The 144179-nt window shown below is 40.3% G+C and overlaps 3 protein-coding genes and 1 pseudogene across 4 annotated transcripts; 1 reads left to right on the top strand and 3 right to left on the bottom strand.

Moving 5' to 3' along the window:
* Positions 1-29456: 29456 nt before the first annotated feature.
* KIAA0408 lies at positions 29457-49682 on the bottom strand. Its single transcript, XM_010808387.4, has 6 exons — positions 49460-49682; positions 42608-42862; positions 37704-38063; positions 37536-37615; positions 33882-35214; positions 29457-31838 (listed from the first exon to the last, which is right to left on the bottom strand). The coding sequence occupies exons 2-6, from the start codon at positions 42740-42742 to the stop codon at positions 31665-31667; spliced, it is 2082 nt and encodes a 693-aa protein (XP_010806689.2). The 5' UTR covers positions 42743-42862; positions 49460-49682; the 3' UTR covers positions 29457-31664.
* Positions 49683-61302: 11620 nt separating this feature from the next.
* MTCL3 (MTCL family member 3) lies at positions 61303-109830 on the bottom strand. Of its 2 annotated transcripts, none has more exons than XM_010808388.4 (7): positions 108808-109830; positions 105671-107313; positions 104965-105189; positions 103030-103188; positions 70813-70884; positions 63034-64215; positions 61303-61413 (listed from the first exon to the last, which is right to left on the bottom strand). In XM_010808388.4, exons 2-7 carry the CDS (start codon positions 106772-106774, stop codon positions 61303-61305), a joined length of 2853 nt encoding a protein of 950 aa, XP_010806690.1. In that variant the 5' UTR covers positions 106775-107313; positions 108808-109830. The 2 variants fall into 2 exon arrangements, with proteins under 2 accessions (XP_010806690.1, XP_024852703.1); XM_024996935.2 differs by having other exon boundaries at positions 105671-106869.
* Positions 109831-113405: 3575 nt separating this feature from the next.
* On the bottom strand, positions 113406-114310 carry LOC100139221 (small ribosomal subunit protein uS2-like; annotated as a pseudogene).
* Positions 114311-126327: 12017 nt separating this feature from the next.
* Positions 126328-139505, top strand: C9H6orf58 (chromosome 9 C6orf58 homolog). Its single transcript, XM_002690057.6, has 6 exons — positions 126328-126688; positions 129788-129874; positions 131794-131978; positions 133826-133926; positions 134210-134448; positions 139096-139505. Exons 1-6 carry the CDS (start codon positions 126385-126387, stop codon positions 139209-139211), a joined length of 1032 nt encoding a protein of 343 aa, XP_002690103.2. The 5' UTR covers positions 126328-126384; the 3' UTR covers positions 139212-139505.
* Positions 139506-144179: the final 4674 nt, after the last annotated feature.

The raw sequence follows: 144179 nt of genomic DNA, 5'->3' as shown, positions 1-144179 counted from the left end.
GGAGAAAGATAAGAGGCTTATGGAAGCTTCCTGATGGAAAAGACTGACTGAGGGGGAAACTGGGTCTTGTTCTGATGGGCAGGGCCATGCTTAGTAAATCTTTAATCCAAATTTCTGTTGATGGGTGGAGTTGTGTTCCCTCCCTGTTATTTACCTGTGGCCAAGCTATGGCAGAGGTAATGGAGACAGTGGTGACCTCCTTCAAAAGATCCCACGTATGCACTGCTACACTTAGTGCACATAGCCCTGCAGCAGGCCACCACCGATCCACACCTCCACTGGAGACTCTCGGACACTCACAGGCAAGTCTGGGTCAGTCTCCCATGGTCTGACTCCCCTCTCCTGGGTCCTGGCGTACAAAAGGTTCCCCCTGTGCCCTCCAAGAGTCTACTTCCCAGTCCTGACTAAGCTCTGTCAGCTCTACGGTGGGGTCAATGGCGACTTCCTCCAAGAGGGCTTATGACTTACTCAAGTCTGCTGCACCCAGAGCCCCTGTCCCTGCGGCAGTCCACTGCTGACACATACCTCCACAGGAGACACTCAAACACAGTTCTGTCCCAGTCTCTGTGGGGTCCCTGGGTCCTGGTGCACACAAGGCCTGCCCAAGCCCTTGAACTTCTCTGGTGGGAATGGGGTCCAACTCAAAATGCGAATTTGCCACTCCTACCATCTTGCTGGGGCTTCTCCTTTGCCCTTGGGCATGGGGTATCTCCTCACAGCCACTGCATCGTCTACCATCTTACTGGGGTTTCTCTGACCTTGGATATGAGGTATCTCCTCACAGCCACTGGCTCCAGGGCTGCGCAGCCACTGCTTGACAAAATTCCACTGGAGAAGGGAATAGCAAACCACTTTAGCATTCTTGCCTTGAGAACCCCATGAACAGTAAGAAAAGGCAAAAAGATAGGACACTGAAAGATGAACCCCCAGGGTTGGTAGGTGCCCAATATGCTACTGGAGATCACTGGAGAAGTAATTCCAGAAAGAATGAAGAGACAGTGCCAAAGCAAAAACAGCACCCAGTTGCGGATGTGACTGGTGATGGAAACAAGGTCCGATGCTGTAAAGAACAATATTGCATAGGAACCTGGAATGTTAGGTCCATGAATCAAGGCAAATTGGAAGTGGTCAAACAGGAGATGGCAAGAGTGATCATTGACACTTTAGGAATCAGCAAACTAAAATGGACAGGAATGGGTAAATTTAACTCAGATGACCATTATATCTACTACTGTGGGCAAGAATCTCTTAGAAGAAATGGAATAGCCATCATAGTCAACAAGAGTCCAAAATGCAGTACTTGGATGCAATCTCAAAAATTACAGAATGATCTCTGTTCGTTTCCAAGGCAAACCATTCAATATCATGGTAATCCAAGTCTCTGCCCCAATGAGTAATGCTGAAGAAGCTGAAGTTGAACGGTTCTATGAAGACCTACAAGACCTTCTAGAACTAATACCCAAAACAGATGTCCTTTTCATTATAGGGGACTGGAATGCAAAACTAGGAAGTCAAGAAATACCTGGAGTAACAGGCAAATTTGGCCTTGGAGTACAGAATGAAGCAGGGCAAAGGCTAATAGAGTTTTGCCAAGAAAACGCACTGGTCATAGCAAACACCCTCTTTCAACAACACAAGAGAAGACTCTACACATGAACATCACCAGATGGTCAATACCAAAATCAGACTGATTATATTCTTTGCAGCCAAAGATGGAGAGGCTCTATACAGTCAGCAAAAACAAGACCAGGAGCTGACTGTGGCTCAGATCATGAACTCTTTATTGTCAAATTCAGACTGAAATTGAAGAAAGTAGGGAAAACCACTAGACCATTCAGGTATGACCTAAATCAAATCCCTTATCATTATCCAGTAGAAGTGAGAAATAGATTTAAGGGACTAGATCTGATACACTCTAGTGCCTGATGAACTATGGATGGAGATTCGTGACATTACACAGGAGACAGGGATCAAGACCATCCCCAAGAAAAACAAATGCAAAAAGGCAAAATGGCTGTCTGAGGAGGCCTTACAAATAGCTATGAAAACAAGAGAAGTGAAAAGCAAGGAGAAAAGGAAAGCTATACCCATTTGAATGCAGAGTTCCAAAGAATAGCAAGGAGAGATAAGAAAGCCTTTCTCAGTGATCAATGCAAAAAAATAAAGGAAAACAATAGAATAGGAAAGACTAGAGATCTCTTCAAGAAAATCAGACCAAGGGAATTTTCATGCAAAGATGGGCACAATAAAGGACAGAAATGGTATGGACCTAACAGGAGCAGAAGATATTAAGAATAGGTGGCAAGAATACACAGAAGAACTATACAAAAAAGATATTCATGACCCAGATAATTACGATGGTGTGATCACTTACATAGAGCCAGACATCCTGGAATGTGAAGTCAAGGAAGCATCACTATGAACAAAGATAGTGGAGGTGATGGAATTCCCAGTTGAGCTCTCTCAAATCCTAAAAGATGATGCTGTGAAAGTGCTGCACTTAATATGCCAGCAAATCTGGAAGGTTCAGCAGTGGCCACAGGCCTGGAAAAGGTCAGTGTTCATTCCAGTCCCAAAGAAAGGCCATGCCAAAGAATGCTCAAACTACTGCACAATTGCACTCATCTCACACACTAGAAAAGTAATGCTCAAAATTCTCCAAGCCAGGCTTCAGCAATACGTGAACTGTGAACTTCCAGATATTCAAACTGCTTTTAGAAAAGGCAGAGGAACCAGAGATCAAATTGCCAACATCCACTGGATCATTGAAAAAGCAAGAGAGTTCCAGAAAAACATCTATTTCTGCTTTATTGACTATGCCAAAGCCTTTGACTGTGTGGATCACAACAAACTATGGAAAATTCTGAAAGAGATGGGAATACCAGACCACCTGACCTGCCTCTTGAGAAATCTATATGCAGATCAGGAAGAACAGTCAGAACTGGACATGGAACAACAGACTGATTCCAAATAGGAAAAGGAGTATGTCGAGGCTGTATATTGTCACTCTGCTTATTTAACGTATATGCAGAGTACATCATGAGAAACACTGGGCTGGATGAAGCACAAGCCGGAATCAAGATTGCTGGGAGGAATATCAATAGCCTCAGATATGCAGATGACACCACCCTTATGGCAGAAAGTGAAGAAGAACTAAAGAGCCTCTTGAAGAAAGTGAAAGAGGAGAGTGAAAAAGTTGGCTTAAAACTCAACATTCAGAAAACTAAGATCATGGCATCTGTCTCATCATTTCATGGCAAATAAATGGGGAAATAGTGGAAACAGTGCCAGACTTTATTTTTGGGGGCTCCAAAATCACTGCAGATGGTGACTGCAGCCATGAAATTAAAAGACAGTTTCTCCTTGGAAGAAAAGTTATGACCAACTGAAACAGCATATTAAAAGCAGAGACATTACTTTGCCAACAAAGGTCTGTCTAGTCAAGGCTATAGTTTTTCCAGTAGTCATGTATGGATGTGAGAGTTAGACTATAAAGAAAGCTGAGCACCAAAGAATTGATGCTTTTGAACTGTGGTATTGGAGAAGACCCTTGAGAGTCCCTTGAACTGCAAGGAAATCCAACCAGTCCGTCCTAAAGGAAACCAGTCCTGAATATTCATTGGAAGGACTGATGCTGAAGCTGAAACTTCAATACTTTGGCCACCTGATGTGAAGAACTGACTCATTACAAAAGTCCATAACGCTGGGAACGGTTGAAGGCAGGAGGAGAAGGGGATGGCAGAGGATGAGATGCTGGATGGCATCACTGACTCAATGAACATGATTTTGAGTAAACTCCAGGAGGTGGTGATGGACAGGAAGGCCTGGCATGCTGCAGTCCATGGGGTCGCAAAGAGTCAGACAGGACTGAGTGACTGAACTGAACTGAGTGGAACACCAGCCATGGCTAGGTCCTGATTTATGTGATAGGGATAGATCAGTGAAGACAGTAGATAGTAATTCCTGCCCTCCAGAAGCTAACACTCTGGTAGGGGGACAGCAAGGCTGCAATGGCTCTAAGAATTCACAAAACTGTAAATGACTCAGCCCTGAAATGCTCAAAGAAGACTCTGTGGAAGTAATGGTGAACTGTGTGTTCAATGAAGTGGGATTTACATATCTGGAAAGGAAAGCCAAGAGGAATGCATTCTTGTAATTTGTTAGAGTTTTTTGTGAATTAAATCAGTGTTTTAGTTGGTGTTGGTAACACACAATCTGAAATCAACTTTTAAAAACAAAGCACATGAGGTCAGTCTTGATTTAAATCCTTCAGTGGATTGCCACTGCTCATAGGATAAAGTGAAAGTCGAAGTGTTAGTCACTCAGTCATGTCCAACTCTTTGTGACCCCATGTACTCTAGCCTGCCAGGCTCTTCTGTCCATGGAATTCTCTAGGGAAAAATCCTGGAGTGTGTAGCTGTTTCCTTCTCCAGGGGATCTTCCCAACCCAGGGATTGAATCCGGGTCTCCTGCATTGAAGGCAGGTTCTTCATCCTCTGAGCCACCATGGAAGCCCAAGTCATAGGATAAGATCATAGGAAAAGACCAGGCTCCTCAAAGATCTGGTCCCAGCATACCTATGAAACTTCTTTTTTACCCTTTCTTGTCCTTGCTCAATAAACTCTAGCCACCCTGACCTACTTTCAATCTTTATACTTTTCCAGTTTCATGCGAGGCTTTTTGATCACTTTGCCTAGAAGGCCTTTTCCCTGTTGGTTTGCTTAACAAACTCCTACTCAGCCTCCACCTGTCAATTAACTGACATTTTCTCAGGGAAGGCTTTTTGTAATGTGCTAGTTTATGCAAGGTCCCCCAGTTATATGCTCTCAATATCCTGTATCTTTCCTTCAGAGCATTTCATAGAATATAATTAACTAATGATCTGTGAAATTACTGGTTTAACATGTGTCCTCCCTCTTGATGGGAAACACTTTGGTGGACATTCAATATTTGTTAAATAAATATAGGAGTAACATGAAACTCTTGTAACCATCGAGGCCCTTTTATGCTCCAGTGACTGTTTACTGCAGGTACTCCTCATGTCTGGGAACAGATGACCCTAGATTTCCTCAGGGTTGGAATTGCCAACAATGAAGTTTCTAGTAGAGTATAAGCTCTACCATCTCCCTTGTCTAGAATAGGGTAGAGACTGAAAGAAGTTGTTACCGCACAAGGAGAAAGAGCCAAGCTTTGAGAGGAGGAGAGATGATGGTGTCATGTGTATATGTGAAGAAAGAGGACACAGTTCGTGCAGACAGATCTCTATTTTTCTTTTCTTTAAAGATATTAAATATCTTTAAATATCTTTAAATGAAGTTAAAAATAAGATAAGGTAAACTGTTCAAAACAAGGAGGGCATATGAAACAGATGGTTTGGGGAAAGTGTAGGACTGAAATGACCCTCAGGCAGTAGGAGAGAGAGGCTCGGGAGAAATAAAAAAGTGGCTGGCACTGAGGTCCTGATAAGCTTGACAGTAGCCCCTTGGGGAGACACACCAACCTTTAGAGGCTTAGAATTTCCTCCAGCTTGATCAGTAGGTAAGAGAAGCCAACAGATTGATATAGATGTGGGATTTTCCCAGGAGAATATCATGACTAGGTGCAAGTACCTCCCCTTCCTCCTGTGCGTGTTCAGTCATGTACGACTCTTTGCAATCCTGTGGATGGTAGCCCTCCAGGCTCCTCTGACCATGGGATTCTCCAGGCAGGAATACTGGAATGGGTTGCGTGCCCTCCTCCAGGGGATCTTCCTGATCCAGGGATTGAACCCATGTCTCCTGCGACTCCTGCATTGCAGGTGGATTCTTTACCGCTGAGTGGCCAGGGAAGCTCCTTCCTTGGGGCTCCTAATATGTTACTTAAATCATAGAAGAAAGTCTAAAAGTTAGAAAGCAGAAGAATGAGGGAAGAACGCATCTCACCACATGAACACACATACCAGTAGCACTTATACTGGTAAGTATATTATATTTTATATTTATATTTAAATATATATTATATTTTATATATATTATACTATAATTATTTACATTTTTGAATGCCTGATTTTATTGTGTATGTAATGAAAACCAATGAATCTATAAAAAGGTATATATATTTTTTTAATTAAAAATAACCTTTTATAATGATAAAATTATGTCTCAGGCATGTGGCAAATTTAGATTCAAAATACTTTACTGAAAATGAATGGCAGGTGCCCTTGTTCCCTGCCCTGCTTTTAAAATATGCAGAATGGCCTATCTTTTTTAATCTCAATCTTCTTTTGTAGCCAGTTTAATCATTATCAAGTATCTTTTGCCCAGATATGATCTTGTAAGTAAAAGTTTTTTGCAGTTTTCAAAATTGCTGGAAAAGCAGTTTTGGACTGGAGGAAATTGTTGGACTAGAAGAAAAAATAAAGTAACTATTCTCCATGTTCAAAGTCTATAAAGTGCTCATTCAAACATCACCTCTTTGAGAAATGTTTAATTAGAAAAATTATTTTTAAATTATATCATAAAAAGATATGAGTCAAAAGATTGGAAAGTTTCCTGTTTTCATTTTTCACTGTGCTGTAACCGGAAGAAAAAAGCCAGTGAATATTTGTTGACTGAAGAATGAAAAAAAGTAAACATCAATGTACATCTGCATATCTGCCTTCCAGAAAGAAGACTCACAAACAGGCTGCCTCTGATGGTTACAGGCAGTAAAATGTACATCAAAAAACATAAAAGAATTTCAGGGAGGAAGTTCGCCCTGCCTTTCTCTAAGTTAATATCCATCTGAGCCCTGATATAATTATTAATTACATTTAATTAATATACTTATGTAATTAATAATGTAAGTAATAAGGTTAATTACATTTAACCTCAGTTTAAATGCGATGCTTCAGTCCTTCCTGAGCTGATCCTTTTTCTCTCACTTACCTTTCTACCTGTCTAAAGCCAACTATACAGGGAAGTAAACAGCTCAGGAAGAGGAGACCTGTACCCCAGCTGCTAGAAGACCAGTTGCATTATTTTTTTGTATCCTACTGGGATGAACAACATTCTCTGACAGCAGCTGGTTAGCTACCCAACATCAACAGGCTCTTTTTCCTCTCTGTCTTCGTCTATCTGGTACATCTTTGCCTGCTTGGCTTCCTGGCCTGTTGTTCTGCTCCAAGTCATGTTAAGAAGCGCACACTGAATCTTTTTCTCCATTCTTCCTGGACTGTCCAGTGGGATGTGCCAACCTCACATCTTTTCTCCAACCCTCCATTTCTGGTGGGAAGAAATTCAATTCCCTGCCCCCTGTGAGCAAACTCCAAACCCTATCCTATGCACACACATCTTGAATGTTCTAAATCCCTGGGTTACTGCCACACCTAAAGAGTCCAGATTAAAAGGGAAATATTTACAAATGTCAAGCTAGAGTTACCTGAATCTGCTTTTATTTAAATTAGCTGGGTAATAATTCATACCAATGCCATGCTTAAAGGTACAGAATGCGTCTGTCAGATTGTAAGTCATTTACAAGTACTTTTTAATTTCAAGGTTATTTCTGGGAGCTCTGAAGTCCTTGATTTCACAGATACAATTTGACTGACATAAAACATGAAATACAGTTTTATGGAAGGTAGTTTAGATGCTGGGCTTCCCTGGTGGCTCAGACAACAAAGAATCTGCCCGCAATGTGGAAGATTCAGGTTTGACCCCTGGGTTGGGAAGATCCCCTGGAGAAGGGAATGGCAACCCACTCCAGTATTCTTGCCTGGAGAATTCCATGGACAGAGGAGCCTGTCAGGCTGCAGTCCAGGGCTCACAAAGAGTCAGTCATGACTGAACGACTAACACACACACACACACACACAGTTTGGATGCTGTCCCTTTCCTCCTGTGACTTTAGAAAGAAATTCTTTCCAGGATTTCAAGTTTCTGTGAGGAAGGGGGTTTTTCTGGGAACTGTGAGATCATGCAGCCCTCCAGGTGTGCAGACTCTTCCTGTTCACAGGGCCAGTGTTTTTCAGAGTCCTCCCTCACCTTCCCTCCTCATAATACTCAGGCTCATAGTTACTCTCTAGGTAGGGAGACCTGGGGCACAGCATGGCCAAAGTTGGACTTAGACTAAGTCAGCTTCTGGAGCTGCAGCCCTTACTCCTGATGTGTTCTTCTTATGTCTGTTCAAGGAAAGAGTTGAAAGAACAGAGATCACCAAAATGTTCCATCATCTTCCCTGCCTCAGAAATAAAATGAAAGGTTTATCCCAAATTAGCATGAGACTGCTCAGTGCTTAGCTTTATCTAAAATATATAAAAGTCAATATGTGCTGCTGCTGCTATTTTCTTGTCTGATTGCCATTGCTGCTACTGCTAAGTCGCTTCAGTCATGTCCGACTCTGTGCGACCCCATAGACGGCAGCCAACCAGGCTCCTCTGTCCCTGGGATTCTCCAGGCAAGAACACTAGAGTGGATTGCCATTTCCTTCTCCAATATGTGCTATATATGGTTTCTTAAAGTTCAATGATGTTTTGCTTAATCCAATCTTTATAAAACATTATCATGTCAATATTTAATCAACACAAAAATTCATGAGCTATTTTACCTTCTTTTGAGGGGTAGCAAGTCTTCCAATTCTGTGTGTATTTTGTACTTATGTTCTGTGCTTAGTCACTTAGTCGTGTCCAACTCTTTGTGACCCCATGGACTGCATCCTGCCAGGCTCCTCTGTCCATGGGGATTCTCCAGGCAAGAATACTGGAGTGGGTTGCTATGTCCTCCTTCAGGGGATCTTCCCAACCCAGGGATGGAACCCAGGTCTCCCTCATTGCAGGCAGATTCTTAACCAACTGAGGCACCAGGGAAGCCCATTTTATACTTATAGCAACTTCATTTAGTGGCTTTGTCAAAATGAAGACAATAAAAATAAATTTAATAGAATGCATGATTATTTATGAACTAGGTTTGTCTTTATTTTATTACTTGTTACAACACCAGTCTATAAATAGAACAGTGAATCTGTGTAACAGTAATCTGTGAATCTGTGTAGCAGCTAACTCTGCTGTTTTTCAGACTTTCAAGTTGTGTGAAAACCATAGTTTTACTGGTATTTTGCAATTTTGTTGTTATGAGGTATGTCTCATTTTGTGCTCTTGTCCCAAACCCGGTGAATATTAGAGGCGGGATTGACTGCTTTCCCTTCACTGTATGACCAGGTGCAGTGGAGGAGAGCCTCCTTAAGTAGTACTTACCACTGAGCTTTCTTATTCCTAAATATCTTCCCACCTTCCCTCTATTCCCCTCAATCTGTCTCCTTCAGTGAAATAGATATCAGTCTTTATTGACTAAATAAATGTGATGTTTTTATTTTATAAAGACTCACTTCTGTTATCTAATTGGTACATAACATCCTCTGAGAGGCAAATAAGGAAATAGGCTGAAAAAGTTTAAGTTCCTGGGGTCAAAGTTTAACAGTTTCACCCAGGGCTCTTCATTTTAAGTTTTCACTCCTTCCACTTCGTAGCTGCATTTTGGACTTGGAGAAATGGGCGTCAGGGAAGTGTTTCAGCATGAGCAAAGAAACAGAAAATAGCTCTTTGGGTTAGCTAAAGCTCATTGCGTTCAGAAAAAAATAGAACGTGTGGGAAAGAGCAGGGCTTTGGTGATGAAGCCTCCGATGTCAGCTTTGGGATCTTGTGTATTATTCTGATAGTTTGCATGCTGTATATTTTTTTTTTAGGGAGAAAGTAATTGAAGTAAAGAAACTTTATTTTTATCCATAAAAATACTGTTTATTTCCTCTTGAGTTGAAGCTGGTCTTCATCTTAGTAGAAGCAGGAGCAAGGAGAGAAGTCGCTCAGCTTACACTTGCCAATGATAACTCCCAAAGCCCACGGACTTCCTTCATTCCCCCGGGGTGAGCAGGAAGCCTCTAATCCCAGCCAGCTGGCTGCTCTGAGAGTACAACTGGACAGGAGAACCCAGATTAGAGAGGGTGGATACCTTAGTTCCAAACTGACCATTTTTCTGCCAAATGCCAGAAAAAAGGAGCCACATTTTTGTACAAAGGACAAGGCATTTCTTTTTTCAATTGATAGATACTACTTTATGGACTCTGTTTTTAAGGTAAAGGAGAACTATTTGGATTTTTCTTTTAAATTCTCAACAAGGCATCAGAGCCATGCCTTTAAAACATGTTTAAGATCTTATCATTCCTTTGCTTAAAGCCCTTCCAGGACTTTTGTTCTCCTTGGAGTGGAACTCTAAGCCCTTGAAACATCTCTGCCAGCCTTACACAATCTAGTTCTTCATGACCCTTCCAGTCTCTTCTATTTATCTCTCTCTTATTCCCTGTTCTCCAGCCACACTGGCCTCCTGGTTGGGCCTTTCACTCACCAGATATCCCACTGCCGCAGGACATTTGGTCTTGTTAATCCTTCTACCTGAGCATATTTCCCCCAGATACCTACAGAGTTCAGTCCCTCACCTTCTTGGCTCAGTGGGTAAAGACTCTGTGTGCAATGCAGGAGTTCCAAGTTTGATCAGGAAGATTCCCCTGGAGGAGGAAATGGTAACCCATTCCAGTATTCTTGCTTGAGAAATCCCACGAGCAGAGGAGCTAAGTGTGCTATAGTCCATGGGATTGCACGAGTCAGACACAACTGAGGGAGTGAACAACAAGAACAAACTCACTTCAGTTGTGTCCAACTCTTTGTGACCCTATGGACCGTAACTCATCAGGTTTCTCTGTCCACGGGATTGTCCGAGAAGAATACTGGAGTGGGTTGCCATGCCCTCATCTAGGGGATCTTCCCCACCCAGAGATTGAATTGAGTCTTTTGTTTCTTCTGGGTGGGCAGACAGATTCTTTACCACTAACACCACCTCGGAAGCCCACCTTCTTATCATCCTGGCTCAAACATCCTCTTCTCAATGAGCCCTCACTAATCACTCTATTTAAATTGAATGCCCATTCCAGCATATTCTCTCTTTTTTCTAGTTCATTTTCCAACACCCTACTCCCCACCTGGCATTCAAAATCTTACCTTTGTAAGTTTTTTCTTGGTCTTTCTTCTTTCAATAGGCCGTAAGCACCAAAGGAAGAGATTTGGTCAACTTGTATTCACCCAGCCCTACAACAATGCTTAATATGTGAAGATGATCAATTAATATTTGCTGAATGAAATAAGTGGGATCTTTTATTCTCGGAAGATTGTGAGTTAGCATTGCTTTGGGTCTTTTGTCTAGTTAAAGTAACTGTTAACCTTCTTATGGATTTCTATGAATCTAGAGGAATTTCTTCATCCCCATGAGTATTTTGGATTACAGTGTTAGAAGCTTCCTTTTTGTTTTTTTATTCAGGAGGACTAGCCATGTCATTAGGGTTTTAATTGGACTGCACAAGGATGGCCTGTTTTTTGTAGGTCATAGAATGGGGTTTAGCAAATCATGAAAATCTTGAAAAAAAAAAAATTTCCATCTGCTGGATGGGACACGGGCACCATTTATGGTTAGGAAAATTATTACTCTATCTGCCTATTCTGTCATTTCCACCCTGATTCTGTGTTACATGTGTGCATTTAATTTGTGCTGTTACAGTATTGTTTTATGCTTCAGTTCAGTTCAGTTCAGTCGCTCAGTCGAGTCCGACTCTTTGCGACCCCATGAATCGCAGCACGCCAGGCCTCCCTGTCCATCACCAACTCCCGGAGTTCACTCAGACTCACATCCATTGAGTCAGCGATGCCATCCAGCCATCTCATCCTCTGTCGTCCCCTTCTCCTCCTGCCCCCAATCCCTTCCAGCATCAGAGTCTTTTCCAATGAGTCAACTCTTCGCATGAGGTGGCCAAAGTACTGCAGTTTCAGCTTTAGCATCATTCCTTCCAAAGAAATCCCAGGGCTAATCTCCTTCAGAATGGACTGGTTGGATCTCCTTGCAGTCCAAGGGACTCTCAAGAGTCTTCTCCAACACCACAGTTCAGAAGCATCAATTCTTCGGCACTCAGCTTTCTTCACAGTCCAACTCTCACAGGAAAAACCATAGCCTTGACTAGACAGACCTTTGTTGGCAAAGTAATGTCTCTGCTTTTCAATATATTGACTGCTAATTTTGGAAATGCTTCAAAGCATGTATATTTTTCTCTATAACCATGTTTTAATACTTGAGATCAAAGATCCATGTGACTATGATATCTAAAATGGTGGTGTATGCAAAGGCTCAATAAAGTACAGGTTGACTCATATTTATGGTGCAGTGATGACTGTCTTTTAATTCTGAAAGTCAAATAATGCCATAAATTATAATCGTAATCTGTGGGTATCAATTATACCAAGCTATTCAAGAGCTACATATGAACAAATAAATCTTGCATGTTTTTAAAATATCAAGATATGTAGAATCAAAGAGTAGGAGAAAAAGAGTAAGTGAAAGAATAATTTTCTATTATACTACTTCAAATTTTATCTCTAGTTTACTTATGCATTGAGAACATTTTCAGAATGCTAATTAATCTTATTCAACTTGATGTGTCTTGCTTCCATATAGTGTTATAAAATTAATTGGTATAGTATTCATAAGAACAATTTTAGTGAATTTTTCAGACTCATAGGTTTTCCTTATGCTTCACTGACAAGGAGTTTTAGAAGAGGGGCAAAGTTGTGGTGGAGCCAGTACTAGTGGTGTACAGCTTTATTCCATTGCAAGATGGAAGCTAGTCAGCTCCGAGCTGGAAAAGAAGCACAAAGAAATGTCCCCTAATCCTAGATCAGAATCTCTTGGCTCTCTTCAAGTCTTACCCAAACCCACGTTATGATTGTGCCCTTCACTTCCTCTCTGGCATGCCTCCTCCCAGTTTCCTGGTGTCTCAAGACTTTAGAGAAACAACACTGTGCCTCAGAATATGTTCAAAGTCCCTGAGAATAAAGTCTAATTATTGGAGATAAAATGGCCTAAGTTTGTAATTCAAAAAATGGTCCTCAGAATTTTGGAGCACTGCAACAGAGAAACAGTTGACATGTGTTGCTATCACAGCAGGGACATCTGTGAAGGGATTTTAACATTGTTGATGCCTGTAACATTTTTGCCACGTTTGAGTGCCTGCTCAGTCACTTCAGTCCTGTCCAACTCTTTGCTAACCTATAAGTCGTAGCCCACCAAGCTCCTCTGTCCATGGAATTTTCCAGGCAAGAATACTGGAGTGGGTTGCTGTGCGGTAATCCAGGGGATCTTCCTGATCCAGGGATCAAACCTGCATCTCTTATGAATCCTGCATTGGCAGGCGTGTTCTTTACCATGAGCGCCAAGTTCAGTGGTCTGAACAATGTGTTCTGGCTTAATATGGCAGGCTTGAATTTCTACGTTACGGAAGCCAAAACTGTCATTTTCTTCAAAGATAAAATGTCACAGTCTTGTTTCAAAATTTTCTCTAGTACCCATTGGTTTCCTTAATAAAGTGTAAACATTTTAGCCTTAGCATTTCGGTCTCTCCTGAAATCTCCCCTCAGACAAGCTGGCTCAGTCACTGTTCTTCAGATTCCAGTGGAAAGGCCTCAGGGATTCCTGTTTGGTGTGCTTTTGCCAACAAACTTCTCATTCACTTAACATGACCTCTGTGCCTACATCGTTAAATCCAGCATCTGTCATAAATGCTCTTTTGATAAAGCTATGCTCCAATTTTGATTTTCTAGGCATTTAATTGCCTGGAGTACTCCAGATAGTGAATTTGATGTCAGATCTTATCTCTTACTAGAAGTGAAATCTTGGGCAAATTCTTGTCTCTCTAAATCCCAATTTCTTCATACATTGAATGGTGGTAAAAATATCAAATTCAGAGTTTAGTGAAGGCCAAACTTAGCAGACTCTAATAAATTGTAGAAATATTAGATATATCATAATTTCTGTTCAATACCATGTATGGTTATAGTAGTTACCATTTATATATAAATATCCCATTTCTCCATGTACACCCTGAAATTCTTGAGAGTGTTGTATAGTATATGCTGTATATGCCTGGCTAAGTCTTTTTCCATTCTATATAAACAAAGGCATTTCTCAATTTATGGAATGAATTTAATACAGTGACAAAATGCTTCTGGAGTATCTCATGTTAAGTATCTCATTAGTTGGTTAGTAATATGTAAGGATAGTGCTTAATTCTTTGCTGTTGTTAATTACAGGGGACATGGGGTAATTTAAAATGGAATTGTGACAAAGAGGATCTAAGTTCTGTATATTAATTAAAAAATTATATATCCCTCCTTTTCATCTCTCTGCCAGAAAACCAATGCTGAGTTTGATCAAATGTCACCTGTTATTCATCATTTTAGCTTTAAAAGCTAGGACCCTGCCTTGAGTCTCTGACTTCAGGGTGACTTGTAATTCAACCTATTGGGGTCCGACTGTATATCAAAACACAGTGCTTTAATTAGATCTTTCAAACAGCTGACAAAAGAAGAAACATTGAGGGTGGGGTAAAGAGAGAGAAAAGATGCTTCGTTTTAGGGACCTATTTTTTTTTTTTTCCTTTTTATCTTGATCAAAGGACCTCAGTGGCTGCTTCACAGACTCAAATCAGTGGAGTCTCCAGGGTTTACATTAGTTTCTCTCTAGGGTAAACAGGACAGCCTGCAGCAGAGCAAGGAAAGTATGTAATGTAGCCAAATAGATTATTTTTAAAAACACGTTTTGGTTATTAATTTGAAGTTGAGCAATCTGTTTTTCTATATGAGGATACAATGATTACAAGTGTTCATTAGAGCTTCAAAGCTTGGTCAAAGGCAACATGAGATTCACCCAGTATTCCTTTTTGCTACTGATTGGTTCGTGATGGCTCACTGTCAAGTGATGGCTTCCAATGAGGGCAAAAAGCATGGGCTCGCCTTAGAACTACAAAACTAACAGGAATATTATTTTTCATGATTCCTTATAATTTAAATGCTTTGGAGTATTTAATTGAATTAAGAATAAGGGAATTGTTCAAGTCACTTTTTAAAAATCATAGAAACTGTGCAATTGCTTGAAAAATTAGGGAGAGAAAAATTATTGGATAAGACTTAATTGTGTTACTTAGAAAAGCAACTTTTAGCAGCTCAGAGACATCTAACAAAAGCTTTAAAAGACTCATTTGTATTTACTTAAGAATTCTATTTGTATTCTATTTCTATTTGTATTCTAATTCTATTCTATTTGTATTTACTTAGGAGTCCTGACAATCTTTCAAAATGAACTAATGGTAAATATGAAGGAATAAAAGCTTTAACTGCTGTATGAAATGAACCATAATGCAACAATTAAAAGAGTACCATTAAAAGTGATATTTGTAATATGGGATAATGTTAATAGAAAAAGTTTAGACACAAAATTAGGTTTATATTATTTGATTAAAACTATAAAAAACAAAGTAATGTATAAAATATAACAAAATGCTAATAGGATTATATCTAGGTGTAGGTAGATATCGCCTTAACTTTTCTCATAACATTTAAGGGCAAATGCAATTTTATTTATTTTTTATTTTTTTGCAATTTTAAAATAAGAGGCTATTTCTTCCTGTTGAAAATATAGGAAGAGATCTTCCTCTCACTAAGCTCCTCTGTCCATGGAATTTCTCCAGGCAAGAATATTGCAGTTGGTTGCCATTTCCTTCTCCAGAGGATCTTCCCGACCCAGGGATGGAACCCGCATCTCCTGCAATGGCAGGCAGATTCTTTACCACTGAGTCACCTTGGAAGCCCCATAGCTGTGAGTACGTCCTCTCTTTCTGAAATATATGTAAACCCTTTTGGAAACTAGATAGGCCTTTGTCAGCTTCATGAACCAGGAACATTTCTTATCCGGGAACTATCTCTTTGAAATGCAAACATCAAAGTCTTTTCCCTATGAGGACACGGTGGACAGAATAAACCTGGAAGTCTACGAACCAGGAAGCGTCCTTGTGAGTGTGAGTACAGTGTGCTAAGGCAATCCAGTCCTGTTGACTCTTTGTGACCCTATGGACTGTAGCCCTCCAGGCTCCTCTGTCCATGGGATTCTCCAGGCAAGAATACTGGAGTGGGTTGTCATGCTCTTCTCCAGGGGATCTTCGCGACCCTGGGATCAAACCCGTGTCTCTTAGTCTCATACACCGGCAGGCGGTTTCTTTACCACTAGCGCCACCTAGGAAACAACCTCACAGACATCTAATCTGTTCAGTTTGTCTGCCTTGATTTTGGACTTCAGACTTAGCAGCAGCAGCAGCAGAAGGCAATGGCACCCCACTCCAGTACTCTTGCCTGGAAAACCCCATGGACGGAGAAGCCTGGAGGGCTGCAGTCCATAGGGTCGCTGAGAGTCAGATACGACTGAGCGACTTCACTTTCACTTTTCACTTTCATGCATTGGAGAAGGAAATGGCAACCCACTCCAGTGTTCTTGCCTGGAGAATCCCAGGGATGGGGGAGCCTGGTGGGCTGCCGTCTATGGGGTTGCACAGAGTCGGACACGACTGAAGTGACTTAGCAGCAGCAGCAGCAGCAGCAGCAGCAGCAGGGCTTCCTTGGTGGCTCAGGAGGTAAAGAATCCACCTGCAATGCATGAGACCTGGGCTCGACCCCTGGGTGGGGAAGATCCCCTGGAGCAGGGCATGGCAACCCACTCCAGTATTCCTACCTGGAGAATCCCCATGGACAAAGGAGTCTGGCGGGCTGCAGTCCAGGGGGTCACAAAAAGTTGGATATGACTAAGCGACTAAGCACAGCACAGCACAGCCTTCAGAGCTGTGAGAAGGATATGTTTGTTTGAGCTCCTCTGCCCCATCCCTACTCTGGCCCTGGCCCCACCACACATAAAAGGCAATGAAAACATTAAAGGAGACAGTCTCCCAGTCTCTGTGGGAGGACAGGAGCCTTAACTTGAATGGGCACCTCACTCCAAGGTATGAAACTACTTTCTGTCATAAAAATAAGAAAACGGTGTTTTCCCTCTGGCTAGTTCAGTTACCTAGCATAGATGGTCACTGAATTACCAGGTGAATTTAGAATGAATTCTGTATGACTGATGGTGCTGTCCAGCCCTCCCACTTGAGGATTAGTTATTATTATCTTGAAAATAGGTATGTATTGGGCTTCCCAGATGGAGCTAGCAGTAAAGAATCTGCCTGCCAATGCAGAAGATACATGAGATGTGGGTTCGATCCCTGGGTAGGGAAAATTCCCTGCAGAAGAGCATGGCAACCCACTCCAGTATTCTTGCCTGGACAATCCCATGGGCAGAGGAGCCTGGTGGGCTACCGTCCATAGGGTCACAAAGAGTCGGACATGACTAAAGTGACTTAGCCTGCAATGGACTCTATCAGTTTTGCTATATAAGAGGGTAAAACTCCTTTCTATCTTTATAGTCTCCTAGCAGGTTACCTGTGATGTGCATTATAGTCTGCTTTAGTCCTTATTCAAAAATAAAAGTACTGTCTTTCTCTATTATCTTTTTTGGGTTGGGAAAGCATTGTGTTTTTAATTATATTTCTCTAATGATTTCAAATTTTATATAATGAGTATTATTATGAATACAGTGGGAAATATTTTATTTTATAATTAGCTTCTATTTTTGTAATTGATTTCTTAACCTTTTTTGTTAACCACCAGTTAATAACCACTTTATTTGTTTATCCTGCTCTAAACTATAAACTGTTCTTAGCTCTAGATCGACTTTTCCAAGTCAAAAGAATTCTTTTGACTGTCTGTTCCATTTTCTTCTGAGCTGCATGTTGTAGGGTGTTAAGCCTGGGAAATACCTGTTTAACATATTGTTGCAGCTAGGAGCTCCATTGATCTCTCAAGGAGATCTGCTTAAAATCTCCTCTGCTTTTCAAAGCAACCAATTTATTGTTAGTCTGGTTAGCCTTCCTTTGGGCTCTGCCTTCAAAATATTTCTCTTCTTCTTTCTTTCCTCTATTGAGAATCAGAAAACAACAAAAAATATTTTACTATAAGGATGTCCTAAATATTATATTCTATCTTTCTGTCTACTTATCATCATCTATCTTTGTGTTAACAATTGATTCAGAATAGAATAAACCAATAGTGTTTTATAAACTGATTATTGTTTATCTGAAGTTTAAATTTAACTGGGCATCATGTATTTATAATTTTAAATATAGAAACCCCACATGTATGATCATCATAAATATGCTTATTGGAACCATTTTCCTCCAGATGATAATTTCTTTACCCAGGTCAGGGTAATTTTATAGTCTATTATTTAAAATAAGTTGATAGATTAGACACAGTGAAGCTAACAGAAAACACATAATTTAAATGAGTCGAAAGTGACTTATTTCTCAGATAAAAAGATTTCTCCTATTCTTTAGGGAAAATTAAGTTTCCAATTAAGATACTGGAAGATAAGCATCATTTGAAAGAGTAAATCAAAGAAATCATATTTTGTTTATAGATTTTAAAATTTTTTTCCTCTTTACAAATACATTGCTGTAAAATTTTGAGTAGAAAATACAAACGTATTTTGCTATACATAAATGAAATCCCACTACTTTTTTCCCACTCTACAATATAGCAAAATTTTTTCCTTGCAGTCAAAAGAGTAAGTAAGTGCCTGTTTGCTACTAAGTCCTCTAAACTTCTCTATATTCTTCTTTCTCCTTCCCCTGAGTGCTATAGTTCACGTGTATAATGAGAGACACCTTGAGACGGCTGGTGTCAGTAGCTCATTTCCTCCCCCTTTTGGTAGCTAGCTAGACTCCCGTCTGAGGCTGAGGAAAGAACAAGCAGATGGTGGTGCCTGAATTTGGGGTTCCCCTTTTCCAACAAGCCTGTTTTTAATGTCCCATGACATTGTGAAAAGAAGCTCCCTTTGTTACATTGTCAAAATCAAGTGGCCATTTCCTACTCCTCTTTCTCTCTCAGTACGTAGAATAGTAGTATCTGGTGAGGTCTTCTTCTGACAATCCCTGTTCTCCCTCCTCAGCTTGCCCCCCACATGCCCCCCAGCCCCGCAAAGAGCTACACAGCATATGCAGGGCAATGGGATGGCTTTGCCTTGCTGTTTCCCCGACTGTATGTTTTCCCAAAGCGTTCACTTTACTTCTGGTTGCTAATGTTGTGTGTTTCTTTGCCCTCATTGCATGTGTACTTTCTGAATTGGGGGACCGTAACAGTCAGGTAATTTAGAATCAGATCTATCTTTTCATTGTGTCTTATGAAACCTAAAGGGCATGGACCCCTACCCCAGAGTGGAAAACAGACATCAAAGCCATTCTTCATTCCATTCTGAAAATTTCCCTTTGCGCTTTATAAAATTTCAGAAATTAGAACTGCTAAGGAAAAAAAATATTTGAAAAGGTCAAGATTTTCGATTAGGTTTTGCCAGTACCATATTTTTTTCTTCTCTTGAAATGGATTTGAGATTTAAATAATTTTGGAAGCTTTGTTGAATAATCCATGAACATTCTGTTGCAGGAAGAGGGACTCCTTCCAGGGCCTGAAACTGAGCTCTTGTCTAACACTCGGAAATGAATTGTCTGAGGAGACACATGTGCTGACAAAGCAAGAGATTTTATTGGGAAAGGGCACCCGGGTGGAGAGCAGCAGGATAAAGAACCCGGGAGAACTGCTCTGCCACGTGGCTTGCAGTCTAGGGTTTTATGGTCATGGGATTAGTTTCTGGATTGTCTTTGGCCAATCATTCTAATTCAGTCTTTCCTGGTGGCGCACACATCGCCCAGCCAAGATGGATGCTAGCGAGAGGGATTCTGGGAAGTGGACGGACACGTGGCGTCTCCTTTTGACCTTTCCCGAACTCTTCCGGTTGGTGGTGGCTTATTAGTTCCATATTCCTTACCAGGATCTCCTGTCATAAAACAACTCATGTGAATGGTTACTAAAGGGCCTGGCCAGGGTGGGTGGTTTCAGTCAGTGTGCTTCCCCTAACAATTCTAGAGTGTAAATTTCAGAGTTAGAGAAGAGATACCAGGTGAATTAATATATTTTCAGGTTTTGTAAATTGATGATCAGGGTAAGAGGTGCTTGCTTGGAGCACAAATGTAAAATGTAGTTTAAAGAATGATCCTCAGTGATTTGTTAATCTTCTTCCCTTTAAAAACAGATTGAATACCTTTATGTGAAAGACTTATTCCATGTTCTTCTTCACAAAAATGTTAATATCTGAAGTACAATTTGGGGGGGAAAAAACTCCATAAATTCCTTTATTCTCTTACTAGAAGTTCGAAATTTCCATGTAGTACTCTCTACCAATTTGAGCCTGTAAACTCTTCTGATTTTACTGAGATCCATAAGTAAATGATCCTGCTACACATCAGTGATAATTTCACTTTGCTCTAAAATACTGGAGAAAACAAAAAGTTGGCCAACAGGTGCCATCTTTGATCATTTTTCCTTATGTTTAAGGCATTAATGTTAAGTTAAACGTTTCATTTTAGAGTAAGTTCTGCAGTAACATTTTGGATTTTCCCACTTCCCTTTTATACTCTGCTGTGTATGACGAGGGCTGTGAGACTACACTGTATCTTCTAGGCCCCTTTGGTACTGGAAGGAGATCTGGATGATAAAGAAAGAGAAGCTTCTGGCTTCCAGCTCCCACCCAGTGATAACTGCCATTGTTGTTGTAATGATAGTGATGGTGAGGCGATTTTAAACTCAACAGTCCAAATGGAAGCTGCATTTTTCTATAGGAAATGGTTCTTATTTGGCATCCTAGAACAAGCCCTGACGGAGCTTCCAACAGTGCGGCTTCAACATTAGGGAACATTAGCAGGTCCTAATCTCTAGGTATTAAATCTTCTTTCTTGCTCCTCTAGCCCTCATCATCAGTTTGTTTCTCCAGATATTCTGTCCCTTTGTTATCAATTTCCCGTTCTTACATGTTTCAATTCCTATTGTTTCTATCCTCCTGACTGGTCCCTGACAAAGTACTGCTTTGAAGCCACTAGATTTCCTAGACTACAAGTAGCTTTGGAACCTTTGTCCCTTTCCCAGGTGGCGCTAGTGGTAAAGAATCTGCCTACCGATGCAGGAGATGCAAGAGACAGAGTTTTGATCCTTGGGTCGAGAAGATCCCCTAGAGAAGGAAATGGCACTGCATCCAGTATTCTTGCATGGAAAGTTACATGGCAGAGGAGCCTCTTGGGCTTCGGTCCATGGGGCTGTAAAGAATTGGACAGAAGTGTATGTGTGTGTATGCGCACGCGCGCGCACACACACACACACACACACACACACAGAGATATGTGCAACAAACCAAATGGACCCCAAGGACATTATGTTTAGTGAAAAAAGTTAGATTTTCACCCCCACAATATTAATAGTGTATGATTCCATTTATATAACATCCTTGAAACAATAAACTAGATGGGTAGAGAACAGGTTAGCGGCTGTCTGGGCACAAGGATAGGTTTAGTGGGGAGGCAGCACAAAGGAATTGTTTTGTGATGGTGCATCAAACATGTATTTTGATTGTGGTGGTGATTATACAAATTTGTACATGAAAAAAGGTGCATAAAACTACACACACACACACAAATGAATGCAGGTTTTAAAATGCAGGTCCTAATGTCAGTTTCCTGGTTTTGATTTTACACTAGAGCCTCTATAAGGTGTCATCATCGGGGAAGCTGGGTAAAAAGCTGGGAAGCTGGGACTCTTTGTTCTATTTTCTCAGCTTACTATGAGTCAACTGTTACTTCAAAATAAAAAGTGTATAAAACTGTGTTGGGTACAAGCCAACTCAATAAAAATTAGATAACCTGATTTTCTTTGTTGGTGAATATTTTGTGGCTTTTATGTCAGCCAAGAAAGCATAACCTTTTTAGATACAATTATTGACTGGGAAGTTTAGTACTCTTGTGCTTTGGGGAATAAAGTGCTGTCAACAGTGTGGTCCCACAAAATGAACAGAACATGCTACTAGAGGAAGAACAGTGTGTTAAGATTTCTCCTGGCATTGGCTGCTAGAGCAGGAAAAGCTGAAAAATGGGGTTTCCCCATGTGTCCTCAGAGACCTGGACAGCCAGTCTTTAATTATTCAGTTGCTGCAAGAATCAGTGTTTCTAGCCAAGACACATAGTAATCAAACTGATGAAAAGTAAAGATAAAAATAAAATATTAAAAGCAACAAGGGAAAAATGACAAATAACATACAAGGGAACTCCCATTAGGCTATCAGCTGATTTCTCAACAGAAACTCTACAAACCAGAAGGGAATGGCATAATATCTCTAAAGTGATGAAAGGGAAAAACATACAACCAAGGATATTCTACCCAGCAAGACTCTCAATTCAGATTTGATGGAGAAATCAAGAGCTTTATGGACAAACAAAAGTTACCACCAAAGCAGGTTTACAACAAATAAAGGAACTTCTGTAGGCAGGAAACATGAGAGAAGGAAAAGACCTATAGAAAATAAACCCAAAACAATTAAGAAAACAGTAATAGGATCATTTATATTGATAATTACCTTAAATGTAAATGGATTAAATGCACCAACCAAAAGACATAAATTGGCTGAGTGGATGAAAACACATCCATCGTATGCACTTTCAGTTACCACATCACTCTGATTGACCCCTCAAATTCTATGTAGTTATTTTATATTGCTAAGTTAATCATGGAGAAGGCAATGGCACCCCACTCCAGTACTCTTGCCTGGAAAATCTCATGGACGGAGGAGCCTGGTAGGCTGCAGTCCATGGGGTCGCTAAGGGTTGGGCACAACTGAGCGACTTCACTTTCACTTTTCACTTTCATGCATTGGAGAAGGAAATGGCAACCCATTCCAGTGTTCTTGCCTGGAGAATCCCAGGGACAGAGGAGCCTCGTGGACTGCCGTCCATGGGGTCGCACAGAGTCGGACACGACTGAAGTGACTTAGCAGCAGCAGCAGCAGCAAGTTAATCATGTTCCCAATATGGCTTGCAATTATGATCCTCTTTTATTTTTTGTCTGGCTATTGATTGTGAAAACTGATACACATCTTTCACTATTGAAAAAGAAAGAATCAGTGTTTTTAACCTTTAGATTACATGCCACAGAAAGTCATTGATTGCAAAATGGAATTTAAGAATTTCTAACAATTACCGTGATTATGTATTTTGTTTACAAGTGCTTGATTCCTTCTAAGTTCTACTTCCTGCCAATAGAGAATAAGTATTTTAAAATAAGCTGCATTGCATGTTATGTTATCATTTTTTGAAAAGCCCCTGATGCTGGGGAAGATTGAAGGCAGGAGAAGAAGGGGATGACAGAGGATGAAATGGATGGATGGCATCACTGGCTCAATGGACATGAATTTGAGCAAACTCTGGGAGATGGTGAAAGACAGGGAAGTCAGGCATGCTGCAGTCCTTGGGGTCACAAAGAGTTGGACATGACTAAGCAATTGAACAACAACAACAATTTTAAAATTGTATTTCCTCAGGAAATATATTATGTCATTTAAAAAGGAAGTTTGGGTCCCAAGCTGAATATTGAGTAAAGTAAAACAGATAATTTAAACTTCTTAGTACTTCCAGAAATCAGCAAAAGTTGGAGAGATGAGTTTTACCAATGAAATGATGATGGAAAGGTCATAGACCACTCTCTTTACTACTGAACTGGTACTAGGTAGCTGCCATCTAAAAATAGTAGGATGTACTTAGAGGCATATTTGAAATATGAGCTATAATATGGTGGAACTGCCAAAGGTCTAGTTGTTTATATCTTTCAGTGGATAAAACTCTGAGAATAACTGCATAAACCATCACTGTTCTTGTGGTTAACATTAAAATAAACTGTTCAAAGGAGCAGAAAATGTTGCACCAACAGAGGAAAAAAATATTAGCCAGGAGTGAAAAGCACAATTGAAAAGACAAAATTGCCTGATTATTAAAATCTGCTTAAAGAAAATAACCCCAATCTTGGTGAAACTCCACGCTATAGTTATGATTATATCTGTTTGGAGATTAAAAAGAAACCAACAGGATGAAAAAGATACAATTATTAAATGATGTTTGATGTTTGATAGTTCTAACATACAAGAAGAATGACTGATTGAAAGATGAACCCTAACCTTGCTCTTTATTTTAAATTGGAAAGCATGGACACTGATAACTTGGTAATTTAAAAATCTTTATCCCAATTTATACAGATTGAAATTACAGAAAATGATTTTTAAACTGTATATGAGATTTCTTTTTAATTAATGAAAATGCCCATTGATGAGTGTTTGCAGAGAAATGAATCTATGATGTTGATATTGATGTCAACAAGGGGTCACCCTTTTATATTCTGCATGAATCATCATCCCTGGGGTGGTGCGTCAATAATATCCCCTCTCAAAGAATTTGTTTTTTTGCTTTTCTTTGTGGATTAGTGGGCTGGACATAAATGCTGAATTTTGTTGAAAATTAACAGAAATAATTATTTAGATGCTTATCTTTTAGATAAATTTATAAAGAAATGGGAAATGAGTTTGAAAATCTGCGCTTTGACGTGTATATGTGCTGGTTTAGGCAGAGAAATCTGCTGATCAAATTAGGGCCCTCCCTGGTGGTCCAGTGGTTAAAGAATCCCCCTGGCAATGCAGGGAACATGGGTTTGATCCTAGTCCAGGAAGATTTCACGTGCTGCGTAGGCGTACTGCAACTACGGAGGCCCACGCGCTCTAGAGCCTATGCTCTGCAACAAGAAGAGGAGCCCCACTCTGCAACCAGAGAAAGTCCCCGCACAGCAACCAAGACCAAGCATAGCCAAAATAAATAAGTAACGATTTTAAAAAGATTTTCAATTTAGTAAAACTACTGTTTTAAGAGGAAAATTAAAAACTTGGAAAAATGGCTAAAATATGGGTTAAAATGATGAATCACGGCTTTATCTAACGGCAAACAGTAGTTCTCAAAGTTGGCTTATTTAGCAAAACCATTTTAAGATTGAATTATCTGTGAAAGCTTTCACCGGGTGTGATAAGACAGAAGTTAAAATGTGACAGCTGTGAAGAACTGACATCGACCATGAAATTTTGGAAATTTTAATTCAGTGACATGTGGTAAAAGTTAGTCCTATATTATTATTTTTTTGTCTTCACAAAAGCCCTTCAACTATGTTTCTTCTCAGACAATAAAAAAGAGAGCCTTACAATATTTCACATAGCACACTGACTTTTCAGCTAAAAGATACTTAAGTTTCTACCAGCAGTCAATTCAAACATTCAAGAATACTATCTCGCTGGTAGTATTCTTGTCATTTTATGCCAGTGATTATGCTTATAAAGTTTACAAAACAGTGAAAACAAATGATCTCTATTTGTAGGCATATTTTAAGTGCTGAAAATATGGTGACACCATCAAGAAGAGAAATTACTATACAAAGTAAATTCAGCTGGCTCAATTTTGGGAAATAAATAATTTCAGTCCATGGTAATTAAATAAGGAAGCAGAGAGGAAAACCTATTTTGATTTTCCTGATAACAAATGATTAAAGCATTTTGTTACTGTTAAACGGTTAACAACAATTTTTTTTTTTATTCAACAAATATTTATTGAGCTTACTTTCTGCTGGCACTTTCCTAAGCACTTGGCACAGTAAGTGAACAAAGCAAACACAATCCTGGCTTGTTTAAGGACTGTAAAAATTTTCAAGTTATGACTACCCTAAATGAAATGATTTTAGACACCACCCTTCATGGATCAAAGCCTTGTTGTAGCAAAGGGGCTTGTATAAGTCAATGAAGCTATAAGCCATGCCATGCAGGGTCACCCAAGGCAGATGGTCAGATGAAGAGTTCTGACAAAACATGGTCCACTGGAGGAAGGAATGGCAAACCACTCCAGTATTCTTGCCTTGAGAACCCCATGAACAATATGAAAAGGCAAAAAGAGAGGACACTGAAAGATGAGTCTCCCAGGTCAGAAGGTGTCCAGCATGCTACTGGGGAAGAGTGGAGGGCAATTACTAGTAGCTCCAGAAAGAATGAAGTGGATGGGCCAAAGTGGAATTGATGCTGTTGTGGGTGTGTCTGGTGGTGAAAGTAAAGTCTGATGCTATAAAGAACAACACTGCATAGGAACCTGGAATGTTAGGTCCATGAATCAAGGTAAATTGGACATGGCCAACACGAGACGGCAAGATTGAACATCAACATCTTAGGAATCAGCAAACTAAAATGGATGAGAATGGGTGTATTTAATTGAGATGACCATTTTACCTACTACTGTGGGTAAGAATCCCTTAGAAGAAATGGAGTAGCCCTCATAGTCAACAAAAGAGTCCAAAATGCAGTACTTGAGTGCAATCTCAAATATGACAGAATGATCTCTGTTCATTTCCAAGGCAAACCATTCAACATCACAATAATTCAAGTCTATGCCCCAACCACTGATGCTGAAGAAGCTAACGCTGACCAGTTCTATGAAGACCTACAACACTTAGAACTAACACCAAAAACAGATGTCCTTTTCATCATAGGGGACTGGAATGCAAAAGTAGGAATAATAGGCAAGTTTGGCCTTGGATTACAAAGTGAAGCAGGGCAAAGGCTAACAGATTAGGTTTGTAAAGAGAACATACTGGTCATAGCAAACACCCTACTCCGACAACATGATTCTACACATGGACATCACTAGACGGTAAATACTGAAATCAGATTATGTTCTTTGCAGCCAAGGATGGATAAAGCTCTCTACAGACAGAGACTTTGGGTAGTTATTTTTTTTACTATTAGAGAGAACTTCCTGGAAATGTTAAAAAAAAAAAAACAAAAAACACTGGTCTTGATACTCTCTTATTTCTCTAAACAAGTCGTTAATTTGAGAATCAGAACGGTACTTGAGTGAGTGTGGGAAAAGTGAGCTGATGGAACTGGGTGACCCTTTGGTGCAGACCTGTGGGGCACTGACAGTCTGCGGGAACCTCCTCCCCTAGAGACAGAATGGAGTAGTACAATGGCCAGAAATTTCATGTCCTCAGGCCCTGGCCTTTTGGTTTGTTTTAACTGGATGGCAGAGCATCAGCAGTGGATACTCTTGCTCTCAAGTATCTTTTCCTCTGCTCCATGCAGCCCACCTCCTTTCCATTCAGGACAGAGCTCAGAGAAGCTGATTAAGCTTCACCTTCTTTAGTTATAATATCGCTGTACTTCTTTTTCCCTGAGACCATATTTTATTCCCAGATGCAATATGGGTGTCCCCTATGCTTTTCCACTTCATATATACAGTCATTTTCTAAGTTCTTCTAGACATGGTCTTACTCTTTGATGTTGTGCCTATTTCTTTTTTTTATTGAAGAAAAATGTCACGTTCAGTTTCTGGGGTATCTAATTTTGCTCTTATTATATGAAGATTTTATTTATGGGTTTATCTAGATAAAATTTTAGATGACAATAAAAGGACGGTGGAAAGAACAGAGTATCAGTCTACAGGCACCACCCTTGCCTGTCTTTTAAAGTCAGATGAGATGGCTCTGTGTGATTTCTAAGGTCCTTCCTACTCTAGCTTCTTCTCTCATTTCTAGACTCCATCATAGATTCATAAAAACAGAATCATTTTTCTTTCCAGAAGTTGCCAATCTTACCTGTTGGATTCATGAGATCATTGTAATATGTATCAGATTTTAAGTCTTAAGATTTTTTTTCCCACTGAGACAAAGATTATTTTCTATGATAAGAATTCCCACAATAAAAAATGGCTAGGCACTTGCCTTAAAACTCCTCCTGCAATTTTTTTCTTTGCTTTCTTTTACTTTATGAAGCTCATTTTTGGAGAGGCTTATTTTCTGAGCTGTAATAAAATGAAGGTCATGGGTCTAGATTCTGATAAAGTTACATGCATACTAAGTTGTTTCAGTCATGTCCAACTCTTTGCACCCCTCTGGACTGAAGCCTGCCGGGCTCCTCTGCCCATGGGATTCTCCAGGCAAGAATACTGGAGTGGGTTGCATGCCCTCCTCCAGGGGATTTTCCCAACCCAGGGATAAAACCCATGTCTCCTGCAGCTCCTGCATGTGGATTGCACATGGATTCTTTACTGCTGAGCTGGCAGAGAAGTCCCTCTGATTAAGTACTTGCTACTTAAGAAATGTGCAGAATTTGAAGTGAAATAGCACTCTACTAGAAATCTGTGGGGCTTTCCGGGTGGCTCAGTGGTAAAGAACCCACCTGCCAAGCAGGAGGTGCAGTTTCAGTCCCTGGGTCGGGAAGACCCCTGCAGAAGGACATGACAACCCACTCCAACATTCTTGCCTGGGAAATCCCATGGACAGAGGAGACTGAGGGGCTACAGTCCATGGGGTTGAAAAAGAGTCAGGCACAACTTAGCAACTAAAACAACAATAACAAGAAATCTGTGTGTGTCTAAAAATAATGTAACTGCTTTCATAATGTAGGAGCAAATTTCAGAGGAGTATTTCTTTTTAAAACAAACTTAATCAGACTTAATAAGCAGATAAATAGACATCAAGTGGTGTCACTGCATGAGAAACTAGATGTGTTTGCATATGACTGGGTGCAGGAGTTCAAGCAGGCTTGGTCTTTAGACTACCATCTTGAGATATTTTAGGAGAAGCTAGGTTGAACTGTGTACATATTTGAGTTTAGACTTTAGAAAACTCTCAGCTGGAGTTTCACCAGTAAAAGAGGAAAATATAAATGCTCTTCCTCGTGTATACACATGCCACCACGAGTGTTTCCACACCTATTTTACTTGATAGTTTCCAATGACTGAAAGAGATTTCATTATTGAGTAGCTGTTTGTCAGCAAGCGTGACTAAAAATCATTTTAAAAAGTCTGTGTGGGAAAGCAGATTCTCGTATTTAGGTCCAAATGTTTTCTTAGTATGACGTGGAGACTGGCTAAATCCTCTATGTAGAAGTAATCATGTTTTGTGCATGATAATATCTGGTCTTTGTCATTGTCTATGTAAAAATAAATTAAAGTTATGAATAATGTTTAAAAAAGTGAATTATACAACATCATTTGTATTTGGCTTTGATCATAAAGCAACACAGGGAGCATGGGCAAGGGTTGTGCACATGTACACACACACATACACACATACAGGCACACGGGCACAGAAACTCACACTCTCCTCTGCCTCATTCTTCTTCCTTTCTGAGATCAATCTACAACATCAGTAACTCTACTGAAATAATATAAGATTTTTTTTCCCTTCAAAAGTCTGCCAGGGAAAACTTCTAATCAAGTGCCTCTGAAAGGTTTATAAACCCCTAAAATCCAGTAATGATGGTATAATAAAGGTAAGTTTTGGGGGAAGAAAATGCCCATCCAAAGTAGAAAAACTACTGGCTAAAAGTCACAATACATCAAAAATGTATTTTCCAGGATAATTTCCATTTAACTGATAGGTTTTTCCATAAAAAATTATAAAATATGTAAAAGAGAAGACAGAATATTCAAATAATACTTGTTTTAGTTTTTCCAACGTTACAATCAAGGAGTTGGAGTAGATACTAAGTTTTTTTTTTTTCCCAGCGCTAATATTCTATGATTTTTGTCAACATAGGATGTTAAAATGTATCCCACTGTTTTATTCAGATGGTTAGAACAAGTGGCACAAAATTGTGATGTGTGACAATATCACCCTTTTAATTTACAGATAAGGAAGTCCCAGAGAAGTAACATGAATATATCCAATGATACACATCATTAGGGTATCAATGAATGTCACTGCTTCCAAATCTCCCTAATTAGCAAGTATTTTGTTCTGTGTTATTAAGGACTCAAAATTCCCTCCCCACCCCTGGAAATTCTCTTTTAGTAGTTATGGGGTGAGGCCAAGAAGTAAAAAACAACCCTCAATATTTGACTTGTAATTCAAGTTAGGACCACAGACCCACGTCAGACTACCTGGGATACAGCGAAGGAGAGGAGGAGCTTTGTCGCACAGCCCTTGGGCAGGCTTGTGCCCCACTGTTACACAGCAGGATCTTCCGGTTCATTATCTTAGGCCACAGTCTCCCACCTCCCCAGGGTCTTCTCCCTTTTAGATGAACAGCATATTATATGAGTGACATCACTTGATATCTAGGGTACTTTTCTCTTACAGTCTTCCTATGGAAAAGGATATGCCTGAAACAAAAAGAATTAAAAGACTGGATCTGTAGCCCTTTCTTACCATCTGCTCCAACCTCACGTTCTAGAAGTTTAATTCTGCTCAACTCCCGGAAACTCTTCTTATCGGAAAATATGAATCTGGCCATCACCATGCAACAGTCTTGAGCCTTTAAGGCAGTCTGGGATTCAAAAATTAATTACTGTACGTCAAATCATGGTGTGATGAAGTGAATTTTCCTAAATTGTTAGAATGTATCACAAGGAGAAGGCTCTTTGAATATCGTTGTAATAAGAATTCGTTAAGCTTTTGGTAGTAAAAGAAAAGCTTAAATAGAATTACTATCTAATAATGTAGTTGGCTTTATACAGAGACAGTGGACAGCAAAGTTGCTTCTAAGATCATTCATGTAGAATTCCAAGCACCTCAACGTTCCTATTTCTGTCAGCTCTCAGTATATGGATATTCACTGTTGGCAAAGTGCAACCACCAAAAAAGTTTCTGCCCCTTATGCTACCCACGGATGCCAAAGGTTAGTTTAAGGCTTTTTGAATGTAGCACACTGCAAGAAATACAATTCAGCTCTCAATGAAATATCGTTCCTGATTTTCTTTGTTAATAAAAATTTGAAATAGTCTCTTATCTACTAATTTCAGGGAAAAGGTTAAAAAAGGAAAAAGTGAATAACTTACCTCTCACAATATGCATTGCTCCAAATGCTGAAAAAAAGCTTACTAAAATTTTGCCAAAATTAGAATTCAGCCTAACCAAATTTCTTTTTAAACCATATTTAAGGTATGTTTGTTACTGAAGTTGTCAAAATAAATTAATTGTTTAGTTATGTTGTTTATAAAGCAGTCTTATGCTGGCTCTGAGGATCAAGTATACAGCGAAAGCTATAATAGACTGCTGAATGATATATAAAAGTTTTTGTGGACATTTTATGTTTGTTTTATAAGGCTGATCTGTTTCAACCTATTTAAACTTTTTATTTATTAATATTTAAAAGAATAAATGAGGAGATCAATGGTATTAGTCTATCCTTTTTGGGTTAAGGAACTGAGTTGGCTGTAGAAACCTACTAACCTTAGGTATATGTATAGTTAGTTTTCTATGTAGCTGGGGCCAAGAAAGTGGTTAGTTAATATATGTACCTCAAACGCCTTAAGTGGATACCTATTAAAAGGTACAAAAAATATAAATAATACTGTGTATTTTAAAAATTTTTAAATAAACACAAAGAATATATAGGTATATATGTTATAATTTCAAAGTCAACACTAGCACATAAGTTTTACTTATCTAAATACATACTGACATTTCCTGTATCAACACATGCACCTACAAAACACATAGCCATGCACATAACCTTGCTTTCTGCCACTTGCAAGAAAGTCAGAATATACAATATAGTACACTGTTTCGATGTAAATCATATTGGCAAATTAATGAGGATGGCATTAAAAAATTCTGATCTAGGAAATCAAAATACAAGAAGATAATTACTCCATAGATTAAAAACACTGAAGACTGATGGGAAGTTAAGGTTTAAATTGTCCCAGTAATCTTGAAAGATACAGAAGAGAGAGAATTGGTTGTAAACACTCGGAATACTCTGTTTGGCAATCAGGACTTTCGTAGTCTAGCAATCCAGGCCAGAGACTTAGACCATCGATGCTTCTGATCGCAGAGGAATGGGGAAGTTGTGGGCAGTTCTCCGCAAGGCAGGGGGTGCTGAAGGAGATCTAGATGCCCATCTGGATGGGAGACGGCGATTTGCTGGTCTGGCAGGTCGGGAAAATCCTTTTCCAGGTGAGGATTTCACTGCCATGGATTCCTAAGACACAAAAGAAGACCTTCACCTCACCATTCAGGCACCAACAATGAGCTTAATATACTATGGATCCCAACTGTAGGATTAATGTATTTACCATGTTTACAAGCAAGAAAAATTGAAGAATCTCTTTGTCTAATATTTGTGGTCTGGGATGTTTTCATCAAAACAGCTCACTTTGAATATGAATATGGCATTTTCTAATCTTGTGGATCTCGTCATACTAAGTTTTAATACAACTAATTTCTAATTTCATAGAACTAACCATGTAAGTTAATCTTATGTTAGAACTCAAAGTTTATGTCAGGTAACATTGATATGATGGAACTAAAGATTTTCCTTAGTGGAGTGTTAGGATATTTCAGTTTTTTAAAGATAATAATTTAAAGAAGAATTAATTTGCGTCCGGTTATTTTATGTCAAGTTATTGACACTTTTAGAGATCATAAACAAAAGGGACACAAATCACCAAATGATTTGTCTGATGCTATCTTTTTTTTTTGTTCACTAAGAACCACTCTTATTATCAATCTTTTAAAAGCTTCAAAATTATCTTCAAAAGACTTTAAAATAGAACTTTGTTCTTTTTAAAAATATTTACTTTTGGCTGTGCTGGGTCTTAATTGGGGCATGTGGGGTCTTTTGTTGCCGAGTGGGCTCTCAGTTACCATGTGTGAGGCATCTCTCTAGTTGTGGCGCTTGGGGTTAGTAGCCCCTTGGGCATATGAGATCTTAGTTCCCTGACCAGATATCAGTCCCATGTCCCCTGTATTGGAAGGTGGACTCTTAACCACTGGACCACCAGGGGTGTCCCAAATATAAGAACTGCTCTTAAGGATCTACAGTAGAGGACCCTTCTCAAATCTCCAATCATTGCAAAAATGGGAAATATTTAATAATATTTGTTAATGAGAATTTTGGGCTGATCATTGTGTACATGCTCCCACGTCCATGCCCTTCCACATGAAGCCAGAGGACCTTACAGGTATCTATGGGCTCAACTGAACAACAGACATACAAAAGCAGGATAGTTATTTGCACTTTGGGCAAACAGACAAAGTTTCTGATCAACTGGATGTAAACTGATATTTTTGTAGGACTTGAAAACCACATAAAAATTGCTCACACCAGAAGGAGGCAACTTGCATCCTTTACAAACTATGCTGCATACACACTGTGCTTTGTAAAACTAGGATTTTCAAAGTATTGCCTATTATAATAATATGTCACCTTGGAGCTTTTTATAAATTATGTGTATAAGGTACTGATGGATAGCTCTTCACTGTAAATACAGATCTCTTCAACCTCTTTTCTCCCCTCTAAGATTATACTCTTTTGCAAGCATACTGTAATAAAAAAAAGGTAACAGTTTGTTTAAATACCCATTTTGGGGGGACAATTTCCACACAAAGAATTTATACCTACAATAATGACTTTAAAGTTTTTATGCTATACTATCATTTTTTTTTTCATATACTGCCTTTTAGCTCCACAATAAGATAACTTTATGAGGCACTATTTTAAACGATTTTTTTTAAACCAAACTCATATTCATGTGAATAATCCCATGAGGAAGAACACAAATCAAATTCTGGGAATGACTGAACCAATCATAGCTAATAACAGAAAAATACAAGTTATTTTTAAAATACTTTCCATATACTTTAACAAATATAAACACTTTAATAGGATAAAATTCTATAAATGAACAAACTCACATTCAGAATATTCTTTAAGAAAGAAACACAACAAATACTTGATCATTTTGTTCTGGAGCCCACTTATTACATATATTTTCTGCTATTTCAGAATTTAAACAAAAGCTGTAATGTGCTAACCCCAGACTTAAAAACTAAACTTTTAAAAGTTCGTGCTGAGTTACAATCCTAAGGTTTATATTTATTCACAAATGAAGGGTCAAAGAACTAAGAAGATGTCAAAACATTTGCCTATGTTCTATTTATATGAATGGGCAAATGACCGAACTCTGAGCCATTGCTAAATATGGATGCAGTTCCACCAAAATATGTTAAATTGCTTTCTCACCTCAGTTACCTTTTTCCAATCTACTCCTTGCCTCACTTGCTGTGCTCCATGCATTGCTGTCTTGTGCTCAAGCTCTTGTTCTATTTGGAGCTTTTCTAAATGTTGACCTAATGTGGCTCCACCACTGACATCAGAACTACATTTGGTCCACTTGGCCTGGAAGCATCGAGAATTCTGCAATGCAGACCCCGCAGATGTCTCATAGGTTTTCAGCAGCTTTTCCACCACACCATAATTTGACCTGGGGTCCGCAGACCTTGGCCGGCCAGACAAACTACTTGGTCTCCAGTCATGCTCGTGAAGCATATTCCGGTAACTGCGAGGGCTTATGGGCTCCCGCGTTTGTCTGAACTGGCCTGGTGTGGGTTTTTTGGTGGAATTATCAGGCACATTTTCCCTGGGCACAGGCATGGGGGCACTGGTTTTCAGAACGTCAGAAACACTCTCACTGACTGAGACGTTGTCTGTGCACGCAGTCAAGGTCTCACAGCGCTGAAGATCTTCGGATTGTTCTGAGCAGCTTTGACTTTGTTGTACAGCATGACAATTTCTATCTGTTCTAAATACAATTCTGTTAAATTCATCAGTCTTTTTTGCCAGCTTTTCATTCCCAGTAGTCTTTTCAAAGCCATAACTGAAACTTCTCAGTGGGCTGCTGCTCTGTGACGCTAAAGAGCTACAGTCATTGCTTATATGAAGATCAGGAGGAGGTTTAGTAGAGTGATCTGGAATTACCTTTTCATATTTTGGCTTATTGGGAGTAGAGCAGGCTTTCTGAAACCACAGTGTAGAGGGGCTATTTTTTGCACAAACCCCAGTGTTGCACGACCACATGCTAAGTCCAGTATTTTCATTACATGGAGGCTTGTTATCTACTTTGGCTTCTGGTGCCAAAGAAGGAAACGTGATACCATCATTCAGAGTCTTCCCTTCATTTAGACCCAGCAGCGGCATCTCATCATGCTTCCAGAAAAAATGAGGGTGGCTGTTCTTTTCACCTTGACCCTCTTGGGCCACCCAGCTGCTGTGGTCTAAACATTCCTTCCAACTTTCATGGGCTTGTGCAGAATATGAGCTAGGAAAATTTCGAGATGTGCTTCTTGGAGGAGGAATTGGTGGAGTTTCACTTCTTTTCGGATCAGTTGTATCAATTCCATCTTTTTTCTTGGAATTGTTCTGGAAAACATTGGTACAGCTCAGATTTTTTCTGTTTTTCCATTTTTCGTTTTCTAAACTGGTTGAAGGAATGCACTGGCTGTTGTTGATCATGTGACCTCCATGAAGTGTATTCATTACATTTGGTGTTTCCTGGAGAAAAGAATCTGACTTCATCCTAAAAATTATAAAGCATGCTATATTAGTGATGACTTTGTTTATGATAAGCTCTTAAAAGACACTGGGCCTAAAACAATGGATTCTGATATAGGAAAAGGAGTCACAACTTCCTTAAACAATATTTTTATATAAATTTCCTAGTACAAAACTTCAAGTCACTTTTGCTGTAGGATAAAGACCACCACTCAGTGTTGTATTCAAGACTATATACGTAGTCTGACCCAAACTGTCTTTTTAACTGTCTCTCATTTTCTTCTATTACCTGAAACTTCACCTACATTTAGACTTTGTGTAGTCTCTTGGGTGTCTCCTATTGGTGTTCCCATTTCCATAGGTTTTCTCTTGCCATTTCCTTATGTCAGCTTGGCCTACTGAATTCCTATTCATAATGTCTTCTGAGCTCAATCTCCTCCCCTCGAATTTGAAATAATACTCTAAGAAATTAATGAAATAACATTCTATTTCATTCCAGAAATCTGAATCAAAGCACAGAGAGACATGAGCAATACCAAATGGGAGGTGTTATTTGGACAAGAAAGAAAAGTGAGCTTTTTTTTTTTTTTTCTGATGAGTAAAGGACATATTTTTTTTAAAAAGCTGCAGTAAAAATCATGTGGCTGCTCAAGCTACAGTGAGTAATCTGGCATAGATGGAATATAAAACAGAGTGGGAAAGAATGATGACAAATAAGAGAGAAATGCTAGGTCAAATTGTAATAACTTTGAATTACATATTAAGAATTTTGAGCTTTTTTTATAAAGGCCATGAAGTCACAGTGAGAACTTTATACCAGGGATGGTTTGTAAAAGCAAATTGGAAAGTAAGAATTTTCTGAATTATCGAAATAAAAACCTAAATGTAGCAATAATGTGGGTTCACAAATTAACATTAATTAATCATATTGATAAATAGAAACCACATTTATACCAATTTAACTTCCATTATGAGATAGCTTATAATAAAGCACAGATGAATGCCTACTAGGCAAAAGCTAAATGGGAAAAGTGGAAGGCAAAATTATGTATAAAACATGGTTGGGTAAGTAAAATCTGTTGTTAAGTCAGTACAAAAATTCTCTCTGAGCTTCCAAAGAGATGAAGAAAAATAAGGGTTCACATTGCTATAGCTTCTCAGAGAAGTACGCTGTCCCACAAGGAGATAAATGGTGATTTTAGAGCAATCCATCACTTAACTTGCAGAGAATCCAATTTATTTTTCAATTTGGCTAAAACTTACCCTTAGAATTATATAGGTGTTTCTGAACTGAAACAGCATTTTTACAGCACTGTGTAAATACATATGTGGGTATGTATTTACAGTACGTTGTTCTGAAAATTATGAATGCTTTCATTATATACATAATAAATGTAGAGAAATAAATAATTCAGAATATTTCAGCAGAACATCATTATAAAATTAAAACACCATACTGTTAAATTTGACACAGCTTAAAGATGTATTTGGAGAAGGCAATGGCACCCCACTCTGGAGTGGAAAATCCCAGGGACAGAGGAGCCTGGTGGGCTGTAGTCCATGGGGTCGCTAAGAGTCGGACACGACTGAACAATTTCACTTTGACTGTTCACTTTCATGCATTGGAGAAGGAAATGGCAACCCACTCCAGTGTTCTTGCCTGGAGAATCCCAGGGATGGGGGAGCCTGGTGAGCTGCCGTCTATGGGGTCGCACAGAGTCAGGCATGACTGAAGCGACTTAGCTTAAAGATGTATTTAACTAGGTTAACCCAGCATACTGTTCCACTGGGCAAATACTCCAAACAAAAAGAATGCCATTGCATACACTTGTTAATTTACTATTTATTATGGTGAGTGTTGGGGTTTTCCAGGTGGCTCAGTGGGAAGGAATCCACCTGCCAATGCAGAAGGCAAAGGAGATGTGGGTTTGATCCCTGGGTCGGGAAGATCCCCTGGAGGAGGGCATAGCAACCCACTCCAGTATTTTTGCCTGGAAAATTCCATGGACAGAGGAACCTGGTGGGCTCTACAGTTCCTAGGGTCGCAAAGAGTCAGATATGACTGAGTGACTGAGCACAAGGGCAAGTATAACTAAACTAAACATCAATAAAAAGTAAAGTACACATAATAGTCAAATTATAAAGAAAACAAGATTTACTTTAAGAATTAATGAACAAAGAAATGTACAATTTAAGCTTTTATCTCCTAAAATAACAGATTTTAGTAACATTACTAATTCTTGCTAACAAAGTGTTAAATGTGAAAGGTAATTTGGACTCATTAACTTAAAACAATATCCGTCTTGATTTTTCAACATAAAAATCATCATAGATGTACCAGCCTACCTTCTGTGGTTAGACCGCTTTCGAATTTCCTCTTGAAAGTTGCATAATTCTTCACTAACTTTGGCAAGTTCTTCAAGAGCCTTTATACATATAAGCAATATCATGTTAGCCCTTTGAAATGTAAATATTTCTTTAGAAACAGTCCAAGGCAAATCCCGTCTTACTTACTGTGTTGAGGGCGCCAGAGCAGCTCTTGTTCTCTGCCTCAGAAGTCCTCAGGTCAGGCCAGGCCCCATGTTCTTTTTGGTTGTCTCTGGCTTCAGAATCCATATACCCTACTTTTGATTTTTTGATTGTTTTTTGTTCCTTGCACACTTGATTTCTTTCCCTGAGTAAACTCTGCTCTGTTTTATCTTTTTTCCCCAGAATGTCCCTGGGATGTATCCCTGTAAATTTACATTGTCCTGAATTGGGGTAATCTGGAGAAGATTCCATTTTATCTCCAACAGCCTTCTCACAATCAAGATCAATGACCTTAGCACGTTCACTCACGTTGATTTTCCTCCGACGCTTTACTTCATGGCAGAGCTATAAGGAAAACAAAGATAAAGTTTTCCCCCTAACCCACTTTCTCAATAGTTTTGATCCTAAACACAGTGTTCTGAGTTCTCTTAGCCATATTACTATATAGTGGGTCTTCCCAGGTGGCACTAAAGAACCCACTTGCCACTGCAGGAAATATAAGAGACTTGGGTTTGATCCCTAGGTTGGGAAGATCCCTTGGAGAAGGAAATGGCAACCCACTCTAATATTCTTGCCTAAAGAATCCCATGGACAGGGGAGCCTGGTGGGCTACAGTCCCTAGGGTCAGACATGACTTAAGCTACTTAGCACGCATGCATACATAGACTGCTCCAGGGCACTAATGCTTATGCTTCCAAACTATGCTTTTAAATCTGGATTAGGTGGAGCAACTTTTGATGAACCATAAAGACTACATGTAGTAGGGCAAAGAAGGTAATTTCTATTTGACTAGAAATCAATTCATTCAAAAATGACAGAAACCTGCGTTTATATATAGATGTCATAATGATACAGGGCACTGTTAACAAAATTGGAATGACCTCAATCAATTACTGGCTGCTGCTGCTAAGTCGCTTCAGTCGTGTCTGACTCTGTGCAACCCCATAGACGGCAGCCCACCAGGCTCCCCCATCCCTGGGATTCTCCAGGCGAGAATACTGGAGTGGGTTGCCATTTCCTTCTCCAGTGCATGAAAGTGTAAAGTGAAAGTGAAGTCGCTCAGTCGTGTCCGACTCCTGGCGACCCCATGGACTGCAGCCTACCAGGCTCCTCCGTCCATGGGATCTTCCAGGCAAGAGTACTGGAATGGGTTGCCATTGCCTTCTTCCAATTACTGGTAATGTGCTCTAATTTAACCAACATTAAGGCCATATTTTAAAAATATATGATCCTACTTGTAAGTCAACATTGAACTGTCTAAATGACTGACAATCTCACATAGTAACTCAGCTCATTCTGTCCCCTAAGTAATTGTCTCATCATCAAAAGACGCTTCTTTAGGATGTTACGTGAGTGAGGAGTAGGTAATTCTCAGACTTGCTTTTTTTTTTTTACTTCCAAGGCTATATACATTCAAAAAAAGTTTCTTCCTTTGTCCTAATTAAATGTGAGCCTGTCCTATGTAATACAATTGAACTCTAAGGCTTTGATCATCTATTAGTTTATTAATTGCCCCAAATTATTTCTTGAGGATTTAGTTTAACCTGCAGGCAATTAGTGACTTTCTCTTCAGGCTTGAGTTCTGAGAAAGCTTGTCAAATTCCAAAGACTGTCAGAGAACTATTAAAGCAAATGACTCTACATTTTACAATCACATCCTATATCTGCACGAGATCTATTAATCAAAGAATAACAGATTAATTTCTGCTCAGTATTTATGCAAATCTCAGAGAGAAGCACTAGAACATATTTAATGCCTGAAGGATATGCAGTGCATTTATTGCCCTAGTCATAAATTTGTCATTGGATAAAGTCAGGATAGCATCAAATTGCCATCATGAATCAACCATTTTGGCTCCCGTAAAATTATCTGCACTGAACTTCTGTGGGCATTATAATTTTGGCCGACCTTGAGGGGCATAATAAGAAGCAACCCTCAAAAGCACCAGGCTAAATCTAAGGATGTTCTTGGTGGCACTGTCCTCTTATAGAGGAGTCATGGGTGAAAACAAAATTGCTTCAATGTAAAATTAGGGACCAAAGTACTATTTCTGGAAAATTAGTCTGATTTTGTTTCCTGAATATTGAGAAATATGCATCTGATAATTGTTTGTTACTTGCTAGAAAGACAGACCTGCTGCATGCATTTTGCAAGGGATCCTTCCTCTTATCTTCATTTCACCTTTCTCTTCTCGTTTTGAAATACTTTAATTTACACAGAATTCTATTTGACATCTTAAATTCTCTTGGGGACTTAGGTGACGTATGAAAAAACAAAAAACATTATACTATTGGGAAACCATTTATTCTGTGCAAGGAAATCTGTTACTTGGTCCTCAGCTGTTTTCAATGGGTATCTGATCATTCAAACAAAGGACACAGGCAGGAAAGATGGCAAAGTGATTAAAAAAAAGAAAAATTCCCAGCTGTCTATTAACTCTGTTAAGAGTAACTATCTGGATCAGTCTAGGTTTCAAAGATCCAAGTATCTACATCTTCACTTTGTAACAGCAAATGCAATGATTGTGGATAGTGGCTGAAAAAAGAATCATTAGCATCTTAATACCCAATACTGATCCTTTCACTAATGATATATTTACTTGGAATCACAGAAGTTATAAGCCTGCACCTAAAATTGTCAAATTTTCTAGCATATGACTTAATAAGTTGTGTCTGATTTAAAACACAGAATTTGTGATAAATAAGAAAGAAATACAGTCTCTTAGTCTGGTGCTACTAAAGAACCTGCCTGCCAATGCAGGAGACATAAGAGACACAAGTTCGATCCCTGGATCGGGAAGATCCCTTGGAGGAGGACGTGGCAATGCACTCCATATTCTTGCCTGGAGAACCTTATGGACAGAGGAGCCTGGTGGGCTACAGTCCACAGGGTTGAGAGAGTCGGACACGACTGAAGTGACTAGCACGCACACATGCACACGCTTGTAGTATCTTACATTTTTCCAAGTGTAGACTTTTAATTTTAGTTAACAATATTGTCTTGACTTTCTATGACATGTGAGGACAATTTCCTGTTTTTCCCAATCTTTTCTAACCCAGCTTTGTCGCTTCTAAGCAGGAAGATATTAAAGGTACATTATTACAGGTACAAATACTGGGAGTGGAAAAGGATACATACATACTCTGCCATTTTATATAAGGAACTTGAGAGTATCCATGAATTTTGGTATCCATGGGGTCTCCTGGAGCCATTTCCCGTGTCTACTGAGGGACAACTGTATTGTTATGACAAGGGGGACACAATGCTAGTCTTCAGGTATTGTAGAGCATCCTCTCTGGGTGGGTAGTCTGGGTAAGCACATTTTTCAAACATATTCTCAGGTATGGTGCTGTACCATGCATGCATCATGACATAAATAGCACCACAGCTACTATCCAAGATAAAGAAAAAATATTCCATTCCTTCTGTCAGTATTTTTACGGACTATCACCTAAGTTGGAAGTATGTTTAATGCCTGCTAATTGATAGGGCTCATATCCTCCATAGATGGAATCAGCAGAGCTGTCAGAATAATTATTTGACATTAACAAATTTAACCAGACAGCAGACTGTCTTAGCTACCATCTTAAGCTACATGGCTTAAACAATGGGCTAGACTAATCCTGACTCCCTTAATTATTTTGCTCAGATGCTAGAATTATCTGAGACTATTATTTAATGGATTTTCCAAACCTTGAGAAGCCAGTGACCTATGAGTTCAGGTTTCAAACTGGCATTGTAGACTCTGATTTAGCCATCTCCTTTTTGATCCAATTGAACTCTGGGTGGAGGAGTTAACAGAGGAAGCAAAATGTATTTTCCAAACTATAGAAGGACAAGAAGCAAATTCTCCTTTCAATCTGCAATCATCTACTACATGCCTGACTTCTCAGCTGGATTTTCCAAGAACAGTCTAACGGCCATGTGTTAGTCACTCAGTCATGTCCAACTCTTTGCAACCCCATGGTCTGTCCCTGGAATTCTCTAATAGAGTAATGGCTATTCTTTTTTTATTTTTCCTTTTAGCATGCCAATTTTTATTTTATTCATAACTAATTACATGGCTGTTAATAAGAAAATTATTTGCACTATAAACAAAGCATCAGCATTGATTGCCTGTGAATGAAGACCAAGGAGTCTGTTAAAATAACTGTCTTGACAATGTGCCCAAAACCATGTAAGTCAACAGCAGGGATGTTACAAGAAAGCAAGATAAGTATAAATAATTTTCAGTTGGAACAAGCCTGAATATACGTCAATGCAGATAACTAAAGGAAATATTCAAGGTCCAACAGGCTGAAGGGATTAAATTATTATTTGTATCAGATTCTGGGCATGTCATTTTTCATACTCTTTTATAATAAATGTGCCAATAAATGTGGTGCACCTTGCCAGGATAAATATGTCCACTGTCATTTTCTTTTTGAAATACGACACTCCTTTTGGTTATACTGAATTATTGAGTACATAATTTCCTTTAGTAGATGTTATTCATAAATTATCTCAGAAAAGATCTAGTTTTAATGCCCAATTGTAATAATCCAAAGGTATGTTCCACTAATTATGTTTTTCTTTTATTTTCACACTGAGCTCAGCATTTGAAAACTCATGCAAAATACATCCCTCACTTTTGATGCCATCAGAATTTTAGTCAGAAAAGAGTAAATTGACATATTTTAGAGTTTTCATGCCAAGTTATAAAATAAGTATAGTCTCTACACTACCAATGGGTTAGGTTATGCTATTTTCAGTCTAATTAAGTATCACTGAGACATGTATCTTTTAGGTAGAATTGGAAAGTAAAAACAGTTTCCAATACAAAACAAGCCAAAAGGATTTTCATTCTGAGTTTTAAGTTTCCAAAGTATTCAAACAAATCAACACGTACCTCTTCTATCTTCTTCTGCATTATCTTCCATTGACTTTCCCATTCCTTTCTTTCATTGTCAAACTGGTCCAGTAATTCCATTTTTTCCTTGTGCCAGTTAGCCTCTGTGTTCTCCCACTGCTTGTGCAGGTCCATGGCAACCGTGTGAGTGTTAGTGAAGGGGTATTTCTGTTCGTCTCTGCCTTCTCTTAACTGTTTCTTGGACGCTTGGAGCTGTTTTATTTGAAGCCGTCTCACTTGCCTTTAAAACAAAGCCTAATATAAACATAACAAGAGAGAGTTCCAAATCCATGTGCTTTCTGGAAACATTTTATCAGACTGTCAAGAGCCATTGACATAAACAAACCACAGGAAAATTGGACTCAAAAGAAGAGATGACAAAAATATCTGCTTAAGAAGAGACTAGCACAATCAAAAACAAAAAAAAAGTATCGTTCAGGTTTTTTTTCTTCCTCTTTCTGAAACCAGACAGCAAAATTACAGTGGACAGGATGGTTAAATGCATGTGTGAGATATAAGTATTCCTTAAACTAACCACCTAATCTAAAGATAGAATTTTTCATGACTATTTAAGAGTGGAAGTATGAAATTCAACCGGATAGTCACAGCTACACAACTGTGGTAGATTCTTCTGCAGTAGAATTACTCCTTCTGTTCTGATGCAACCAGATTATATAATTTTATGATTTTTAAAGTCCTGAGACAGTGCTATGCTACAGTCTTCACTTTATACTGAAGAGCTCAATCTTGTGGCAAATGTAGTTACTGTATCAATAAGACCCCAATGTTGGTAGTCAATCTGGGACTGATGGTATCAGCAAGAAACCAAACTAAAACATGGAAAAATATTGTCATTATTTTATTTCATCAAGTAAAATACTAAAGCAGCAAAATTATTCTGAAAACCATGTTAGAACTTATCCATGCTCTCTTTTCCTTCTAATAGCAAATTTGGAAAACTCAGCAGTGGCCACAGGACTGGAAAAGGTCAGTTTTCACTCCAATCCCAAAGAAAGGCAATGCCAAAGAATACTCAAACTACCACACAGTTGCACTCATTTCACACGCTAGTAAAGTAATGCTCAAAATTCTCCAAGTCAGGTTTCAGCAATACGTGAACCATGAACTTGCAGATGTCCAAGCTGGTTTTCGAAAAGGCAGAGGAACTAGAGATCAAATTGCCAACATCCGCTGGATCATCGAAAAAGCAAGAGAGCTCCAGAAAAACATCTATTTCTGCTTTATTGACTATGCCAAAGCCTTTGACTGTGTGGATCACAATAAACTGTGGAAAATTCTGAAAGAGATGGGAATACCAGACCACCTGACCTGCCTCTTGAGAAATTTGTATACAGGTCAAGAAGCAACAGTTAGAACTGGACATGGAACAACAGACTGGTTCCAAATAGGAAAAGGAGTACGTCAAAGCTGTATATTGTCACCCTGCTTATTTAAATTATATGCAGACTACATCATGAGAAACGTTGGGCTGGAAGAAGCACAAGCTGGAATCAAGATTGCCGGAAGAAATATCAGTAACCTCAGATATGCAGATGACACCACCCTTATGGCAGAAAGTGAAGAGGAACTAAAAAGCCTCTTGATGAAAGTGAAAGAGGAAAGTGAAAAAGTTGGCTTAAAGCTCAACATTCAGAAAATGAAGATCATGGCATCTGGTCCCAGCACTTCATGAGAAATAGATGGGGAAACAGTGCAAACAGTGGCAGTCTTTATTTTCTGGGCTCCAAAATCACTGCAGATGGTGACTGCAGCCATGAAATTAAAAGATGCTTACTCCTTGGAAGGAAAGTTATGACCAACCTAGATAGCATATTCAAAAGCAGAGAACAAAGGTCCATCTAGTCAAGGCTATGGTTTTTCCTGTGGTCATATATGGATGTGAAAGTTGGACTGTGAAGAAAGCTAAGCACTGAAGAATTGATGCTTTTGAACTGTGGTCTTGGAGAAGACTCTTGAGAGTCCCTTAGACTGCAAGGAGATCCAACCAGTCCATTCTAAAGGAGATCAGTCCTGGGTGTTCTTTGGAAGGACTGATGCTAAAGCTGAAACTCCAATACTTTGGCCACCTCATGCGAAGAGTTGACTCATTGGAAAAGACTCTGATGCTGGGAGGGATTGGGGGCAGGAGGAGAAAGGGACAACAGAGGATGAGATGGCTGGATGGCATCACCAACTCAATGGACATGAGTGTGGGTAAATCCCGGGAGTTGGTGATGGACAGGGGGGCCTGGTGTGCTGCAATTCATGGGGTCGCAAAGAGTCAGACACGACTGAGCAACTGAACTGAACTGAATAGACTAGATATCAGAATGTATGTTCTGATACTGAATTTAGAGTATTGAAGAAAATGTTTTAATCACTTTGCAGGGAAATCTTTGATCATACTAAGCACTGACTGAAATAATTAGATTTCTAGCATTTAGGGCATGTGTACTCAGGATTTTAAGATGAATTTTAAAATACCTGATTGGTAACTCTTTTATAACTCATCTAAAATTTCTGAGATTTATTTACTTACATTAGAATGGGGGATATCCACAAGGTTATTATAAAGATTAAATGACATGAATAAAAAGAGATTTGAGAAAGATAAAATTTCCCCTATTTCTTGTTTAAAAAAAAATCTTGTGCTGACTTCCACTGAAAGTATTTTTGTTAGTAAAGCCAGATACATTTTTAATGGGTAGAAAAGCATGCTTAAAATGTTCAAATCTCCATCTAAGATAATCATGCCTAAAAGAAGTCTTTAACTCTTCAACTTTTTAGGCCATGACCAAAGTGCCTTGACTTATGAGGTGGCAGATGATGCTACTTTTGAGCTAATTCTCAAGAGTCATAGCTGCCTGGGTGCTGGCATTGTCAAATGAAGCCCACAAAACCAGGCAGCAAGCCTCAGTTTGCAGTCATAGAAGGCCGCATATTTCATATCCCAAATATAAACATTGAAGACATTTGATTTTTTTTTTGGTCAGGCTGTCCTGAATGTGCATATCATGTGCTAAACTGTGCCAAACATACACTTTTGAGCTGCAATCTATTAATGAATTATAAGAGACTAATAAGGGTCAAAGAATATCAGTGCTATATGCAGGGCTCCACCCTCAAAAAACACCCCAATGATGTTAGGACCTATATGGTTATTCTTCTCTCAAAAAATTTGTTACAGATACTTTGATCATTCTTACCTACTTCTTTGGCACTCTACTGTGACTAATTTATCCAAGAAAAAGAAGTAATTTCAGATTTAGCCATTAAAAACACTACCGTGTCTCAATTTTATCCAGTTTTGCTAATCTCATTTTCCATCCTCTCTGTCCCCCTTCCCTCCTTTTGCTACCCTCCAGCCCTATGAGACAGTGACCAGAGGTGCGTGCCACAGCAAATGGAAGTTGCCCCAAAATAATGTGTCGATGAAGACATAACATAAGAAAGAGAGTAAAGAATACACAGAACTTTGTGTCTTAGTAAATCTGTTACTGATTTTGATTACTTATTAATCTTCTGCTGCTGCTGCTAAGTCGCTTCAGTCGTATCTGACTCGGTGTGACCCCATAGACAGCAGGCCACTAGGCTCCTCTGTCCCTGGGATTCTCCAGGCAAGAACACTGGAGTGGGTTGCCATTTCCTTCTCCAATGCATGAAAGTGAAAAGTGAAAGGGAAGTCACTTAGTCATGTCCAACTCTTAGCGACCCCATGGACTGCAGCCCACCAGGCTCCTCCGTCCATGGGATTTTCCAGGCAAGAATACTGGAGTGGGGTGCCATTGGGTTCATCTAATTCACAGGAAATGGAGACAGTGCTAATTTTCAGAGAATACAGACTGCTTTACTATATGTAATTACTTGTGAGCTAAAACTATCTTGCAGACTAGCAGATATTTAACATTAAAACCTCTTAGGAAGAGTGGAATGCTTTAAGATATCAAGAGAAAGTTGCAAATTTAACCAATCAAGTTATAGAAAGAGAGCAGGCTAATTTCAAGCGACTAGAAAAGAGGTGCTATGATAGTCCATGTTTCATTCCGTCTTTAAACACTAAATGTACAGAAATCATCATAAGAGTCTCCTACAATTATGTAGCAAATGGCTTCAATTTTTCTTTTCATTTAAAATTCTTCTTGAACCACTTTCAAATCAGGGTTAAAGGGCAACAGACCCTTTTCTTTTTTACCTACTTGAAGAACATCATCCAGGAAAACCTTCAATCAGGCTTGCTCCTGGTAACAGGACTACACATGAATCCAGGTAATGTTCCTGAAGCAGACAGAACCCTGCACTTAATTGCAAAAAGCCAAACTCATCACTTAATACGGAGAAGGACCAGAGCTTCTACAGAGCTTCTCTTTTCCAAGACTAGAGCCACATCTAGTGCCACAAAACTCAATGGCTACGGATCAAAAACAAGCCTTTGAGAGAAAATTCCCATAGAGCAATGTCTGTGTCAAATTCTGTGGGTTTATTGTACTTTTCACTGTCTATGTCTTGTCACAAATGTCAAATATAATACAGCTGAATATATTGCTTTCTCCTCCAAAAATAAAGTGGGGTCCAAAGCATTTTGTGAGGATTAAATATGCAAGAGAGAGAATGCTTAATCCAAGCACCTAACACCGTTTCGGATCATACTAGGTGCTCAATAAAGGGCTGCTTTCTCCTCTCTCCTTTCTCCCTCTCTCTTTTTTTGGTCTTCCCCTGCACCCTTCTTTCTTTAATCTATCTTCCTCTAGATAAAACTATGATTTTGATTTAATTAGAAAATTCACAGAAGCAAGTATAATTGTGTGGACTCATATTTTTAATGGTTTTCCTTTGCCTTCAGTGTTTTTCAAGTATTTTAAGAACAGAAGGCAAGTTAAAGATTTAGGAATTTTTTTTATTGTTAGTAAAAATCTGAGTAGATGAATCCTACATAAAACTGTTCTTGTTATAATTCTCCCTAAATGTTAAAAAAAAAAATCCAACTAAATAGGGCAATTTTGTAGGGACATAATGTTCTGAAATGAAAAGTTATGGGGTAAAATGGCTCAACCGATTCAAAAACTCAATTTCAGTGCTTTCTGCGGAGGCCAATATCAAAGTTCTCTTTGTTCCTAGCTATCTCTCTTTTTCGCCCACAGATACTGGTATCTCCGTGGGAGAGAAAGAAGAATTTCTGCTATCTACATCCCTCCCCAGGTCTCCTTGACTCTCCATTTCACTTCACTGTCTCCAGAATTTCATTCAGAATAAAATGTGTAAGAGCACATGTGAAGTATCAGAGGGAGTTGCATTACTCAGTCATGCACACATTCTTCCCCCAACAACTCTAAGTGAGCATTACATAATCCACTTTAACCCACCTCTCCCTCCCCAAGGCCGGAAGCCAGATTTGTAGAAGAGTTGTGAGTGGGTTGCATAAGTATGATGATGAGAGGAAAAGAAGTTCTGCTAACCTTCCGGCCCTACTAGGAAGCAAAATTTAGGAGCAACACAGGAATTTCACAATAAATCAGTTCCATTTTCCATGTTAGGCTCATGTAGGCCATGGTAACACTTCTTCATCTGAGGGATGCTCCACTCTTAACTACACCTTCATCATTACCAGTTCAACCTTCATCTTCCCCACTAAAAACTGGATTTTAGCCAAACAAATGAAACAATGTTAGGAGAGCAGACTGGATGGCAACTTCTCCCTTTGGAAAGTTTTGTTCCTAGTTTGTTTCCTATTCTCTGATTTCCTTTCCCTAAACATGCTACTTTTCATATCATGGAAACATTTTCATTTGTAGGAGGTTACACATTCCAATAGGAATGCCACTGGTACTGCCAACCTCACAATTCCTAGAACAACCGTTTGCCTTGGAGATGCTTTGCTTCCTCTTAACTTTGAGGAATCAGGAATTCCCTTGTCTATACCCATCAAAGTTACACACCATTTGCTTCCAGGATTCTCCAGCCCTTTCTCCAGGCTATTAGGAATCACTTGCAACAATTCAACTGATTAACAGACCTTATTCCTCCCTTAGTGTTCACTGGCAAAGGCATCTTTCCAAAGAAAACCATGACTTGATTCTGTTACAAGGCAAAAGGGAATTTTTAAAACTGGCTATTTCAACATGTTCTTTATCTTCCAATAGGGTCAAAGGGATATTACCACACACAATTCTGAAAAATCAATTTTGCCTTTCCGTTATCTTTTTGTTCTCTCTTCAGTTATATATTCAAACTAGAAAATATCCAAGGATAAACAGATGCCTAAAGTTAACCAGCTTAAACAGTAGAAGACATAGATTAAGGTTCCCTCCTAACTGCAGATGAACCCATTATGAATGTTATGCACTTCAACTCAAATTACAGAAACACTTATCATGCAGTGAGTAAACCATCATCTTGGATGAAACCACACTGATTTATTTTTCCCTGCCATTTTCAAATGCCAACAATTTCAAAGACTGTGAACTTTACTCGGCAAATGTTAAAAAGTCTTCATCCTAATGAAACTAGTTTTCAAATAAATAAATTTAGTGAAATCCTACAGCAGGGAAAGCGGTCTTCAAAGTTCTGAGAAGCAGTGTTTGAAAAACCGTCTCACAGAGCGGATGGCACCATCAGTCCAGAGTCAGGATATCCACTCACGGCAGCTGAACCCTTTCTTCCCTGGGAGTCAGTAAAATCCGTTACGCACCCCGCCCCACTGTTTTGAAGCCCAGGCACTGATGCTGAATCAAGCAGATGTTGAAATCACCCTCCACTTAAACCGTATCCACAGCTTTAAACATGTCAGCAGCAGCCCCTCTCTATATTTTGCCACAATTACTCACTTGCTTTCAAACTGTCAGAAAACAAACATACCTTTTTGCACTGGGGAGAAATCCTACAGAGGTCCAACCACCGGTCAACCTAGCAATGGGAGGACAACTGGTTGTTTTAGAGTGAAAAGCCTTTGACGTCTTGGAGCAGTGAATCTTGCTTCTTTGCATGAAATGGGAATATAAAATCAGTCCAACCATTCAACAGAGAAGTACTGACAAGTCCCTTTGAAATCTCTACCACTTTCACAAATCAAAAAGCTGCTCAGCCCAGTGTCACAGCGGCAGCTGAGACTACTGTGACGTCAGTTTCTCGGAGGCGGCCTTCGAGTCACCTCTTCCAACCAGAGCTCTGTAACTTTAGAGCAGCTCCTACTCTGGGTAAACAACTCCAGGTCCAGGACATTTTTAACTTTTATAAGGGAGCCCAGTATTTCTAAACTTGCCAAAAGAGCTGGTGTTAATATCTCACGATGACAATGGCCAATTTTAGATTTCACTTATTTGGAAAAGTTAACTCCTTGTTTACAGGCAAGAATCATCTGGCCTACCTCTCTCTTCCCCCCTTTCAGAACTGCGCTTTTTGGTCCCTTTGGAAGTTGGTGTTTTATGTGGCAGAAATTTCATATATATAATCTCAAAAGATTTGTGAAGATGTATCAAACTTCTGTCTTGAAATAAGGTAGAAATGGCACATAAAGACTAGCCTCCTCCTTTGTGATTCATTGGTAGCTTGCTGCCTATATCTATAGCGATGGTGATGTCTTTCTGCTAGAGGAAATTAGATACCATGGGAAAGGACGGTATTTATTGTGGGAAGGAAAAAAGAAACAATGAGTTACTTGTTTTCAATTAAGGCATGCTGCAGGCTAATTCAGCAAATATGCTAGATAAAACTTTAAATAATAAGGGCTTATCCTCAAGTCCAAAGTCTGTGTGGTCCTTAAGGCACTACATATTCACTCTCACAGTATTTTGCTGCTTCCAGATAAATGGTTCATGGGGAGCTAAAATGTTTACTATGTATAACCTTCTCATAGTAGGACTTAAGTATACGTAGGACAATTAAATGAAATCATACTTTGTGTTTCGAAAGCCCAGCCTCATAATCTCAAAAGCAATTAACAACAATAGTAGTTATAGTAATAATAGTGATGACTCATGGAGAGACAACTCTGCACAGCTCTGTGCTAAGTACTTCTAATAACTAATGTATCTTCATTTTAGTTCACTCTTGCAGAAAATGTGTCTGTAGATATGAATCCAATTTTACTGATAAAATCAGGGCTCAAAGAGGCCAAGTATCTTGCTGAAATTCACAGAAGCTTGACTACATCAGAGGAGTAGGTCTTAGAACTGGATTCTCTAATTGAGGACCCTGGAATTTTGTCACAGAGATATTGGTTTCAAATTACTGCTACCACTTATCTGTGTGAACTTCGAGTTTGTTAATTCTGTAAAGGGATAATTTACTTAGTAGGGATGTTTTAAGAGTATGGGGGGTGGGGGAAGGACTTACAGTACCAGGTACTAGGAAATGTTAGCTCATTCTGCCTCCATCCTTATCAGGACAGAAGGAAGATCTTGGCATGGGGGTGGAGGTGGGAGTTGGGGGGAAAGGAATATCCCCAAGGCATCTCTACAGAATTATCTAATGAAATTGTTTCTCCTCCCTCTCTGTCACTCCAGACCTCTTAATTTCAATGTGTCTTTTGTAAATCAAATTCAGACAGTTTTCCACACCCTATCAGAACTTCAGATAATATGTAGCTAATTACAAAAGAATTACATTCTCTCTCCTCTGTACTTCACTCAATAGTACCTATTTCAATGTCATTTTTGACAGATGTTCCAGTAATTATTTTTTGCAGTTGTTTCATCTGCATCTTGTCATGGTAAAGTTGACCTTAAATTATATATAGAATAAAAATAAGGGATGAAAAACTGATGGAATTTCACCCAAGTCTACCATTTTTTTCTAGTATTTACCAACCTTTTCTGTTGTATAATTTTATGTGTATTAGCTAATATTTCCAAGCTATATTTCATACTTAAAGAAATAAAGTAATACAATTAGATGATAGCATATAAAGGCAATAAATATTCAGCACAGGTATTTCTGAACCTTACCACTAAAACTTTTAAGGAAATTTGTTTTAAGAAAAGTTCCTGCTCTTATGTACACAAAGCAAATGGATTTTAAAGACTGATGCCAGTATGCCCAGCCATAGAGTAATACTCAGACATTTAGAAGTTCCTGACATTTTCAAGCAGGAGTCATAATGGCTGAAAACCTTATAGAAAAAGTGCAGTTTGTTGCATAATACAGGTTACTTTGAACCCATTTAAATATTTAAAACTTCTAATGTGAAACTGACTCAAATTATTGCTCTATACCTTGGAGAGAATTTGGAAGAATCATTTGTATCTGATGTCATACTAATCCTTTTTCAATGTATAACAAATATGTAAAAAAATGCATATAATAATACTTAAAGTAAATGTAGAAACGCAAGCTGCTGTCAAGAAACAAAAACAGAAAATCCTGGAAAGGGTTTGAAATGATCTGTATAAATGATGATATTAAGCCACAAACTAAAACGTTTTGGAAAGGGGGCAAGAGGAATATTGAGAGCATAAATGTCACTAGGAGGTGTTTCCAGACTTATAGAATTTTATAGCCAGAAAAAACTGCAACTGTCCAGTCAAGCTTCTCATTTTACAGCTGAGGGAAGAGGCCTCGATGTTATTTACTCAGGGTCACAAAGCCATTTACTAGCAACATCAGGAACAGAATCCAGGTCTGCTAATTCCTGGGGGAGTGCCTCAAAGTTTAAAATTCCAACGAGCTCAAGGTAAGGAATAGAACCCAGGGATGAGAGTTTTGGGCATAAGACACTGACTTCTAGCCTTGCCAAATCTTAAACTCACTTTTTCTAAGTCCAAATGAGGGGACTAATACTAATATTTCATCTTCCAAGTATGATGCAGCAGTCATATAAGACAGTATTTGTAACTATTTATCTTGAAAAGTTTGTATCGTTCAATAATATAAGTCCTTGGTTAGAATAAGAAGAAAAAGAATTTTAACTGAGTGATCATAAAAAACCTGGGGATTAAAGCACCGACTTTGTCTTTAGCATATAATGCACATTTCATTTACAGTTCTCTATCTGAAGAATGATTTTGAAGCACCACAAAGTAGTTATTTATTTCATCTCTTTATGCTATTACAGCTCTGGCCGTATATTAGATTGGGTAGCTTCTGATTTCTTGCTTGTACAATTTTCAGGCCCTTCTTCCTTTACTCTTTAAACACATTTGCCAGCTAAAGGAGTACTGTTTTTCTATTTTTATTGTAAAGAGATGGAAAAAATTGGAAGGGATGACTTTGAAAAACTGAACTCATAGCATATTAAAATTTAGAAGCTATTACAGGTGGCAAATCTTAAATAATCCTTCCTTACAGTATAGTATCTGCCCTTTGCAATTTTTAAAATGCTTTATATGGAAACTCTCAGGACTTTCTGCATTTTTCTGAAACCAAAACTGCTTAAAAAGTCTTCTAATTTGAAAAGTATAAATTTTAACAAATTATATCTATTTAATAAAAATAAAGTGCTTCATGAAACATCTCAGTTGTTTAATAGAACTCTCTTGAATCTTAATCTTCCATTCTAAAGAGAGGTCTTGGGTATTTTTAACATTCCACTTAATGAATATTTGTGAGCACCAACTCTGGGCCAGGTGTAGGGTTGGATTCTGAGGACTGCAAGAATAAAGCAAATCTTTGTCCTCAACCGGCTCCATCGCCTCTGAAGATCCCTGCAATAGCAACTGCAGCGTGACTACCCACTTCCTGAGTATTCCTTGAAACAAATGAACAAATACGGAGCACCTCTCTTGGTAGTCCCCACAGCATTCTGCCACCGGGAGCACCATTCAGTGTTACTCTCAGACCCTGCTGTATGCTGCAATCACTCAATTACTTAAAAAACTCTCCTCCCTCCAGAGACTTTCTGAACCAGACCACCCAGTGATGAGGCCCAGGTTTCTTAATTTTTATAATGTTCTACAGCTGATTCTGTCAAGTTTGGTCCTGTGTTTATGAGTCATAAAATGACAGAGTCTAGACTCTTGTGTTAGTAAAAGAAATATGGTGTCGATACTTACTAGAATCTGTTTGGGGTGATCTATTTTCCATGGAGTTACATGTTCAGATTGTCATGTTCCAGCTAATGTGCTATGTTCCCAGTGCTGGATGTTTTCCCCTTAAAATCATGGGATGCTGGCCGTCTCCTCTACTCTGAGGGATGGCGACATGTCAAATATGTTAGCCAAGCAAGTCTGTCATGGGGTTTATGTACAGGCATTTCCAGATGACAGAAATATTCAAAGGAAAGAGTTTCAAACTATCTGATTTATTTTTTTAAGTATTGGCCTATATTTTGAAGAAACAAAACATTTTTAAAACATGTTTAGTTATTTAGGACTAGAGACACATCTTGCTGACGATTTTCCAATTTGTTTCTGGCATCTCACTGTATTAAATTTTTTTGTTATTATATTATTATTTGTTTTTATCTCACTATATTATTTCCAGATTCTTGACTTGGGAAATGTTGATACTGAAGATAATGATAATGTTGATAGTGATGACAATAAAAGCTAAGTGACACAGAGACTCTTCTGGGGCTACTTCTCATTTCATTCCAGAAAAGGGCCTTGGGAATGCCTGTCCACCACAAGAGGGCCACCCTGAGACACTTCTGTTAGGAAGTTCCAGCCATAGAGCAGGGCTCAGAGGCCATTGCTGCTACTACTAAGTCCCTTCAGTCGTGTCTGACTCTGTGCGACCCCATAGACGGAAGCCCACCAGGCTCCCCCGTCCCCGGGATTCTCCAGGCAAGAACACTGGAGTGGGTTGCCATTTCCTTCTCCAGTGCATGAAAGTGAAAAGTGAAAGTGAAGTTGCTCAGTCGTGTCCGACTCCCAGCGACCCCATGGACTGCAGCCTTCCAGGCTCCTCCGTCCCTGGGATTTTCCAGGCAAGAGTACTGGAGTGGGGTGCCATTGCCTTCTCCGGAGAGGCCACTGAGAGGGTGTTATAACTTGAAGGACACAGTAATTCGTATTCTCCCCACCCTGCCCCATCCCAGGGTGTTTCCACCCCACCTTTATCTTCTACCAGAAATGTTAGATTTATCACCACTAAGTGACAGCATTACATTTTAAGTAACTGTCTGATAAAATGCCATTGACAGAGGAAGCGATTACTGGCTAGTCACAACTTCATTCAGAAAAGGAGAACCAATGAAAAGAACACGAGAAATCCTCCAAAAGAACAACCCATCTCTCTAGTCTACTTGACTCCTAGTTCAAAAAGGAGGTTAACAAAAATGCTAAAGGATTTAAGATGATTAATAGAAGCACAGAGCACTGTAACAAGGAACCAGAAACTGTAAAGAGGAACCAATGGAAAATAGATAACTCAATTGCCATGATTACAAACCCATCTAAAAGAAGAGGAGAACAGCCAACACACAAAAAGGGCTGGAAAGAACAATCAATATAGGTAAGCTTTGATCAGAGCCTGGGGAACGAAGCTGTTTCCTTTGTGGGCTGTAGAGCAGACAGACAGACAAAAGGTCAGAAAGAGGAACTGAATGAGTGGTGCTAGATTTTGAGGGGCTAATGTGAGAGGTCTTGATACCCAGGTGCAAAGAAAATGTGGCATCATGACTTGAGGAGGCCACGCTAAAGGATCTGGAGATGAGAGTTTAGAAAGGGAGGCCCGAAGTCATACTTCAGATCCTTTACCGTGGTACAAGACATTTATCTTGGTACAAAATAAAACTTAAGAGTATTTATTTAATATATCTAATAATGCATCGATAATTTAAAAGAAAAACAATCAAAATAAGTAAAATATTATGAACTGAACTTGAAAAACCCTCAACAGGAAATTTGGTTTCAACAACATTCAAAGAAATATTCTCATCCTCAAGTCAAAAGCGTTACATGAATATTTTCTGAAAGGATGAAAAACTGCTAAACACCATTGATTATATACGTGTATAGTAAATTTTAGGGCTTCTCAGGTGGCGCTAGTGATAAAGAACCCGGCTGTCAACAGAGGAGATATAAGAGACGTGGGTTCAATCCCTGGGTCGGGAAGATCCCCTCGAGGAGGGCATAGCAACCCACTCTGGTACTCTTGCATGGAGAATCCCATGGACAGAGGAGCTTGGTGGGGTACCGTCCACAGCGTCCCACAGAGTCACACACAACTGAAGTGACTTAGCACACACGTGTAGTAAATTTTGTGAATTCATAAAATCTTACAATTTTATTTTCAGATGCTGGATGTGGATGGTACCCTATTTAGCTATAGAGAAACTCATACAAGTGTGAACTAAAAAAGCTTTTATAATTGTAACAATGAAATAAAATAATCAGGAAATGTCAACATATTTAAGCTTATTAAACATAAACATCTGAGGTATAACATAAGAATAGGTCCTTTGAGACAACACCACCTGGTTTGACAGTGGCAAGTGAAAGGTGGAGATTCTTCCTTGTTTTTAAGAGTTGAGTGTTGCCTTTCCTGCTCCTATTCTTTGATCAAGCGAGGTTGCAACAGCGCTGTACTTGAAAATGGCCCCTAAAAGTGTCAACTTTTCTCACTTTCAATCCTGACTTTACATTAGAGCATCTGACCTGAAGCATGACTGCCAGATGAAAATGAACAGTGGTTCTATAAGAATATAGCTACCAACACCACATGAATATAGAGTTAAGGCTTAGCGACCAAACTGACATTCCAAAGTTCACTGGCAGCTGAGGAAATAATCGTATCCCACTCTACCACACAGAATGAAATGAAGGCTAGGGAATGCAGGCCAATACACATTCCAGGCTCAGCACTGAATTTTCCCTTGTTTTGAGTTTGAGCCTGTTCTGCTTAAAAATAGCCAACTGAATTCTTTTTTTCTTAAATCTCAGCCAAATTACCAAAGACACTCCTTCCTACGCCCAAGAATGTGCAAGCAATGGAATTTTTGTTTGTTGGAATTTATTTTCAGGGTGATGTTTAAATAGCACAGTTTTCAAAGGTGCAAATAGGAGAAGAGTCCCTGTTTCAATAATTGGAGGACTGTGTTTTCTTCATGAATAAAGGAGCCTGGATGTTGCTCTCTTAGAACTAGCTTTATATGACAAAGACCATGCAAGGAACAGAATCAAAGGGGAGGGGAAGGGAGATAGTAGAGATTTCCTTTCTGAGGTCTTGGGAGTCATCTCTGTTAACTTTTCTTCCCATGACTATATCCTGCAGTGTAAGGAAGACATTCACCCTAGATCCTGGGTGCTCACAGAACAGCCTCATGTTCCAAAGAGAAGGCGGAAAGGGACAAGGTTAACTTCCGTCTGCTGGCAATTTGCTGAGACCACCTTCCAATTACTTGCCCCCAGCAGTGCCCTGAGATAGAGTCAGGCCTGAATTCCCTGACACCGGATGCATTTCCCATTGTACACCACAGTGTATAAAGATGTGTGTGCACACACAGGCACAGACTGGGTAATCAGTTCTTCAGTGGGTGGGGCAGAGTTGGAAAGAGCCTCCAAGTCAGTCCTATTTCCCCTCATCTTTTTCTTACTGGGGTTTATATACAAAGAGCCTGGATGGAGTTCAAATTTCTCATGAAATTCTTCTATAAAGTCAATGGCTTAGGGATCCACAGGTAAGGTTAATAACACTGTTGCCAGGAAGAATTTAATGCTTCACAAGAGATCTGAGGACAAGGCTGATGTTTTGGATAGCCTGGACCTCCCTTGGTTACCCTCTCCTTTCTTGTTCAGGTCACAAGATATTGTTGATATATATACTGCACGCATGCTAAGTCTCTTCAGTCGTGTCTGACACTTTGTGACCCTTATGGACTGTAGCCCACAAGGCTCCTCTGTCCATGGGATTCTCCAGGCAAGAATACTGGAGTGGGTTGCCATACCCTCCTCCAGGGGATCTTCCCAACCCAGGGATCAAACCCACATCCCTTGAGTCTCCTGCATTGGCAGGCGGGTTCTTTACCACTAGTCTATGGGGTCACACAGAGTTGGACACGACTGAAGTGACTTAGCAGCAGCAGCAGCAGCAGCAGCGCCATGTGGGAAGCCTACCCCTGCATTGATTTCTGTATTCTTCTATCCAAGAATGCCTAGGGGGTTTACTGTGTTCTCTTAGGGAAATCTAACATGCTATCAGGTATGCAATAAAGAATAAATTGCAACCACAAATCTGTTTTTTGCACTTTGGTAAGAATACAAGTCAGAGTTAGCTGTCTATATCTCTGTCCTTGTCAATCAGCCAGTTGAAAGCTGTGAAAACGTAGAAACTGAACCTCAATTTCTTCTATACTTAACACAGCCAATACTTCAAAATGTGTGTTAAATAAACAAAGGATCCATGCTCTATCTTTTTGCTCACATCTCTTATGTATGCTTTCTCTTTGGGGTTTGGAGGTTAGAGTCAGTTGGCATCTGTTATCCCTGGTGGGTTTGTGGGACGCCATATCCTCTCTGTGGATCACACGGGGAAGCTTTGTGGCAGAGATGATTGTGTAACAACAAAGTGGTGGTTTGTTATGATGTGTTGGGGGGGATTATCTTGAGGTTTTAATTCAGCGTTTACATGCACCATTATCTCCAGGTGTGTGTGTGACCCTGACACACACAATATTCATCGTGGTTCTCCTTTCCGACACATATTCTGATTTGTCTTCTCTAGCTTTGTTTCTTTCAAAAACCTGTTTGAATGAAAGGGGGAATTTTCTAACACCATTACCAGTATGGAAACAGAGTTGCTTTGTCATTACAGGTCTCTGGCAAAGGCCATATGACAAAGGTAGACATGCTCTATAAAGAGGATACAGATGTTCAATGAATGCTTGGAATTTTAAGGTCTACTAAAATCTAGACAACCAATGATAGTATCACACGGTTTGCTGTGACATTGGAATATATGTTGTATATACCTTATATGCATATTTTAATAATTCAAACATCTAAAGAAGTGGTTCTTGGGAGTTAATATATATATATATATATATATATATATATATATATCTGCTTGGGTTCATGTATTGGATTTCAATTAATGTAAAGTAGCATCTCAATTCTAAGAACAAGCCAGGAATTCTGATGTGCAGCTAGGATTGAAAACCACTAATGTAAATATTTAGTTTTTGGTTCTCCTCGTGGTAAAGATAATTTCAATTCCAAAGCCAGTTTCTTAAAGCCACACAGGATACTGAATATCTATAACATTTCTGAAGTGAACACCTGCACTGCACACCATGCTTCCTCATAGGAACAAAGCTAGGAATCTGGGGATGACACGTATTTGAAGTTCTGGCCCTTTTCCTCTAAATGCCAGTAGACCTTTCAGTCACCGTGACTGGAACCTGAAACACCTCCAATAACTACCAAATGCCTCATAGGTAGATGAGAGAGTCATTGCTTAGCTGACTGTATTCCAGTCCAAAGGCAATAAGCATTTCATTTAAATTTCTGCCTCAAACATTTACTTTCAGTTCCACTTTCATTGCCAAAATGATTCCTCTGAGACAGCAAAAGTGAAAGTTGCTCAGTAGTACGACCCCATGGATTGTAACCCAGCAGGCTCCTCTGTCCATGGAATTCTCCAGGCAAGAATACTCAAGTGGGTAGCCATTCCCTTCTCCAGGGGATCTTCCTGGTCTGGGGATTAAACCCGGGTGTCCTGCATTGCAGGCAGATTCTTTTCCATCTAAGCCACCTGGGAAGCCCCCAGGATGGCAATCTGGGGGTTAATCAAGGTTCTAACAGTCAAATTCTGATTTTTAATTAATTTTTTATTTTTAAAGTGGCTTCTTTCCTGGAGATGAAATATTTTTTAAAGTAACATTTGTATAATTGATTAACTATAGCATTTATGCTATTTCATTTGTTCTTGTCATGAAGCTCTATCTAACCACTTGAAATCTTAAGATGAAAAGCTGGGAAGTATGTACTGACAGATTCTAACTGTTGGTTAACCACTCCTCACTCCCAGTCTCTTTTTTCTCCAAAACAAAGCAAAAACTAAAACTAAATTAAAAATCAGGTACATTAAGAGTAGGTATCCCTGATGGCTCAGACGGTAAACAATCCACCTGCAATGTGGGAGACCTAGGTTCGATCCCTGGGTGGGGAAGATCCCCTGCAGGAGGACATGGCAACCCACTCCAGTATTCTTGCCTAGAGAATTCCATGGACAGAGGAGCCTGGGGGGGCTACACTCCACCGGGTTGCAAAGAGTCGGACACAACTGAGGAACTAAGCACATTATAAACTCAATTTTTAATTATTATGTAGTTTTTACTAAATTAACACTAAAAGGGAAATTTACATGCCGAGGGATGAGGACTCAAAAGACTGTGGCCTGCACCAACTTCTGTACTGGAGCAAAGATTTTCCATATGTCATTCTTTATGCCTGGGGCAAGATACTTCATTTTGTTACAGATTTTCATATCTATCCACCAACTCAGCAGTATTTCTAAGTAGGTAACGTCAGTGAGTGTTCTCAATCACTCAATCAGCATGACTCAACATGACTGAGTCCAGTTTTATACTCTGTAAATTGCCAGTGAGATGGACAGCATAAGACCTTTTGGCTACAGGAAACCTATCCAAACCACTTTAGGTAGGAGGAGAAAGGGCAGTGCTGAGATTCACCAAAGTAAAATTGTCTACAGAGCAACTCCCACTGGAACTATGCTACTGGCTTTGGACTGTGATTTCATGAAATTCTACTGATTTACTATTTTTTCCCTACTCAAAATACTTCATATACTGAATTTCTAGCATATTTCCTGCTCCAGAAGCAGTCCTACATGGTAACCTATTACAGAGGACAGGATGCCAGGCAACAAACCTGATTAGCAACATACAGCTCCAAGTATAACAGGTAAAAAGGTTTCCCTGGGGGCTCAGCAATAATGAATCCACCTTCGACGCAGGAGATGCAGGACATGTGGGTTCGATCCCTAGGTTGGGAATATCCCCTGGAGGACAGCATGGCAACCCACTCCAGTGTGCTTGCTTGGAGAATCCCATGGACAGAGGAGCCTGGTGAGCTACAGTCCCAGGAGTCGCAAAGAGTTGGAGACGACTGAAGTGACTGAGCACGCACGCACATAATAAGTAAACACAGATATGGTTGGTTTGGTCCGAATGGTTGAAACTGGTCAAATGCAGAGGACAAAGATAATTTCCTTCTCAATGAACTAACTAATCCAGTCTCATGCTTCCAAACACGTAGACAAAACACCATCAGCATCACAATGACTTGTTTAGTTTCCATGATGGTCACATTTTATTTCTTCACCATAATTTTTGCTGATACTTATTGGTTATCAAAGTTATTTTGTTAATCTGATGCAATTTAGCAAAAGCACTTTATAAATCTATACATTTTCTAAGATGTGACCAACTTGTGAATGTCCAGATTTTGAATTATCATAATAGTCAAATACTGAGAAATAATTGAGAGACTTGGGAAATGTTCACAGTCATTCTTACAGTGATTTAAGAAGAGTACAAATCAAAATGTAAAAGAAAGTAGTAAAAATGAAAATGATTTATAAAAAGAGAAGTTGTACTTCCACCCTTACCTGAAATATTTAATGCTCAGGCTTCTTACTGAATTTGGTAGTGGGAAGATGCGTCTTTTTAAAGAAATAAGCAGTCTTCAGTGTTTTTATAGCATTGGTTACTACAGAAATTATACTTCTTTTACTTCTTGTCTTGAAGGGTGAACAAAACAAACAAACTGAAATACTACAATGAATGGTAAACGATGAAAGGTTTACAGTACAAAAAACAGTGTAAAAAGGAAGACAAGTTTAAATATTGTTGTGTAAGAAAGTGATGAAAATAATACAAGAATGAGAATAAGTAAAATGATAGGCTGGAACATCTGGGAAGGTAAATGCAAAGACAAAAAGAAGAATTAATTAATAATAATTTTTAAAACTTAAGTTTATATCAACTAATCTACATATCCATTCAACTTAAAATAAAGACCCCTCCCTCATATATACTTACAAAGTCTGAAAGCCTACTGTTATATACATACTTTCTCTTACTCTGATTGCTATTTCTTTCTGAGAGTATCATTGAAAAAACACATGCGCAAAGTATTCAAAATCTGCAACAAGGAAATTAAAAACCAACTATTTGACATAATACATAGAGAAAAAAATCATTAACATTTCAAAATTCAACAAGTTTTATCATAAAACTTTTTATTTTTTTTAATAGCAAAGCAAAGCAGCATGCAAGATAAATAAGCAATAGGGTTGGGATTTTTCTAGTTGTGACTAACAGGCAGTTAATCTAATATCATGCTTCTGTGTATAAACTGATTTTTAGATGTAAACCTCTTGCGTGCCTTAAAAGCCATGCATGTTGTTGCTCTTCTGTGGGTTCTCCAATGGATACAAGATACCAGGCTTGCCAGAAGGGTAGTACTGCCTGTTTGTTTTGTAAACTCTCTTTTATGTGGTTAACTCTGACAAAATGCATTGGTTTTTGGCCACCATACCTGGCTAGAGGAGATCAGTCCAATTCATCAGATGTGCCTCTACAATTAGGATGAAGGAAAAATGCTGGTTTTCCCTGTTCGGGAATAGTTATTACTATTTCTCTGAGTTAGTGTTGCCTTGAGGCTAAAGTGTAACACTCCTTCCCCAGCCTGAGGGTCTTCTATAGAACGGACAGTGATTTTCTCTAGAAATAAATATCATGTTACTTTGACTGGTGGTAGGTACAACAGCGGCTTCTATCTGCTCCTCTTGTAGGGAGGGCTCCAGACACAAAAGCATCTCTCTTTAGCTGGTTCCCTGGTGGCTCAGCGGTAAAGAATCCGCCTGCCAATGCAAGAGATACAGGTTCGATCCCTGGATTGGGAAGATCCCCTGGAGAAGGAAATGGCACGCCACTCCAGTATTCTTGCCTGGGAAATCCCATGGACAGAGGAGCCAGGTGGGCTACAGTCCACGGGATCACATAGAGTCGGACACGACTGAGCGACTCAACAACCGCCACCACCACCAGTAGTGATGCATCAATACTGATCATTTAGTGATTTAAAAGTATGTTAGGCTTAATTTGAATCTTGGCTAGAAAACCACAGGCCAGCAATTGAAGATTTCTATTCGGGATCTTCCTGCGGCAAAATCTATTAGAATCAGTAGACTTAATACTGAAAATGTCGACCTTCAATAATAATGTATCTTAGAAATCCTTTCATCTTTACACAAAAACTGGGGGAAGGGAGAGGTGGGTATATCTCTCTCTGAAACAGATCAGAGAGGGAACAATTAACTTAGCGATTGGATGACGAAAACCTCAGGCCTGAAGAAGGACAGGGTGAAAGAACAAGTGCGCCGTGGAGCTTCCAAGCCCAGAGAGGCTCTGAGCTGGGGTTTCCCTAAAGCGGGGCGTGGAGGTGGGTGCGCGGAGTCGCCCCTCCGGGGACCGCGGCTCCGCGGACCAGCCTCGCCAGCGCCGTGGCTCGCAATAGGCAGAACTGTACCTGACTCACGGATATGGGCTCCTCGGCGCCGGGGTCGTCGGCGGACTTGGGCACCTCGAGGCGGTCGATGAAGGTCTGCAGCTCCTTGCGGAAGGCCTTCATCTGCGCGTTGATGCGGTAGAGCAGCTCGTGCTCGCGGATGCGGCTGCCGTCGTCCTCCTCGTCCATGAGTCCGAACAGGTCCCCGTTGGCCACATAGATGCGCGCCTCGGTGATGATGGTGCTGGTGTCGGCGATGAGGCGGTCGATGGTCTTGCCCAGGCGCTCGGCCTCCGAGCGGATGTCCTTCATCTGCTGCCGGTCAGAGAAGCTCTTGGGCCAGGGCCCCGGCGGCGGCGCGGGGTAGAAGGAGCGGGTGGGCGTGAGGCAGCGGATGTTGCGCACCTCCTCTGAGTCGCTCTCGCCGCCGATAGGCCCTTCTCGCTTGCGATGCGGCGGCCGTGAGTCGTCATCACTCTCCTTTTTGCCCGCGTCGCTCTCGGCGTCGCTGTCACGCGGGCTGCCGCGGATGCCCAGGTGCGAGGCCAGGTCGTAGCGCTGCATGTTGGACATGAGCACGCGGTTCTCGTACTGCAACTGCATGACCTTGCCGCTGAGCTCGTTGATTTGCAGGCGCGCCGCCTTCAGCTCCTCCTGCAGGGCCTCGGTCTTGGCGCTGTCGTGGTGCCGCGCGCTCTCGTGGCCCCCCGACTTGTATTTGTACTTGTTGAGCTCCGCCGTGATGCGCTTGTTTTGCTCTTCTAGGTCAGCCACGTTCCTACGCAGCAGCTCCGTCTCATCCTCCACCAGCTGCAGGTGCTGCCGCAGCTCCGACAGGGATTCGCTCTGCTCCCTCATCAGGGGGTTGGCCGAGCCGTTGAAGTCGTCGCCCCGCAGGTCGTCCAGTTCCGCCTTCAGGCCTCGGTTCTCCACTTCCAGTTCGACGATCTTTCTGCCCAGGATGTTGGCTTCTTCCTCCACCAGCCTCAGCCGCAGCTTGAGCTCGGCTTCTCTGGTGCTGGGCGGGCCCCCGGCTTCTCCTTTGGGCAAAGGACTGTCCAGATCCCCGTAAAAGGATCGGTACTTCTGGAGCTCGTGTTCGAATCTGTCCTTTTCTTTGTCAATCTTGGCCATTTTCTTTCTCATCAGAGCGGCTTCTTCCTTCACGAACTGCAGCTGGCATTTCAGATCTTCATTGTCCTCCTCAATTGGGAAAAAGAAAAGGAAGGGGATAGGAGCTCATTTTTCATGTAAAGAAAGAAAACAACCAAAAAGGGACACCTGCGGAAATCACTCCCTTTCCTTGTAATTTAAGATTTAATGAGACAGAGGGAGAGACAGAGACATAGATGCTGTATGTTTTCTCCAAATCATTTAAATTCTTTGGCAAATAAAAGATCAGGACAACATTATATCCTGAAAACAAAAAGAGAAGGGAATATAAGAAGAGAAAAACTGTGGTCATCACTATTCACAAAATTATATGTTCCCAGTGCATATCACTGGTTTTGACTGTCATTTTCAATAGTGTTCACTTTGTTTTGTTTTTCTTGCAGTCTGAATTCCCCGGAATGTAGTAAATATGAAAAACATTCCCTGGAAGGAAGATGTGGTTGGTATGCACTCCCTGCCATTTATTGAGCTCTGACTCTTAGCCAGAGTCTATAAAGTTCTCAACATATATGACCTAATTTAATGTGTAGAGTAAATTTAGTAGTAGGTATTACAAGAACTGGTTTAAAGATGTTCAACAAATTGTTCAAGGTTACATGGCTATTAAGTAGCAGAGGACCGAGGTGAAATTTGAATTCAGTTCTGACATTAAGGCTCAGTTAGGCACATGATCACAGAGCCATACAGAAAATAATCTATCCACCATCTTTATTCAAGGGAGAATTGTTTTTACAGCCTTTAAAATAGGTAAAGTTTAACACAGGAATGGTCCATCCAAGAAGAAACTGGTTCCACCTAGATCACTTTTAAAATGGGATGTATTCCCATAAGTCTGAAATGGCTAGAACTGGTTCTGCCTGATGAAAGAATGGTGGAGTAGATCCTACAGAACAGGGGTCCCCAACCTTTGGGATCTAATGCTTGATTATCTGAGGTGGAGCTGATGTAATAATAATAGAAATAAAGTCCAATAAATGTTATGCACTTGAATCATCCTGAAATCATCCTCGCCCACTATGCCCTTGTCTGTGGAAAAAACTGTCTTCCATGAAAACTGGTTTCCCTGATAGCTCAGTTGGTAAAGAATCTGCCTGCAATGCAGGACACCTGGTTTGATTCCTGGGTCAGGAAGATCTGCTGGAGAAGGGATATGCTACCCACTCCAGTATTCTTGGGCTTCCCTTGTGGCTCAGATGGTAAAGAATCCACCTGCAATGTGGGAGACCTGGGTTCTACCCCTGGGTTGGGAAGATCCCCTGGAGAAGGGAAAGGCTACCCACTGCAGTATTCTGGCCTGGAGAATTCCATGGGGTCTCAAAGAGTCAGACACGATCGAGTGACTTTCACTTTCACTTTTCATGAAAACTGGTCCCTGGTGCCAAGAAGGTTGGGGACTGCTGCTATAGAAGTTCTTCTCACACATTTGTAGGCACCCTTCAAACCCTAATCATTAACTAAATGGAAAATTACAAACAGAAAAATGGAAATCAACTCTTTCTCTGAGAGCCAATATAAAAGCACATTATAATGTTCAAGGACATATTTCCCAAGGACGATTTCCCCAAATTCTCTTTTAAGCAGGAACTTTGGGCATATCATGTGACTTTGGTTTCTTTATTTCAAAAAATGGGAATAAAAATGCCTTTCTTTTCCAGCACTGAGTCAGCTGTGTTTGAGGTGAATTCTGGTAAAAATGTAGCAACCACGGAAGGTGAAGGTGAGGAGAATAACGAGCTTCTGCCAGGGATGCTCAGTAAATACAGCCCAGAGCTTTCCAGATGGAAGAGAGGGAGAGTGGGGCACGGGGCTCTTTTGCTCCCATCCACTAATGAGAATTAGTATGAAGGTCTGAGAGCTGCTGAATGTGCAGAGCCTTAATGTCACATTCTTTATATCATTACATCTTCATACTAGCCCCACGAGGAAGCTGATATACAAAATCTACTTTATAGATAGGGCAGCTTCACAGAAGAGCCCAAGTTAATGTGACAGAGCACATCTGTATTCAGACTGATTCTCAAAATCATGTTTTTCCACTGCACATGATGCCTCTAGAAACGATGTGCAAGAGGAAAAAAGTAGGACAATGAGTTAAAATAACAAAATCAGATGTGTTGGCTTGTATGCTTTCCTCTAGAAGGGGTTCACAAGAAAGGAGAGAAGCCCAGAGAGATGAGAGAACCCCAGGAGCACAGTGAGAGAAAGGGGTTAAGAATATATGTCACAGGAAGATTAGATATGAAAATCCATTTCACCAGGAAAGAAAGAAGCTGCCTTGTAAGAGACTATGTGTGGGGGTCCCCTGGACTAATTCAGTGAGAATGAAACCAAGGACATATTGTGTGTGTTAGTTACTCAGTCATGTCCGACTCTATGCAATCCCATGGACTGTAGCCCCCTAGGCTCCTCTGTCCATGAGAGTCTCCAGGCAAGAATATTGAAGTCGATTGCCAAGCCCTCCTCCAGGGGATCTTCCCAACCCAGGTGTTGAACCCGGGTCTTCTGCATTGCAGGTGGACTCTTTACCATCTGAGGCACAAGCCTAAGGACATATCACAGTGTCTAATATCACATCAGCAGAAGAGTCAAAGATAACCCTGATGTTTTTGAGCTTAGGTGTCTTGATGAATTGTGTTGCCAATAACAGGAACAGAGACTGAACAAAGAGGATCAGCTTTTAGGGGAAGAATATAGGTTTAAGTATATTAAAATGTTGCCTTTGAGGTGTGTCCACAGAGGGATACCCAGTAGAAACATCTATCAGTGGGAATCTCAGGCCCATGATTAGCAAGATTACAGCCCTGGACCCAGAGACAGCTTGGGCCCAGAGAGGAGGACATGAGGATGAGATGCACAGAGGTGATGGCTGAGGCTATTGCAATGGCTTCAGAGGCAATCAAAGGGGAGAAGAAAAGAAAGGGAGACTGAAAAGAAATGATCAAAAGTTGGAGCCCGGAGCAGGACAAAGTCATTAAAGCCAAGAATTGGAAATAATGCTTGAAGAGAAAGGTGACCAACAATATGCATGCCGAATATGCTTTTATCTAGACTAGATTCTGTCAGGAAGTAAGAGTAGGTGAGATGGGGAAACCAGCTAGGCTCCATGTTCTGTCAAAGTCCTTGACTGCAAGGAAGGCCTTTAGCTGCTAGTAAAAAAAAATGTTCACATAACACTGCAGTTTGAATCTAACTAAAACAGCAACACAGTTTAATATATAAGTCATAGATTAGAATAGAATGACAAGCAAATATAAAAGAGGAGGATATCTCATTTGTGTATATGTAAGCTCTCCTGTCCATTCTTTCATTCCATTTCATGCAATGAAAACATTAGAAGTATGTTATGAGCTGGACATGTATTCCATGTAGCAAAGTCATGAATCCTGTATGTCAATGTGCCTTGCATTCTGTATGTCAGAATCCTGTATGTCAAGGTACCTTGTATCCTCATCCTGTAACCCAAGTATTGTAGGCACCATTTGGAACTGGGCAGGGAAATCCCATACGTAAATGTGAATCAGTAAATCAGAGATTGTATGGAAAGTGCCTGGTTGAAATGTAACTGATCAGAAATGTTTGCTCCTATTTTCCACAACTAATGGCAGTCAAGAAACATTACAATGCTTTGAGATGCAAAGCAAGTTATCTTTTTTGTGTATGTATGGTAAAGACTCACTCTTAAGAAGATATAACCATAAGAGGAAGGGGAACATTAAGATGATGAGGGCCCAAAGAAGAGAGCTGAACTTAACTTTAACTTAGCCATTTCTAGAGCTAAACTGCACTCTAATAAATTAACTAATTGGAAAAGACCTTGATGCTGGGAAAGGCTGAGGGCATGAGGAGAAGGGGACGACAGAGGATGAGATGGTTGGATGGCATCACTAACTCAATGGACATGAGTTTGAGCAAACTCTGAGAGATAACGAAGGACAGGGAAGCCTGGTGTGCTGCATAATCCATGGGGTCGCAAAGAGTCAGACACAACTGAGTGACTGAACAACAACAACAACAACTCATTTAATCTGTGCAACAACTCTCTATTATGACCCCATTTTAAGGATGAGGAAACACAGGCATAGAAAGAATAAGTAACTTGTCTAAGGTCATGTAGCTGGTATATGGCAGAGATTTCCATGTAGGCAACCCAGTCCTAAAGTTACTGTTTTTAACTGTTCTGCAAGACCATTTCTCAGTATATAAAGTCACTGTGCCACTGGAGGAATATGTGGGGAATACGTAAAAGAAAGTGAACAAAATGAAATACAAAGCTATACAATAGTAGCAGGTTGAACCATATGAAATAGCCATTTGTGTAGGTCAGAATCAACAGTATATTGGCAATTTCATATGGCTCATCTAGAAAAGGGGTACATGGAAGTATTCAAAAGTGTGTATTGATCCTACTCCAGAGTGCCAGACATTAGACACTGATGAGCACAAGCTGAATAAGATGGTCCCTGGCTACAGTATGGGGGCTTCCCTGGTGGCTCAGAGGGTAAAGAACCTGCCTGCAATGCAGGCCCCAGGTCCCACTGAAAAGCTAATGAAAGCTGCATGTGTCTTTTGGAGAAAAGTGCCTACATGCACATGGAGTGGGGGTCCACAGAGCCAGGAACAAGCACTTAAGGATTCCTGGATTAGAGAATATGGGTGAAAAGAATAAATAAACTTTAACACGGGAAGTATAAGAATAGGACAAACATAAGTTAAAACTGAACTGAACCGAACTGAACTGAAGTTAAAAAAAATAAACTGTTGGTTAAGCTGACTTAAGACTTTAAAGCAAGGAGTATAAAGCACCTTCTCCCTAAATGAGGTTGGGGAAGAAAATTGATGGATAAAATTATGGCAAGACAGAGTTAGAGAGTTGTGGTGACAGAGCATATATGAACTTATTAAGGGAGGATGAGACAGGTACAGATTGTAAAGAATCCACCTGCAATGCAGGAGACCTGGGTTTGATCCCTGGGTGGGAAAGATCCCCTGGAGAAGGGAATGGCTACCTACTCAAGTATTCCTGCCAGGGAAATCCCATAGACAGAGCAGCTTATTGGCTATAGTCCATGGGTTTGCAAAGAGCTGGACACAACTTAAGCAACTTAGCATGCATGCACAAGACAGTTACAAAAGGGAGACGACTTTGGTAGAAGACTTGGGATTCTAGAACTGCTGAGGCCTATAAATGTTCATGTCAGTACCAAGGGGAAAATGAACAGAGAGGGCAGAGAGAGAACAGGAAACTTAACAATTACTATGTTATGCTTTTAAAAAAGAATGAGATCAACTTTTTCAAATTTGAATATTTAAACATTGCTTTAGTTAAAATTATTACCAAATGAGAAAATACCTTGTAAGAATGAAAAAAAAAAAAAACATATGCTATAGTATTATAGATCCCAATTTACATCTTTAAGAATAAATATTTAACCAAGTAATTTTAGCGAGCCATAATGTCATAGCTCGGAGAAGGCAATGGCACCCCACTCCAGTACTCTTGCTTGGAAAATCCCAGGGACGGAGGAGCCTGGTGGGCTGCAGTCCATGGGGTCGCTAAGAGTCAGACACGACTGAGTGCCTTCACTTTCACTTTTCACTTTCATGCATTGGAGAAGGAAATGGCAACCCACTCCAGTGTTCTTGCCTGGAGAATCCCAGGGACGGGGGAGCCTGGCGGGCTGCCGTCTATGGGGTCACACAGAGTCAGACACGACTGAAGTGACTTAGCATAGCATAGCAATGTCATAGCTGACCCTAAATATCTCGTCTTCTGTTTTAAAATCTCCTTTATTATATCCACCAGCACCTCTGCTCACCATAAAGCTAGTCTTTACTGTAGCTGTTCTAGGTTCTTAACATGCCCATGTTGAGGACATGTTTTAAGTTTTATTTTTATTCTTTCATTTCTTTTCTTGGCTCCCCCAATCATGGTAGAGAGAATTACTTCATTCTGGGACTCTCCAAAACCATCATGAGTCTCTCTTTTCCCTCTGCCATCTTTCCTACAGCATTCCTTTCTTTCTCCTCTCCTGATACTATAGGAACAGCTATTCTAATGTCCTTATTAATTATGGGTGAACAAGATTAGCACCATGGGTACAGTTCTTAAATGCAGCAACGCATAAAGGACTAAAGACATTTTGCTATGTGATTACAATACAGAAGCAATAGTAACAGGAATGTTAGTGGTAGTTTTTTAAGCAAAGATACTGAATGTTTTATATTGCCTCCTGCATTTATAGCTACATAACGGATACACATAATGTAATTCTGTTTTACACAAGTATGTCTCGTTAATATGTCTATATATGAAGTGAAGTTGCTCAGTCGTGTCCGACTTGTCATGACCCCATGTACTGTAGCCTACCAGGCTCTTCCGCCCATGGAATTTTCCAGGCAAGAGTACTGGAGTGGGTTGCCATTTCCTTCTCCAGAAGATCTTCCCAACCCAGGGTTCGAACCCAGGTCTTCTGCATTGCAGGCAGAAGCTTTACCATCTGAGCTACCAGGGAAGCCCTGGTACAGGGAAGCCCAGAGAAGCCCTATATGTCTACATATAGATGTAGCTTATCATTATGTACATTTAGAGGTGTTTGATGTACTAGTTGAAATTTTATTTCCACATACCTCTGTGGGAGTCTGCTGAGCCTTTTTTTCAGATTTTGGCAAATCTTTGCTTCCTCTTCTCTTTAAAGATAGCTGAAACAAAGCATGAATAGGTTTAGTTTGATAAACTACAATTTAAATTCAATTTTAGTTTTAAGAGTTCTAATCTCCTATGATTAAAAAAAAAAAAAAAGCCAAATAAAAAGTTCAATAATCGTAAGAGAGGGAAAAAATCCAAACCATATATATCTTACTTTGGATGGGAATATATATCACAATAGAAGGATAGCTGGCAATTATCATGTTGAACTGAGAAATAGAGGAAAACTACTGTAACGATGCAGAAAAGCAACTTGGAGGAAATTTAGATCAATAACTTAATATACTTATATTGCAAATGAAAGCAAATCCTTGTTATCATTCTACATCATGGAAGAAAAAAAAAAGAAGAAAGTATTATTTCTGGTTGGACTTAAGGTTGTTATAAGATTATCAAGACCAACTCTCAGTAGATTTATATAGAATTTGAAGAATCTTGCTCTTTCCTAATCACTCACTCATGTAAACAAATATGATACACATGTCCGTGTACACACTTACACACGTGTAATACAGTTGGGAGTGGTAGGGGTTACAGTGAAATGGAGGCATCATGCTTTTTCTAAAGGAGCAGGATGATGAGAAGGAATTAGAAATGTAGGCTTTTTCAAAAGAAGCTGGAGATTTGGATAGTTATGTAAAATCTTCCACGTTTTACTTAACTGAAATTCAAACAAACAACACTTCGCAGGTCAAAAAAAATACACATTGAGTGCCAAATCCTCTGAGACCAGCAGTGTTTGATCTCTGGTGCTCGGTTCCATTTCTCACCACCAGTAAAGTAAAGTCATTCTGTATGAGTAAGAATCCATATGTATGAAAATCTATCATGTACCAAATATTGAGCTGGACACACAAGGATCAAACATATAATGTACCGACCATCAGTAAGTTCACAACCTGGCGAGGAAGACAGAGATACAAATGCAAACAATTTAGTGCAAGTTGGCAAATGCCATGATTTAGGTTCTGTAAAGAAAGGACTTTGTCTCAGTGTGGCATCTCCACCATGAGAATAATGGTTGCCACAGAGCAGATGTTGAAACGAAATATTTGCTGAACTAATGAGTGAATGTGAAATATGAGATTCTGAGGTCAAAGAGGAGGATGGCGGTACAGGCTGACAGTAAAGGCAGGCTCGGTTTCTCAAAAGAACAGGCTTCATGAATTTGCCAAGAACTGCAAATTAAATTCCTCACATGCTAATTTCTAACCCATTTCCAGTGTTAAACACAGGCATATGTTCAGGTTGCAACTGCTTTCATTCAGTATAAAATGGTAACTACAGAGCCAAATGAATAGTCTACGTGGTTACTTATTTCTCTTTTACAGAAATTCTCCATGTTGCTTGTATAATTTTCTTAGAAGCTGTGGGGACTGATTCACCATAACCAAAAGTGATTTAGGAATGAAGCAGCAAAAACTGTCTCAAGAAAACCAGGAATACAGTAAGCCATCACTAGGGACTCGTGGAACCATCTGTACAGGGGCTATCTATGAAGACATGCCTAAGTTCATTTTATTAAATATTTATGGAATGCTCTTACTTTGAATTTATTCCATTATATGTTTATCTAGTGCTTGCTAATGTACTTCATGAAAGTGAAAGTGAAGTCGCTCAGTCATGTCCGACTCTTTGCGACTACCAGGCTTCTCTGTCCAGGGATTCTCCAGGCAAGAATAGTGGAGTGGGTTACCATTTCCTTCTCCAGGGGATCTTCCCGACCCAGGGATCGAAACCAGGTCTCCCACACTGGAGGCAGACGCTTAACCTCTGAGCCACCAGGGAAGCAGTACGATAGTAACACTAACAGTTTCTGCTCATTATGATTTTCCTGATTTACTTAACAAATGGTCTGTTCAGTCTGCAATTTAATAGTGTGGTGAAAGCAATGATAATGCAGAAGCAATATTAACTGGCATTGAGTACTATTCATATCAAACACAATTTTTTTAAGTTCACTTTGTAAATGATAAGGGGCTTCCCAGGTGGCACTAGTGGTAAAGAACTTGCCTGCCAATGCAGGAGACTATGAGATATGGGTTCAGTCCCTGGGTTGAGAAGATCCCCTGGAGAGCAACCCACTCCAGTATTCTTGCTTGGAGAATCCCTGGACAGAGGAGCCTGGCAGGCTACGGTTCATAGGGTTGCAGAGTCGTGCAACCCAGAATCGTTGTATGACTGAAGCATCTTAGCACAAACATAGATGGTAAAAATAAAGCTGAGAGAGGTTAATTAGATTATTTAAAGCAGTGGTTCTCCAAGTATGGTCCCCACAGTAACATCATCAGTGTCACTTGGAAACTTGTTATTTGTGTAAATTCTCAGGACCCATCCCAGAGCTACTGAATCAGAAAGTCAAGAGATGGGGACCAGTGAGTCATGGTTTAGCCAGCTCTCCAGGTGATTCTGATGCATGATAAAGTTTGAGAAACACTAGTCTAAAGTCACTGCTTGGTAAGTAGCAAAATCAGGCCTTGACCCAAGTCTTTCTGATCTTTTGTTGCTGTTGTTGTTCAGTCACCAGGTCGTGTCCAACTCTTTGTGACTCCATGAACTGCAGCACCCCCGGCTTCCCTGTCCTTCACTAACTCCTGGAGTTTGCTCAAACTCATGTCCATTGAGTTGGTGATGCTATCTAACCATCTCATCATCTGTTGCCCCCTTCTCCTTTTGCTTCAGTCTTTCCTAGCATCAGGGCCTTTTCCAATGAATCAGCTCTTCGCATCAGGTAGCCAAGGTATTGGAGCTTCAGCTTCAGGATCAGTCCTTCCAGTGAATATTCAGGGATGATTTCCTTTGGAATTGACTGGTTTGACCTCCTTGCAACCCAGGGGACTCTGAAGAGTCTTCTCCAGTACTATAATTCAAAAGCATCAATTCTTTGGTGCTCAGCCTTTTTTATGGTCTAACTCTCACCTCCATACATGACTACTAGAAAAACCATAGGTTTGACTATATGGACCTTTGTTGGCAAAGTGATGTCTTTGCTTTTTTAATATGCTGTCTGGTTTTATCACAGCTTTCCTTCCAAGGAGCAAGCATCTTTTAATCTCATGGCTATGATCACCATCCATGGTGATTTTGGAGCCCAAGAAAATAAAATCTGTCACTGCTTCCACTTTTTCCCCTTCTATTCATCATGAAGTGATGGGACCAGATGCCATGATCTTAGTTTTCTGAATGTTGAGTTTTAAGACAGCTTTTTCACTCTCCTCTTTCACTCTCATCAAGAGGCTCTTTAGTTCCTTTTCACTTTCTGCCATAAGAGTGGTATCCTCTGCATTATCCAAGGTTGTTGATGTTTCTCCCAGAAATCTTGATTCCAGCAAGCTTGATTCTGATCTTTATTATTTACTAGACCACAAAGAAGAAAGGCTTAATCCAGCCTAGGGCTGGAGATGGAATGGGGAGCTAGAGATGATTTCCAGAAAGAAGTAGAATCTTATCTTGACTCTGGTAGATGAGGAGTAATACAGCATGGCACCCCACTCCAGTACTCTTGCCTGGAAAATCCCATGGACGGAGGAGCCTGGTAGGCTGCAGTCCATGGGGTCGCTAGGAGTCAGACACGACTGAGCGACTTCACTTTCACTTTTCACTTTCATGCATTGGAGAAGGAAATGGCAACCCACTCCAGCGTTCTTGCCTGGAGAATGGGCTCGCACAGAGTCGGACACAACTGAATTGACTTAGCAGCAGCAGCAACACAGCTGAAGATGGAGAGGAGAGGAAAGAACAAAGCATTCCATGTAGAAAGACCATTGCTGGGACAAAGATATTTGGGATTCTGTAACAAAGTGTGAGGAGAGGGTGACATGGGATTTACTATCAGATCTTGAAGGACATTGAATAAAGCCTAGATTTTATTTCAGGAAGGTCAAACTATTGTCCTGATGTCAATTAGGACAATTAAGAAGTATAATTATTAATTTATTACATTTCATTAGTAAATTAGAATAATTAAGTAATGATTAGATTACATTATTAGGTTAATTGAATTTAATTGTTAAATCAAGTTATTAATGTTTTAAAGGAGTGTCCATAATCAGACTGTCATAGAAGAAATACAAAGACACAAAGGAAGCAGTCCAAATGACCATGAAGTAAAGGGATGACATTAAAGGGAAATGAGGGAAAGCATGCTCTAGTTCTGAGAACTTTTGGTGGGGGGAGGGGGGGGCTTTGTTTTTTATTCACTACATAGATATAATATTTGTTGACTTCTAACCTAATATACTGGAGAAGGAAATGGCAACCCACTCCAGTATTCTTGCCTGGAATATTCCATGGATAGAAGAGCCTGGCAGGCTATAGTCCATGGGGTCGCAAAGAGCTGGACACAACTAAGTGAATGTGCATGCCGGCACAGCATGTATATGGTACTATCAGATCAGATCAGTCGCTCAGTCGTGTCCGACTCTCTGCGACCCCATGAATCGCAGCACGCCAGGCCTCCCTGTCCATCACCAACTCCCGGAGTTCACCCAGACTCACATCCATCGAGTCAGTGATGCCATCCAGCCATCTCATCCTCTGTCGTCCCCTTCTCCTCCTGCCCCCAATCCCTCCCAGCATCAGAGCCTTTTCCAATGAGTCAACTCTTTGCATGAGGTGGCCAAAGTATTGGAGTTTCAGCTTTAGCATCATTCCTTCCAAAGAAATCCCAGGGCTGATCTCCTTCAGAATGGACTGGTTGGATCTCCTTGCAGTCCAAGGGACTCTCAAGAGTCTTCTCCAAGACCACAGTTCAAAAGCATCAATTCTTCGGTGCTCAGCCTTCTTCACAGTCCAACTCTCACATCCATACATGACCACAGGAAAAACCATAGCCTTGACTAGATGAACCTTTGTTGGGAAAGTAATGTCTCTGCTTTTGAATATGCTATCTAGGTTGGTCATAACTTTCCTTCCAAGGAGTAAGCGTCTTTTAATTTCATGGCTGCAGTCACCATCTGTAGTGATTTTGGAGCCCAGAAAAATAAAGTCTGCCACTGTTTCCACTGTTTCCCCATCTATTTCCCATGAAGTGCTGGGACCAGATGCCATGATCTTCATTTTCTGAATGTTGAGCTTTAAGCCAACTTTTTCACTCTCCTCTTTCACTTTCATCAAGAGGCTTTTGAGTTCCTCTTCACTTTCTATGGTACTATATGGTTATACAAATAGGATTGGGAAGTATTTCACTTTCCCACCAAAGGGCTAACTATTTATGATGGTAAAAAGAATGCACATGATTAACTAAATCAGTAGACAGATTTAACTCTATTTATTAATGAAGAACAAATAAAAGATGGAGAGAGGAAAAAAACAGCTATGATTCTCTTTTTTTTTCCTGTTTTTGGCTGTGTCCCTCAGCTTGTACAGCTTCCCTGGTGGCTCAGATGGTAAAGAATCCACCTGCAATGTGGGAGACCTGGGTTCAATCCCTGGGTTGGGAAGATCCCCTGGAGGAAGGCATGGCAACCCACTCCAATATTCTTGCCTGGAGAATCCAATAGACAGAGGAGCCTGGCAGGCTACAGTCCATGGGGTCGCAAAACGTCAGACACAACTGAGCAGCTAAGCATAGCTCAGCTTTAGGATCTTAGTTCCCAGCCAGGGATTGAACATAGGCCGCCGGGGGTAAAAGCACAAAGCCTTGGCCACTGGACTGCCAGGGAATTCCCTATGACTCCGGATCTGGGGAAATCAGAGAAAATCACCCAAGAGGGCTGATATTTGAAGGATACATGACATTTCAACAGAAATAAAACCAAGTAAGCAACAAGGGCAAAGACGTGGAGAAATAAATGTGCTTTATAGATTTGCTGACTTATGAAAAGAAGTGATGGAGGTAGAGACACTGTAGAGTTGAGGTATAATGCTTCAGGGATGGAGGTCAGCATGTGGAGGTAAGAAATTTACACTTTATCCTGTGGGCAATGCTAAAATGAGCCTTCTGAATTAATATAGGAGAAATGCTGAAACTAGGCCATCTTTTCCTAAGAGGCATTTTCTATTTTACTTTTATTTAAATATCACTCAAGTGGGATGTCAAACTCAAATAGAATTCTGAGTAAAGGTTTCCCCCTGAATAAAAATATATTGCCTTTAAGGCACATCTCGGGCCACACATACCTTTAAGTAACACATTTAAATTTTCAATAAATATTTGACCATCTTTTCATATTCCAGTAAGTTTTTATTAACTTTCTGACTCCAGTGAAACAAAGACAAGAGATTCACTTGGGTAGAGAAAGCTGGAGAAGTAAGTGAAGTCTAAACAGCCTCTTTCCTATGAGGATAACATTTGTCACCTCCCTCCGCTCCCCATCATCCTGTCCCATCTTCATGTACTAAATCTAGGAACCTCTATAAGGGGACCAGTTTGGGAAGCTAGAGCTAAATCTCATATTGGTTCTCATAGAAGGCACTTCAGGTGACTCTCTAGAGAAATATACTGAAATCATGTCTTCTCCACATCATAATTCTTTGCATTCCCATCCTCAGCTATCCAAAAGACTGAAATTCTTTTTATCCATGTCAAGGCCAAGAATTAGAGAGTTTTACCCCAAATTGTTTGCATAGCAATTATATAATTTGGACTTGTGTTCTAAAATGTTTCGAGACTGACTTCCTTCAGCGATTAAAATTTGGGTCATTTCTTAATATGTGGCATCTTTGTGCTTTTAGGATATTAAACAACAGAGAAGAACCTGCCTAAAATTATATCTTTATACATGTTATATGTATAAAAATCTCCTGTGTTTTTTAATAAAATTAAAGAGAGGCCTATTTGCATAGCAATTAAATTAAGAAGGAAACCATAAGTGTATTAATATAGGATTTGTTTGTGTGTTAGTTACTCAGTGGTGTCCTACTCTTTGTGACCCCATGGACTGCCGCCCACCTCTGGGACGGCTGCCCAGGCTCCTTTGTCCATGGAATTTTCCTGGCAGGAATACCAGAGTGGGTTGTCATTCCGTTCTCTAGGGGATCTTCCTGTCCCAGGGATTAAACCCAGGTCTTTTGCATTACAGGCAGATTCTTTACCATCTGAGCTACAAGGGAAACCCAATATTGGATTTATGGAGCACTAAATGTATGCCACATACTTCTCCAAATACTTGATATGTTCCCACTCACTTAATCTTACCAGTCTTAGGAATTTGCCACCATCATCTGAAGCAAACAAGAGATAAACCTCTCAGCTTGTGTTAGAGCCAGGATGTACATTATCCAGCTCACAACTCTTGCTCTGAACAAATACATTACATCCCACTGCTACTCCAAAAGAATTAAAGTACAGAGTTATATTATTTCTGGCCATATCCTTCTGCATGCTATTACACCATGGCTGCAGCTGCATGGGGTTTGGGGCACTGGTCTACAGAGATTACACAGGAGCAATGTATTTTCCTATTTTCAACATAGGAGTCGGCAGAAGTGACATATACACCCATTGGTTCTCACAGTCATCCTGTAAATGCTTGTGACTTCAGGGCAACATTGGAAGTGAGGCACGAGGATTTCTGACTAAAATCTAAGGAAAACTGAAAGTGGCAGGAAGTCTGGCTCTGCTACAGTCTGAATGTCTGTGTCTCCTCAAAATTCCTATCTTGAAATCCTAAAGCCTAAGATGGTGGTGACAGGAGATGGGGCCTTTGGGAGGTGCCCAGATCACGAAGGTGGAGCCTTCAAGAGTGCCCTTATCAAAAAGACTTCGGGCTTCCCAGGTAGTTTAGTGGTAAAGAATCCGCCTGCCAATGCAGGAGATGCAAGAGACCTGGGTTCGATCCCTGGGTTGGAAAGATCCCCTGGAGAAGGAAAGGGCAACCAACTCCAGTGTTCTTGCCTGGAGAATTCCATAGACAGAGGAGCCTGGTGGGCTGCAGTCCATGGGGTCGCAAAAGGGCTGGATGTGACTGAGCATGCACAAAGACAAATGCAGACAGAAAAGAGACCCCACAGAGCTCTCGAGCCTCTTCAGTCATGTGAGTATACTGGTTTGTGTCCTGGAAGAGGGTTCTCACTCGGCCATGCTGCCACCCTGATCTTGGACTTCCAGCACCCCAGACTGTGAGAAATAAATTTCTGCTTTTTATAAGCTAACCAAGCTAACCAGCCTGTGGTATTTTGTCACAGCAACACAGTTTGGAGGGAAGCAGGTGTGGCTCGGGTCACGAGAAGTCCTCCTCCCTCCCTTGGATTGCATCCTTGACACCTGGCAGAGGAGAGGCAGGTGAGAGTACCCAGAGATCTTGCCCAAGACCACATCCTCCGCTCTCTCCCCTAAACAAATGAGGCAGGGTCCTAAGCTTTCTGGGGCTTCCCTGGTGGCTCAGCGGTAAAGAAGCCACCTGTAACGGAGGAGACTTGGGTTCAGTCCCTGGGTCAGGAAGATCCCCTGGAGAAGGGAATGGCTACCCACTCCAGTATTCTTACTTGGGAGATCCCATGGACAGAGGAGCCTGGAGGGCTACAGACCATGGGGTCACAAAGAGTCAGACACAACTTAGATGCTGAGCATGCACGCACACTACCAAGAAGTTGGTAGGTTAAAACAAAATAATAAATAAAAGTCCACTTAAAAAATTCCATTTAAAGCTTAGTAGGGCTTCCCTGCTCACTCAGTGATAAAGAAGCTATCAATCTAGGAGACATGGGTTTGATTCCTGGTCCAGGAAGATCCCATATGTTCGGAGCAACTAAGCCCACATGCCACAACTATTGAGCCTGTGCACTAGAGCCCAGGAATCTCAACTATTCAGCCCACATGCCCCAAATATTGAAGCCCTAGAGCCCATGCTCCACAACAGGAGAAGCCGCCACAGTGAGAAGCCCACACGCTGCAGCTAGAGAAAAGCCCAAGCAGCACCGAAGACGCAGCACAGCCAAAAAGTAAATAATAAAAAAAGAAAAACAACAAAGCTTAGAAAAACAAAATGTCTCTACTTTTTCAACAAAAGACTGAAGAGCAAAAATATGTATGAGCTGAAAAGTATTTAAAATGGGACATATGAAACACCTTTGTTCTGTTCTATTACTTCTAAAAAATTTTTCTTTTTTATCAATTCATTTTTCCAGAGTGATAAATTAAGATTCTAGGTCTCGAAATCATTCTGTAAAGATTATTTGGTCCCAACACTCTTTAATGGCCTATCTGCCTTTATGGCTTCTACTTATCAGCACCTTTTCAACAATTTCTCTTCTATCCCTGGCCCTGGAAGTCCCCAGAGTCTTGACACTCTTCCCCAAAGTCAATTCTTTTTTTTTTTTTTTCGGCCATGTGGCATGCCCTGCAAGATCTTTGTTCCAGACCAGGGATCCAATCTGCATGCCCCTGAAGTGGAAGGATGGAGTCTTAACCCCTGGACAACCAGGGAAGTCCCCAAATTGCTTTCTTAAATGACCTTTGCCCTCAGTCATGCAAGGAACCAAGTTAATGACTCTCCTGACTCTTTCACTTGCCCTAGCCTTGGGGAAACAGCAATGTGGTAATTCTGATGTGAACTAAGTTGGTTTCCATGTAATATAATTCACCAGGGTTTTACAAAACAACCTGGAAATGATGTTCATAAAGGAACCTAACTTTGGGCTCCAACCAGTGTCTCTTATACATCAGATCTAAGACTTCATTAGTGATGAAGGCTTTCCACAGTAAAAACGTTTACAAAGCTGACTGTATTTCTCCCCTCCCAGTAGACAGCCCATTTGCAATGCGCCCCCATTAAGAGGCAGAGTCTTTTCCTGTACCTGTTCAAACCAGGTTGGCCTTGTGACCTGCTTTGACCAATAAAATATGGTAGGAGTAAAATGTGGTAGAAAAGATGACAAGCTAATTCTGACTACCCTCAAGAGATCTTGCTCATTTCTGCTCATTTTCTGTTGGTCTCATGCTGTCCCATATGACAGTCTGGGATAATGTGCTAGATGGAAAGAGTCACGTGGCCCAGTTATTTTCCATGGTCCTAGTCAATATCCAGCCAACTCCCAGAAGCAGAACCTCCCAACTAACTGGCTGCTGCTGCTGCTGCTAAGTCGCTTCAGTCGTGCCCGACTCTGTGCGACCCCATAGACGGCAGCCCATCAGACTCCCCTGTCCCTGGGATTCTCCAGGCAAGAACACTGGAGTGGGTTGCCATTTCCTTCTCCAATGCATGAAAGTGAAAAGTGAAGTCACTCAGTCATATCCGACTCCTAGTGACCCCATGGACTGCAGCCTACCAGGCCCCTCTGTCCATGGGATTTTCCAGGCCAAGAGTACTGGAGTGGGTTGCCATTGCCTTCTCCAACTAACTGGCAGATGACCACTAATATGTTTGGAGACCCAACTGAGACCAGAATAATCTATATAGAGAGCAAAATAATTGGGCAAATAAATGACGGTTGTTTAATGCCGCTAAGTTTTGTGATAGTTTGTTGCATATAAAAAGCTATTTCATTTACCAAACGTTTTTCACCATTGAAATTGAAAAATGATTCAGTTAAGTTTAAAAAAACAAATCCTTTATTCAAACCCCAGAAAAGCAAAAGACATATGTAAGAAGCCAGGAAAAAAAAAGTTGAAGGGAGGGTCAAAAAACATAGGAAAAAATAAAACTCAATATACTTTCTTTGTTCTTATCTTGCCCCTACTTGTGTCAGTATTTTGATTCCATAAAATATTTTTTTAAATAAAACTGAGCTTTAGATAAGTTATCATAAAAGCTCACCTTCCAGTTTTAAAATGCAGATACTTAAGATGCTTCTTTTCATAAAAGAAGGTGTTTAATTAGCACCAAAGGTGTGATACAAGTTAAATGCTAATAAAGTTCATCCTAACAGTCAAGCTTAATGCAGGGTCTGGCTCAGCATATTTTTGAAATACTTCTATTTGAACTTAGTTTTTCTTCTTCTTCTTTTTTTTTTTAATTTTATTTTATTTTTAAACTTTACATAATTGTATTAGTTTTGCCAAATATCAAAATGAATCCGCCACAGGTATACATGTGTTCCTCATCCTGAACCCTCCTCCCTCCTCCCTCCCCATAGCATCCCTCTGGGTCATCCCAGTGCACTAGCCCCAAGCATCCAGTATCGTGTATCGAACCTGGACTGGCAACTCGTTTCTTACAAAGAAATGATGTATATATCTTTACAGTGCTTCCCTGGATCCAGGTTTTTGTCCTTTTGTTTCTATAGTCTTCTCAGGCAAGGCAAGAAAAGAAATCTTGCAAGATGCCCTAATTAAGTCAATATACAGAGTTGAAACATAAAAATTAAAGGAAAGCTGTACTGAGAAAATTCTCAATTGTATTTTAAGGACTAGATTTCCCAAACTTCTACTGCTTGCTATTTTCAAAGGCCAGAATGTAGGAAAGAATAGAATAGAGAAGAGAGAAAAAGAAATTAATAAATTCTGAGAAAAACCTTTGGAAGGTTTGGGAAAGAAAGCTAATCAACAATTTAAATCTTAGATTTGTTCCCAGAAAAAAAAAACAATAAATAAAAAATGGAATTTTCCTCTCTTGGGGAACATGGTGATCTGAATATTATCACAGAGGTACAAGTCATAGTGGAGAGGTGTATCTGGCATACAGAAATGTATGTCATAGAGGCGGAGCTCCACATCTGCAAGAATGAATCTACCCTCTTCTGTCAGAAGGTTACTTACTGTCTTCTGTCCCATAAGCCCAGGCCCCACTCCTATCTTCTGAGTTATGAGGCTTCCAAACTTATTTTTTCCTTACCTCCAGTGACTGCCTAAATAAACACTTTTAAAAGCTGGAAATGTTAGCTTTCTGCTCTAACTACTTCAAACCAAAGCCAAATTGAAATAGCTAGGATCATGGGATCATGCATGTTCTTTGCTATTTCAAGGTTTTCTTTTAACTATTAAAATTTTTATTGGAGTACAGTTGCTTTACAATGTTGTGTTAGTTTTTGTTGTACAGAAAAGCGAATCAGTTATGCATATATCCATACATGCATACATGTATTCCCTCTTTTTGAGATTTCCTTCCCACTGAGGTCACCACAGAGCAATGGGCAGAGATCCCTGTGCTAGGCAGTAGGTTCTCAATAGCTATCTATTAGTTATGTACTGTTTGTTTGTTTTTTTAATAAAATAATCCAATAAACTTTCCTTTCCTTGTTTCCTTCATCCTTCTCCCTCTGTGCTGCTGTAGATATCTACAGCAGAGGTCAGGTTGGCTGTAGAGGAGTAAAAATTCTTTATTGCCAAGGAACATCAATGCATGAGCTTTGTAGAACATGCTATCAAACCGGACCACCAATGAAAGGGAAAACATTTGAACCTTTGCCTATATGGGAATCGGGGTTATCTCCTCAGGGCCACATGGCTTTGAATGGCTCTAGATTTGCATAGTGTCTTTCCTTTTATAAAAGTCATTCTTTGTTGCCAATCATCATCACTTTAGATCTCTTCTGCTCCCTTCCTAGCATACTGCTTGTTATTAGTGCTTAAATGTTGTTAGATTGGAACCCCCTTTCCATAATTAGCACAGTGAAATTTAGGTAAGCCAGAAACTTGAAAAGCAAAATACCGAACTCAATTCCAGAAAATTCAGAAGATCTGAAGGACCATGGACTATCAGAAGGGAAAAAAAAGGAAAACGAACGTTTCTCTTATTAATGGGATGTGCTTACTACAGAACTAGAGGAAACGAAATTGGGAGGAAACTTGAGATAATATTGTAACAGTGGGGGCTTATAAAACCTCTGTGAAAAACATCCCTTTCAAAAGTTAAGTTTGGGCTCAGTAATTGCCTGCCTCCCATTGTATTGTGCTTTCTATCATATGATCAAACTATCTCCCGGATCCTTAGGGGGAATTAGTGTCTATATTCTCTAAGCTACTTGAGGACATTCAAGGGGCTCAAGGCTACTGGTGAGAGATTTTCTGGTACTAAAATCTCATACATCATTGAAGAAATCCTCTTTTGATGCAGGGTATAGGTTCTTAGAGGGTCTTCCAAGTTATTAATACAGCAATAAACTGATCCCAAAGCAAGATCACCTTGCATTAAAAAAGCAAAGTCAACATGATAACAGTGTTGATTATTATTCTCTGATACACATATCCCATATTACACTTGGACAGGTATACCTTTAAAAGGCCTAAGAAAGTCTCACACAATCAAACAGATACAGGACTGGAAGCTTTCTCATTTGAGACTTTTTTTCAAACCTGAGAGCCTGGTTAATGACTTCTGAAATAATAATAATTAAAAAATTATTTTATGTCTTAGATACTTGATCCACTGTAAATGTATGATTGCTAAGCTATGAAAGTCATCAGCAAATGCAGAGATTTATATTCCCTTCTAAACTGCTCTTGTTAATGAATTGAGTTCTAAGCACCACTGCATTTAGCAATTAAAATTCATTTAGAAAATTGTAGCTGGGCAGTGAAAGCAGTTTCTTACGGCTTTTCTCTCTAATAGGGCAAAGAAAAAAATTGCAGCCAGCATTTGTAAATTAAAATAATGATTTTTCCAGTTTCTACATTGTGTATCAACCAGCTTCTACTTAATGTAGATTTTAACATCATTTGATTTTAATGATTAATTTAATTTTAACATCATTTTGTATCAACTTATAAGAAACATGCTTGAAGTACCATTAAGACGACAGGATGCTAAGGGCGGTATTGCATAGGTGCTTTAAAATTGTTCTTTATGCAATCACACATTTAGATATTTCATGATAAAATTTCAAAGGTCAGTGTGTGTGTTGCGGTTAGTCACTCAGTCATGCCCCACTCTTGGCAACCCCAAGGACTATAGCCAGCCAGGCTCCTCTGTCCATGGAATTCTCCAGGCAAGAATACTGAAATGGGTTACCGTTCCCTTCTCCAGAGGATCTTACCGACCCAGGGATTGAACCCAGGTCTCCTGCATTGCAGGCAGATTCTTTACCGTCTGAGCCACCAGGGAAGCACTTCAAAGGTCAGAGTATTCAGTAATTCCTGAAATGCACTTCAGGGGAGTAGAAGCAAGGTTCTAGGGTAATTCCTGGATGAGATTTAAAAGTGATAGCCCACAATTGCGCTTTAAAAATTTTGGAATTAGTTGCTAAATTTTAAAATGTGGACAGTTTCCATTTTAAAAAGGAAGATTTCCAGTTTCAGTTGAAAAATTAGAAGACCTGGTAAAGTTGGGCCTTGATTATGGCGGGGCAACCATGGGCTGGAACCAAATATTGAGACATACACACAATATCCAATTAGTCCCATCAGTCCTAACACAGACAACTTCACTCATTCATATAACCTTTTTGACCCCTAGTAACAGAGAAAAGTTCAAAGTCTGCCCTGGAACGCTAAGGTCACATATGTGGAAGGAGCTCAAGAAACTCAACCTAGACCCTGCCTGTACTTTTCTAGTAGTTTGCTTCTATAGAAGGCAATACAATCCCTTCACAAATGACTCTAATGGATAAAATATCTTTATTTTTATCTCAAATCTACTTAAAGTAGAAATCACTTAAAGCAATTCAAAAAATAAATCCACTTTATCTTCTGTACTATATCCTTTCACTTAGAAGAAAGTGATCACATCTCAAGTATTTTCTTCTCTAGGCTGTATATATTGCTCATGTGTGCATGTTAAGTCAGTTTAGTCATGTCTGACTCGTTGAGACCCTACGAACTGTAGCCTGTCAGGCTCCTGTGTCCATGGGATTCTCCAGGCAAGAATACTGGAGTGGGTTGCCTTGCCCTCTTCCAGGGAATTTTGCTGACCTGGGATCGAACCATGTCTCTTATATCGCCTGCATTGGCAGGTGGGCCCTCTACCACTAGCACCACCTGGGAAGCCATATACTGCCCAAAGTGTGTTAGTTGCTCAGTCGTGTCCGACTCTGCAACCCTATGGATTGCAGCCTGCCAGGCTCCTCTGTCCATGTGATTCTCCAGGCAAGAATACCAGAGTGGGTTGCCATTCCCTTCTCCAGGGGATCTTCCCGACCCAGGGATCAAACCCAGATCTCCTGCACTGCAGGCAGATTCTTTACTGCCTGAACCACCAGGGAAGCCCCATGTACTGCCCAGTTCTTCATCATATGACATGATTTCATGTCTAGTTTATGGTTAACTTAACTTCCTAAACTTATCTTTGTGTAAATAGCTATGAATATATTTCTTTTTTTTGTATTTGTAGAAATTTAAAAAATCAAATAGTAAGATCACATTTATTCATATTAAGTTTCATTATGAATTTGGGTTTATTACTCTAGGATATTAACAATTTTTTATTCTTTCCTTACCTGTATTTTCCTTGATAGCTACAAGAGGGTTCTGCCTACATATTCTTTTATTCGAGTATAATAGATATTTACTAGAGATGCAGTTGAAATAATGTGAAAATATTTATATTTCTTATATTCTTTTGGAATAGGCCAAAAAGACGAATGTTTGCTGTCCATGCTAAGTCACGTCAGTTGTGTCCAGCTCTTTGAGATCCTATAGACTGTAACCGACCAGGCTCCTCTGTCCATGGGATTCTCCAGGCAAGAATACTTGAGTGGGTTGCCATGACCTCCTTCAGAGGATCTTTCCAACCCAAGGATCGAACCCACATCTACTGCAGCTCCTGCACTGTAAGCGGATTCCTTACCACTGAGCCACCAGGGAAGATCCTCTCAAGAAGGGGATGTTTTCCCACCCACTCCAGTATTCTTTCCTGGAGAACTGCATGGACAGAGGAGGGTGGTGGACTGCAGTCCATGGGGTTGCAAAGAGTCAGGCATGACCTAGCAACTGACACTTACACTTCCTTACTTTACTCTCATACTAGCCACTCTGTGTAATAATGAAATGTCTACTAGCTGCCAGAAATTGGGTTGGAATTGTGCATATCAAGTTGCACCACAGCTTTGGATCTGAGTACTGGCAGTGAGAAGGACTACGGAAAAGTTACACAGTGTCTTGAGCCATGATGAAATATAAAAAGAAAATTTGATATTCAGTGATAACATTTTTTTAAAAAGAAACAAAAATTAGAAAAAGAGATGAAAGTATATGGGACGAAGACATTTCAACAGGTAGAGGATAAGATTTTCCCATGAACAGGGCTGGTGCAGTTGGAACTCCACATGCAAAAAGATGAATTTAGACACCTAAATCTCATGTTCAATGTTCATGTTCAATGTTTAATAAAATAGCTATAATAAAAAAAAAAATAAATGTTGGTGAGGATGGTGTTAAATTGGAACCCTCCCCCATTGATGAGCCGTGATGGTTTCCAAGTGTTGCTAGTCTTCTCTGAATGCCTAGCCAGCTTAAATTAAGAATGTGTGCATGCTCAGTCACTCAGCTGTGTTGAACTCTTTGCAACCCCAAGAACTGTAGCCTCCCAGGCTTCTCTGTCCACTGGATTCTCCAGGCAAGAATACTGGACTGGGTTGCCATTTCCTCCTCCAGGGGATCTTCCCCACCCATGTCTCTTTTATCTCCTACATTGCAGGTGGATTCTTTACCCGCTGAGCCATCGGGGAAGCCCCAAATTAAGAGTATGTTCCTTCAATCCTACCCACACCACTGTGAGTAATCCTATTCATTTGCACCATCTAAGGCAAATTTTATTTCCTACTGAAGCACACTGATTGATACAAAGGGTAAAGAAAAAATACCCAGAAACATGCAGAAAGAAAGTAATTTGATACACAAAGGAATCAAAATCAAGATAAATCTCACACTTATCCACTGCAAGAAAAATGACAGAAGCTAATGGAACAAAATATGTAATATGAATGTGAAAAAAATTCACACATAATGTGGAAAAAAATTTTTTTCTCCATGATTCCTTTTTTTAAATTTTTTTTACTTTACAATAAAAATTTTGACTTAAAATTTTCATTCTGCCATTCCTGTGTGAAGTCAAGCAAATGCTATTTTCAGAAGTGCAAAGTCTCAGAAAATAAAACATCTACAAACTTTCCTTGAAAAAAAAATTCAAGAGCATTATCTAATCAACTTAAGATGATATACAATTGAGGTCTCAGAAATGTAGAAGTTGTGGTTTAAAATCATTGACAATAAGTACTGAAATTGAATATACAGAATTGTTTCTGTGACTATATAATTACACAGGAAGCAAAGATATTCTTTAAATTGAAACTTGATACTGCAACAATGAATACTTTAATAGTAATCTCATTCTATAATCCCATTTTAAATTAACAAATACAAGATAGTAGGTGGCTCAGATGGTAAAGAATCCTCCTGCAATGGGAGAGACCTTGGTTCAATTCCTGGGTTGGGAAGTTACCCTGGAGAAGGGCATGGCAACTCTCCAGTATTCTTGCCTAGAGAATCCCCATGGACAGAGGAGCTTGGCGGGCTATAGTCCATGGGGTCACAAAGAGTTGGACATGACTGAGTGACTAAGCACAGCACAGAAAATAATCCAAGGGACCGTACTAAGTAAAAGAATTCTTAATTCTGTGTTCCATTCTTGGTTTTGGTAATAGTGAAAACTGAAACTTATACATGTATTAAAAAGAAAATGTATATTCAGATATAAAAGGAAAAAAAAAATGAGCAGAATTTAAAATGTCTTTTAAAATGGAGTATTACTCAGCCATTAAAAAGAATACATTTGAATCAGTTCTAATGAGGTGGATGAAGCTGGAGCCTATTATACAGAGTGAAGTAAGACAGAAGGAAAAACACCAATACAGTATACTAACGCATATATATGGAATTTAGAAAGATGGTAACAGTAACCCGGTGTACGAGACAGCAAAAGAGACACTGATGTATAGAACAGTCTTATGGACTCTGTGGGAGAGGGAGAGGGTGGGAAGATTTGGGAGAATGACATGGAAACATGTAAAATATCATGTAAGAAACGAGTTGCCAGTCCAGGTTCGATGCACGATACTGGATGCTTGGGGCTAGTGCACTGGGACGACCCAGAGGGATGGTATGGGGAGGGAGGAGGGAGGAGGGTTCAGGATGGGGAACACATGTATACCTGTGGCGGATTCATTTTGATATTTGGCAAAACTAATACAATTATGTAAAGTTTAAAAATTAAATAAAATTAAAAAAAATATCTTTAAAGTATATTTTTTAAAAATTTATCTTCTGAATCATTATAGAACATAATTATTCTAATTTAGCCATATCTCTAAGTAAATGAATTCAATCATTGCATTTTACCCTTGAAGGACAATACTTTCCATATAACAGTTCTCCTAAATACAAGCAGACAGCTACCATTTCATGAAGTTCTATGAAAATGCTTTCTTCCATGTGTAAAGAGGCAGTGGATATAATCACATACCAACATATTAGACACTCATTATGCACTTGAATGCAATAATCAGTTGGGTTGTCTAATTATTTCTACTATTAGTCAAGGCTCTTGGCCAATTGAAGAATGCTTACTTTGTGAAGGAAAGAAAAAATAATGTAGTTAATTTTATTTACCACTATGATTAACTGGCTAGACAAATTAGAAATAACTGAGCTAGCCAGACAACGAATATAGAACACTTGAATTTTTAATTTTAAGCACTTCTGAGTTGAATCATGCTGAATACAAATGGCCTTATTAAGTGAAATATTTAACTATAAAATGGAAAATGTCAGGAGAGCAGCTAAATGACATCTTTAAATGTCATCTTCAAATGTCGTTTACCATCTGGATAAAGATCAGTTTAACTGACCCTGAAGTGTAAAAATGGAATTAGAACAGACATCAAATAAGTGGCTGCATTTCCATTAAAATACAATCAAGTATAAAATATTCAAGATATGACTGAATTTTCAATTTGGAAAACATTTCCTAATATACAGTGAAATTGCATGTTATATTTACTCAAATGTAACACAAGTACTGGAAAACAAAGGAACCGAGTAAATTCTAATTTTAGGAGCTAAAGCTGGGCTCCTCTGACAGCAGTCAATGTCTTCTTAAACACGTCTTCCCTTGACTGTGCATTTATTGACAGCTTTTGCATGTTTAACAGTCTGCCTGTGTGAGTTAAATGAAATATGGTTCTTGAATTCAGAGAGCATAGAATTTAGCTGTGGAGTCAACAAAAGCTAAAAATTGATCAAAAATATCTTGTGCTTGAATACAAGAGCCCTCTTCTCTCTGCTAAGATGTTTCTCTTTAAGAATAATGTTCACTGAGCAGCAGAGGTAGGAGAGAAACATTTATCCAGACACATGAGCACTGTCAGCCCTGTTGATGGTTGCAGGGGCAGGCAGGGCAGCCTCACTGTAAGCAGGTCCCCCCCAAACCTTTGCAAATGTGAGCTAATGGATGGCAAAGCAGCAAGGACTAAGGACATACCTCCTGCTTCCTGCCTCGGGACGGACAGAGTGGTTTTATAGTGAAGTTAGATGTCATAGGGAGCTTCAGAAAGTAGCAGACATTCATGGGAAAAGAGAAAGCAAAAGAGTTTCAAAGGACTACATAAAAGAACTGGAGTCCTAGAAAGACCTAAAATTTCAACTACATGGACTTAAAAATGCTTCCTAGGAGTTGTCTTAATCGGCTAATCTAGAGCTATCTGATATTATTATTATTATTATTATTATATTAACAACAAAATCTGATGTCTACATCATACCTGACAGTTTTTCAAGCACTTTCACATTTTATCTCCTGTTATCCTTGTGAACAGATTGGACAGGGAACATACTTATTTTCCTTTAAAAAATTAAAGGAAAATCACTTTATATTTCCTTTAATAAATTATTTCCTTTAATATTTTTTATTATTTCCTTTAATAAATTAAAATTATTTATTTTAATTATTTCCTTTAATAAATTAAAGGAAAATCACTCTCGGTGATTAAACTGAGAGTTGGGCTTTCCTGGTAGCTCAGTGGTAAAGAATCTGCATGCCAATTCAGGAGACGCAGGTTTGATACCTGGTTCAGAAGATCCCCTGGAGAAGGAAATGGCAACCCACTCCAGTCTTCTCACCTGGGAAATCCTATGGACAGAAGAGTTTGGTGGGCTATAAACTATGGGGTCGCAAAACAGACATGACTTAGCGACTAAACAAGAGTCAGCCATTAACAAATCTATCTGAAAAAACACAGGTATTAAGTCTGTAAAAAGAACAGGCAGGATCAACAGACCTGAAAATATTTTTCTAGCTTTATGTTCTTAGTTTTTTTTTTTCTTCAAAGATTCCCTTTTTTGTGAGATAAAAGAGATTTTTCTTATAGACATCTTCAAAGTATTCTCTTAATGCTTGTCTGGAGCATTCCCTAAATGTGTGCTGGAGATGCAGACCTTGAAGATTCCAGAAGTACTGAGGTGCCTATAGACGACAGGTCATTTGTGGGGTCAGGAAAAAGATGGAAGTGGCAGCCTGAGACTCTGCAGTGAGACCAAGCTGGCCAGTGGAGACAGGGGTTTGGAGGTAGATGGACTGATGTGGACCTGGCCTATTTTCTGAGCATTAAGTGTTCATCTCGAAAATGAAACTATTAACACAATGATACATAAAGTGACTGGCTTATAATTAGCACTCAACACTGATGGCTATTGAACAACTGCAGCCCTGGGGTGATTTTCCACATCTCCCAGGCCAAATTAACTGCGAATTGAATGTCCCAAACATCGGCCATTTAAAGTAAATTTAGATAAGTCTTTGAGGGTGAAAGGATCTGCAGTCTTCTTCCATTCTCTAAACCTGCAGTTCACGCTTTCTCACCAAAGAACATGGAAGTTCAACTGCAGATTCGATGCCCAGGATGTCAGTGTCATCTCCCCTTCCAAGAAGCCAATGAAATCTTGTTTCAGGGAAGACTTGCTGCTTCTGGGGAATAATTGGGGTTTTCAGGAAGCAAGGTAGAGGCCTGGAAATTTCTAGGAGGCAGGAAAGTCTCAAGAGACCTCTAATGCTGGAAGTGGGGTGGCGCTGGAGTTAGTCATCTACTTCCTTCTCGTCTTGTTTGTACAATCTCAGCAACCAAAGAAAGAGCCCTGATTCTGAGTCAGCTTCCTGTCCTCTCTGCAAAAGAGGGCCTGAAACACCTTTCCTAATTTCCATTCATCCGCTCATTAGAAATTATTTATTGCTTGTCCAATGTTGTCAACAACTTCCAGTTGTTGTGGATACAATGGTGAATAAGACAGACTCAGTCCTTACCCTCAGGAAATTTACACTCTAGTGCAGAAAAAAGCTACAGACAAGTGAAATATGAAATATCAGTTGTTACAATATTACAGAAGCACAGGGTCTCATTGACTACAAGCCAGGCACTGAGCTGGATGGAGTGCGACAGTGATCACAATAGGTGGGGCCCTGTCTTCACAGTGCTCACCGATGAGACAGCGAACACCAGTGTGCATGCTGAGTCGCTTTAGCAGAGTCCGACTCTGTGACACTATCAACTATAGCCTGCCAGACTCCTCTGTCCATAGGATTTTCCAGGCAAGAACACTGGAGTGGGTTGCTGTGCCCTCTTCCAGGGGATCTTCCCCACCCAGGAGTTAACCCACATCTCTTATGTCTCCTGCATTGGAAGGCGGGTTCTTTACCACCAGCATCACCTGGGAAGCCCGAAAGTATTCAGCACAGGAATGCAAATACTTTGCTGTCAAATAAAACCTCTACAAGACCATCTTTTCCATCAGAAAGTAATTAACTTGAGTCCAGGGACTACTCTCATGGTGACATTAACTGTTATTCCCTTATACACACTATATGTACACACTCAGTAAATGTTTAAAAATACTTGCTAAATTAAAGTCAGATCAAAGTTTGGGGATTCTAGGCTCAAGGAAAAGGCTGAGACAGAGAACAGATGCATTTTATGCCACTGCTAGAGGCAGGGCCATTCTCAGGTAGCCAAGAGTGGCCATGGGTAGAGGGCAGTGGTAGAGAACAGTGTTGGTAGTTTAGATCCCAAAGCCTAACGCACCACGGGGAGAAGTCAGGCACAGCTACACCCTGAGTAAGGAATGGACTAGATTGTTAAATGAGAGCTGGTTCTACACGAGATTTTTGTCTGTCACACACAAACACACACATACACACACACACACACAAGCAAAGCCATCTCAAAATAATTATTTCACGCTTAGAAATATAAAGACTTTCACCTTTAAAAAGCATCAGAGAACACAGCAAAGGAAACTATAAGCAAGATGAAAAGACAACCCTCAGAACAGGAAAAAATAAATGCAAATGAAACAACTTACAAAGGATTAATTCCCAAAATATACAAGCAGCTCATACAACTTAATGCCAGAAAAACAAACAACCCTATCAAAAAGTGGGAAAAAGACCTGAACAGACATTTCTCCAAAGAAGACATATAGATGGCTAGCAAACACATGAAAAGATGCTCAACATCGCTCATTATTAGAGAAATGGAAATATCAAAACTACAGTGAGATATCACCTCACATCAGTCAGAATGGTCATCATCAAAAAGTCTACAAACAATAAATGCTGCAGAGGGTGTGGAGAAAAGGGAATGCTCTTGCACTGTTGGTGAGAATGAAAATTAATACAACCACTATGGAAGACGGTATGGAGATTCCTTAAAAAACTAAGAATAAAACCACCATATGACCCAGCAATCCCACTCCTAGGTATATACCCTGAGGAAACAAAATTGAAAAAGATATATGTATCCCATTGTTCATTGCAGCACTGTTTACAACAGCTAGAGCATGGAAGCAACCTAGATGCCTATCGACAGATGAATGGATAAAGAAGTTGTGGTACATATGCACAATGGAATATTACTCAGCCATTAAAAGGAACTCATTTGAGTCAGTTCTGATGGGGTGGATGAACCTAGAACCTATTATACAGAGTGAAGTGCATCAGAGAGAGAGAGATAAATATCATATTCTAATGCACATACTTAGAATCTAGAAAAATGGTACTGAAGAATTTATTTACAGGGCAGCAATGGAGAAAAAGACATAGAGAACAGACTTACAGACATGGGGAGAGAAGGGAGGAGAGGGTGAGATGGAAAGAGTAAAAGGGAAACTTACATTACTATATGTAAAATAGATAGCCAATGGGAATTTGTTATATGGCTTAGGAAACTCAAACAGGGGCCCTGTATCAACCTAGAGGGGTGGGATGGGGAGGGAGGGGGAGGGAGGTTCAAAAGGGAGGGGATGTATATATACATCTATGGCTGATTCATGTTGAGGTTCGACAGAAAACAACAAAATTCTGTAAAGAAATTATCCTTCAATAAAAAAATAAATAGAAGAAAAAAGCATCAGAGAAGTCTCATATTATTTCAATAATAGCATAAAACAAACATTTGGATGTTTAACTAATGACCAGCACTCATTAACTCATGCCACACACTTTAGGGTGAAAACCAATCAGCCTTCCAGGGCAGATTTCATTGCAGAGAATTACAGTCAAAAACTTAGACTGTCTAGATGCTATCATTCCATACTGTGGTTTATTACTAATTGGAAAAGATGGTGAATTCTTTAGTTACCATGGGATTTAGATACCTCCTGAGGCCACTGGTGCACTAAAACTACTGAATACTCTGAGCGGGGCTCAGCAATGAGATCCAACCAGTCCATCCTAAAGGAAATCAACCCTGAATATTCACTGGAAGGACTGATGCTGAAGCTGAAGCTCCGATACTTTGGCCACCTGATGCGGAGGGTCGACTCATTGGAAAAGACCCTGATGCTGGGAAAGACTGAGGGCACCCCTGAGAAGAAAGGGGTGACAGAGGATGAGAAGGTTGGATGGCATCATTGACTCAATGGACATGAGTTTGAGCCAATGCTGGGAGATGGCGAAGGACGGGAAAGCCTGGTGTGCTGCAGTTCATGGGATCACAGAGTCGGACACGATTGAGCGACTGAACAACAACAGATTATTCAGAAAGCTTCACTTGTTCTTACCCCCTCACATAGCGTCTTCAGTTCTGATTTCCACAGTAAACCAGCTCCTTAGATGCTGAATAGTAGCAACAACCAAAGAGAGCATTGCAGGTCTCTGTGGTTAAAACCCTTCAGCAGAGCCCTCAGTGAGTGCACACTCTCAGTTTAATGCAACATTCTGATACCTGCATCTCGGTAGCCTCTGTGGCATCCATAAAGTGTAGTGTGTTAGTCACTCAGTCATGTCCAACTCTTTGCAACCCCATGGACTGTAGCCTGTAGACAGGGGAGCATCTGTCCATAGAGTTCTCCAGGCAAGAATACTGGAGTGGGTTGCCATTTCCTTCTCCAGGGGCATCCATATGGCCACATTATGTGCTGTGCTGTGCTTAATTGCTCAATCATCTCTGACTCTTTGTGACCCCATGGACTGTAGCCTGCCAGGCTCCTCTGTTCATGGGGATTCTCCAGGCAAGAATACTGAAGTGGGTTGCCATGCCCTCCTCCAGGGGATCTTCCCAACCCAGGGATTGAACTCAGGGTCACATTATAGCAGGTGTTAAATTACTATTCAGTAAATATTGTTGATTGTATAAATGAAAAAATAATTACAGTAATAAAATAACAGTAGTGAAATGAAATGGCATCCTGACTACAAATAGAATTTTCAGGGAACACAGAGATGGATAACTTTATCAAGGAGAAAATGACACTTTTCTTGAGAGTATTCAGTTTAATTTCTACATTTATGAGTAAAGAAACTAAGGCCTACACCTTTCAAATTATTGTTCAACATTATAGGGAATGAGTTGGAGAAGGAAATGGCAACCCACTCCAGTGTTTTTGCCTGGAGAATCCCAGGGACAGGGGATCCTGGTAGGCTGCTGTCTATGGGGTCACACAGAGTCACACATGACTGAAGAGACTTACCAGCAACATAGGAAATGAGAGATGAGGCAAAGCCAGTTTCTAAACTCCATGACATATGAGGTTTTTTCAAATAAATCACCCTAAAATTCACAGCTAATGACAAAATGTCTTAACTGTATTTTCAGCAAAATTTAAATTCCTAATTTATTGATTGTATAGATGAGAACTGACAATTGTAACAAAGGCTCATCCATCCACTGGCTGCCATCCATCAACATATAAAGTCTGTTTAGAATTGATTTTCTTCATGGTTGCTCTAGGCCTGGGGTTGCCTTTATATCTGATCACAGCTAGGTGAGAATTTCTTCCAATATTTCTCCCTCTGCCTTGATTGCTACTTAACTTAGATTAATAGTGTACATCTACGGATTAAGTTTTCCTTCATGGTCCCAGAATTTTTCTGTGACCAAATTTTAAACTCTTTATTTCAATGAGAAGCCCTGAGCTTTAGCAACAACAGTGTGGCTCAATTGACTGAGAACCATTCAAATCCCTTTTTAAGGTAGGTTAGATACAGAAGTCAGGGAAGCAAGCTACTTTTCACTGACTATGTAGGTCACATGCTTCCATAAATGCATGGAAACACAGGTCAGCTGCTCAGGCCACTCAAAGTTCAGTCTAGAGCCCCAGTGAAAGTCGCTCAGTCGTGTCTGACTTTGCAACCCCATGAACTGTATAGTCCATGGAATTCTCCAGGCCAGAGTATTGGAGCGCATAGCCTTTTCTTTCTCCAGCGGATCTTCCCCACCCAGGAATCGAACCAGGGTCTCCTGCATTGCAGGTGGATTCCTTACCAACAGAGCTATGAGGGAAGCCCCTAGAGCCTCTGTTAAACTGGCAGAGTCCAGAATAGAGACTTAGTTCCCATAGATATGGTTTATCAGCAAACAGAACATACATTTATTGAACATTCCAATAAATGTTTCAACATACATTTATTGAACAATTCCTACAAAGCCTTGGGAACTGCATATGTACTCAAGGGGCAGAGGCTTAGTCCATTATTTTAAGAATTCATCATCTGTTTAGTGCCTTACTGTTTCAAGAATATAAAGTTCGAAATTCCAGCCAAGAAAGGAACTGTAATCTGATCCATTATATAGGGTGTGTACTGCTGACGTGGAGAAAAACATAAATTTGAAACTTATAATAAAAAATCAGTATGTTTCACCAATAGGCATGTTCTGATCTGTGAACCACTTTGCTTTTACTGAGAGCTTGGCATGTGGGTAAAAGAAAAGGGCCATTTACCCAAATGAGCCTTGGGAATCACTTCAAAGTGCATACAACTGCAAATGTGATTTCATTTTTAAAAAATCCAACAAAGCTTACAATTCGTAAATTAATGCATCTTTACAAATCCAACGATTGGTAACCTTGAACACAAGCTTTCCTATGCTTAGGTGCCACATTATGCTTTGCGTTTACTTTAGTTTCTTTTATTCCTGCCTGTGTTACTCAACAAACTAAGGCCTCTGAGAAGATGTGACTACAGTCATAGTATTTAATTGATACATTTCAAAATATTTATGGTAATTTCACCATAAAGATCAATGACTACTATTCCATTTTTCAGACCATAAGTTAACTACCAGGACCAGGGAGAAGTAACTTGGATGCCAAAGAAATTCCCCACTTAAACGTCTTTAGGGCTGTTTCTTTGCCGATTTATCACTCAGAATTTCTTGTTGCACCCTAAACATGCCCAATCAAAATGCAGCATGGTTACCATCAGCTCTTTATCTTACATAAGAAAATAAGCAGGTAACTGTAAAAACGCAGGAAAAGCATTTGTTTATTAAAGTGTTCTGTCTGTACAAAGAGTCTGAATAAACAGCTATAATCTCCATGTACTCTATAAAAATTTTAAAAAGACACTACTGTTGAAATTTATAGTACTAATTATTGTCGTGTTCTAGAGTGAAAGTTCACGGCAATAGATAGGCTATATTAACCAAGTGCACAGAAAATAAAAGTCCCAAGATAGATGGTGCTATTGCAGTAGGCCAGTTAAGAGCTCCCTAGAGCAACAGGCAGAAAAAGTTAAGAAAATTAATTTATTTTAAGATTTTGGGGTTGGGATTGGGGATGAGACAATACAAAGAGCACAGATTCTGAAATTAAAAAGATCTAATAAACATTCTCATCATCATCATCTAATTTACTCTTTTTCTCCTTTTTTTATGTTCAAAGACAAAAGGTCTTTAAAGAACTTCTGTTGGTTCATTCATTTCTCAAATATCTATCACCAATGCTTCTCCAAATGCCAGACTTTAGAGGTGACATGAGAAGACCCCTTCATTCTGAAGAGCACAGGGCTTTCAAAGCTTTGAAAATCAAGGTGGTTTCTACAGAGGTAAGACTTCATGAAGGGCAGTGACCTTCACTTAACTGTAGCAGAGACTCACCCCTCACAGAGCCTTCTCCATACTGTAAATAGCCTCCTCTATATTCTTTTTATTTTTTTTTTCCTTTCCTGCCACAATGCCTGGCATGTGGAATCTTACTTCCCCAACCAGGGATGGAACCAGCACCCCCTGCATCAGAAACAAGAGTCTCAACCACTGGACCACCAGGGAAGTCCCTGACCCCTCGATATTCTCATGCTATAGGTGCAGTAACCCAGTTCGGAATTCCAAAGGTTGATTGTTGGTTCCATAAAATAACTTTTAAAAAAACCTCTATCTCACTGATTGTGATGCTGAAAGACAGAAAATCAGTTTTACTAAGTTACATAAAGGTAACGGCATTTTTCTGCTGCAAGAAAGCATATTGCCAGTCTCTATCAATGTTTTATAATTGCGATGAGAATGCAATTAAGATTTCAAGCCAGCATCCTGAGAGGTCCCTCTTGTTTGCAGTTGGCAGAACATCAGCTGTTTCAATACAGGCAATGAGTAGCAGTAGAATCAGCTAATTACATCCATCCTGCCTCTACTCAACTCTTCTGAACCCCTGGTGCCTACTCTGTGTTCTCAGGGGGAGAAGATAAGCAGATGGATGTGAGCAGGTGCATGGGACCTTGTACAGCCACCAACCCCGAGAGGAATTGGTCAACACCCTCGAAGCCAGTTAAACTCTCAGTAAACGGTTTGCAAACTCTGACAGATGGCGTATTGGTCCCTGCTGTGCTGTTCAACATCTATATGACTCCATACAAGTAACCAAACTCTGTGAGTTGGAAGACTGATTCTCTCTAGTATATTCTGTTTGACATTTTATGGTTTTACTCCATAACTAGTACATTGTTTTCATAATGGAAAGCTTGGCCTGGTTCTATTTACTCCACTGGTAGGACACCACAAAGGGCTAACAATTGTGTGATTAACACTCACCAAAGACTTAAAAACTGTTTCTGTTTTACACCCATAAAAGCAGATAATTAACTGAAGTTGTTGCAATCAGATGGGGGACAAGTCAGCTCCAAACCCATGACCTCTACTGCACAAAGTAAGCCAGTTACGATTGCACCTCAGTTTTTATATTTATCTTTTTAGAAGCTAACAAAATCAGCATTACAAAAATCTTATTTTTTGTAAGTGAAACATTTCTGATTTTTAAACATATTTTAAAACTACTTTTTCTATCTTTGATACTTTAGAACATTATGAAGGTCAACCTCAACTGACCTTCATATGACTACAAAACTTTCTTGCCAGAATATTTTTCATTTTCTCTTTAGAACAATATTTAAAATCCTTCAGATATTTTTCTGCTTTCTCTCCCTTCCTCTTTATTTCCATTTATTTTCCCTACCACCACTCAAATTCCCAAACTGAATGCTATTTTAGAGCCCATTTTAAAAATAAAAGGTTACTTTAAAAGCTGATGTCCTGATGAAAGTGAAAGTGTTACTTGCTTGGTTGTGCCCAACTTTTTGCAACCTCATGGACTGTAGCCCGCCAGGCTCCTCTGTCCATGGGATTCTCCAGGCAAGAACACTAATGTGGCTTGCCATTCTCTTCTCCAGGGGGTCTTCCCAACCCAGGGATCGAACCCAGGCTGGGTTTGGCTTTTATTCTTCCCAGGTGCATGAGAATTTCCTTTTTGGCATGAACATACACTCACACTGCCTAATGCAGCAAGAGTATTTTCCCAACTCAGAGTTAGAACCCCGAAGGAGGAAATGGTTATAAGAAAAAAGTATGGGAGACAGAATCAATGAAATGTATTTTTACAATGAGGATATCCCCAGGTTTCTTTTTTGTTGTTGTTGTTGGCAGTAAGATTATTTTGACTTTAAAGACAGAAGAGGTCCCATCTCTCTGGCTAATGGCCAGGCAGTTTACAGGAATCTTCCCCTTTCCCAGACACAGGATGAAAATCAGAAAGCTCTTATGCCATTCTTAAACCCAACTTTTCAGATAGTCACTTGAAAAACATTCATATAATACCAAATCACAAGGCATTTCTTTTTCATCCCTTGTAATTAGTGAAGTTTGTTTCGACTTGAAAATTTTTAATTGCCTAGACAAAGAATACGGAAGAATGCAAGTAAGGTCTGAATAAGGAATGAAGCCTTATTTATGTATGTGACAATGAGCTTTCTTTTTGCTTGTTACTAAGAAGGTATTTAACAGCTACTCTTATGGGCTGGATTATACCCCTTGCCCCAATTTACATGTTGAAATCGTACCCCAAGCAAATATCTCAGAACGCAACCTTATTTGGAGAGGGTCTTTACTGAGACAATCAAGCCTTAAAAAAGTCATTGCAGTAGGTCCTAATCTATTTTGACTGGTGTCTTATAAGAAGGGGAAATTTGATCACAGACAAAGTGAATGCCATGTCTACGTGAAGATCCAATTTATGAGCCAAGGAGAGAGGCCTGGAATAGATCCTTCCTTCACAGCCCTCAGAAGAAACCAGCCCTGCTAACATCTTGATTTTTGGACCTATTTATTTAGAAAATAAATGTCTATATTTAAGCCACTCTGTAGTATTCTGTTATGACAGCCCCAGCTACTTCCTTAATTTAAAAAGTAAGGAAATCAAACTTTCCATTTTCCTGGCAATCAAACTTTCCATTTTCCTGGCAATCAAACTTTCCATTTTTCACAAACTTCAACTGTATATTATTATCGAAGAAACATCTTTATACCTATGTTAATATTTGATTTCTCAAATTTAGGGAAAAAAATCTTAAATGGCAATGTCCCAGATTTCACAATAAAAAGCATGATTGTTGCAGAAGGTGCTGAGACTCACTGAAATCATTGAAAGTAACATTTTACAACTGAATACACTGAGGCAAATAGAACTTGGAGAACTTTTAAGTCACCCAATTAGTTATTGGTGAAGACAGCCCTGTGGCTCCCAGTTTCTCTACTGTAGCACACAGCCACCCTCAGGTACTAGCTAAAAATCACGTATCAGTGCAATGATGTTGCTCTGATTGTCATGTTAAAAGTGTTTACATGATACAGTAAAATAAGTAGAAACTTTGACCGTAAAATAGTTTATCCCACTGAAACAGCTTTCTACAAATTCCTGCCACATGTTCTTGACTACTGATGTTTTCATTGTTACGTTGTAGTTGCATTTATTTCCCCCAGGGAACAATAGCTTTATTAATATACTAATCACCATCATCATGAACCAATTACAGTACACACATTGCTTTAGAAAGCAAAATAAGGACAACCTGGGTTTTGCTGGAGAAGCTGCCCTTGAGGTTAGACATGTACAGTTAAATTTGGAGTCAAGTTGAGGTCACTGCTAATGAAATAGAGAGTTGGTGATCTGTGTGGAAAATGGTTGCCTCGTGGAAGCTATTCACTCACCAATAAAACTCACTTAGAGCAGGAAAAATTTAAGGGTTTTAATCCCGAAACAAACTTGAGCTTTTCTTAAAGTCTTGGTTTTACTTGAAAAGGAGGTTCTATGTTATTTAATCTTTGCCATCCATCCTCTGTTTCTAAAAGAAATCCTAGTAAAAGCTGAATGAGAAGTTTTATTGGGAAGATACTACACACCATGTACATTCCAAAGGAATTTCACTGTAAACATCTAGGGAATAAGCTTTGTTAAAAGAAATGTTAAAAGAATTCATTGTTAAAAGAATGTCAGTTTTTCCTTCACTCTGGGTCCCTCAGGGATTCCCTGGTGGCTCAGATGGTAAAGACTCTGCCTGCAATGAGGAAGACCCAAGTTCGATCCCTGGGTCAGGAAGATCGCCTGGAGAAGGGAATGACCACCCACTTCAGCATTTCCACCCGGAGAATTCCACAGACAGGAGCCTGACGGGCCATCGTCCACGGGGTCACAAAGAGCCAGACTCAACCGAGCGAATAACACTTACCTGGGTGTAGTTACATGTTTATACCACTTTGAGATAAGCACAGCAATGGAAAGTGCAATATCTCAATTAGTGTATGGAAAGATCAGGATTTTCATTTACATGTTCAGAGAACCACATGTGTATTTGCTAATTTTCAATAATGCTTTTCACAAGTTGCACCATACGTTTTCAGGCAGTTTTCAAGGAAGAATACTATTTTATTTCCAATTGTTACTTACCACAAAGCTAATTATTTCTTGATATATCTTTTCTGTTTCTTTTACTCTCTAGTTATTTTCTTATTACTGATTTTGTTCTTTGAGAAGATTCAGGGAAACTTGCTAAGAATCGTCTAGTAGCTAAAGTGGAAGAGAACTCTGATTCTTCTACTTGAACGAGTAGGACTAAGATGAATGTATTAAACTTACTAGTAAATAAATTTCAACTCGAAAGAAAATCTTAAACAGAGTTATGCTGTGATAAAATTAAGAAATGGAAACCCACTCCAGTATTCCTGCCTGGAGAATCCCTTGGACAGAGTTGCTTAGCAGGCTACAGTCATGGGGTTGCAAGAGAAGATCTTAAGGGCTGGGTGCTGGTGATCCTCCAAGCATTAGACCATTTGGGGGTTGTGTTATAAGGAGCAGTCAAGCAACAGTTAGATCAGATTGAATTGCCTTGATGGTCTTTTTCATCCTAAAAGTCTGTGGTTCTATGAACTCTGGAGAAATCTCACAGGATTAGCACTTCCCCCTCAACTAACTGAAGGCTCAGTCCTTCATACTTGTGATACCCTTTGGGTTTGGCATAGCTGTGTAATTTATTTCACTAACATCCATTTAGAGGGCACACACAAAGCATCAGTCACAGTTCATATATGTCAAGTCAGAAGCAGGGCAGAGGTCAGAATTATTTCTTTGCTACTTATTTATTGGTATGAAAGCTTGTATCTGTAACTATACTGGGTGAGAACAACAAACTGTCCTACAATCATAAAAATGGAATTACTTTAACAGTCATATTAGTCTTTGGCACTCTCTATGAAGAGCTAAATATACACAACATGCCATGAGATAACCAATTACTAACCTCCTTCATTTTTTCCAGTTCGTTCTGTAATGCTTGCTTTGCTATCTCAACTTCTATAAGCTGTTGCCTCAGTTTCTCATTTTCATCCTCTGTTGTTGTTCGCTTTTCTTCCACATTTTCCAATTCATGGTGAAGTCTCACAGATACATCCTTTGCAACCTAAATTAAAGTGTTTTTTACCAGTAAAATATAATTAAAGACAATACAATAAATGGACTAGTTACATTAAAAGTATTAGAGCCAATACGTATATAGTATCTACCATATGCCAGGCATCCTTCCAGATGCTTTACATATAAACCATTCACACATATAAACCATTTAACCACCACAACAATCCCACAAGATAGGTTTGAGTATTATTCCTATTTTATAGATGAGGAAAACTGAGGCTCATCACGGTAAAGTAATATGCTCAAGGTAACAGAGCTAACAAGCAGCCAGGTAGTCTGGTTCTACACTCTGTTCCCTTAACATCTACATGATATCATGGTTATAAATGTTCAATCGTGTTTTACTATGCGTAGAGAAATTTCACAAATCTCCTCTCATTCCAGGTGCCCCCATTATCACTTATTTTAAAACACTTGAAAATAAAATTTTTCCAGGTAGAGTCTGGGGCTTGAATTTTGATCCTATCATTCTAGGTGCTTAGTTTTATGAAACATTTTAATCTTTAAGATTAAGTTAAAAAAATTAGTGTGTGCATTTTTGCCTCCTGTTTTAAGATTACCTCAGAAATTTTAGAGTTTGGAACAAAAGTGAAGTAGTTTGGTTCAGTGACTTAGGACACAGACAGTGAATCTAGACTAGGTAAGGAGCCAGGCTAACCACTTACTAGCCAAGTTCCAGGGTTAGGGGCTGGGCGCTTAACTTCTGTAAAGGGGTCATCTTGTCACCTGGGAAATTATGTTATTAATAATCTCTACCTTATAGGTTTTTTTTTTTTTTTTCCCCTTGAGAACTAAGTGAAATAATAATGTACGGAACAAGGCTTGCCAAAGTGCCTGGTGCACGACCGACATTCCACCAATGTCAGAAAAAGGAAAAAGAAATAATACAACTTGCATAAAATGTTTTCCCATAGCTTAAAAAAAAAAGATAATTACACTCAGTTTTGATATCTTGATGAAATTAATACAACTGAAATCGCATTTCATTTGTTGTCCAAGACAGTCAAGATAACATCTGATTTGCATTGTCCATGAATCTGCCTACAGTCAAACCCAATGAACAGACCGCACCTGCCCCAAACTCGCGTTTCCAAGCTGAAATTTCTCCACTGGCAGAGATTCTGAAGGAGCTACTTCACTAAGAACAAGGTTCTTTCATTTAGCTCACTCTCCCATTACTTTTCCTAAAGGAACCACACGAGACAGTGTTCCTTTCTGGGAGTGGTTGAAATGGTTAAGTACAGAAAGGAAGGACTTCTGGAAGAAGGCGGGGATGGGGGGGGCGGCTTTCAGAGAGAAATCTCAATTCTAGTATCTTCCCCGGAGCTGTCCCTATTCTGGGCTTCAACTCCCCCGAGGAGTCTTCACCGCGCTGCTCCTGAGTGCCTGAATCCATCCACTCGGCCTGCATTTGGAGGAGGCTCTCTGGAAGCCAGATCCAGGCCGGAGCCGGCGCTCTGCCACACCCATGTTCCGCTGGGGAGGGAGGCGCCCTCCTCCCACCTCGGTAAGAGTCACGGTTCCTTCCCAGGAGAGTACCCCGAGCTCGCCCTCCGAAAGACCTTCCGTACACACAGGACTCTCACATCCACCTGTCTGTTCCTCCTCCTCCCCTTCCCGGACCTTGAATTGCTGTCATAGGCGCTGCGAAAACTCCCGCGTCCCTAAAGCTCTTGGCCTCTCCCCACTGAAGGCCCTTCGACGCAAAGAGCCCTGGATCCGCGTCCCCACCCCCGTCCCGTCCCCCGCGCCCGCCGCAGACCTTGAGGTCTTGCTCCAGGCTGCGCAGCAGCTCCCCGTCGATCTCGCCGGTCTGCGCGTAGCGGAGCCGCTTGCGCTCGGCTTTGCGGAGGCGGTACTGCAGGATCCGGCAGTTTTTGTTGGCTCTCTCCAACTCGTGGCGCATTTCCTGCAGTTGACAGGCGTCCTCCTCGAAGAAAGTGTCCCTCATTTCGTCCATCTCGGTCCTCAGCTCATCGATCTCGTTCTGAGGCGGGGACAGGCCGCGGATCAAAACTGGCCTCGCCCCCCCACCCCACCACACCCCTCGGACACATAGCACGTATACCCCATTCCAACTCCAAATCCTCAGCTTTAGCGGCCCCTTTCCATGGGACAGGGATGACACGGAGCTGAACGAACAAGAAACTAAGGAAACGGGCCCTTGGCCTTCCCTCGCTCTCCTAACTCGAGTGCTCTCCATGAAAAAGTGAGACAAACCATAATAACCAGAGAAACGAAGGCCCGGATTTGGAGCCAAATAGAAACCTAACGCTACTGATCTCGAGCCCTCTGAGATCCGGAAGGGGCCTAGGAACCCCCTCTTCTCATTTCCTGTCCCCCTTCCCTTCTTCTTTAAGTGAGAGAGGGTTAGCCGCCTCTCACTTTGCCAGGACACGCCCTAATCCTCCGAGGCCCACTCCTCCCCTCCCCCAACCGCACCCCCGCCCCCCCCCTCCGCCACTCACCTTGAGAGTCTCGTTCTCCTCCCTCAGCTTCTCCATCTCCTCCTGCATTTCTTCCTGCTCCTGGAGCTGCTGCGGGTGCGGCTGCGACGAAGGGGGCGCAGCCGCCTGCATGCCCCCGCCGCTCGCGCTGCCCTCTGCACTCTGTTGGGGGCCCTCTGCCGCCGCCGCCATTGGGGAAGCGGGAGGGACCGCCAGGGGCTCACAAACGGCAGGGGCGCCGGCGACCGGAGAGCTGCGGTGGCTGCTGCTGCTGCCGCCGCCGTTCTTAGCGTGCATCTGAGCCGCGGCCGCCGCCGCTGCCCGCTCTTTCTTCAGATGGAATTGGATGAGCTCAGACTGCAGACATCCTTCCTTCCAGTAGCTCCCTCCAGCACCGCCGCCACCCGCCACCACGCCAAGACCGGAATTTCTGCTGCCGGGGCCTGGGGTTTTGCCCGCAGAGGAGGAGGAGGATAGCGAAGGGGAGGCCCCCTCCCCGCCGCTGCCGCCCCTCTGCTGAGCGCGGACGCTTTTCCCTCGCCAGCCCCTGGGCGGCGGCGGTGGCAGCGGAGCGCCCCCCTCCCTTTCCCCGGAGCCACTGACGGCTCCTCCTCCTTCCCCACCCCCTCCTCCTCCTTCTCCTAGCGGAGGGGGTTCCCCGAGTTTAGAGGACGCGGGCTCTAGCTCCCGGAGCGGCTCCTCCGACAGACCAGGCCTCCTGACACCCACCGGGGCCACGGTCGCCACTAGGGCTGCTTCAGCACCAGCTACAGGCTGGACAGCTCCCGAGGCCGCCCCCTTGGGCGCCGGGGGCGCGGCCTTCTCCGCTCCGCCTCCGCTTCCCCGGGCGCTGGCCGGAGGCGCTGAGCGGCTCCCGGTCTTGTTGCCCTGCTGCTGCTGCAGCTGCTGCTGTCGACTAGAATTGAGTTTAGTGCCAGCCCCTACTGGGGCCCGGGTGGTCGCGGTTGCCTGTCGGACAGAATTGTCCCTCAGTCTAGCGGGTGACTGAGCACGCTGCTGCTTTCTGCTGCTGCCCTCCGGGTGCAAGCGAGCCTCAGTGGCACCGGTGGCGGCAGGAGCCGCGGCTGTGAGAGGGGCAGCGCCCCCCGTCGGTGGCTGACTCATGGCGGTCTAGGAAGAATCTAAGGGACGTGATTTACAATAGTCCATCACCAGATCATTCGCTTCCCTCTTCACTGCCACCAACCTTCCTTTCTAATCTGAGACGGAAACAAAAGAAGGAAAGCACACAGCATGTCTGCGTTGTTACAGAGCAAAGGCTGATTCCCCCAACAGGAGAAGCCCTAGAAAATGAGATTTGAAAGGCGCTTTATAGAAGCCTTGACTTTACAAATAGGATGCAGAATTGTCAATTCTCATTTCGCCCGGGGAGGCGCTATCATCACCCCACTCTACCGCTGTAAAACGAAGATCTGAAAGCTGCTGAACCTAACATTCTCACGGTAGCAGGTTATGGCAAGCATGGAGTCAAAAGGAATTGATGGGAGGAAGGAAGTTTTTTGTTTCTTCTTCTTCTTCTTTTTTTTTAAAGAAGATAAGGTCAAGAAGAAGCTTCAGAAGGAAAAGATGTCCATATGCTAGAATTGTCAATACCTTGATATTTCAACTTCGGTTTCTTCACTATCATATCTGCATTTCAAATCCTAGTTTTGCGGAGAGAGTTTTAATTAATATTCTCAAATGTCAATTAGATGAAAAGGGTTTTCCCAGAGAAAATTTGTTATGGATAAATGATACTCTTCTCAAACCGATCTAACCCTTATTGTTGCTTTTAATTAGAGAAATGCACCCATTTTCCTTCCTTTAGACTAGAACTGAAAGAAAATAGAAATGATGAATGGCTTCAAATCAAATTCAGTTTCAAGAAAATATGGCATTAAAATCTTCTATATGCTTTCATCATTAGCAACCCTAAAGGTATTTTTTCTTTTAATTAATTTTTTAGCTTTGAGAAATAAATTAAAAATACTTTTTGAATAATTTATTGTGAATGTGCAAAATCTTTTAAATTAGAAGTGGTAACTTTTCTACACCTATCCAAATTTCATTGTTTTTGTGAATCGTTTTAGTTTTAAGGGTAATTGCTAGATAGAAAGCATTTTCATTATTAAGCATCTCCTCAGATGGCACCTAACAGGCAAAGTTATACTTTTAAAGTGCCCAGTCCTTTCCATGAAGTCAAATTAAGACAGAATGACCCTACACCCAAGAAGCCTGGTGCATCCTCACTGTGGTACAATTAACTCCTACTGTGTATTTTTTTTTTTTTTCAAGATAAATCCATAAAATCTGGAAAACAACTCAAAACCCATTGCCTCCTGGGTTCTTCTCCCTACTGATTCAGCTTACTCAGCTATTCAATTAGGTGCCTTTTCCTTAGAAATATAATTTCTCTCTAAAGCACTGAAAAGGGCATGACTAGGCAGAAAGTTCTGTTTAAAAAAAAAAAAAAGCTCCTATTATTAGAGAAGATATTTGCTAATTACTGTACTAGCATTATTCCTGATATTGTCTAAGTACCATAACTTAGTCAATGTGTAGTAATACCTCAATTTATAAAGAAATATTACTGGGAAGGCTCCTCCATCTGCCATTCTCTTTCAGGAATCTCCTTCCAACTCGGTTTGGAAAATAATACTGAACAAAGAAGAGATGGTGGGAGGGTGAAGGAACAGTCGTCCATCAACTTATTTTCTATATGTTCTCCCAGAGCAACGTGCTCCGAAAATATCTGAATACCTGGCCTAGCTATTTGGCAGGTCACACTAAGGTGGATCACCCAGATAAGTTATACTGCCAACGCAACCTTATTTTTATTTTGAATTAGGCATAACCACTCTGAAGCTGAAAGCCACCAGAGAACGCTTAATTCACCCCCATATAGTTCTAATCCAGGTTAGGAAGCTCGAGTTCCAGGAACTCGACTCCCACAATCAAAGGTACCTGGCTGCTGTCACGTGGTTCTCACAAAGTGACAAGATGCTGTCTCTCTTGGAGGCTTCCCTTAGGAAAATCGCCAAGCAAGCACCCCAGCAACGGCCTAGACCAACACTTTTACTCTCAAGCTTTATCTGCCCACTGACCCACCCAACCCTATATCTCATCCCCATCCCTTTAGAAAATGCAGAACTGCTCACTTCTTAGCAGAGGCGATGCTTTTTGAAGTCAATCGACAGCTCTTTCCTTCTGATCTTCCGGGGACTTCAGGATTTATTGTGTCTTCAGGAGACGAGGAAAGTTTCACTTCGCACTATTGTATATGCGACCGTCTGGCTGAGCACTTTGACTCTGGGCCGGTTCGCACCAGTTCCACACCCACTCGCTTTCTCCAAACAATGGTGTGAACGCGGAGACTCAGCGGCCGGGAGAGCGAATGACTCCTTCGGCGTCCGCGGCCGGGCTGGAGCTGCGGCTCGGAGCCGGCAAACCCGCGAGGTACCACGCCGTGCCAGACGCTCCCCGGGAAGTGCACTGATATTCATGAGCTGACCTCACAGGCCTGGGCAGGGGAGGGGGCGGGATTGCAAGGGAGGACAGGGCAGAAGTAACCAAAGAGAGGCTATTTTCAAAAGGGAAGAGAAGGCGGGGGCGGACGCGGAGGGGAGGGTGGCAGGCAGACAAAAAAGGGCCGGAGCCACGCCCGAGATGGAAGACCCGGAGCGGCGCTCATAGGTTCCGCTGCACTCGCATATCCCTTGGCAGAAGCTTCCAAAGCCGCTCGGAATCGGATGCGCTGGTTTTCCGCAGAGCTTTGTTCTGGGCCGGATCAATCTCCATCAATTATTTACTTGAGCTCTGGTCTCGGGGAGGCGGATTCCAAGAGCCTTCCGGGTGTGATCGGCGTCTCTCGATGCAGCTGCGCGGCGCTGGCGGGCGGCAGCTGGGAGGTCTCTTTGTTCCCTCACTTTAATTCTGGGTTGAGCTCTCCACGCGGTGCACCGTCCCCACCCCCAGCCCGGGCGGAGTCTTCAGACGTCGTCTCCACGGGGAGATAGATAATGGTCGCCAGATACGTCGTCCCGCAGACAAAGGGTTCTTGTCACGCCTCGACTCATTTAGTACAAACCGAATAAAAACCGGTTTGCAGCGATCCCTTACAGACGGGTTTGCCTTCGCTCCATTTTCTTCTCTCCACTGTGAACACAAGGAGCAATTACCGTGGTCCACTTCATAGTAGTGCATGTGGGTAACAAGAATCATCAAGAATGTTATTTACTATAAGATACGAGTTTAAAGCGGGGGGGGGGGCGGTGAGGGACTTCTGAATATATGTCTTGACGATGCACAATAATCCATACTGCTCCACAGTAAGAGTATTTAAAAATAAGACTGGAAATTCTCTTTTTCCTTCCTTTTTTTTGTTTGTTTTGGTGGGGTGAAGTGGGTGGAGGGAAGTAGGAAGTTCTCTTTCTTACCTTTAAGAATTCCTTGGTGAACTTGAAGATGAGAAAGAAAATAAGCGCTGCTTTACAAAGAGTATTTTTATTTTAAATTTCTCTAACATTAATATTCTGGTTTTGCATGTGAAAGAGGATCGATATCTGGAAATAGTAAATTTTATATTGACATGAATTTTAGTGTAATATTTTATTTTCCAAGCGTAACACCTTGCATTAAAAATGAAATAACATATTTTAGGAGTGGTTTGCATACAAGCACTATCATTACAGTGAAACATAAAGATGCTCAAGCCCTGGTGATTAGTATCTCCAGCAATATATAAGACAAATATAGCATCAGGACAAAATTATTCATATGTTCATCTGCTCCAAAATAGATCAATGCCTGTTTTATGCTCGGCACTGTCCAAGGTGCTGGGTATGCAAAGAAAAATCAAGAAATAGTTACTGTTTGGGTAGGCTCAAGCATGTTGATGAGAAATGGGATGATTTCCATATAATCCTTTAAATACCTTTGGAAGGTGGAAATGGGATGTCTATGACATCTGCCATGAATAGTTCAGACTTTGACTAACATACCAAAAATAAAGGGAAAACAGCAAGGTAAGATGTAATCACAATTTACTTGGAATCTGCTTTATTTTCTTAAGAAATACTAAGATTGATTTAAAATGGATAAAAACATTTTTCAGATTAATCTTTACAAATCAAATAATGATATTATAAACATAGTCTGTGGACACAAAATCTACCTCATGCTGCTTCTTTAAGAATTTGTACTCTGTTTAGGTATCAGTTTTTCCTTGGTCGATATTGTTTATTTCAATGCAATTAGTAACTTTAAAAACATCTAATAAAAATCAAGAATTGATTATCATACATCTTAAATCAAACAGCCAATGTACTTAAACATGTCATTTTATAATATAGTATTATGCAATTCAGGGTTTAAAGCTAATAAAAAGATTAAGTGCAAGCAGTGTTTAAGATGCTTCTTTACTCATGTAAATGTGCCATAAAAAGAACTTTTGAATTGGAAATTTATCTGGCTTGCTATTTTATTTGCTAGTGACAGAGAAAAGCTGATGTTTTCAGATCCATCCTCTGTTTTCGGAGAATAATTTAGCTTGGATATGTGCCATTGTCTTGACCACTACTGACATATGTGTGCTGTAAAAAAACGTTATGTGAATTACATTTTAGATAATAGTTTATGAATCATAGACTCTTTGGGTTGTAAACATCATGATTTATCTTTTTAATCTCTAAGCAGGTTACAAACCACATTATACTTTAGTTTAGCCTAATTTCAGCCATCTCAATAAGGTCTGTTCTACAATCTCCTGGACCAAGTGAACACATGTTATAACTAAACATTAGGACCAAAAACTGAGGGTTAATTCATATACTGGATAAGGCTGCTACTTGTGAATGGCAGAAATTGCTACTCTATCACAGGTATTTTATTTACTCTTGTTTTTTGCTGTTGTGTAAGTTTGCAATTGCATATTGCATACCAAACTTCTGTCGTACTACTTCTATAAATGTTCATGAATATCAACTCTTGATAATTCAATGTCTAGCCACTCATTATAGCAAAAATATTATCAAGCATCTGATTTTAATACCATTTCATTTTCAATCATAATCTTAGTGAAGATTTTTAACAAGTCTAGTAGTTATTATATAAATTCTATATACATTTAAGATTCTATACACATTTAAATTCTATATACATTCCATACACATAAATTTAATTAAGTTATTAAATTTTCCCTAATCTTACGAGTTTAACAGCTCAGAATTGTCAATTTTTACATATCAGTGCTTTAAGAATTTTTTGTCTTCCTACCCTAAATCCTCCTTCATCCCTGGTGGCTCAGATGGTAAAGCATCTGGCTGCAATGTGGGAGACCCAGGTTCGATCCCTGGACTGGGAAGATCCCCTGGAGAAGGAAATGGCAACCCACTCCAGTACTCTTGCCTGGAAAATTCCATGGACAGAGGAGCCTTGTAGGCTACAGTCCATGGGGTCGCAAAGAGTCATACACAACTGAGCGACTTAACTTCACTTCACTTCAATGTGAGTATAGTAGACATCCTAAAGTAATTTAGGATAGAGTAACCCATACTTGGGAGAAGGCAATGGCACCCCACTCCAGTACTCTTGACTGGAAAATCCCATGGGCGGAGGAGCCTGGTAGGCTGCAGTCCATGGGCCGCTAAGGGTCAGATGTGACTGAGCGACTTCACTTTCACTTTTCACTTTCATGCATTGGAGAAGGAAATGGCAACCCACTCCAGTGTTCTTGCCTGGAGAATCCCAGGGACAGGGGAGCCTGGTGGCCTGCCGTCTATGCGGTCGCACAGAGTCGGACACGACTGAAGTGACTTAGCAGCAGCTTAGCAGCAACCCATACTTAAAGCTCAACATTCAGAAAACTAAGATTATGGCATCTGGTCCCATCACTTCATGGGAAATAGATGGGGAAACAGTGGAAACAGTGGCAGACTTTATTTTTTTTGGCTCCAAAATCACTGCAGATGGTGATTGCAGTCATGAAATTAAAAGACGCTTACTCCTTGGAAGGAAAGTTATGACCAACCTAGATAGCATATTAAAAAGCAGAGATATTACTTTGCCAACAAAGGTCTGTCTAGTCAAGGCTATGGTCTTTCCAGTGCTTATGTATGGATGTGAGAGTTGGACTGTGAAGAAAGTTGAGTACCAAAGAATTGATGCTTTTGAACTGTGGTGTTGGAGAAAACTTGAGAGTCCCTTGGACTACAAGGAGATCCAACCATTCCATTCTAAAGGAGATCAGTCCTGGGTGTTCATTGGAAGGACTGATGCTGAGGCTGAAACTCCAATACTTTGGCCACCTCATGTGAAGAGTTGACTCATTGGAAAAGACCCTGATGCTGGGAGGGATTGGGGGCAGGAGGAGAAGGGAACGACAGAGGATGAGATGGCTGGATGGCATCACCAACTCGATGCACATGAGTTTGGGTGAACTCCGGGAGTTGGTGATGGACAGGGAGGCCTGGTGTGCTGTGATTCATGGGGTCGCAAAGAGTCGGACACGACTGAGTGACTGAACTAAACTGAACTGAACCCATGCTTCACTGTGAAACCTTAGAACAGCTTTTTCTATATTCTATTTGTAAATATTTTCTCCAGACTGTCTTTTGCCCTCTGATTTTGTGGTGTTTTGCACAAAATTCTTAATTAATATGTGGATATATTTTTCTTATTTTTTCTTTCTTTTTTTAAAAGAAACTTTATTTTCTGTCAACCTATTTCCATTTTGAGTTTGTTGAAGAACAACTTAAGACTACTCCGGGGTTGTTCCTACCTATTCAGTGGTCTGAGCAGTGGGAGCTGCAGACCAGTCTTCATTGACAGGCTTGAGTGGGGAACAGCTGAATAGACACAGAAAGCACCTACACACCTTCAGGCCAGTCCATCACCTTAGCTTAGGAAGCAGCGAACTTTGGAGTTAGAGTGGTCCAGTCACCTGGAAATTCCTCCCTGGTCACAGCCTTCTCAGCTGCCTCCTGCTTTTCTTTGTCAGTCTCTTCAGGATTTTTGGAGACGCAGAGATCAGATGTGACCTTCAGTGGGTGTTCACAGGAGATGGTGCCACGCAGGTGCAGAACTTCCACTACATCAGACCCACTGAGTGAGCTCCCTTGTTGCACAGAATGGTGATGTCCACACAGCACAGGGGAGAGTCTGTGTTACATAGAGCAATGCTAAACGAGTTAATATATGAGGTTTCTGTAAGAGGCCAGTGGTCAGCCCTGGGATCAGTAACCACCAGAAGTCTTGGCCCCTGGAAGGCTGCCTGAATCTGGTTAGTGAAGTTTCCAGAAGTAAAGCGGCCAGCAATAGGAGTGCCTCCAGTGGCAGCCCCGGACTCCAGCACAACTGAATGGCCGGTATTCCTGGAGAATGTGAAACTGACATCAGTTGGGTTTTCAATGGCACCTCTGACACGCTGCCAACAGAAGTTTCTCTCAGGTTCTCTTCATACTTATGATGTACATGCCATGAGCTTTCCTTTGGCAGATGTGCCATTCCATCTGGAAGTCAAGGTTGGGGCCACCTAAGTGGGTTCCTGCAGCAAGAAATTTGAGGACATCCTTCTCCTTCATTTGCATCACATCAAGGATTTTGGACATTGTGAAAGTTTCCCTTTAATTTAAAATGGAGATCCAGAACAGTGCTGTATGAGCTCCTGTCTTGGCGGCGCGAAAGCACATATACATTTTTCAATAATATATTTATAGCTGATAGACTGGCTTCAGAGATGGCAATGGCACCCCACTCCAGTACTCTTGACTGGAAAATCCCGTGGACAGAGGAGCCTGGTAGGCTGCAGTCCATGGGTCTCTACGAGTTGGACAGGACTGAGCGACTTCACTTTCACTTTCATGCATGGGAGGAGGAAATGGCAACCCACTCCAATATTCTTGCCTTGAAAATCCCAGGGACAGGGGAGCCTGGTGGGCTGCCGTCTATGGGGTCGCACAGAGTCAGACACGACTGAAGTGACTTAGCAGCGGCAGCAGCAGCAGACTTTGGCTTAGAAAGGTCTTCCCATTACAAAGTTATAATATGTTTTCATGCATAGTTTTAATGCAAATATAATTTTTAGAAATTTAAAAATTAGCTGCTTTGAATAAATCTGGAAATTATTTTTGTGAACGATGTGCTATAGTAATTTAAGTGTGGTTTCAGGAAGTAACCAGTTATCCTTTCTCCACTGGCTTAAAACTAATAGTAGTAGCTGTTCTTTGTCTTACTGAGATGATTATAATTATAAATGATATCTTCTGATTGCTGGTGAGGATGCTTCAGTTGTGTCTGACTCTTTGTGCCCCCATGGACTGTAGCCCGCCAGGCTCCTCTGTCCCTGGGATTCTTCCGGCAAGAATACTAGAGTGAGTTGCCATTCCCTTCTCCAGGGAATCTTCCTGACCTGGGGATCAGACCCTCATCTCTGGTGTCTCCTGAATTGTAGGTGGATTCTTTACCCACTCAGCCACCTGGGAAGCCAGCCCAACTTTTCAAGTATTTATATTATTTAAAAATTTAGTCCTAAAAATAGGTAGGTACTGTTACATTCTCCATTTTATACATTAGGTTATCAAAGTTCAGTGACAGTAAATAATTTTCCCGAAGTGAAAATTTAGTGTCAGACTCAGACTTGAACCAAGCCATGCTAGCTCCAGAGCGCATGCTCTTAATTATCATACTGGTTTTTTTTTTAAATAGTATTCCATATTCCAATAATAATGGCATCTTTTCTGCATTACCCACTCTTTTCATTGATCTATTCCTATGCTGACATATGCTACTTTAATTATAAAAAATTCATAGACCACATTGACATCTGATAGGGCATGTCCCCTTTTATTCATTTAAATCTTTTCTGTTTCCTTATGTCCATTTTTTCTCTCATGTGAACTTGTTTATCATGCTTTCTGGAAATCCTGCAGTGATTATCTAACTTTATACATCTACTTGGGAAAATTCATATCTTTGTAATATTAGAGTATTTTTGCATGGGAATGTAATCTACCTATTGATTTGAATTATTTTAACTGTTCCTTAACAATGTTTCTTTTGTGTTGTGGTTATAATCTTGCACTTGTGTTTTGGCTTTATTTTTAGGTATTCCAAAATATTTGTTTCAATTGTAAGCAGTATATCTCTCAAGTATATTTTCAATTATTTGTTGCTATGTATGAAAACTATACTTAGTTGATTTTTGTCTCTGCCATGTAGCTGAATGATACTGTAAATATTAATTGTTTTTCATTCACTATTTTTCTTTTTTTATAGAAATGAAGAATATGAAAGCCTTTTGAATTTCTTTTAGAAATGAAGAATATAAAATTGTTACACAAGTGAAAAAACAATCCCTGAAACTATCCATTACAGTCACTACATTTTATGGATTTTGAGCTAGACTATGTGTGTGAATCAAGTTTTTTCACTTGAATGATTTTTCCTTGGCTGTTTGTGTTTTTTTTTTTTTTGCTTTTTCTTTTTTTCTTTCACATAAAAAAGTCTAAGAAAAAATGATATGCCTATTTACATTACTATGACAATTTCAAATCTTGCTTAAGCCACTACAGAGTGCCTGACAAAGTGAAAACAGTGTTGTGCAGTGAATTCTTTCACTGTGTTTTATCAACGTCAGCACTTTTAAATGGCGAAAACTTCATACTATGAGTGTCACTGAGGCTCTGAGACCACCTAACGAGTATTTTGTTTAAAGAACACACACACATCACATTAACATATACCTCTGAAATGTGAAAAAAAGGTTAGGGAAACAGCAAACTAGTGTCAGCCATTCTATATGAAAGTCCCCATTTTGGCCAGAATCATCTTGCCAAGAATGGACAGAACTAGCATAAAAGCAGGTTTTAAAAGTTTAAAAAAACAAGCTACCTTTACAGAATGTTTCAAACTTGATAGTGTTTCCGTACATTGTTTCTTTTAATCTTTATCACAAAGTGATAGTGCTTTAAATCAAAATACTAAAAAGGAAATTAAAGTAACGTGCACTGCCTGATAAAAGGAAAATCACACATCATGATTGACAGCAATTGCACAGAATATGTGGAAATAATAGTACAGTTGCCTGATGTAAAGTCTCCGAACTAAAATTAGGGGACAAGCATTTGGCTAATTCTTTCAACATTTAATGTATTCCTATTTGGGATGCAATACACACACACACACACACACACACACACATATATATATATATTCAAAAAAGGAAGTTTTCTGGACTTTCAGGAAGACTATCCTACCCTTCCACACTCCTCTTCCAAAAGCATTTTACAGTAATATAAGATTTTTTTATATTATGAATAATTTGTGTATTGTCTAATTTTTTAACAATATTTAGTGTTTATAAAGTTTAAAGGAAACTAAATAAGATGAAGTTCTTGATCTCATGTTTATGTTCCGTAGCACAACTAATGGATACTTTTGAGAAAATATAAACCTAAGCAAAAATTCGAGTGCTGATTTTATGTAGGTGTTAAGGAAACTTACCAGAGGGTGATTTAGTCAGGGAAAATCTCATGGAAGGATAAAATTCAAGCTGGCCTTGAAAAAAATTACAGGTTTGACCCATTTATTGAATCCCCCTGGTTGACGGTGATCTATTTCTGCCTAATTCTGTGTCGTTCTTTCCCTTTTTTTTTTTTAATTGGACTTTCATTGAACTTTTAGCATATAAAGAACAGGGGCCATGTCTTGTTCACAGTTACATTTCCACTGTTTCTGTACCTATTCACTATTCTTTGCTCATAAATGATTATTTAGCCATAAAAATATGCACATTTGCATTATGTTGCTTTATTGTCATAAATGCATGTAATATTCTTCTCATATAGATTGTTTGGGATATGTGGGGCCACATCTTACTTATTTTATATCCTTCCTAGTTTTTAGAACAAGGTTTTGCAAATTATAAGTACTCCATAAATATTCTCAATTGAATGGGGATATTGCAAAAGAGAAGAGGGATTTAAGCAAAGGAAATGAAGGCTACAGCCTAAGGCAAGGAAAGGGTTCCTCAGTGGCTCTGTGGGTAAAGAATCCGCCTGCAATGAATGAGACACAGGAGACCTGTGTTGGATCCCTGGGTTGGAGATCCCCTGGAGAACGGAATGGCAATCCACTCCAGTATTCTTGCCTGGAAAATCCCATGGACAGAGGAGCCTGGTGGACTACAGTCCGTGGGGTCACGAAGAGTTTGAAGTGAAAGATGTAGAATCTTTCTGTTAACGAGTACTCGGGTATCTTCAGTAGTTTTCCAGTACCAGTTAATAACTCCAACTTTCTGGTTAGTTAATTCAAAATTCTTCACTCCTTTCTTTCTCCCTGCACACCTCCTTAAGCATTCAGGTAGTCTTATCAGCTGTGAATACAAAATAATTTCCAAATAGATTCATTTCTCACTACTTTCATGGCTACTATCACAGTCCAAGGTCTTCCCTGGTGGCTCAGATGGTAAAGAATCCACCTGCAATACAGAAGACCCGGGTACCATCCCTGGGTTGGGAAGATCCCCTGGAGAAGGGAATGGCAACCCACTCCAGTATTCTTGCCTGGAGAATACTATGGGAAAAAAAAAAAAAAAAGAATCCTATGGACAGAGGAGCCTGGTGGGCTACAGCCCATAGCATCGAAGAGAGTCAGACACGACTGAGTGACTAACACACAGTCCAAAGGAAAATAACCACTTCCCTGAGAGGGTCACCCTGCGTCTACCCTTCCTCTATCTCCTATGTAGTAATGTCCACATGGTGACCAGAGTGATAGTTTCAAGTCAGAACACGTTGCTCTTCTGCTCAACCCTTAAAACAGCTTGCCAGCTTTCCCAGGGCAAAGCCCCTGGTTCGCGTATGGTTCAAGGAGGCTCCCTTAGTGTCTTCACCTTGCTGTACCCTTACACCCTCGCTTTTTGCTCAAAGGCTACATGCACACTCAGGATTAGAGATTTTTGAAACATTGTTTCCCTTCTGCTAAGAACTTTCTACCCTAAGATTGCCATTTGCCTCATGCACATCCACACCTCTTCTCGTTTTTTTTCAAATGTCACCTTCTTTGACATGTCGCAATATTCTGATTTCTTTATACAAGCTTGTGCCAGGTCAACAATTTCTACCTTACTTTTTTGCACCTTCCTAGCACTTACCTCCACTTAACATACTCTACATTAATTGAATTTTTCCTGTCTGTTTCCCCACTCTAGAATCTCCAAGATGGTAGAGCTTTCATTTTTTTCACTTCTCTAGCTCTAGGACCCAGGACAAAAGACCTTCGTAAGCACTCAAAAATGTTTTCACTTGTTTGAATAGATAAAAAAAATAAACGTGTAAGTAAATAAGTATCCGTGAAGATTTCAGATGTCAAAACAAAGAGTTTTGCTTTGATCGAAAAAGCACCAGAGACACACTAAAGATACTTGCAGAGAGAGGAGAGAGAGGTTGCCCATGGTCAGAAAGGACAAATCCAAGGAAGACAGAGTAAAACACGGATTTGTCTAATCCAATCTGAAATGATTGGAATCCGGTTTAGGAAAATAGTTAAGTTGTTGTTCAGTCACCCAGTCATGTCCAACTCTTTGCGACCCCATGGAATGCAGCACACCAGGCCTCCCTGTCCCTCACCATCTCCCGAAGTTGGCTCAAGTTCATGTCCATTGCATTGGTGATGCCATCCAACCATCTCATCCTCTGATGCCCTCTTCTCCTTCTGCCTTCAATCTTTCCCAGCATCAGGGACTTTTCAAATGAGTTGGCTGTTTGCATTGGGAAAAACAGTTACAGAAATGGAGGAAAAGTAATGAATTCCAAAGGGACAAATGTGTATTGGCTGAATTAACGACCTTGGGTGGAGAGAAGTGACATTTCACAGATATTCTAAATAATACTGTGATCTTAGAGAGCTGGAAACTGTTGGGCCACTTTCAACAAGAAAGAAGGTGGGAAGGTTTGGAAGAGATGACACTGCTATTATGGGGGAAGAGTAATGATTTATTGAGATTTTAAAAAAAAATCATTCTGTTCCCATAATGCTCTTTATTGCAATGATGTAGAGGATGAAAGAAAATGAATTTTTTTATAGTCATAAAAGACTATAAAGCATGTTTTTATTTTTTATGTTTTATACAGCTCCTCCCCACATCAGACAGCTGTATTTGACCTGCATACTAATCAGGAGAGGAGTGATTCTCTACTGCTCCAGGTTAATTTAGAGTGTGTTCCTGCTGGGTCTAAAAGAGCCCTGAAACAATAGAGGGGTCGCTAGATTCTCTATGTCCCTATCCCCCAGCAGTGTGCTCATTTTAGGATTCTGCTTTCATAGGCAGCACATGGCATAACAGAACTCAAGATTCTACATGTTTCTACTGAGACAGAGAGAGCAGGAGAAAAAGGGAGAGCGAGAGAGAAAGAGAGGTCAAGATCTACACTGGTTTATTGCCTTGAGATTCTGCACTAGAACTGTACTATCTTCTGCCGTTTCCTTTAGTCGAGTTTCTGAGAATACAAGTACTGGGAAATATATGATTATCCCATTAGTTTTAAAGAGTAGAATCAGGACCAGAATAAAGTTATGCCACTTACTTACCATCCAAAAAAATAATGAACTGCCCAGCAGGAGAATGTTTAGGAAGGCTGAGCCATCCAGATTTTTTGAACTGAAGTGATGGTTGTAAGAAGTAACAACCATTTATAAAGTGCTTAGCATTTCTGAGGGAAGCACTTCCTTTCAAGGTTCAACTTACTTCTAATGAGTCACAAGCTTGAAACTGTTTCCCCTTATTTTGTCTTTTGCTGTCTTTGCACTTTTTCCTCTTCTGGTATTAAATACAAAGGGAGTTAAACTTGAAGGGATTATGGGTAAAGACTTAAACTGCTTGGCTATATTTTTGAATGAACAGAATGAGTGAGTCCCTTGATTAGTAAGAATTCTTTTGGTTAAAGTGATGATTACCCAAGTCAAACTAGCTGGGGCAAAAAAAGAGTATTTATTGGAGGGACATCCTGTTGCCAAATGTGAGAAAACAACTGGACTCATTAACTCTTGGGACGTGGACACTGCAGGACTCTCTCGGCCTCTTATCTCTGTGTCTCTGGTTCTTCAATGTCAGTTTTTCCTACTTCAGGCCAGTTCCCGCCCTTCTTCCCCGGCACCTGCATCCCACATTGTGATCCTCCCACTTCAGGGAAGCCCTGGCTGGCTTTCCCAATTCTGTTTTGAAAAAAGCGCAGAGAAGGATTCAGAGTCACTGCTTTTAGGACACAGGCTCATCCTTGGTGTATTCTGCCAAGGCCAAGAGGCCATGTCGTGGGGTCCTACATGAGCAAGGAGTCTTCTGCTCATTTCATAGATGAGGAAACTGAGGCACAAGGAGGCTAACTGACTGGTCCCAGGTCATTCAACTAATAGCAACACTATTTGATCACTATCTATATGCATCATTAATAAATATTAATTCAAATTGGACCTGCAATCATTAAAAAGCCATCTGGAACGAGCCTGAAACAGAGGGCAGTAAAAACAAGATGGTAGATGGTATTAGAACTGTGGTGCCGGAGAAGACTCTTGAGAGTCCCTTGGACAGCAAGGAGATCAATCCTAAATCAATCCAGATCAATCCAGTCAATCCTAAAGAACATCAACCCTGAGTATTCATTGGAAAGACTGATGCTGAAGCTGAAGCTCCAATACTTTGGCCACCTGATGCGAAGAGCCCACTGATTGGAAAAGATCCCGATGCTGGGAAAGATTGAAGGCAGAAGAGGGCAACAGAGGATAAGATGATTGGATGGCATCACCGATTCAGTGGAAATGAACTTGGGCAAACTCTGGGAGATGGTGAGGGACAGGGAGGCCTGGAGTGCTGCAGTCCATGAAAGGTGGGGGGCGGGGGCGGGTGGTTACAAGATATTCAATAGGTTATATAGCACCATCTAGTGGTCATCTAGAGAATTTAATTTTATTCACATTTCACTGTGATATTAATAACTGAGGAAGTTTTGCCTATTTTTAATAAGGTATCATAAGCCAGAAACATAGATTTACATCCAGAAATCTGTGTATTTTATGGTCCCAGTCATAAAACAGTGCACATCTAAAGGGTCATTTCAACTAATATTTACTAGACCAGTTTCTTAGTGCTGATGTTTAACAATATCTTTGAATTGGGGGGAAAAAAAAAGTGGAATAAATCCTCTTGTGGAAAATAGCCATTTATTCTCAAATGCAAAATAAAATGAGCCAGACTTCAAGGTTTGCAGGAGAGAGTCTTGTTTCTGGGAAACAAATAGTTGCTACTATGAATTAAGTAAAAGTTATATACAAATCCTAGGGGCCTTTCTTGACATGAACTTGCTTATTCCGAAAGGACAGGACGGGAATCCGCGCTGCTCTACAGTTTGCTGCGAGAATAGGAAAGAGTGAGCCGCACGCAGGGGACAGATCTGGTTGGACAGCTTGGTCCTGAATGCTAAATTCTCCAGATGACCACGAGATGGCGCTTTATAACCTATTGAATATTGTCTTGTTCAACGGCCACATCGTGTCCGACTCTTTGTGACCACTCTGGTGCCACCAACTATTTTGATACAATCAGTCATGCTGCTTTCTTTTATAAACGTGAAACTTACAACAGGATGATTCTAGAATTTATTATTTCTACATACTACAGTAAAATTTCTAGGAAAGGGAAAGCTTACACAAAAATACTGACCTCTTGACTATTTTAAGATTACATTTAATTCAGCATAGTTTGATAATTTTTTAAATATAAACTTAAACTTCTATTACAGAAACGATATTTCATGGTGCAGGTAATCAATAAATTTGTCCCTGGAGCAATAGATGTGTAAAAAGAAATTTTACGTATCTTTAGAGAATTCACCATACCATGCTCTATAACACTGGAATCAGGCTAATATTTATGACCCTCCAGTTACTTGATGAGGTCATTCAAATCTTGATATGAAGACTTGACGCACATCTGCGTCTCCATTCCTCCCCTGCAGAAAGGCCTATTTCTATTCTTGATGCAATATGTGATTTGGGGCAAATAGATGTCTCTGGACTGGACCTCAGTTTCTTAAGCCAATAAAATGAGTTTTTTGCATTATATGATTTTTTCATATTTCTTCCTGTTCTAAAATTTAAAACTCTTTCATCTCAAGTATTTATATTTATATCTTACTATTCATATCTTACTATCATGATCCACTGGCTCCTGGGAGGGGAAATGAGGCAGATATCCTGTCAATTCAAGATTGCTAGAAAAGTAAATCCTAGCCCAAAAATGTTTTTTCTCTTCTGTAGACCTTATAATTTATAGCCCCCTGGTAGTTAAACATTAAAATAGACACCCATCTTTCCTTTCAGAAGATTTTAGTGTGTACGTGTTCGCTGCACAAGAGGAAAAGAAAAGAAATCCTGAGAAAACAGCTCACCTGAACATGATATTTTCTTCCTTCAGGCAACTAGATTTCATGATACGTGGAAATATTCTGAAGGAGGAAGCAGACAGAACAAGCTCCATCTTAAAAGCAGGACTCTGTCTTGGGCCAGACTGTGGGCTTTGAGCTATATGCCCAGTATCTAGGAAAGTGACATACCAACTGGAAAACCAGACCCCCCAGAAGGAAGAGCCCCACTGCTCGTACCTAGACTCTCCATTGCCAAAAGAATACCTTAATTATCTGTGTAACCGAATAGAATCATAAATTCTATTATGTTTATTGGGGTATGACAAGAGGCCTGGTGATAATTGTCCACTGTTAACTACCTAGGCTTAAGGCATATGAATCACGGGTTAACTTAGATTGCATCTTTCTTTTCCTTTGTTCAGACTAGTTTCAGGGAATTTGGGGAGCTTATATACACTTAGGGTATATAAGCTTTTGACAAAAACTGGTCGGGGTCCTTGGCTAAGAGGAGACTCTGCCTTGGGCCCGCCCGTGTAATAAACTGCACTCCACCATCTGCATTGTCATTCTGAGTGAGTTTGTTTCCCAAAACGCCTGACTACAACAATTCTATCCTTCCCTCAGGTAAAAACAGACCTGTTACTCCAGCTTGTTCAGTCAGTTCAGTTCAGTTCATTCGCTCAGTCACGTCCGAATCTGTACGACCCCATGAACTGCAGCATGCCAGGACCCCTGTCCATCACCAACTCCTGGAGTTTACCCAAACTCATGCCCATTGAGTCAGTGATGCCATCCAACCATCTCATCCTCTGTCGTCCCCTACTCCTCCAGCCTTCAATCTTTCCCAGCATCAGGGTCTTTTCCCATCTTCGCATCAGGTGGCCAAAGTATCAGAGTTTCAGCTTCAACATTAGTCCTTCAAATGAATATTCAGGACTGATTGCCTTTAGGAGTGACTGGTTGGATCTCCATGCAGTCCAAGGGACTCTCAAGACTCTTCTCCAACACCACAGTTCAAAGGTATCAATTCTTCAGTACTCAGCTTTCTTCATAGTCCAACTCTTATATCCATACACGACTACTGGAAAAATCATAGCTGTGACTAGATGGACCTTTGTTGGCAAAGTCATGTCTCTGCTTTTCAATTTGCTGTCTAAGTTGAGCATAGCTTTTTTTCCAGGGAGCAAGCGTCTTTTAGATTCATGGCTGCAGTCACCGTCTGCAGTGATTTTGGAGCCCAAAAAAATATATTGTCTGTCACTGTTTCCATTGTTTCCCCATCTATTTGCTATGAATGGATGTGACTGTTAGGTTGTTAGAATAGGAAACAGGGGTCCAGAATGGCGGTGGCTAAAAGACAAGGAGGAGAAAAGCCCGCGAAAATAGAACAAAAGAAGGTCCGAGGACCAAAGTGAGGACCTCAGGTAGAACAAACAACACTCCTGGCTAGCCCAATTTACATACAGCAGGCCGAAGGTGGGTGGGGGACATATAAAAAGAGGAGCCAAAGGGCTGGGGGTCTCTCTCTTTCTCTCCCGCGCTGGGGCTCTCTTCTCTTCACATCTTTGGGTTGGCAAGCCCTCAGGCCTCGAGGATGGATTTTCCTGCTATTATCTAAATAAAATAGAGCTATAACACGGAGCTGTAACACTAATTTGTCTAAAGAGCTATAACATAGTCTGTTCGAGACCTGAGAGCTGTGACACACCAAGGGCTTTAATGTCCGTCACTCCAAATCTTTGTCGTGATGAGACAGAACCAAGAAGTATATACTCATCTGACAGGATGAGTATCAAGATGCCATGATCTTAGTTTTCTGAATGCTGAGTTTTAAGCCAACTTTTTCACTCTCCTCTTTCACTTTCATCAAGAGGCTCTTTAGTTCTTCACTTTCTGCCATAAGGGTGGTGTCATCTGCATATCTGAGGTTATTAATATTTCTCCCAGCAACCTTGATTCCAGCTTCTGTTTCACCCAGCCTGGCATTTTCTGTGATGTACTCATACATCATAAGCAGTGTAACAGTCTACAGTATAATGACAATAAAAGTGTGAATCCACCTTTCTGCAAACATGAGTTGCATTGAATTCTGAGTTATTGTAGTTATCTCAAGGCAAAAGACAGTGAAGCTGGAGAAAGGCTTAAGTTCAAGAGGAAAGGGGGCGGTGGCTGCCATTCCAAAAGTGAGTCTCAAGGAGTTAAACCTTTCCTCCGTGACTGGATGAGTGTGACCTTGGGAGCTGTACCCACCCGTATCTCAGGCCAAGTCAAATACCTGGGAGCCACCTTTCAGGTTCCTCTTTTCATTCATCCGCCATGCACGACAGCAAGAAATAATATTGTTTCTTACAGAGAAGACCACAAAGAGTCTTGAGAAAATTTCTTCCGTGACACAAGCAGGTTGTGGGCAGTTGTGTTACTAGATGAGGGGGCCAAAACCCCTTCTGGTCCCTTCACTCCTGTTCCTTTATGAAAAGCCCTAATCTTTGCATATGGGAATAGCATGGCAACAACTGTAGTTCTTAGGACACTGGGAGAAGATAAGATTAGAAACCGTGTAAACATGGGGAAAGGGCAAGAATGCAGGGCAAGAGGGCTATCGACTGAAAAATACGGTCACAGCCTGCAAGTAGGGAGTTATTTTCTTTGGTGGGAATGTTGAGCACTCTGAGCCCAGGAGACGGTATCTCAGTAGATCTGAGAAAATTTCTTCCGTGACACAAGCAGGTCGTGGGCAGTTGTGTTACTAGAGGAGGGGGCCAAAAGGAGTTTTGGCCCCTTCTGTTCCTTTAAGAAGCAGCATTTCTTGTCCCCTTATGAGAAGCCCTAATCTCTGCATATGGGGATAGCATGGCGACAAACTGTTGTTCTTACGACACTGGGAGAAGGGGAGATGAGAAACTGTGTAAACATGGGGGAAGGGGGAGAATGTAAGGCAAGAGGGCTAACCCAGCCCAGGGATTGAACCCATATCTCCTGGGGCTCTCGAACTGCAGGCGGATTCTTTACCATTGAGCCACAGGGGAAGCCCATATTTGCATGGGTATTTATAAATTGTGCTATGTAATATTGCTGATTATTTATTTCATGCAAGTTTAACGCCCTCCCCACCCCGTCTCCCTGCCCTTCTCCCCTCTCTCTTCTGGTGTCCATTAGTTTGTTCTGTAATCTGAGGAAGCAGCCTATTTTCCTTGGTAAGACTTTCCTACTATCTCAAGGAAACGAACAAAGATGATATGCTCTGATATGAGGAAATACCATGCCTTCTTTCTGCACTTTCCAATAAAAGCCCTGCCATAATCTCAACCCCCCAGCTCCAGCATGCTGTCTCTCCTTGCTCCTTCGGCCTGTGTGCTGGTTGGTTGCATGTTTGTTTCTTCAGCAGAAGTTTTTAGTCTCTCAGATCAGTATCTCCCACTGTGGAATGAGACTCCAGGTCAGTTCAGTGACTACAGTGTGGAGAATGGAAAGTACATTATTGATCCCTGGGTATACCCTAAGAGAATGGGCATGTATAAAATCCTCCTGAACAAGACAGCCAATTATTTTGAAAAATTCGCACCAGATAATGAACAAAATTTTTTATGGGGATTACCTTTGCAGCATGGCTGGCAATATAAAACAGGTAAGAATGATTTGTTTTTACTCGTATGATTTTTCCAATCTAACCATGTGGTAATTGGGAAATGGAACTCTGTATAAACCAAATTTTGAAAATCAAGTTCTTTCTTTTTCCTCTTTCCCCTTCATAACCATTAGTTTTCTACTTTTTCTCCTCCATAAATCTTTCTGGGTTGCCTGTTTTGATTTGAAACTGCAGTGGGGCATATAGCATAGTTGCCAAACACAAAAAGACGTCATTTCCAACATATTGGGCATTCTACTTGAACTCCTACTAGGCACTAGATTCTATTCTAAGCACTGTGATGAACAAAATAGTCAAGAAGATATGCACTGAAACAGATGATGTCAAATTACTTTGAATTTCTTGAAGTTCTAACTATGATTACCTATACATGTAGATGGAGAGAGGCAAGAAAGGGATCTTGTTCATGAGGATGTTTCTCTGCAAAAGATCAATTCCTTTCAAAAATAAAGTACATTCTAGTGTTTAGTAGGCAGATATGTTTGGGCCAAAGATTCATAAATTATAAGATGTTTGGCTGGCAGAATGTCTTATGAAAGAGAATGGTGTCTCTTTCACTCCATATTATAACACTACCGATAAGGAAATTTGTTGGGGGCCAGAGTGAGGTACTCCGCCCGTGACAAAGGTCATGAGGAAGGAGGCTCGACATACGCAAAGGCGGGATCGAGCCTCAGGAGTCCCCCTGGAACTCCTCGAGCATCTACCCCCATAACCAGAGCCTGCCTACTTTACTACTTTGTGCTCTCCCCTACACCTCTGACTTTACAGGGGGCTGTCCCCCACCACCTCTTTCGGAGAAGGAGTTAACCTAGAGCTCCAGTTAATAATAATTCCTGGGCGTGATAAGAGTGTTTTAACCTACAAACTCCTCTGAAGGTTCTCTAGCCTGCCTGACAGGCTCGTCCGGCCACATGTGATTGCTCACAGCCTTCCAACCATGAGAGGCACGAGATGCTTTAAACCCTCTAAAAACAGGTTCTTTAGAGAAGTTAGAAAACTATTAGTATAAGTATAATGGGCTGATTAGAAATTGTATTGGTGAAGGGTTTTTCATTTGTTGAGCCAATGTTTGTTGCTAAGTCTCCACATCCCCTGCCCTTACACATGTTAATGAGTATATAGAAGAAATAAGTATTAACCTTTGATATTAATCATGTTAGACCTTAGGCTAAGTAAATTCTTTCCTTAACTAAAACCCACTACACCCTCACCCTATAGGAACGTAACTTTATTTGGGTGGCGTCTGTTTTAAGAATACTTACCCCTGGAGAAATAAGTGTCCTGGTTGACTGACTGCTGTCACAAGGAGAGGGTCGTAAATTGTCGGCAGGCCCCCCTGGCCAGAAGATGATGTAACACCCCTAAGACCTCTGTATACATTTGTATGAAGCACCTGACTTTAATAAAAGTCAGGACTGCTGACCCCGCGTGACTTTTGCATAACATCTCAGTGTATAAAAGTAGACCATGGAAAATAAAGAATTGGGATCAGTTTCTCGAAATACTGGTCTCCCCATGTCTCTCTCTCTTTCACTCTGGCTGAGTCTCCATGTGGAGCGCGGAACCCACCATGCTTACTAATTATGCCTGGGCTTCTAAGATCCGACCGGGGAGGCCTCAGTGTCTCCTCTCCTTCGGGAGAACGGAAGGACGCCTGTGGCCTATGTAAGTGGTGCAAACTTCTTGTCTTGAAGTTTTGTTGGTCTCCCGCGTAAACCAAGCTACTCAGCCTCTTTTCTCCACTGAATTTTCCTACTGAGCTATCCTCATTCTATTACTCTTTATATCCTTAATTAACATTTAATTAAGCAATTGTTTCCTGATCTTCGCCTACGCCGTCTCTCCTTCGAATACCCTGGATCAGCCGGGGCAGGACCCCGGCAGAAATTTGTTCTGTTCTGATGAAATAAATATATATATAGGGAGAAGATTATAGTTTATCTGAGATCTAAGGAGGAGTCACCTGCAGGAGCTCCTGAAGTTGGCTGTTCACACACCTTTGTCAGGTGATGTCTTGAGACTCAAACCAGCTCTTTATCAGGCTTTTCCCAGAGTCAAAAAGATGGAGATCTAGGAGAAATCATTAGCACTATGGGAGGCATGCCAGTCTCAGGGGCCTAGGGGCCAGCAGTAGATGGAGGCTGAATAGGCTGGTAGATTAATGTTTTTCTTATTCTTTCATTACACTTACATATTATGATCAAGCCTGAGTAAACTTACCTAATAATGGGCTTATATGTCTCCAGCATTTTCTAAAAGCAGCTGTGGGGTGGGAGTATTTCAGACAGTTTCCTTGCCATCCAAGACCTTACAACACAATTAAAACAGAAAAGATATCAGAAATGCAACAATGAGCAATAAATAACAACTCTTTGTTAAAAATTAAAGTGCAAAACAAAGGGACACGGTGGAGTCAGATGGAATAATCAGAAAAAAATGGATCTGAATTGAAATTTGAAATGTGAACGAATTTCCTTGGGGAAATGAAATCTCCTAGGGAATAAAAGTATGAACAAAAACAGTGGTTCTCAGGAGTGGCTGCACATTGAAAACAACTAATTTTCAAAACTATCAATGCCTAGGTCCTCCAGCAGAAACTCGACTCTTATCTCAATAGTATGGAAAATGAAGGTAAAGAACAAGTGTCTGACTGGGTGCAGTGTGTGTGTGTGTGTGTGTGTGTGTGTGTGTGTGTGTGTGCGCGTGCGCCTTTGCAGTTTGAGGAACAATCAGGAAAGTTCACACTTCTAATATTCATGCAGGTGAATAGCATTAGCAAGTTCTTTAATGATCATTGTTTAATAACAATCAGGTTAGGAAAAAGAATAAATACAAAAGCAAATAATATTCGAAACAGATCATTCTAAAGTGGAATATTGTTGTGATGTTAGATGAAGGAAAAGAAATTGGCCCTGAGATGGGAAACGAAGGTAAAGAGTGATAGGAAGAGAAACACAAGTCATGAGAAGATAAATGTTTGTGCTTCTTTGCAAACAAAATGAATTAGGCAAGGGATGATTATAACAAGTTTCAAAACGTGCACAGGAAATAATCTGTTCATCCTCTCTCTTCTAGGCAGATTGGTTGATCCCACCCGAATGACAGACTGTGGCTATGAATCTGGAGATCGTTTGTGCATCTCTGTAGACAGTTGGTGGGCTGGTATGTTCATTTAATAGCAAAATACTTAATAATCTTCCCCCAAAGAAAATATCCAAGTTAAAATCTTAGGGACAGAGACAAAACAAAAACAGCGCTATTGCTCCATAAAAATGAATCCACTTCATCATGTATCTCGTGGCCTTTCTGTCACATTCTAGGATTTAATGGCCGCAATTTCTGTAACGATTCCTTAGGGCCTATTTTACCCAGGGACTGCAAAAAGGACCTGCCAAGGACAATGGCTTTTGAATGACCAGCTCTGGTGTTAGATGGGAGGTCCCACTAATCAGAGGAGTCTCCAGGACCAGGAAGGATGAAAAAGGAGAGAACGAGAAAATAATACTTTTTTCTTTTTCCATTTTGCTCAGACCAAATATATTTAACTAGGAAACTTGTAAAAATGTCAGAGATGAATGTATCACAAATCATTCTATCAATTAGTAATGTAAGGCTTCTGTCAGATATTTAATAGTCAAATAATCAGAAGGTATTTCCTAATTCTTTAATTTTATCTTGTGTGTTAGTGCTGAAATTAATTTACACACAATTTCTTTGAGATATTTCCCACTAATTAGAAACAAGGTCACAGTTAATTTCACTTTCTTAGAGTGGCACGCATTGTATACATCTTTACTTATTTTTCTTGTATGACACTCATTTAGTCTTTTCAAAGACTCAGAAATTGTCATGGCCACAGATCTAGAATTTAAGCTTCTTTTTTCTCACATGGACTCCAATAGTTTGGAATATCAGCCTGCTACCCTGGGGTGGAGGACTGCATTCAAAATGCATGTCTATGATGAAAAGTGTTCTGCATCGACAGTGGTAATCAGTACAACACGTTTTACAGTCAACTACATCGTATGTCTAAATTTGTTGGTATAGGTTCTACTTAGACAACAATTTTAAAAATCTTAATTCAGTGCTAATTTAATTATCCAAAGATTTGTTGCCAACACTTAGCCAACATTTTTGCTTCAAAGACTTAATGTGGGACAAGCACTTCACAATGTCATGGTTGTACATTAAACATAAAATACAAAATACCAACACTGTACGCATATTAAGATAATTTAGAAAAAAGTCACATTTCATGGTAAAACCTCAGAAGTGTATCATTCTATGCACAAGTAGATATCTTTCTTCCATTTTTATATAATGCTTTGAAAACATGAATGATACCAAATTCATTAAAATTACTTTTTGTGTGTTAAAATGTTGTAGACAACTATTTGCTTCCCTGATGGCTCAGTGGGTAGAGAGTGTGCCCACAGTGCAAGAGACAACAGGAGACACGGGTTTGATTCCTGGGTTGGGAAGATCCTCTGGAGAAGGAAATGGCAATCCACTCCAGGATTCTTGCCTGGGAAATCACATGGACAGAGGAGCCTGGTGGGCTACAGTCCAAAAGGTCACAGAGAGTCAGACACCACCGAGCAGCAGCAGCAGCAGCACTCAACTCTATTAGCCCACATTCATTTCTACTGTAGGGTTATTAACCAAAATGCGATAGAGTTATGTATATGATCCTTAGGGAGATTTTCAATATTTTGCGGTGACTTTTTTTCATGTTTCTGGATCTCTGATTTTTTGCTTAATGGCTTACTCCAGTACACTTGCCTGGAAAATCCCATGGATGGAGGAGCCTGGTGGGCTGCCGTCCATGGGGTTCCTAGGAGTCGGACACGACTGAGCGACTTCACTTTCTCTTTTCACTTTCATGCATTGGAGAAGGAAATAGCAACCCACTCCAGTGTTCTTGCTTGGAGAATCCCAGGGACGGGGGAGCCTGGTGGGCTGCCGTCTATGGGGTCACAGAGTTGGACACGACTGAAGTGACTTAGCATACAGATTACTTAAGAATATCCTCTATCATATTTGTTGGCGCTTGTGGTAATGACAGGTATCTTCTTTTACAGATATGAATTACTTTCTCTGTGCACTGCCCTTCCTTGCTGCGGTTGATTCTGGCATAATGGGGATATCATCAGATCAAGTGCTGCTTTTGCCACCATCCAAGGACCAGACAAAGTTTTGTCTTAATGTTTCTAGTTGTCAGTCCTCCTTTCCTTCAACAATGAGGAAGTGGAATGCCCTTTACAAGGTGACTTTTTCAAGTTCTATTATTTAATCTTTCAGGAGGTGGTAAGAGAATTTCTTTTTTTATTGGAATATAATTGCTTTACAATGTTCTGTTAGTTTCTGCTGTACAACACTGTGAATCAGCTATATGTACACACACACACACACACATACACACATACATATATACATACACAGGCTTCCCTGGTGGCTCAGAGAGTAAAGAATCTACCTGCAATGCAGGAGACACAGGAGACATGGGTTCAGTCCCTGGGTTGGGAAGATCCCCTGGAGGAGGAAATGGCAACCCACTCCAGTATTATTGCCTGGGGAATTCAATGGACAAAGGAACCTCTATCATAGCCTGGCGGGCGACAGTCCATGGCATCGCAAAGAGTAGGACACAACTGAGCACTCATGCACATCCACGTGCTATGCATATATCCTCTTCTTCTTGAGCCTCCCCTCCCCCATTCCACTCTTCCAGATCATTGCAGAGCACTGAGCTGAGCTCCTGTGCTATACAGCAGTCTCCCACTAGCTACGCATTTTTACACCTGACAGTGAATAATGCCAATGTTGTTCTCTCAATTTGTCCCCCTTTCTCCATCCTCCGCTGTGTCCACAAGCCCATTCTCGACACCCGCACCTCTATTCCTGCCTTGTAAATAGGTTCATCAGTACCGTTTTTCTAGAGTCCACATATATGTGTGCTGTTTTGTTTAGGCTTTCGTGAGTATTATATGGTATAAAAATATAAGTTTTTATACAGCTTATATTAATATCATTACTTTACGGGCTTCCTTTGTGGCTCACAGTAAAGAATCTGCCTGCGATGCAAGAGACATGAGTTCTGTCCCTGGGTCAGGAAGATAGAAGATCCCCTAGAGAAGAGAATGGCTACCCACTCCAGTATTCTTGCCTGGAGAATCCCATGGACAGAGGAGCCTGGCAGGCTACAGTCTATGGCCTCGCAAAGAGTTGGACACGACTGAGCGACTACCATTTTCACTTTCTTTCATTTTCATTCCGTGACATCAAGGCATTACATGTCATTTACACCTTCTGAACCAATACAGCATTAACAGCAAATCTATCCACTCATCTCACTCTAAACAAGCCGTACATAAATGCGAGAGCACACACTGAATGAAAAGATTATTCTGGTAAATTGAACCTTCAGATCAAGTGAGCAATAACACTTGGGAGAAATATGATTATGGGGTTGGTTTTAGAATAGTTAGTTAACTTCTTTCAAATGATTTAATAAGTGGTCACAAATAGGTATAACTAAGCTATTATGTGGCAATCAAAACCACATATTCAATGACCAAACTAAAATACATCGGTGAAGCATAGTCATGGACAAAAATCAATGCAAAAAGAGATACTTGCTAGTTCTATAGACTATTAGTTCATTTTTTAAGATTTTATTAAGTTATATATTCTTGTAATTTCCACCTTTTCTTAAACTTTTGTGGTAATTTCAACTATGGCAGCAGAAAAACAGCTGATAAACAAAAAATAAAGTTGTCTTGAGGTTTGAAAACAACAAAATTCTGTAAGGCAATTATCCTTCAACAAAAAAAATAAATTAAAAATGATTCTGACTTTGGGGGGAAAAGTGCTGTTCATCTCTTATAGATACATGCAATATTACTCTTAATCTGCTCCTAATCTACTCCTAATCATTATTGTAGTCTTTACAGATTGTTTGTCACTCCTGGCTTGTGCAAATTAATCCACAGAAACAAAATTCTCCTGTGATGTAGACTATTGCTAAATTGGAAATGTGGACAAAGTGAAATTGTAGAGAGAAGAATTGTTCTAGTTGAGCAAACATGAATACATTTCTTCCCTCTACTGTAGCATTTGCAGTCACCTTCTAGTAGCTTCAAGGACTTATTGAAGTACTTGTGGGAGGCACATGTCTCAAGCTTGAAAGATGGTTACAAAATTTTTGAAGACAGGTAAGCATGGATCTCAAGTTACCTCTACTTAATACGGCAAATAAATTTTGGTCTTATCTATACCTTTTTATTTCCTAATATCAGTCTTCTTATTAAATATTATATTTAATCTTTGGGGATTAGTTACCTATATCACCTAAGGCAGGCACTCAAGCCATCACATTCTAAAACTAAAAATTACATTCTTAGTTTGTTGACAGAAGGTGATCTTTTTAAGAAAATGACAAGGGTGCCGTTCTGAGTGACAAATGATAACTGTACCGTGTTTCCGCTTGTCTTTTAGGTTAGAATATTATTCTAAACCAGAAGCGGGTTTTGGGAAAGATTGGTGCGTGGTTCTGGACTATCTAGCTGCAGCCAGCTTTCCCACGATCTTCAGTACAGTATCTGAGTTCCAGCAGGCCCTGCCACCCCGAGTGCTTGTGGATGGGGACAAAGCTCCCTTCATCAGCGACTTTACTGACCTTCAGAACATAGTCCTGCTTGGTCTAAATCTTCTTTATAAAGTGGATAGCTCAACAGGTAAAGGCTTATAAACAATACCTTTAATCAATATCGCGTTGAATAGAGAAAGGAAGAAATAACGACGATCAAAGATACATGTTGTCATAACACATACTCTTAAAGAAACCAGAGCCATTCTGGTCCGAGTACTACAACAGTCATTAACCGAGGGTTGGGCTGATCATGCATGTAGTTACTGTTTAAACTTTCGGCTTAGGAAGGGGAGGCAATCATGCATGTTAGGCAAAGGTAAGGCAGTGTGGGGTGGGGCAAGCAATGCTCAGACAGAAAGAGAGCAGCCGACTTACGGGCCCTGACCACACAGGTCCTTATTGACCCATGAAGCTACCAGACTATCTCGTGTACTTTTTTCATCTACAAACCCAGATATATTCTTTCTGTTGTTGTTGTTACAGTATTTTTTTTTAAAGCCTTAATGTCACTCTTACATTTAGAAAAAAAGAAAAACGTACCATAAGAAAACCAGCAAACTGACTTACATGAGCTGCCTCCCACCAGCTCTACCAGTCATGGCAGAAGTATTCTGCTTCAGCCCCTCAACTGCTGAGTGTCTTAGCAGAGTGAAAAAAAGAAATCTGTAATTGCAAGTTTGAATTACTACATCATCCCAGTTTTCCAGGCATGCACTTATGCAGTGTATCAAACTTAAAACATAATTAAGATATTAGTACTTTTAAAAACTAAAAAAAATTAAAGCTCTTTTTTTTTTTTTTTTGAGCAGACCATTTTTAAAGTCTTTATTGAATGTGTTACAATATTGCTTCTATTTTATGTTTTGGCCATGAGGCATGTGGGATCCTACCTCCCCGACTGGGGATCAAACCCACACTCCCTTCATTGGAAGGCAAAGTCTTAACCACTGGACTGCCACAGAAGTCCCCCAATATTCGTATTTTTAAAACAACAACAACAACAAAAATGAATCTGAAAGATTTAAAAGATATAAAAGCAAAGTAAATGTTAAACTATATGTTTCTGAAATCTCATTTGCATTAGGTAGAATAACAAACCCAAACATTTTAGGAGCTTCTGCAACTGAAGTCTCTTCTTGCTTCCTCCAATAATGGTTCCAGGGCAATGTTCTCTGTCAGTGGCAGCTTTCCTTCACACAATGCTGACTGAAGATGCTTTCATCTCTAGCTCTTCCAACCCCCAACCTCTACATGATTCACATCTCACCAACAGAAGGATACTGTGTTGGAGAAAGTCTTGACACTTCCTTCACTTCATCTCATACTTTACTGGTATAACCTAGGCACATTATCCCATATTTGGATGCAAGCAGGGGCTAAGGAATTAAATTGTTGCCTAAGAACGGTTTTGTGTTACAAATCTACTCCATGAAAGGAGATGTTTTAGGATCTGCCTAGCCATCTCTGTCAAATTATTACATAGCATAATTGTATTCTAGGCCTGGATCATATAGACTGGCTCTTCCCTGCTAAGATTAAAGGGTAAAGAACTGAGTCAAGAATTGAAGGCCCTATACAGCAATATTTTGACAAGATTTGATTTTACCAAAATTTAGCTTTGAATTTAATATGTGGTTTTGAGTTGCTTTCACCAGAAAGAATTCAAGATTAAATATGGAAAACTAATGATTAAAAAAACAAACCTTGATAGCATACTTGTTTAGATATCACATAACAAGGTATTTACTATTATTTATCCACCGTTGTCATGGTTAATCACTCTTCACATTCCTGCTGACAGTCAGAATTCAGTAACAGCACAAAAGGCCTTGGGATCTCCAAATAAGCAGAGAATAGGGAAAACAGGTATGTTAAAAGCAAAGCATTAGTAAAATACAATTAGTGATATTCAAAAATGAGCATTTAAATTAATTAAATAGAGACACATATTTCTATTCACAAAAATCCTCTCAAAATATCATTTAAGTAACTTTTAGTCTCCAGAGATACTTTATGATGCTCTTCACAAGAAATCTGAGTTAAATTCACTGAATAAATAAGTAAAAACAGACTTTTCAGACTTCCAATTAGCTCTTTAACATTTCACTGATGAAGAATGTAATCAATTCTAAGAATTGTCATGTAGTTTAAAAAAATTTTTAATTATGTAAAATTCTCAACCACCTGTCTATCTGCAATGGCATCAGCTTTTAACCCTTGACTACACATATTTTCCCCTTCATGGATCACAGCCTTGCCCTGGTGAAGGGGCTTGCATAACTCAGTGAAGCTATGAGCCATGTCAGGCAGGGCTACCCAAGACAGATGGGTCATAGTGAAGAGTTCTGATAAAACATGGTCCACTGGAGGAGGAAATGGCAACCCACTCAAATATTCTTGCCACGAGAGCCCTATGAACATCATGAAAAAGCAAAAACACAGGACACTGGAAGATGAGTCCTCCAGGTAGGAAGATGTCCAGTATGCTACTGGGGAAGAGTGGAGGGCGATTACTAATAGCTCCAGAAAGTATGAAGCGGTTGGGCCAAAGCAGAAATGATGCTCAGTTGTGGATGTGTCTGGTGGTGAAAGTAAAGTCCGATACTGTAAAGAACAATATTGTATAGGAACCTGGAATGTTAGGTTCATGAATTAAGGTAAATTGTATGTGGTCAACAGGAGATGGCAAGATTGAACATTGATATCTTAGGAATCAGTGAACTAAATTGGATGTGAACGGGTGAATTTAATTCAGATGACCATTATATATACTACTGTGGGTAAGAATCCTTTAGAAGAAATGGAGTAGCCCTCATGGTCAACCATAGAACTGGAAATGCAGTACTCGGGTCCAATTTCAAAAATGACACAATGTTCTCAGTTCATTTCCTAAGCAAATCATTCACCATCAGAGTAATCCAAATCTATGCCCCAATCACTGATTCCCAAGAAGCTGAAGTTTACTGATTTTATGAAGACCTACCTTCTAGGACTAAAACAAACAAACAAACAAAAAAAAGGATGTCCTTTTCATTGTTGGAGATTGGAAATGCAAAAGTACAAAGTCAAGAGATAACTGGAGTATCTGTTATACTGGAGTAACAGGCAAGTTTGGCCTTGGAGTACAAAATGAAGCAGAACAAAGGTTAACAGAGTTTTGTCAAGAGAAAATGCTGATCATAGCAAACACCTTTTCCCAAAAAACCAAGAGATGGATTTACTCGTGGACATAACCAGATGATCAATACCAAAATTGGATTGATTATGTTCTTTGCAGTCAAAGATGGAGAAGCTCTATACAGTCAGTAAAAATAAGACCTAGAGCTGACTGTGGCTGAGATCATGAGCTCCTTATTGAAAAATTCAGTGTTAAATTGAAGAAAATAGGGAAAACCACTAGGCCATTCAGGTATGACCTAAATCAAATCCCTTATGATTATACAGTGGAGGTGACAAATAGATTCAAGGGGTTAAATCTGGTAGACAAAGTGCCTGAAGAACTATGGACTGAAATTTGTAACATTGTACAGGAGGCAGTCACCAAAATCATCCTAAAGAAAAAGAAATGCAAGAAGGCAAAGTGGTTGTCTGAGGCAACTACAGATAGCTGAGGGAAGAAGAGTAGTGAAAGAAAAGGGAAAAAGGGAAAGATATACTCAACTGAATGCGTGGTTCATCACCCAATTTTAAAAAATCAGTCCTTGGTGCAAATTCATAGAATTTGAAATATACTTAAAACACTGCAAATAATTGAATAAGTAAAACCCATGCTGCTAGTACAAATGAAATTATACTCACTGCTCTGCACATAGTTTTTACTGGAAAATCTACATGGAGCTTTTGCAGTATCAGGACAGATCGATCTAACCCATTCAGTTTAAATTATATGTAGTGTTAATGAATACATCATAACTGTGGACATTATTTTCTGTTATAAACTATATTACAGGAAATACTACAAAAGTGGCACTTTATGTATGTATTTCTTGCCATAATTTGTTATTTTACCAAAAAATATGTATAAAGGAAATGTATTCAAGTTGGTAGGTCATATATTGCTGCTGCTGCTGCTGCTAAGTCGCTTCAGTCATGTCTGACTCTGTGCGATCCCATAGACAGCAGCCCACCAGGCTCCCCCGTCCCTGGGATGCTCTCCAGGCAAGAACACTGGAGTGGGTTGCCGTTTCCTTCTCCAATGCATGAAAGTGAAAAGTGAAAGTGAAGTCGCTCAGTCGTGTCCAACTCCTAGAGACCCCATGGACTGCAGCCTACCAGGCTCTTCCGTCCATGGGATTTTTCAGGCAAGAGTACTGGAGTGGGGTGCCATTGCCTTCTCCCACATATATTGCTAAATGGTGTTCAAAAATTTGTCAGGAGTTTACATTTTTGTTACAAATGAATTGAGTTTCCTTTTTTCTCCAACCTACTATCATATAGCAATTTCTAAAATTTGTGTGTAATGTATAAAGTGCTACTTCACTCTTATATTAATTTACAATTTCTTGAATAGGTGTTCTTTTCCCAGTTTTCTGGTTAATTGCTTATATTTCTTATTGATTTTTGTGTGAAAATCTGGTCAATCAATTTCAAATTTAAAGATTTATGTGTATAACTATCATGTAATGTATACATATATTTGTATCCAAAATACATAGAATTTTATTTAAAATAAACATTTCAGCAAATGAGTATACATTTTAATTTACTTGTAATTATTTTATATCCTTTCCAGGTTCACTATCTTTAACTATATGGAAAATTTTAATGAAGACACAGGCTGCAAAGATGCTACTTCTAGAGATTTTTGAAGCTATTCTTGTAATCTTTAATCCAACATTTCTGGGATGATTAGTGAATCAAAATGAACAATTCTAACTTGCTGAACAACAGTAATATCAAAATTTAACACTGTCACAATTATACAGTTTTCTTGTTTCTGGTGTCTTTGACTTATGCTCATGTGTTAGGACTTTGTCCATGCTGTCCCATCTTCAGGTTCAAATTAATGCTATCATGATTTTTCTCAATTAATAATTCTTGATTTTTAAATTTACTAATACTTAAAATGTTCAAGGTCTAAAGAAGATTGTATTAATCTATCATAAACCACTGAGAAATAAATAAACAGACAATAAACTTGGATGACTCTTCTGTTGTTATCCTATGTAACCCAATATCATGAAATTTAGACCAATATGTCTTGCTGACTTATAACCAAAGTCCAGAACATTTTAAACCGAAATACTGACAAGTTTTAAAACTCATAAAACAGAACTGACAAATAGAATATAGAATTAATTTGTTAGGGTTTTGTGTGTGTGTTTTCACTAATGACAAGTTTACGGCAATTAGGCAATTTTCCCTTCCTTTGGTCCACACTTGATAATAAATCCTTAAGGATCGAAGTTGTCAAGATTTTTCTCTGAGGAGACAGATGACACTGGGTAGCTGGTGGTGACTTTAGAGCATGAAGCTTTCATTGAAAGCTTTCCAGGACTTCCCTTGTGGTGCAGTGGATAGGATTCCACTTGCTAATACATGGGATACAGGTTTGATCCCTAGTCCAGGAAGATTCCCCATGCTGTGGAGCAACTGAGTCTGTGCACCACAGCTACTGAGCACATTCTCCAGCGTCCCTGTGCTGCAACTCCTGAAGCTGTGTGCCTAGAGCCTGTGCTCTGCAACAAGAGAAACTACCACAATGAGAAGCCCATGCACTGCAACTAGAGAAAGCCCACTTGCAGCAACGAAGACCCAGTACAGCCAAAAACAAATACCTGAATTAAGTAAATAAATAAATAAAACTGTGTGTGCCTGTCAACAACAACAACAACAAAAACCTTTAAAAAAGTAAATGTAAAAAAATCACAAATACGTCATTAAAAAAAATGTTTTCCAACAATAGAGACAGAATGAAGAAACAATGTAGGTTGGTTTTGGGGGGCTCCAAGGAGCTCGGGTTCTTTATGTCTCAGTGTAGAAGAATTCGGCAAGAGGCAAAGTGGTAGAATAAGAAGTGGTTTATTAGAATAGGAAACTTGTGAGGCCTGCGAGCATGTGGGCAAGGGGTTGCTGCTCCCCAAGAACTTAATGGGCTACAGTTTTATAATCAAAGCGAAAGTGGGGAGGAGGAGAAGACCACCTTCTTCTTGAATAAACATCAGCAGTTCCTCCTCCATGGCTGGTGGGGGAGTTTTCTTCTTCCTATATGGTCAAGTCAGGACTGTCATGGTGCAGTGGAAATGAGCAAAAGGTGGCTATGAGGCAAAAGATCGATGGGCCCCAGGCTGGGGAGTTTCTCCCTTGTGTACAGAAACTGCATAATAGCAGAAACTCCATAAAAGCAGCATGATGGAGGAGGCTGGGCCTTGCACAGATAAGAGATAAAATACCACATATTCCTCATTCTCAAAGTCAAGGAGAGCTTCCCAACATACACATGAGCAGAAAGGTTCCTTAGAGGTCAAAAAGGGAAAGGGTGTCATCTCATAGTCAGTGATATCAACCTACCCATAGGTTTGGCTAAGAAATGAGCACGCACACATCAAAGGATCCTCAGATAAACCAGACTTAGAACCAGACAAGCAAGGTGATTCATCGAAGGAAACCTGGAAGAAATGCTCCATGAAAGTGAATCAAACTACCACGAGGGCACTACTCTCTGAGTCTGTCTCTGAGTACTGTACTCTTTTTTTCCTCCTAATAAATACTCTTTTTAAGAAAATTAGAGATACCAAGGGAAAATTTCATGCAGAGATGGGCTCAATAAAGAACAGAAATGGTATGGACCTAACAGAAGCAGAAGATACTAAGAAGAGGTGGCAAGAATACACAGAAGAACTGTACAAAAAAGATCTTCACAACCCCAATAATTACAAAGGTGTGATCACTCATCTAGAGCCAGACATCCTGGAATGTGAAGTCAAGTGGGCCTTAGGAAGCATCACTATGAACAAAGCTAGTGGAGGTGATGGAATTCCAGTGGAGCTATTTCAAATCTTAAAAGATGATGCTGTGAAAGTGCTGCACTCAATATGCCAGCAAATTTGGAAAGCACAGCAGTGGCCAGAGGACTGGAAAGGTCAATTTTCATTCCAATCCCAAAGAAAGGCAATGCCAAAGAATGCTCAAACTACCGCACAATTGCACTCATCTCACACGCTAGTAAAGTAATGCTCAAAATTCTCCAAGCCAGGCTTCAACAATACATGAACTGTGAACTTCTAGATGTTCAAGCTGGATTTAGAAAAGGCAGAGGAACCAGAGACCAAATTGCCAACATCTGTTCGATCATCAAAAAAGCAAGAGAGTTCCAGAAAAACATCTATTTCTGCTTTATTGACTATGCCAAAGCCTGTGTGGATCACACCAAACTGTGGAGAATTCTGAAAGAGATGGGAATACCAGACCACCTGACCTGCCTCTTGAAAAATCTGTATGCAGGTCAGGAAGCAACAGTCGGAACTGGACATGGAACAACAGACTGGTTCCAAATAGGAAAAGGAGTACGTCAAGGCTGTACATTGTCACCCTACTTATTTAACTTATATGCAGAGTACATCATGAGGAATGCTGGGCTGGATGAAGCACAAGCTGGAATCAAGATTGCCGGGAGAAGTATCTATACTAAGATGACACCACCCTTATGGCAGAAAGTGAAGAAGAACTAAAGAGCCTCTTGATGAAAGTGAAAGAGGAGAGTGAAAAACTTGGCTTAAAGCTCAACATTCAGAAAGCTAAGATCATGGCATCTGGTCCCAGCACTTCATGGCAAATAGATGGGGAAATAGTGGAAACATTGGCAGCCTTTATTTTTGGGCTCCAAAATCACTGCAGATGGTGACTGCAGCCGTGAAATTAAAAGATGCTTAGTGCTTGGAAGGAAAGTTATAACCAACCTAGACAGCATATTAAAAAGCAGAGATATTACTTTGCCAACAAAGGTTTATCTAGTCAAGACTATGGTTTTTCCAGTAGTCGAGTATGGATATGAGAACCGGACTATAAAGAAAGCTGAGGGCCGAAGAATTGATGCTTTAGAACTGTGGTGTTGGAGAAGACTCTTGAGAAGTCCCTTGGACTTCAAGGAGATCCAACCAGTCCATCCTAAAGGAGATCAGTCCTGAGTGTACTTTGGAAGGACTGATGCTGAAGCTGAAACTCCAATACCTTGGCCACCTGATGAGAAGAACTGACTCATTGGAAAAGACCCTGATGCTGGGAAAGACTGAAGGCAGGAGGAGAAGGGGACGACAGAGGATGAGATGGTTGGATGGCATCACTGACTCAATGGACATGAGTTGGGTAGGCTCCGGGAGTTGGTGATGGACAGGAAGGCCTGGTGTGCTGCAGTCCATGGGGTCACAAAGAGTGGGACATGACTGAGCAACTGAACTGAACTGAACTGAATAAATACTCTACTTGTTTCACTATTTTCCATCTTTGCAGAAATTCCTTTTCTGCAAAGCCGAAGAGCCAGGGTCTTGTCACTGACCATCGGTTTAGTGGCTAGGATTCAGCACTCTCCTTGCCACCACTTGACCTCAATCTCCGGTGGGGAATTGAAACCCCATTTCAAGCCCCTGCTGGCTGAAGCCATCAAGATCAGTAACATATGCTAAAAATGGTAAATCATCTCAGGTTTTGGTATAATGCCACCTTTTTCTTATATTTTTGTATTTAATGCATACAAAGGAGCATGTCCTAGAACTCATTAACTTAAAGAGCTCACTGGGCAGGATATGGGTCTTAGGCCACCATTGTTTGAGTGTTTTGGGGCATGTCTCATGAAGCCATTGAACGGTTTTGTTGCTAAGCAAGCCTGCTTGGCTTCGTGTCTAAGCAAACCTGCTGTCTTGAGTGATCATTAACTTAATGGGAGTCTCCCACACTTTTACTTAAACTAGAATTCCCTAGTGTGATTAACTATTTAAATACTTGCTCCATTCCATTGTGCATGCGTGCGTGCTAATTCGCTTCAGTCATGTCTGACTCTTTGCGACCCTATGGACTGCAGCCCACCAGGTTCGTCAGTCCATGGGATTCTCCAGGCAAGAATACTAGAGTAGGTTGCCATGCCCTCCTCCAGGGACCTTCCTGACCCAGGGATCAAACCGGTGTCTCTTATGTCTCCTGCTTTGACAGGCAGGTTCTTTACCACTACTGCCACCTGGGAAGTCCCCTTTGTTTCTTTACTCTGTCCCTATCACCAGGACTCACCTGTAGACTAAATCTACCCACTAACTGTTGGAAGAAAAAGATAAACTAGTTTGAATAATATGGGCATCAGAGTAAAGAGGTAGTTTAAATCTCAGCTCTATTGTTTTCCAGGGTGAACTTGGGCCATTTTCCTAATTTCCTCCATGCCTCATTTTAATTATTGTTAAAAGAAGATTATAAAATCTACTTGCAGAATTATCTTCAGAAGTCAGTAAAAACAGAAAGTGACTAGGGCTCTTCCCAATGTGTAGTAAGCATCCACAAAAATTAGCAATTGTTGCAATAACTGTGCTCAAAGATCAGTGACATACGCTGTATTGTTGGAGCAGTAAAAACATCTTTGATGAGCCGAGACCATGACTTAAGTTTTGACTGAATCCAAAAGCACAGAGAGCATTTCCTAACAGAGGCCGTGCGGTAAACACTCTGCCAAAATCTTCTACCCCAAATGATGTGAAAAAACTATCCATTTATGAAATGTCTACACAAAACCAAACCCTCAATATTGCCTGAAGACAGACAGTGCTAAAAAGACAAAATAGCTCCCAATAAAAAGAGAAAACTCCACAAATACTAGCGCCCCAGGAACACAGGCTT

Source organism: Bos taurus, chromosome 9 (assembly GCF_002263795.3).
Source record: "Bos taurus isolate L1 Dominette 01449 registration number 42190680 breed Hereford chromosome 9, ARS-UCD2.0, whole genome shotgun sequence".
Lineage (NCBI taxonomy): Eukaryota > Metazoa > Chordata > Mammalia > Artiodactyla > Bovidae > Bos > Bos taurus.
This window is presented reverse-complemented; position numbering and strand designations above follow the sequence as displayed.

Bases quoted from the DNA above. Each gene is read 5' to 3' on its own strand.
- KIAA0408 (XM_010808387.4), bottom strand. From the start codon at position 42,742: ATGGACCTGCACAAGCAGTGGGAGAACACAGAGGCTAACTGGCACAAG. The intron at 37,616-37,703 runs GTAAGTAAGACG...ATATGTATAAAG, and splicing joins GCTCTGGCGCCCTCAACACA to GCTCTTGAAGAACTTGCCAA. The intron at 31,839-33,881 runs GTGAGAAAGCAA...TTTGTGTCTTAG, and splicing joins ATTGGAAAAAGGTAACTGAG to GAATCCATGGCAGTGAAATC.
- MTCL3 (XM_010808388.4), bottom strand. From the start codon at position 106,774: ATGAGTCAGCCACCGACGGGGGGCGCTGCCCCTCTCACAGCCGCGGCT. The intron at 103,189-104,964 runs GTCTGCGGCGGG...ACTTTAATTTAG, and splicing joins GCCTGGAGCAAGACCTCAAG to GTTGCAAAGGATGTATCTGT. The intron at 61,414-63,033 runs GTACAGTTCTGC...TTACCTTCCCAG, and splicing joins AGCCCATATCCGTGAGTCAG to ATGTTCCAGCCTATCATTTT.
- C9H6orf58 (XM_002690057.6), top strand. From the start codon at position 126,385: ATGCTGTCTCTCCTTGCTCCTTCGGCCTGTGTGCTGGTTGGTTGCATG. The intron at 126,689-129,787 runs GTAAGAATGATT...TCTCTCTTCTAG, and splicing joins TGGCTGGCAATATAAAACAG to GCAGATTGGTTGATCCCACC. The intron at 129,875-131,793 runs GTATGTTCATTT...CTTCTTTTACAG, and splicing joins TGTAGACAGTTGGTGGGCTG to ATATGAATTACTTTCTCTGT.